Source organism: Budorcas taxicolor, chromosome 19 (assembly GCF_023091745.1).
Source record: "Budorcas taxicolor isolate Tak-1 chromosome 19, Takin1.1, whole genome shotgun sequence".
Taxonomy (NCBI): Eukaryota; Metazoa; Chordata; class Mammalia; order Artiodactyla; family Bovidae; genus Budorcas; species Budorcas taxicolor.
This window is the reverse complement of record NC_068928.1, coordinates 42,654,838-42,795,411: the sequence shown is the minus strand read 5'-3', so window position 1 is coordinate 42,795,411 and position 140,574 is coordinate 42,654,838. Positions and strand designations below refer to the sequence as shown.

Here is a 140,574-nt window from a genome sequence, read left to right as displayed (position 1 = left end):
AACATATGAACAAATAAATAAAAGACTTGCTAGTGATGCTTTTCCAGAACTAAATTTTACAAACACACCTGGTTATTTTACTAACTGTTCTAGTAAACCTGAAGAGTTTGTTCATCCTAGCCTTCAAAGAGAGGAGAATCTAGGAACAATTCAAGTGTCGAATAATACCAAAGACCCCAAAGATCTGATATTAAGAGGAGGAAAAGCTTTGCAAATGGAAAGATCTGTAGAGAATACCAATATTTCCTTGGTTCCTGATACTGACTATAGCACTCAGGGTAGTATCTCATTACTAGAAGCTAAAACCCCAGAGAAGGCAAAGACTGCACCAAATCCATGTGTGAGTCTGTGTGCAGCAATCGAAAACCCCAAGGAACTTATCCGTAGGGATTTTAAAGATAACAAAAACAACACAGAGGGCTTTCAGGGTCTCCTGGGACATGACGTTAACTATGTCATTCAGGAGACAAGAGGAGAAATGGAAGACAGTGAACTTGATACACAGTATTTGCAGAATACGTTCAAGGTTTCAAAGCGTCAGACATTTGCTCTGTTTTCCAATCCAGGAAATCCACAAAAGGAATGTGCCACAGTCTTTGCCCACTCGGGGTCCTTAAAGGATCAAAGTCCAAGAGACCCCCTCAAATGCAGACAAAAAGAAGACAGTCGGGGAAAGAGTGAGTCTAAAAGCCAGCATGTGCAGGCCGTTTGTACAACAGTGCACTTTCCTGTGGCTGGTCAGAAAGATAAGACGCCAGGTGACGATGCCAAATGTAGTGCAAAAGAAGTCACTAGGGTTTGTCAGTCATTACAATTGAGAGGCCACAAAACTGAACTTGTTTTTGCAAATAAGCAAGGGGTTTCAGAAAAACCAAATCTAATACCATCACTTTTTCCCATCAAGTCATCTGTTAAAACCGTATGTAAGAAAAGCCCATCAGAGAAATTTGAGGAACCTGTAATGTCACCTGAAAGAACATTGGGAAGTGAGAGCATCATTCAAAGTGCAGTGAGCACAATCAGCCAAAATGACATTCAAGAAAGCACTTTTAAAGAAGTCAACTCAAGCAGTGTTAATGAAGTAGGTTCCAGTACTAATGAAGTAGGCTCTAGTATTAATGAAGTAGGTTCCAGTGGTGAAAACATCCAAGCAGAACCAGGTAGAAACAGAGAACCTAAATTAAGAGCTTTACTCAGATTAGGTCTTATGCAACCTGAAGTCTATAAGCAAAGTCTTCCTGTAAGTAACTGTCACCATCCTGAAATAAAAAGGCAAGGAGAAAATGAGGACATGCTTCAGGCTGTTAAGGCAGATTTCTCCCCATGTCTAATTTCAGATAACCTCGAACAACCTATGGGAAGCTGTCATGCTTCTCAGGTTTGTTCTGAGACACCTGACAACTTGTTAAATGATGACGAAATAAAAGAAAATAGCCACTTTGCTGAAAGTGACATTAAGGAAAGATCTGCTGTTTTTAGTGAAAGTGTCCAAAAAGAATTCAGAGGGAGCCCTGGCCCTTTCACCCATACACATTTGGCTCAGGGTCACCAAAGAGGGGCTGGGAAACTAGAGTCAGAAGAGACTGTGTCTAGTGAGGATGAAGAGCTTCCCTGCTTCCAACAATTACTGTTTGGTAAAGTAACCAATACACTGTCTCCATCTACCGGATGGAACACTATTGCCACTGAGGGTCTGTCTAAGGAAACAGAGGAGAACCTAGAATCATTGAAGAGTGGCTTAAATGACTGCAGTGGCCAGGGAACATCAGCCAAGGTGTCCCAGGAACATCACCTTAATGAGGAAGCGAGATGTTCTGGTAGCTTATTTTCCTCACAGTACAGTGCAATGGAAGACTTGACCACTAATACAAACACCCAGGATCCTTTCTTAATGTTTGAGCGTCCTTCCAAACAAGTGTATCAGTCTGAAAGCGAGGAAGTTCTGAGTGACAAGGAATTTGTTTCAGATGATGAAGAAAGGGAAACTGGCTTGGAAGAAGATAGTTGCCAAGAAGAGCAGAGTGTGGATTCAGACTTAGGTATTGGAACCAAGTTTTTATGTTTGCCCCCATCTGTTTTATAGAAATGAGCTAAATGTCTATGCCTTTGGGGGAGCACATTTTAGGAGTTTCCAAGCACAGTGAAAGTAACTATTTCTTAAACTTTAAACATGTTCCTCCCAGGGTGCTTTTCTTTTAAAAAGTCCATTACCCAGCTAGAACATCTTTTCTATTTGAATGAGATTTAATGCCCTAATTACTGGCAGACTTACATTTGGTTTTCATTATGATTTCTTAGAGGAAATCCATCTGGGTGTCCCCAAAGAGTATAATCATTTTGTATGATGTGAAAGTGAAGTTTGTCTTGCCATCTTTTTTTACATCTGAATCTATTTTTATTATCATTTAAGGTGAAGCAGCATCCGACCATGTGAGTGAAACAAGCCTCTCTGAAGACTGTGTGGGGCTGTCCTCTCAGAGTGATATCTTAACCACTCAGGTAAAAAGCACAAGGGGGTGTGTGTGCAGTGTTCTTTGCATTCACTGCTATGCCTCCTGCCTTCTATGTTTGCTTACATCCTCCCTTAGAATTAATGGTATAACAGATGTGTGTGGGATCTAGTCTCCTCAAATTGAATTGTAAATACCCAGATGGGACACATGCTACCTTCTGTCTCTCTCTCTCTCTCTCACACACACACACACTTACACACACACACACTTAACCAGTTTATTCATTGCAGAACATTAAAGACTGAACTTAATGAGAAAGTGAAACCTTCAAAACCCATTTGCTCTATAGCAAAAATGTATGTGAAAGCACTAACTGTATCAGACAGAGGGGTGTGTTTCTTCTCAGTACCAAATTGTTACCTACAAAGTTCTCTTCCTATTAGAGACTATCTAACCTTTCACTGTTTGATGAATATTTCTTTCTGTTTTTTCTTTGTTAATCAGCTAGTTATTTGTTCTTCAGTGCTGATAAGTCATCTTTTTTTTAAAAAAACGTACACAATTTTACTTCCTGTACCTAGTGGTCAACATCCAATGTTTTGGTTACATGTGAGGGACATAACAGCTTTGTCATATCTACAACATTTAGTAACATAACTATTTCAGTACTGCTGGCAGAATAGTCTCCTAGAAAAAGGCCTTCTCTACTGAAAATTAACATCATAGTCCTCCCAGAACCTGGCTTTGTCTCCTAATTTTTATGTTGTAGAAGTGGCACCAAACTTTTCAAGTTCTTATATTCAAAAATTCAGGCTCATCTCAGCTTATTTTTTTAGAGGACAAGCACAGTGGTTGCTGGTGTGATACTGAAAAGAGTTCTATACCTGACTGTGTTCCTTATTCCTGAACTATGATATACATATTTTTTTTTCTCTATTTTATTTTATTTTATTTTGGCTGCACTGGGTTTTTGTTGCGGCATGTATGCTTAGTTGCCCTGCAACATGTGGGATCTTAGTTCCCAACCAGGGATCAAATGTACATCCCCTGCACTGGAAGGCAGATTCTTAACCACTGGACTGCCAGGGAAGTCCCAATGCACATTCTTAAGGTGGAGATATCTGGACTACCTGGAATCATCCTGCCCTGACTTCTTTTTCTCACCAAATCTTTTTTTTTTTTTTTTAATTATTTTATTTATTTATTTATTTTTTTCTCACCAAATCTTAAATACACCTTCAGCTACTAGCAAGTGAATGACTTTTTTTTCTGAACTTCCTGAAATGCCAGATTAGATAGAACTGAGAAAAGCCATATAAAGTTATATATGTGCATCATAGAAAACCTAGAAAATGCAAATAAATAAAAATCATTCATGGATGAACCTTGAAAACATCGTTAAGTGAAATAAGCCAGGTACCAAAGGACAAACAGTGTATGACTCTACTTTTATGAGGGACCTAGAATAGTTAAATCCATAGAGACAGAAAGTAGACTAGTAATTACCAGGGACTTGGGGATGCAGGAGTGGAAGTTATCCTTTAATGGGCCCAGGGTTTCAATTTAGGATGGTGAAAAAGATAGGGAGATAGATACAGATGATGGTTGGACAACAATGAAAATACTTTATGCCACTAAACTATATACTTAAGGATGGTATATTTTACCACAGTTTTAAAACTCACCCAAAGAGAATGGTTTGGTAAATTTTAACATTTATCTCTGGAAGCATACACAAAAGATAGGTAATAGAAGTTTCCTTCAGGTGGGGAAATAGATGATTAACAGAAGGAGAAAGCCTTATTTTTCTCTGAATATCCTTTTCTGTGAGTTGGCATATATTCTTCTACTCTTCCTATTGTACACGAGGGTATGTGTTGTGTGTATACCTTATCGTTAAAAATCATTCAGTTATATATTTCAATTTAAAAATTTAAAAAAATCATTCAGTTAATACTCTACATACTTATATTTTTTATTAATTTATGTTAATTGGAGGCTAATTACTTTACAATATTGTGATTTTTTTTTGCCATACATTGACATGAATCAGCCACGGGTGTACATGCGTCCCCCATCCCGAACCCCCTTCCCACCACCCTCCCCAACCCATCCCTCTGGGTTGTCCCATTGCACCGACTTTGAGTGCCCTGTTTCATGCATCAAACTTGGACTGGTCATCTATTTCACAAATGGTAATAGATATGTTTCAATGCTATCCTCTAGAAACATCCCACCCTCGCCTTCTCCCAGAGTCTAAAAGTCTGTTCTTAATATCTGTGTCTCTTTTGCTGTCTCGCATATAGGGTCGTCGTTACCATCTTTCTAAATTCCATATATATGCGTTAATAAAATGTTTTGGTGCTTTTCTTTCTGACTTACTTCACTCTGTATAATAGGCTCCAGTTTCATCCACCTCATTAGAACTGATTCAAATGCATTCTTTTCAATAGCTAAGTAATATTCCATTGTGTATATGTACCACGACTTTCTTATCCATTTGTCTGCCGATGGACATCTAGGTTGCTTCCATGTCCTAGCTATTGTAAACAAGTATTGTAAGTGCTACGGTGAACATTGGGGTACACATGTCTCTTTAAATTCTGGTTTCCTCAGTGTGTATGCCCAGTAGTGGGATTGCTGAGTCATATGGCAGTTCTATTTTCAGTTTTATAAGGAATCTCCACACTGTTCTACAGAGTGGCTGTACTAGTTTGCATTCCCACCAACAGTGTAAGACGGTTCCCGTTTCTCCACACCCTCTCCAGCATTTATTGTTGGTAGACTTTTAGATAGCAGCCATTCTGACTGGTGTACGATGGTACCACATTGTGGTTGTGATTATTTGCATTTCTCTGATAATGAGTGATGTTGAGCATCTTTTCATGTGTTTGTTAGCCAATTATATGTCTTCTTGGGAGAAATGTCTGTTTAGTTCTTTGGCCCATTTTTTGATTGGGTTGACAATCAGTTTGATTGGGTTGACAGTTATTTTTCTGGTATTGAGCTGCATGTATATTTTTGAGATTAATTCGTTATCAGTTGCTTCATTTCCTATTATTTTCTCTCATTCTGAAGCCTGCCTTTTCACCTTGCTTATAATTTCCTTTGTTGTTCAAAAGCTTTTACGTTTAATTAGGTCCCATTTGTTTGTTTTTATTTTCACAACTCTGGGAGTTGGGTCGTAGAGGATCTTGCTGTGGTTTATGTCAGAGTGTTTTGCCTATGTTTTCCTCTAGGAGTTTTATAGTTTCTGGTCTTACATTTAAATCTTTAATCCATTTTGAATTTATTTTTGTGTATGGTGTTAAAAAGTGTTCTAGTTTCATTTTTTACAGGTGGTTGACCAGTTTTCCCAGTACCACTTGTTAAAGAGATTGCTTTTTCTCCATTGTATATTTTCCCTGGTGGCTCAGATGGTAAAGCATCTGAACGCAATGCGGGAGACCCGGAGTTCGATCCCTGGGTTGGGAAGATACCCTGGAGAAGGCAGTGGCAACCCACTCCAGTATTGCCTGGAAAATCCCATGGACAGAGGACCCTGGTAGGCTGCAGTTCATGGGGTCGCAAAGAGTCGTACACGACTGAGCACCTTCACTTTCTTTCTTTCTTTGTCAAAGATAAGGTGTCCATAGGTGCATGGATTTATCTCTGGGCTTTCAATTTTGTTCCACTGATCTATATTTCTGTTTTTGTGCCAGTACCGTACTATCTTGATGACTGTAGCTTTGTAGTATAGTCTGAAGTCAGGAAGGTTGATTCTTCCAGTTCCATTCTTCTTTCTCAAGATTGCTTTGGCTCTTCCATACAGATTTTGAAATTATTTGTTCTAGTTCTGTGAAAAATATTGTTGGTAGCTTGATAGGGATTGCATTGAATCTATAGGTTGCTTTGAGTAGTATACTCGTTTTCACTATATTGATTCTTCCAATCCATGAACATGGTTTATTTCTCCATCTGTTTGTGTCATCTTTGATTTCTTTCATCAGTGTTTTATAGTTTTCTATATCTAGGTCTTTTGTTTCTTTAGGTAGATTTATTCCTAAGTATTTTATTCTTTTTGTTGCAGTGGTGAATGGGATTGTTTCTTTAATTTCTCTTTCTGTTTTTTCATTGTTAGTGTATAGGAATGCAAGGGATTTCTGTGTATTAATTTTATATTCTGCAACTTTACTATATTCATTGATTAGCTTTAGTAATTTTCTGGTGGTGTCCTTAGGGTTTTCTATGTAGAGGATCATGTCATCTCCAAACAGTGAGAGTTTTACTTCTTCTTTTCTAATATGGATTCCTTTTATTTCTTTTTCTTCTCTGATTGCTGTGGCTAAGACTTCCAAAACTATGTTGAATAGTAGTGGTAAGAGTGGGCACCCTTGTCTTGTTCCTTACTTTAGGGGAAATTCTTTCCATTTTTCACCATTGAGGCTAATGTTTGCTGTGGGTTTATCGTATATGGCTTTTATTATGTTGAGGTATGTTCCTTCTGTGCCTGCCTCCTGGAGAGTTTTTATCATAAATGGATGTTGAATTTTGTCAAAGGCTTTCTCTGCATCTACTGAGGTAATTGTGTGGTTTTTATTTTTCAGTTTGTTAATGTGATGTATCACATTGATTGATTTGTGAATATTGAAGAATCCTTGCATTCCTGGGATAAAGCCCACTTGGTCATGATGTATGATCTTTTTAATATGTTGTTGGAATCTGTTTGCTAGAATTTTGCTGAGGATTTTTGCATCTATTTTCATCAGTGGTATTGGCCTGTAGTTTTCTTTTTTTTGTGGCATCTTTGTCTGGTTTTGGTATTAGTTTGATGGTGGCCTCAGAATGAGTTTAGGAGTTTACCTTCCTCTGCAATTTTCTGAAAGAGTTTGAGTAGGATAGGTGTTAACTCTTCTCTAAATTTTCGGTAGAATTCACCTGTGAAATCATCTAGTCCTGGACTTTTGTTTGTTGGAAGATGTTTGATTATAGTTTCAATTTCTGTGCTTGTGATGGGTCTGTTAAGATTTTCTATTTCTTCCTGGTTCAGTTTTGGAAGGTTATATTTTTCTAAGAACTCATCCATTTCTTCCATGCTTTTTATTGGCATATAGTTGCTGATAGTAGTCTCTTATGATCCTTTTTATTTCTGTGTTTGTTGTCATTTCTCCCTTTTCATTTCTAATTTTATTGATTTGATTCTTCTCCCTTTTTTTCTTGATGAGTCTGGCTAATGGTTTGCCTATTTTATTTATCTTCTCAAAGAACCAGTTTTTGGTTTTGTTGATTTTTGTTATAGTCTCCTTTGTTTCTTTTTCATTTATTTCTGCTCTGATTTTTTGATTTCTTTCCTTCTACTAACCCTGGGGCTCTTAATTTCTTCTTTGTCTAGTTGCTATAGGTGTAAAGTTAGGTTATTTATTTGATTTTTTCTCTTGTTTCTTGAGGTAAGCTTGTATTGCTATGAACCTTCCCCTTGGCACTGCTTTTACTGAATCCCATAGGTTTTGGGTTGTCGTGTTTTCATTTTCATTTGTTTTTATGCATATTTTGATTTCCTTTTTTATTTCTTCCATTGTTTGTTGGTTATTCAGAAGCATGTTGTTTAGCCTCCATGTTTGTATTTTTAGCGATTTTTTTTTCCTGTAGTTGACATCTAGTCTTACCACATTATGATCAGAGAAAAGATGCTTGAAATGATTTCAATTTTTTTTAATTTACCAAGGCCTTAGTATTGTTTTTACTATGTCACTAAATTTTCTTCAGTGAAAATTGAATTGAGGGTTGAATATGAGGATTTCAGGGCAAAATACACAGTTTGCTATCATGTACAGCTCTGTAGTCTTATCTTGATAACTAAATAATTTGCTCATATCCCCAGTGACTTCCTTAGTATGGAATTTTGGTGTTTGACAGATTATTAATTGTTCTTTAGAAAGACTGAACCAAGCTATGCTCTTCGAGCCCTGGTAATACTTGGTAGCCCTCATTTTCCTATACTTTGGCCAGCACTGGGTAGTATCCAGTTTTAAACTTCTAAGTCTTGGCATCGCTCTGAGGACTGTAGGTAGAGGGCTTGTCTTATTTTGGCCTGTTTTCTACATGGAGCAAATCCCTCTAGGACTGAAGCCTTCTGGAGTCAGACCACTGCCTGTTCTGTGCCTGAACTGTCGCCAATATTCTCCACTTCTGCAGGATTGCCATGGTGACTAAATTCATGAAAGGATTTAGGAGGTCTTTTCTTTTTTATCTTTTTTGGCCATGCTGTGGGGCTTGCAGGATCTCAGTTCCTCAACCGGGGGTCAAACCTGTGCCCACTGCAATGCAAGGATAGTCTTAACCACTGGACCACCAAGGAATTCCCTAGGAAGACTTTTCTCTGTTTGCAATTCCTATGATCTTTTCTGGGTGTGGGTTTGGGGCTCTGTCAACATGGCTTTCACCTTTTTATACCTTATGTTTTAGAGTTATGTCTGGTTTCTGATTCCACCTGCTTTAGCCATATTGTAGAATATATGACATTCAATAAACTAAACTATCTCCTTGTTTTCTATATTTCTGATCTTACTCCTAGAGATGTATCTGTTTGTTCAAGATTCATTTTGTGAAGTGTTTTTATCAAGCATCTACCCAAAATAGAGCCAAAGTCAGATTTCAGGGCTAACTTAAATCTAGAGTACTGCCAACAAGCAAAATGGTTGAAGTGGGATCTTTTCCCAAAGTCTGTTTATACAGAACTGGGGAGACATATTTAGGGGATAAATGCTAATTCAGTATCATTAGTGTCTGTTCTTTATCAAAGGCTGATTAACTAAATTCATTAATTCATGTCTGCATTAAATACTTATTAAATGCTTTGTCTGCTGGGTGTTTTGAATACAAGAATGCTTAAGGAAAGATTCTTCCCATCTCGGAGAGTCAGGTATTGCACTTTGGAATACTAATATATTAGCAATATAAATGAAGTAGAGTGAGGAATTATGTTCCTGATAGGAGATATATTATTAGTAGGGACTTCCAAAGGAGATATTCAAGCTGGACCTTAAAAAATGAGAAGAATTTTTTTTCAGGTAGGAAGAGAAGGGAGGCAGTAAATCAAGGCAAAGACACAGAAGCATGAAATGCCCAGGAAGCACAAAATTGTGACTGGAAAATAGGGCATATGTGGTGGTTTAGGGAGAAGTAAGAGATAAGATCAGAGTATGAAGGCCTATTTTCAATGCTGTACTTAGGAATTTATCACGAGAGCAGTAACAAATAATAATTATATAGTATTCAGAAAGTGTTAACTTATTATCTGAGCAGTGGTGAACTACTAAGTTCCTAACTGGAAAAGAAGAGACATGATAAACATGGCTTTTAGGGAACCTTAGCTGTAGTGAAAGTAGAGATCAAAGTAGCAGAGTAGAAATAGATAAGAAAAGTAGGACTAATTCAAGAAACATAAGAATTCTGATCAGGAAAACTTGGTAACCAATTTGGGTTTAGTCTGCCAAATGTATCTGTCCAGTTGCCTGTAGGGGAATTTGTCTAAGTTATGAAGTAATTGTTTTGGAAAAACCTAAAGGAAAGTTATCTACCTATTATTCTCCCATTACTGTTAATATTTTCTGATTTTCTAACCTATTTAATGGCCACAGAAGTTAGAGCTGATGATCATGACAGTAGTGACCAATAGAGGTCCTGAACTTCATCTGATACCTGCGATTTCATCCCAGATTTCTGTGGTGAGCCCTTGACTAGGAGGATCCAATCAATGATGGAACTACTCAGAAGCACCACGTGGTGGCAATGGTGCTGCTGTGGACACTCTGGCAGCACTGCAGTCTCAGGGTAGCAGTAGAAGCCTTTGTGGAGCAGGGAATACATTTACCAGTCATAAAAACCTCCTAAAAACTGTGAATTCAGTGTAGCAGGGGAAAGTAGATGACTTGTTTTTAGTAGAGAGCAAAGTCATTTGCAAGGATCTGAAGAAGAAACAGGGTGAAGTAATTTGTATTTCCCCAGGGTTTGCTGGCAGCCATACATGCTACTTCTAAAAGTAATGAAGAAACGTGTATTTTGTGACTTCCCTGGTGGTACAGTAGATGAGAATCCACCTGCCAGTGTAGGGTTTGATCCCTGGCCCTGGAAGATTCCACATGCCACACAGCTGCTGAGCCCATGCTCTAGAGCTCACGAGCCACAACTAACCAAGCCCACACACTGCAACTACCGGAGCCCATGTGCTCTAGAGCCCATGCTCCACAACAAGAGAAGCCACTGCAATGAGAAGCCTGTACACTGAAACTAGAAAAAGCCCTCACGTAGCAAAGAGGACCCCACTCAACTAAAAATAAATTTTAAAAAGTCTTTAACAGAAAATAAATATGTATTTTGGAGAGCGCCTTACTTACCTGATACTTTGCTAATCAAAAACCTTACACTAAGCAGGTTTCTTCTTCATCTGGAGAAATAAACATCAGGAGCCCCGTAAGCAAGAGGAGCCTGTTATCTTGAGTTGAAAACAGTAACGGCTTACAGGCTTTCTGGGGGCTTTTTCTGTGGGCCCCTTTCTTCTAGCAGGTTCTTCTTGGCAGTGGATCTTTAGGTACCCTGTCACTGTCGAGAATGGCAGCACCACGAGGGCTGTATCCCCAGCCTATGACAGTGCCTAGCATATAATAGGTGGTCAGCAAATAGTTAAATGAACAAATAGATAAGTTAATGAGTTAACTCTGTGCCCTTCCTGTTAGAGATAAATGTTCAAAGAATCCCCGAAAAGGAAGAGACCTCACAAGCCAGAAGTCAGACATTTTTATATGGACTAACTCTTATGCTAATTTTTTTAATGTTAAACAGTAGTCTTTATTTTTACACAAAGCAGTATAAAATGAGGTAGTTCTTCAATGTGTGACTTGGAGCTCGAAAATCCACCCTGAGTGTGAAAGAGCAACCCTTTGCGACCCCATGGACTGTAGCCCTCTAATCTCCTCTGTCCATGGGATTTCCCAGGCAAGAATACTGAAATGGGTTGCCATTTCCTTCACCAGTCATGCTAACTGTAAATACCAGAAGTATTTAAGTACCTTAATTTTTTCTTTACTCCCTAGCATTAAAAGAAAATAACTAACTTCAAAAGACCATCACCATTGGGAATTTCCTGAAGATTCAATGGTTAAGACTCTAAGCTTCCATTGCAGGGGGCCATGGGTTCGATTCCTGGTTAAGGAACTAAGATCTTGCATGCCCTGCAGCGTGGCCAAATAATTAAAAAAAATTTTTTTAAGACATCACAGTTGGGACTTCCCTGGCAGTCCAGTGGTTAAGACTCTGCACTTCCACTGCTAGGGGAAACTTCAGAGGGTTTGAGGAATTTTTCTTCCTCCTCTAACATTGTTTTGAAATAATTTCATGGGCATTAATTGTGTGAATATGGTCAAATTAAAAGGTGTTCAGCCAGAACTCATAATTCCATACGAGGTAATTTCAGTTCCCATGCTAAAATTAATTGGTTTGACATATTCTTGCTTTCTGGCAAGTTTCTATTGTAAAAGCATGTGACTTTCTTGGTTTCATTTTCTCTTGTCTGCAGCAGAGGGATACCATGCAAGATAACCTACTAAAGCTCCAGCAAGAAATGGCCGAGCTGGAAGCTGTGTTAGAGCAGCATGGGAGCCAGCCTTCCCACAGCTCTGCTTCCCTCACAGCTGATTCTCATGGCCCAGAGCACCTGCTAAATCTAGAGCAAGACACATCAGAAAGAGGTTTGTAATACTAGCCAATCTCTGTTACCTTAAGCAAAATTCTTCCCTCTCTAAGTCTTTATCTCATTCTGAAAGGTATGAACCCAGCACCAGTATTTTATGATCTTTGCTCAGCATGTATTTGCTGAGTCATGTGGTGAGAAATCTTAGAGCCTTACTTACAGTTCCTGCTTACAACTAATTTGCTATTCAGAGGGACCAAGAGTGTTAGTAAGTGTTGCTTTCTGACTACCCACAGTAAGAAAATGCCATGGGGCTGCCCACAGGGACCTGAATGTCATGGGGCAGGCTGGAAATAGGTGACCCCATAATTTTAGAAAACTTTCTAAAAACCACTCAGACTTACTTCTATAACACTGGTGTCAGATCACAAAACTATTTAATGTACCTTTTGGTTTGTAGAGAGAGATGTCTATACATACTTCATGAGCTTTCCAGTTGGCTCAAGGGTAAAGAATCCACCTGCCAATGCAGGAGACAAAGAGATGCAGGTTTGATCCCTGGGTCAGGAAGATCCTCTGGAGAAGGAGATGGCAATCCACTCCAGTATGCTTGCCTGGGAAGTCCCCTGGGCAGAGGAGCCTTGCAGGCTGCAGTCCATGGGGTCACAAGAGTAGGACACGATTTACGTACTTTAGGAACTGCACCTTGATCCACAGAAAGCCCAATTATGCATGACTGTTATCACCAAGACAAGAGGAGGCATTTGGAGTAACCAGGCAGGTAGAGTTGTTCTGAGCTGGAAGAAGTGAGCACTGACCTGAAGAATAACCTCACATATATGAAAGTGAGATGAAAATTTGAATTTTAATTGGAAAAGGCCTGTGAAAGACAACATATCAGTCATTGTTCTAAATAGAAGCAAATATGTAGACACACAGATAAAATGCCAGACACAAGCCTGGGTCCTAGGGGAGAGCTGGTGCTTAGGAACTGGCAGGTATGGTGGGCCCTCCCACAGTGCTCTTTACAGCTATCTCAGTGATAGCTGTCTAGCTAACTTAGTGTTAAAGTCCCTTCTTCATTGCTCCTTTCATCAGTGCTACAGGGGCCAAAGGGCCTTCATTTGAGTCTTTCTAGGAACTCTACTCTTAATTACTCAGTAGAGTCGCCTTGATTGTAGAGTGTGCCTTGCAGTGTTTTTATGTTCAGAAACAGTAAGTAGCTCATGCATGAGAAGCTAGGAACTCTGTTGCTATGGCAGTGGTTCCAAATGTATTTCCTTAAATACGTTCTTTGTAACTTTATCTTCATTCAGTTCACCTCCCAGATAAGGAAGCCCAAAATCTCAGACCCCTCACAATTCTCTTTGATGCTTTCACCATCTTCAGTCTAAAAACAGATGACTTTCAATTTTAGTGCACCAGAGACAAAATGTTATTGTCTGGTTTTGAATATGTCTGTAAATTTGTTATCTCATCTTTGTGGGAAGGGTGTTTATTTTTTCCTGAAGATCTGTACACAAAATTTTTTTTTTTTCCAAATTTGGTATAGTTTTATATATTCTGTTTTACTATGAATTTGACAAACTGAAAATTTCTTCCGAATCTCTATATAAAACATTTTTCTTTAGAGAAAGCTTTTATTGTATCCTTTGTAATAAACGTATTCATTGGTCTGCTTTCTTATGAAATTATAACATCTTCAGAAGGTAGTGGGTAAATGTTGAGAGGAGGGGAAGAGAGGATTATGAGAAGATCCCCATTAAAAAAAAAAGTTCCAACTCCACAGGGAGTGTCTGCCATGAACACTTTTGTTTGCATAACTTGAATACGTTGTTCAAAATGCTGAAATGCTACTTCTCAGGATCACCCATAAACACAGTATTTTTTAATCGTGGTTTTTAAGTCTCTTGATTTTTCCAGCCCCATTTTACCCTGTTAGACTGTTACTTTTTTTCATAGCCCTTAGTAACTTTTAACGATATCTAATTTGTCTTGCATATTGTTTAGAGTTCCTTATTACCTCGCACTAGAATATAAGATCCATGTGGGCAGAGAACCCTTACACCTGTGCCTGGAACACAGTAGGTACTCAATAAATATATATTTTTTAATATATTTATTTATTTGGCTGTGTTGGGTCTTAGTTTCAGCAACAAAGTTGTGGCACACAGGCTTTCTAGTTATGGCTCATGGGAGCATGTAGGACCTTAGTTACTTCACCCTGACTAGGGATCAAACCTACGTCCCCCCTTGTTGTAAGGTAGATTCTCAGCCACTGGACCACGAGGGAAGTCCCCTCAATGAATATTTTAATTCATTTGATTAAAACTCTGAAGCCCAGAGACTTCTCTGGTAATTCAATGGCTAAGACTCTACACTCCTAACACAGGGGACCTGGATTCAATCCTTGGTCAGGGAACTAGATCCCACATACCACAACTAAAGATCCTGCTTGCCACAACTAAGACCCAGCACAGCCAAGTAATAAATATTAAAACAAATAGAAAACAAAACTCTGAAGCCCACTCTAGAGTTACTGAAAGAAAATGTCTGGATATGGATTTTGGAGTTTTGTGGCTTTAGTTCTGAAACATTTTGAGCATCAACTTAATAGCTTAAGTTTTGTGTCTTTTTCCCTCTTAAATTGGTGTGATTCTAACTGAAATTCAAGGAAACTTTTTTTTTGCCACAGTGCATGGCATGTGGGATCTTACTTCCCCTACCAGGGATCAAACCCACGTCCCCTGCATTGGAACACGCAGCTTCTTAATCCTGGGAAAAGTTCTGTTTACCTTCAGCTGTATTAAAATAACTTGTTTTTTAAATAAATGTTTTATTTTTGAATAACTTTTGATTTCCTGGAAAGGAGCAATGATAGTACGGAGAGTTCCTGCAGGAACTCTTACCCCTTACCTAGTTTCAGGTTCTCCTAATGTTGTCTTACATGACCATGGTACAATTGTCAAGACTAAGAAATCAACATTAGTACATTACTAGCAGTGAATGAAACTCGACTTAATTAGATTTCACAAGTTTTTATTTAAGATTCAGTATTTTTAAGGATGATGAAAGCCACCTTCTAAGGTCTTTATATCAAATGTCCTGTCCTCAGCCTATATCTGCCCTACTGTTTATCTAAGGGTCATCCCCAAGTCTACATAATATTTTTGTGCAAATGTGTATTCTTAACCATTACAAATTATGTGTACTTCCCAGGTAAAGCTATTTCATACCATGCACTTTGCTTTTTTTTTTTTTTTGCTTTTTGTTTTCCTCCTGGATTACCTGTCATTCGTAAAGCAAACATTAGCATTTGAAACATCATAGTCTGTTATAGCTGAGATAATTTTCAGACCATCTGATTGTTGTCCTACAGTACATTGATTCATGGACACTTAGGGCTTATCACAAGTCAGTATCTCTTTCCTCCCTCTTCAATGTCTTTTCCTTTCATTCTTCCCAATACTTTGCAACAGTGCTTATTAGTACCTAATAGGCAGTCAGTAAAATTTATTAAATGTTTGGTCTGACCCATACTCCCTACCCATGAAGAATATAACTAATGTTAAGATACGCAGATGAAGGAATGATTTTGGGGAGATTACAATACTATTCCAATACTTGGGCACTGGATCCCTGCTTTTATGAAAAAAGGATTAAGGAAAAAGAAGAGCAGAAACATTTTTCCCTGTGTTTTTTTTAAGTAATACTGAGTTATTGCATCCTAACTCAGGGTAGCTTATTTTCTTTGTAGTTTGGGCTTTATTGTAGTGAAAAGAGGAACTCATATGTTAACTGTCCAGGTGATAGAATGATTTTTAATATCTGTGTTTGTGTCTGAGGCCTTTCCCTTCCCACTCTCTCACTTTAAAAACAAACAAGAAAAAAACCTTTCCAGTGGTTAATTCTGTTTGTTTCCTTAGAGACTGCACATTACCTTCTATCAGTGATCACCCTATATTTAGGCGGAAAATGATGCCTATATTAAAAACACTTTATTTTCCAGTTGAAAGAAAAACCCGCTGGTTCATGGTTAGACCCTCCTTCGTTTCAGCACCTTACCCCCAGGGTAGGGTTCTTGTGTTCCTAGAAAGGCACAGGTCCAGAAAACATGACTATAAAGGAAGCTATAAATAATGTATTTGAGGATTAACTCAGGAAATCAATGATTATTTCCCCCCAGGCTACCCAGTGTCTTAAAAAATAGTTTAATTAATACAGCTCTTTGTTTACATTTTTCTGTCTAGATGTATGGAGTTTGGCTTTCCTAATAAAAGCTCAAAATAAATTACAGTTGTCAGTGACTTTGTAATGGATAGAAGGCATTTGTAATTTTTAAGTATTTGTTTTTGCTTTTTAAATATTTCTGCCTTTAAGCCACTTTCTAGAAAGAAGTGGTACAATAATACATTTGGAGGAATTAATAAATAAAAAGGATGTACTAACATGCCGGAACTTTGCCTTGGGTCTCTTCTGTGTTTTTTCCTTTCTTGCACCAGTTCATCATTAGTTCCATATATTACTTCTAGGTTCCTTATCAGTGGGCACCTTGAGTTTTTCATTTGTATTGGTTTTTCAGTTTATTATTTTCTTAATAATTGAAAATGTGAAGCAAAATGTCACCTCTTTTTTCTTTCTCATCTAACCCCTCCCTGTTGTTTCCACACACATGTAGAAGCTTAAACCCCATCCTATACAATCTTTGATGTGGAGGCAAATAGGGATGGAAGAGGGATGTGCTTTGTGCTTTCTAGTACTTTCTCTTCCCTGTTATATGAGAAGATTTGAGTGTAGTTTGCAGCAGAGATAAAAATTCATTTCCTATTCTTGTTTCTTTATCATTCAGGGTCAAAAAATATAAATATATGATTTTTTCAACCTTGTCTCAGCTGGGTATCTTTATTTACCCAGTTTTAAAGTGTTCCTTTTTATTGTCATTATTATTTTTTAGTCATTTAGTTCCATTTGGTGCAGTATTGCTTATGTTTATAGAATTCTGTCTGGTATACCTGTTTAAAAACCAATTTGATTGTCACAGATTGCTGCTTTTGAAAAAAATCAATAATCTCGCCTAAATGATCACCATCAAGACAAAGCAGTAAAGTTGATTTCTTTGTTTTCTCATTCCATTTAAAGCAATATTAACTTCAGAGAAAAGTAGAGACTATTCTAGAAGCCAGAATCCTGAAAGCCTCTCTGCTGACAAGTTTCCAGTATCTCTGGATAGTTCTACCAATAAAAATAAAGAACCAGGAATGGAAAGGTAAGAAGTAATAAATGTCAAGTCTGGGACACTGAATAGCACCTGTACTGACATTAAACTCTTAATGTTAATTTTTTTTTGCCATACTTTCTCTAGGTTTTTGTACATAGACATTTCTAACCTCTCATTGCCCTAGGACACATCTTTTGTTTAATTTCATGTTGGCTTTTTGGACCTATACCAGGCATGAGCTACAACATGAGGCATGTACAGTAGATCTACCCTTTCTCAATGTTGGAATAAAATAGAGAACTAGTGAGGGGTGGGAGGGAAGGAGGTTCAAGCGCGGGGATATATGATTCACTTCGTTGTGCACCAGAAACTAGCAACAGTGTAAAGCAATTATACTCCAATTTAAAAATTGTTTAAAAATATATATGTGTGTGTGTGTGTGTGTATATATATATATATGTATGTATGTATATATATATATATGTATGTATATATAAATATATAGAACTAAAGCCTCAGTAAGCCTGGAGGCTGAAGGTAGATTTCTCTAAGGCCATACTTGCCCTCATTGAAGTTTTTGCCTTCCTAGAAAAAGTTTAGCTACTGATTTACCTCAGTAAATATTCAGAATATTTTTCAGAGATTTTATTCACATCACTATTGATATAAGACTATGAAACACTACCTAGTTTTAAAAGTACCTTCATTTGATCTTAATAACAGTGAAAATAAAAGGACAAGTTCTGGACTATTATTCCAAATTGATAGTCCAGGAAAGAGTCTCAGAACTGATAGAATCACACATCTCACCACTCCAGGAAAGAAAGGGAATTCATACGTATGGAGCTTCTACCAAATATACGTCTATTTCCACTTATCTAACTGGGAATAGTGACATATTGTCAATAATGTAATCACATCATCTTTTCCAAACCTCTTGAACTGAACTGAGGATACATTTTTGGGGCTGGGATGCTGGCCTGGTGGCTGTGATAGAGCACTGAACCCGTGTTTAGAGGTAATGACCTCATTGCCATGCTTTATCCAATTGAGCTAATCACCCATTTAATATTTAGATGAAATATTCCACTTCCTCCTTCCCCACCCCAGTATACCCTCCTGAGACTTCTATTAAAGAACCTACACATTGATTGAACTTCCTCCCTCTACTAGACTCTTGAGCAACAGTTCAGGTCTTGCTCATCTTTAATCTGTGGAGCCTAGCTTTAATGCCTGACTCACAGTAAATACCCAATAATTATTTGAATTAATTATCTGATCTCTGAGGTCCTTTAAATCTGTAGGTAAATATCTTATTCAGCAAAGTTCTAAACACCTGGAAGAGCAGAGTAATTACAACGTGCATATGCTCTTCTAACGATGTTTTCTAGCTGATTTTTGTTTTTAGAGTGATTTTGGACCTTGAAAAGGCAGGAAGTAGGGATGGCTCTGAATTTTGCTAAAATAGGGTAGAAAGAATGAGTGTAACAATGTCAAAATTAATCAATTTTCTATTTTCATGAGAGCTGATTCTCATACATTCATTTGAAATAGTGTATAGAATGTGAGTGTCAGTGGATAATTTGCTGAAATTTGCTGACATGCTTTTAAACAGCTAGGAGATAAGCTGCCTCAGACCAGCACCTAAGGGGAGATGTTACATGTCAGCCCTGACGTGTTGGTAGACATCATGAATCCAGTCTCCTAGCCATCTCTTGTGTTCTCTTTCGCTAGTCATTCCCAGTCTCTGTGACAGTGAGCTGTTTCACTTATGCCTTGGCTGTTCAGAAAGTGTGATGAGTCCTTTCACAAGCTGCAGCAGTGGTTTTCTGCTTTCTTCCTTTTTTCCAGATCTTCCCCTTCTAAATCCCAGTTGCCGGGTAATAGGTGGTATATGCACAGCTCAAGGAGTCTTCAGGACAGAAACTGCCCATCTCAAAAGAAGCCCATTAATGTTGCTGACATGCAGGAGCAACAACTGGCTAAGTGTGAGGCCCAAGATTTAATGGGGTCTTATTTGCCGAGACAAGATCAAGGTAATATTTCATCTGCTCTGGTGGAGAAAACACTTTTATTTAACTCTGAGTCTTACCTAAAGACATTCTGAGTAAATCAGCTTTCTAATGTAGTAGCCTATCATGAATGCATCTGTTATATGTAAACCCATTAGAAAAATAGCTTGAATGTTAATCCAAGTAGAAAATTATTGCCACTGTTAATCTGTCTACATTGGTTTAACTCTAGCAGTTTTGAGGATGAGAGAGTTCTTGGTACTGCTAAACATTTTACTTCAACTGTTAAATAAGAGTTCTAGGGCCCTAGGGTAACGTTTTAATCCTGTCCTTTATTGAAAAATGAGTTAGATCTCTAAAGTAAGCTCTTGTTTTATGAATTAATGACTATAAATTGCTATATATCTTATGCCTTATAAATCACTATAACTGAAAGGTGTGTTTTATGGCTTGTAAATCAAGGTTTTAATCAGTAAAGAAAGTTTTAAATTAATCCTCAAAAACACATCATCATAAAAGGTGCTCTTAGGCACCTAAATGTATTTAGCCATATTCACTGGGGTCTTTTTAGTAATCTCATACATTCTACTTAGCTGTGCTTACTTGCTGATATAGTGACATTTTCTGAAATGTTTTGGGGATGGTGTATTTTTTTAATTTGGTAATGATAGCTGATAATTTATTGAGTGAAAAATTTAATGATACCATCGTAAGTAGCTGTCTCATTTTCAACCCTTTTTCCTTCCTTACAAAAGTATTAATATGTTCAGTACCAGATGGTTGAAGAATATAAGTAATAAAAAAGCCATTTCAAACTACCTATATTCTTGTCATCAATAATAAAATATGCTATATATCTTTAGTCAGTTTACGTAAACTTTAATTTTCTAATAAAAAATCATGATCAGTATTTCTTTGCCATCTTTAATATATCAGGAGCATGTCTTTTTTTTCTAATTTAAAAACATTTTGATTGTTTTTAGTCAACTATTTGTATTTGGTCCTTTTTTTTTTAAGTTTCACTGATTTAGGCAGTGCCAAAATCTTCACAAACAGTCCAAAGATTAAAGTATACATTTGATTATAACTGAAACACTTTTCTGTATACCTGAAACTAATACAATGTTGTCAGTCAACTATACCCCAATATAAGATAAAAACTTTTTTGAAGTATACATTTGAATCAAAACCATCCCCTAAGAACTAAAATAGATAAATGACAGAAATTATAGAAAGCAGGCTATATAATATTGCATCTAAGGGATTCTAAGATATAAACATATTTCATGTTAAGACTGAGATAAGGTAGCATCTTAAAAATCAGTGGTATCTTAGACTTCCCTGGTGGGTTTGTTAAATAATTTGTCTGCCAGTGCAGGAGACATGGGTTCAGTCCCTGGTCTGGGAAGATCCTACATGCCTTGGAGGAACTAACCCTTTTTACCAGTTATTGGACCTGTCCTCTAGAGCCCAGGAACCACAACAGTAGCCCCCATTCACAGCAAACAGAGAAAAGCCCAAGCGGCAACGAAGACCCAGCACAACCATAAATAAATAAATAAAACATAATTCCTATAAGAAAAAAAATGGTATCTTTAAAAATTTTTAATTTATCTTTAATTGTGGTAAAAAGACATGAAATTTACCTCTTAACCATTTTTAAGAGCTCAGCAATATTAAGTATACTCCCATTATTACGCAGTAGATCTCTAAAATTTTTCATCTTATAAAACAAATTCTGTACCCATTAAATAGCAACTCCCTTTTCTTCCCGCATTCTCTCGGAGTCAGCATTTTACTTTCTAAGAGTTTAGCTATTCTAGATAGCTCATACAAATGGAATCATGCAGTATTTATCCTTTTGTGACTGACTTCTTTAATTTAGTATACTGTCTTCAACATTCATCCATGTTTGTAGCATGTGACAGGATTTTCTTTAAAAACCATTGTGTGAGGGACTTCTCTGGCAGTCCAGTGGTTAAGACTCCGTGCTTCCAATGCAAGGTGTTCGAGTTCTATCCCTGGTCAGGGAACTGGGATCCCACAGGATCCCAGGAGCTGGGATCGTCGAGCAGCATGGCCAAGACGAACTAAAAAAAAATTAACACAACTAACAAACAAAAAAACTGTGTGTGTGTGTGTGTGTGTGTGTGTGTATCACATTTTCTTTAGTCATTTATCCATTGAGAGACATTTGGGTTGCTTCCATCTCTTGGCTATTGTGAATAATTCTACAATGAATGTGCATGTGTACATTTCTCTATTTTATTGTAATTCAATGGAATACGTGATGAGTAAGTACTCCATTGTGATGGATGTGGCATGATTTTTTTAATCTCATTATTGGACATTTAGTTTGTTTCTAAAGCTTTACTGTTATAAACATTGTTGCAGTGAACCTTCCCATGACTACACTTGTGCAGACCTCTTTAATGTCCTTAGGATACATTTCTATAACTAGAATTGTTGACTGTGAGTATAAACACACAAGGCTTTTGCACGTCGTGCCAGATTTCCTTTAGAAAAGTTGTCACTTTGCACATCTACCCGGTGTTATTAATGTACCCATTTTTCTCTTACCTAACTTAATCTTTTAAATTCTTAGCAGACTAGATGTTATAATTCAAGATACATGGCCATGTAGATTAAACTTCTTTCTTCATTCCTTCCAGAGGGAACCCCTTACCTGAAATCTGGAATCAGCCTCTTCTCTCATGAACCCGAGTCTGATCCCTCTGAAGACAGAGCCCCAGAGCCAGCTCATGTTCACAGCATGCCACCCACAGCCTCTGCACTGAAATTATCCCAATTTCGAGTAGAAGAATCTACCAAGAATCCAGCTGCTGCTCACATTACTAATACTACAGGGTGTAACCTGAGGGAAGAAAGTGTGAGCAAAGAGAAGCCAGAAGTGTTATCTTCAACAGAAAGAAGCAACAAAAGACTTTCTATGGTGGCATCAGGCTTGACCCCAAAAGAACTCGTGAGTGTCTCCATATGTATTTCCCTAACGACCAAGCCTTCATTAACATACTGCAGATGGTTTTAAATGGGTGTTAACTGTAAATAACCTATAGGAAGAAATCTAGCCGACAAGCTCATTTCTATGTAATTTAATTTCCATTACTAATTTCTAAAAATTTATACCTAGATAAAGCTATAGCATGAATTATTTTTGTATATATTTACTAAAGGAAATAGTATTAGCAGAAAGATTAGAGTGTTGAGTATGATACAGAGCTTTTTTAATTTTAATTTTCTTTCTATTGAAAAAAACAAGTATAAGGCATCTTTTTCCTACCTGAGTGAACTTACCTGCATGATTAAATTTCAGTTGGTTCTAAGCACATCATCAGATAGTAGCATTTTTCCATTGCTTATTTTTTTTTATCCTGGCTTATTACATTGTTTTGATGTTGTTATACTGTTATGGTAGAATACACACAACATGAAATTTACCTTCTTAACCATTTTTAAGTGTATGGTTCTGTTAGTGATAAGTTTATCACATTGTTGTGCAACCAGTCTCCAGAAGTTTGTTCATCTTGCAAAACTAAAATTCTATACCTATTAAACAATAACACCTCATTCCCCCTGGCATCACCATTCTACCTTCTGTCTCTATGAATTTGACTATTCTTTGTTGTTGTTGTCGAGTCGCTAAGTTGTGTCTGACTGTTTGCAACTCCGTGGATTGCAGCACGCCAGGCTATGCCAGGACACTTCACTATCACCCGGAGTTTGCTCAAACTCGTGTCCATTGAATCAGTGATACCATCCAACCATTTCATCCTCTGCTGTCCTCTTCTCTTCCTGCCCTCAATCTTTTCCAGCATCAGGGTCTTTTTTAATGAGTCAGTTCTTCACATCAGGTGGCCAAAGTATTGGAGCTTCAGCTATTTTCACTGTTGAAAAGATTCATTGCTGCTGCTGCTAAGTCGCATCAGTCATGTCCGACTCTGTGCAACCCCATAGACGGAAGCTCACCAGGCTCCTCTGTCCCTGAGATTCTCCAGGCAAAAACACTGGAGTGGGCCGCCATTTCCTTCTCCAATGCATGAAAGTGAAAAGTGAAAGTGAATTCGCTCAGTCATGTCCAACTCTTAGCGACCCCGTGGACTGTAGCCTACCAGGCTCCTCCGTCCATGGGATTTTCCAGGCAAGAGTACTGGAGTGGGGTGCCATTGCCTTCTCTGTATACTGAGTGAGTGAAGTGAAGTTGCTCAGCCGTGTCCAACTCTTTGCAACCCCATGGACAGTAGCCTACCAGGCTCTGCGGTCCATGGGATTTTCCAGGCAAGAATACTGGAGTGGGCTGCCATTTCCTTCTCCAAAAAGATTCAATAGTGGATGTCATTTATTGCATGCAGAGAAATGATTCAGTCATTCTTAAATGAGGCCTCCCAGGTGGCATTCATGGTAAAGAACCCACCTGTCAATACAGGAGGCATCAGAGATTCAGGTTCAATCCCTGGATTGGGAAGATCCCTGGAGGAGGGCATGTCAACCCACTCTAGTATTCTTGCCTGGAGAATCACATGGACAGAGGAACCTGGCGAGCTATATAGCCCATAGGATCACAAAGAGTTGAACAGCTGAGGCAACGTAGCTTGCACACACTCATTCTTAAATATATCCTTCCTGGGATAGGAGCCATTTCTCATCCTAGCTTGTTGATAGGTTAGCAGCTGCACCTGATCTCTATGGCCAGACGTGTCTCACTACTAAAATGGCAAAAAGTAAGCTATGACTGCCCTAGTAGAGACAGTGAATCTCATCAATAATGCGAGAAGTCTCACCTCATAACCATGTGCCCAGAATAGCTGTTTGCTCTAAAAATTCATACCTATGTCTGATAGTGTTGCTTTTGGTCTTTTGCCAACACATCTAAAATTCTTTATTCGTTGAAAATTAGCATTTCTCATTCCTTTGTTTTGTGAGATCAGCTTTTCAGAGGAGGCTAAAATGATGTAATCTTTCTTGCCCTGGGCAATCCTGAACTGCATATTAGATTCTAAGTGGCTTGGGTACTGTTGTCTTTAAATAAGCAAAGAGGAAAACTTTTCAGCTCTATTCAGACTTGCTGAAGTGTGGTAAATTTATTATGAAAGCTTCTGACTGTATTACACATGATTAATTCTGAAGCCCATATTAAGATGATCTTTTCAGCAGTTGCTCTTCTAACTGAACACTGTTTCAAGGCTGGGATTTCAGCAATTAATCAGTTCAGAATTGCTAATGATCCTGGCAGAGGGCAGTAGGAAAAGGGGGAGGATATCATTAACTTCTCCAGTTTGTCTTTTTCAGTGCCCTGTGGCAGTACGGAGTGAGGCAGCATGAAAGAAAGTTGCTAGGCCTCCACTGCAGTCGTGGCACCCATAAATACTGGCGTGGGTGGCAATGGCTAGTCAGTGATGACCCTTAGTAAACAAAATTATTTACCAGGCAGTAGCTGCTAATTATGTCAGCTGTGTCCATAATGGATCTGGTTAATTTCTTTTACTGCCTATTGATTTTTTTATTTGGTTGCTAGATAATAGCTCAAAGGCTCTAGATTTCTTTTGAGGCAAGTGTGTGTCTCTTCTAATCCTTCTCCTTAAGAGGAATTGATAGATTTGTACTAACCTTTACAAGCATCTTGACTTGAATGTTTTGAAACTGTCACCAGGGTGAATCTAGTTCTTTATAAGCCACTTATCTAAGCATAACTTTCTGTATAGGCTAGTTACCCCTCAGTTTATAAAGTATAGACTCATAAATCTAAATTACAATATAAAAGGGTGTCACTCCACAAAGAAACTATCTTAGGGAATCAAATGATATCTGCATATCTGTTATTAAAGGGAAAATTAATATTATTTTGAATCTTTGGTTATAATTCTATGTCTGCTAGCACAGACTACTTCAGAATTTCTTCCTCTGATTTGTACATAATTTTTATTAAATTACTACTTATTTTGAGACTTCATATTAGAATAAAAAGGGTGTACTTTTATGAGAAAAAATGGAAATTCAAAACTGGGATAACTAATTCTCAAGCTGTGTACTAGAGGTAATTTGTTATAATGTAATATTTGGTTTGGTTTCAGATGCTTGTGCAGAAATTTGCCAGAAAACATCACGTCACTTTAACTAATCTAATTACTGAAGAGACTACTCATGTCATTATGAAAACAGGTATACCAAGAGCCTTTACAGAATATGCTATATCTGTTGTGTAAAACGACTTCCCTGGTGGCTCAGACGGTAAAGCATCTGTCTACGATGCGGGAAACCCGGGTTCGATCCCTGGGTTGGGAAGATCCCTTGGAGAAGGAAATGGCAATCCACTCCAGTACTCTTGCCTAGAAAATCCCATGGACAGAGGAGCCTGATGGGCTACTGTCCATGAGGTCGCAAAGAGTCGGACACGACTGAGCGACTTCATCATGTAATGTTGTGTAAAACTATATGAAGAAATGGGAGTATTTGTTAAGCATAGCATGAATGATCTTCTTCCAGTAGTCAGTTGTTACCTGATAAAAGAAAAATAATAAGTTTTGCTACTTCCTGAACCTCTTTTATTTTGGGTTAATACTGGAGAATGATAAGCCAGAACGATGAATCACTTCTAGTCCACCCTGCCTGGACTACACTGTGTGAGGGCTTTCTGGGTAGGACAGAGCCCAAGTCCTAGCGAAACACATGGGGCAAAGAGGGGAATGAGTAGAAGTGAAATCTGCTTATTCAAAATCTAGGTAGTTGGAAACCCTGGCTCCATGTCCACTCCATGTCCTCACCCCACTCCAACCCTAGTTTCAGTGTGGTTGAGAGTTTTTCAGGAAACAAGTCCAGTTATTGCTCTGAGATAGCCTAGCATATGAAAAAGGAAAAAGAAAGGAAAATTCATTTGTCCGACACCTTCCCCTTTTAAAATCTTAAGTTCCACTTATGTGATGACAAGGGAGACCTCAGAGGCTTTTAGTTGACTGTAAGGTAAATCTGAGTAGACATTTCAGGGCCACTAACAAAGCTCATTTGAAATTGGGCCTTACTGATACAAAAGCCTAACACCAGAGCAAGTGAGGTGATGATTCTGACACCCCCTACACACACGCAACCCCACCCCCTCTAGAGCGAGCTCCTGAAAGATATGTGCTCTGTTTTGAGCACCGTGCTTTCTTTTCACACTGGTCCCTGACAACAGTTTATCCAGAGGCAGATGAAGGGAATGGGGAAAGGGAATTTAGAGCAATGTCATTTGAAGAAGAAATGAAGAAATAAGAAGACCTAAGGAAACAAGGCAAGCGTCTTCAAATATCTGAAGAGTCGTTGTCTGTAGAAGGAGTTAGGCTCACTCATGAGCTCTAGAAAGCAAAGACGGGTTCCTGTGGCTAACAGAAGATGCAGGTTGAAGCATACCTCTTAAAACCTCCCTAACAAAATGGATTCTGTAGTCCTCTCTGGGGTTTTTCTGTTCTTGAGCGTGGGATCAAGACTCCTTGGCAGGGACACATTGCCTTAAAACTTCTAAGAGCTTAGGTTTCTACTGTATTACGATTGAACCACAGGGACAGAGGATAATGCTCACAGGAACCAGACAACAAAACAAGGTACTGTGAACTAAGTAATGTTTTAGAGATGAATATCTTTAAACTTGAATATATCTTAAGCTATAGGTTTGGATCAAGGCTGCTGATAGGTGAAAAGAAAACTTTAAAATGCAAATTAAATTGAAAGTGGTTCAAGTCTTTAAACTCAAAGGCAATAATACGTTTGTTGCTTTTAAACTAGAAATGACCTAAAATTTCTGTGTTTAAAACATATTATTAAATCAGCCTTCACGGCAGTTAAACAAAAAGCTTTAAAAAATTGTGTGTGGGGGGTGGTGAGTGGCGGAGTTTTTTTTTTAATTTGTGAAGAATTCTGGTTAGGAAGAACAGCAGTTGCTACTCCCAGCAGATGGCCTGCTGTGTTCAGGATTTAGTTAAATACATTTCTCCTGTTTAAAACTAAGTGTTCTTTCCTGAGTTACCTTAGTCCTTCACAGGGGCCTTTAAAACACGAAAAAAAACCAGAAGCAATTCTTCAGCTGCTTTCTAAAATACTTAGGTTGAAAAGAGGAAAACTATGAAAATACTTTTTTTTTGGTCACTTGGAAGGGAATTAGGAATTAGGGTTAGGATTCCCCAAGTAGAAGTTCTAGGGGTGAAAATTCATCGCTTACATTGACATTTCAAATTTAGGATTTCAATAATACTTTTTTCTTCTCCTTTCACATGTACCATCTAATGAAATAGATCTTCCCCATCCACACATATCAATACTACCAACATGGGTAATTCCTTGAGCACAATGACAGACACCTTTAACTGCATTGACATCTAGAAAATAGGGCTGACATTTCCCGTGATCTTGCCTTCCTGTCAGCCTTTTCCAAACTTCCAAAGATCCGCACTGGCTGGTTAGAATTATGACTGCTTTCAGCCTCTGAGTCTATCACCAGAAGTGTTAGAATCATCCATCCAGACTGATCTCAGGTAGCGTAAGGAGCCTGGGGTGCTTCAGCTTCTTAATGGCAGCCTTTCCTAATTTAGTTTTAAACTTCTAATCCTTTGGATGTTTTCCATTTTGCAGATCCTGAGTTTGTGTGTGAACGGACACTGAAATATTTTCTGGGAATTGCAGGAGGAAAATGGGTAGTTAGCTATTTTTGTAAGTACCGTATAATTTTTCCCCTCCTCCCTTTAACACCTCCAAATTGCATTTTGACACCTAACATTTTAACACCTAAGGTTTTTGCTGATGCTGAATCTGAATTTAGGAAAGGTCTTTAACAGTAACACTGAACTAAGTTTTATCTTTAGTGCATATGTCTTTGTTCAGATATGCTGGTGGTGTGGGGGGAAATGTTTTTCTTTTGATAACTAATAGGACCTAATCTGCTCCTGGCAATGTTAAGCATAAAATCTAGGGATTTATTTAATTGTAGGCAGAAATCCACGTGCAGCAAGCACTTTTATAATGTTAAATTAAGCATCAACGGTCTCTCTAGAAGGAAGTCTATTAAGGAGCTGTGGTTTTACAAAGAGAGGATCACTGTTCAGTGTTATTTCTCCCACACTCTTATGTGAATCACTTCACCATCCACCTCCATGAAGGGAGCTCTTCTGCTCTTGTGTAACCTGTCTTTTCTATGATCTTTTCAGGGGTCATCCAGTCTATTAAAGAAAGAAAGATGCTGGATGAGGTAGGTACTCTGTTTTACAAACTAATCAAAGAGACTTTATACCATTGAGTCATACAGTCACCAAAAATTTATCTGCTTCCTGCCTTGCACTACTTTCTAAAGATTTTCTTTGATAATATCCATCATCAAGAGTTATGCAGCGATTTCTGTGGTGATCCAGTGGTTAAGAATTTGCTTTCCAATTCAGGCAATGCGGGTTCAATCCCTGGTTGGGGAACTAAGATCCCATATTCCGCTGGGCAACTAAGCCTGCACACTGCAACTAGAGAAAGCCCACGCACTGCAGTGAAGACCCAGTATAGCCCCCCAAAAAGAAAAAAAGAGTTATGCAGAGCAAAGTAGGAAGTTCTGTGTTCTCACTTGTTTGTTTTAATAGAAACAATCCTTTCCTCAGAGAAAAGAAAAGGAATTTATAAAGTAGCAAACAAAGACTCATAAGCAGGAGAAACAGGCCCACCTAAATCTTACACGCATACATACACCTTTGTAGAAAACTCATTCACAGTTGAAGAAGAATCCTTCATATTAACATGCAAATGTGTCTGTTTAGAAATCTGATTCCTTCAAAGAGATTTCACTCTTTGATACTGAGAACAGGGAAAGGTAAATAAGATAGAGCGTAGGAGGAGGAATAATTTTAGCACAACCATCTTAGAGCTGCTGGTGACAACAGATCAGGCAAAATAAAATTACCAAAAAACAGTTTTAAACTATTATGCACTGTTCAATATATTCATAATTAATTAACTGACATTTCTGTTGGTTTTAACTTTCAATGCCATATTTTTGGGAGCCTGCTATCTGCTGGGCACCAGGAATACAGCAGAAAGCAAGACTGATAGGCCTCTGCTTTGGTGGGATGAATGTTCATTGAAGGGTGGGAGATACATAATAAATAAGATAAATAAAGATAAATAGATAAAGATGTGTTTAAATATCAATAAACACTATGAAGAAATATACAGAACAACAGACTGGCAGTTGACTGGGGACAGAGGTTGACTATTAATATTTAGGTAAAGAGACCCAGGAAGCTGTCTGAAAAGCTTGCGCTGAAACCTAAGAAACAAGAAAGAATTGACCTTGAAAAATGTAGGAAACAAATGTTATAGGCAGAGGACAGCAAACATAAAGGTCTTAAGAAAGGAATGAGCTTGATTTGTTAAAGAAAAATAGGCCAGGGAGGAACGTCTCTGGTGGTCAGTGGCTAAGACTGCACTACCAATGCAAGGGGCCCAGGTTCAGTCCTTGGTCAGGGAACTGGATCTCACATGCTGCAACTAAGAGTTCACATACTGAATATTGTAGGTCCTGTGTGCTGCAACTAGGACCCAGTGAAAAAGAAAGAAAAATGGGCCAGTATAGCTGGGAGTTGGTGAATCTTATGTAGGAAGCTGCGGAGAAGGCGATGGGACCCCACTCCAGTACTCCTGCCTGGAAAATCCCATGGACGGAGGAGCCTGGTGGGCTACAGTCCATGGGGTCGCTGAGGGTCAGACACGACTGAGCGACTTCCCTTTCACTTTTCACTTTCATGCATTGGAGAAGGAAATGGCAACCCACTCCAGTGTTCTTGCCTGGAGGATCTCAGGGACCGGGGAGCCTGGTGGGCTACCGTCTATGGGGTCACACAGAGTCAGACACGACTGAAGTGACTTAGCAGCAGCAGTAGCAGCATGTAGGCAGCTGAGGTTAGACAAGAGGTTGGAGAAGGTCATAGACAAGGGCCAGGTTTGGTGTGAGTCATGGTAAAGAGTTTGAATGTTATCTGTACAGTAATGAGTCCTGGAAATGGTAAGAAGAGTTTAGTTTGCGATGGTTGGAAATAAGACTTACTAATAGGTTAAATCGGAGAAGGCAATGGCAACCCAGTCAGGTACTCTTGCCTGGAAAATCCCATGGATGGAGGAGCCTGGTAGGCTGCAGTCCATGGGGTCGCGAAGAGTCGGACACGACTGAGCGAATTCACTTTCACTTTTCACATTCATGCATTGGAGAAGGAAATGGCAACCCACTCCAGTGTTCTTGCCTGGAGAATACCAGGGACGGGGGAGCCTCGTGGGCTGCTGTCTCTGGGTTCACAGAGTCGGACACAACTGAAGCAGGAGCAGTAGGTTAAATTGGAGGATGGGGTAAAGAAGGGAATTGAGAGTGTAATGGTTAAATTTTTGTCGTGAACAACGGAGTGGATGTTCAGTTCAGTCGCTCAGTCATGTCCAACTTTTTGCCACCCCATGGACTGCGGCAGGCCAGGCTTCCCTGTCCATCACCAACTCCCAGAGCTTACTCAGACTCATGTGCATTGAGTTGGTGATGCCATCCAACCATCTCATCCTCTGTCATCCCCTTCTCCTCCTGCCTTCAAACTTTCCCAGCATCAGGGTCTTTTCCAGTGAGTCAGTTCTTCGCATCAGGTGGCCAAAGTATGGAAGTTTCAGTTTCAGCTTCAGCATCAGTCCATCCAATGAATATTCAGGACTGATTGTGTTTAGGATGGACTGTATGGATCTCCTTGTAGTCCAAGGGACTCTCAAGAGTTTTCTCCAACACTACAGTTCAAAAGCATCAGTTCTTCAGTGCTCAGCTTTCTTTATGGTCCAGCTCTCACATCCATACATGACTACTGGAAAAACCATAGCTTGGACTAGATGAACCTTTGTCGGCAAAGTAATGTCTCTGCCTTTTAATATGCTGTCTAGGTTGGTCATAGCTTCTCTTCCAGGGGCAAGCGTCTTTCAATTTCATGGTTGCAGTCACCATCTGCAGTGGTTTGGGGGCCCAAGAAAATAAAATTTGTCACTGTTTCCACTGTTTCCTTATCTATTTGCCATGAAGTGATGGGACCAGATACCATGATCTTTGTTTTTTGAATGTTGAGTTTTAAGCCAGCTTTTTCACTCTCGTCTTTTATTTTCATCAAGAAGCTTTTTAGTTCCTCTTCACTTTCTGCCATAAGGGTGGTGTCATCTGCATATCTGAGGTTATTGATATTTCTCCCTGCAATCTTGATTCCAGCTTGTGCTTCATCCAGCCTAGCATTTCTCATGACATACTCTGCATATAAGTTAAATAAGCAGGGTGACAGTATACACCCTTGATGTACTTCTTTCCCAATTTGGAACCAGGTCTTTGTTCCGTACTTAGTTCTAACTGTTGCTTCCTGACCTGCATACAGATTTCTCAGGAGGCAGGTTAGGCGGTCTGGTATTCCCATCTCTTTAAGAATTTTCCACAGTTTGTTGTGATCCACACAGTCAAAGGCTTTGGCATAGTCAGTAAAGCAGAAGTAGATGTTTTTCTGGAACTCTCTTGCTTTTTTCTATGATCCAACGAATGTTGGCTTTTATTTATTTTTTTTGAATATTGGTAATTTGAACTCTGTTTCCTCTGCCTTTTCTAAATCCAGTTTGAATGTCTGGAAAGTTCTCAGTTCATATACTGTTGAAGCCTCGCTTGGAGAATTTTGAGCATTTCTTTGCTAGCACGTGAGATGAGTGCAATTGTGTGGTAATTTGAACATTCTTTGGCATTGCCTTTTCTTTGGGATTGACATGAAAACTGACCTTTTCCAGTCCTGTGACCACTGCTGAGTTTTCAAAATTTGCTGGCATATTGAGTGCAGCACTTTCATGGCATCATCTTTTAGGATTTGAAATAGCTCAACTGGAATTCCATCACCTCCACTAGCTTTGTTCGTAGTGATGCTTCCTAAGGCCCACTTGACTTTGCATTACAGGATGTCTGGCTCTAGGTGAGTGATCATACCATCATAGTTATCTGGGTCATGAAGACCTTTTTTGTATAGTTCTTCTGTGTATTCTTGACACCTCTTCTTAATATCTTCTGCTTCTGTTGGGTTCATATTGTTTCTCTCCTTTATTGAGCCCATCTTTGGATGAAATGTTCCCTTGGTATCTCTAATTTTCTTGAAGAGATCTCTAGTCTTTCCTATTCTATTGTTTTCCTCTATTTTGCACTGATCACTGAAGGCTTTCTTATCTCTCCTCGATATTCTTTGGAATTCTGCATTTAGATGGGTATATCTTTCCTTTTCTCTTCTGCCTTTAGCTTCTCTTCTTTTCTCAGCTATTTGTAAGGCCTCCTCAAGCAACGGTTTTGCCTTTTTGCATTCCATTTTCTTGGGAATGGTCTTGATCACTTGTCTTGTACAATTAATTGTCAGGAACCTCTGATTGTCAGGAACAATGAAGTGAATGTTAGTGATGTTAATTAGATAAGGAAGACATGAGGGAGGAGCGTGTTGGGAGGGGGAGGAGTGAGAGGCAGGAGTAGAATCAAGAGCTCTATTTTATTTATTTATTTTTTAAATTATTTATTTATTCATTTTCGGCTGCTCTGGGTCTTCATTGCTGGAGGCAGCCCTTCTCTAGTTGCAGGAGAGCAGGGGCTACTCTGTAGTTTTGGTGCACAGGCTTCTCACTGCATTAAGCGTCTCGTTGCGGCTTGCAGGCTCTAAGGTGCAGGCTCAGTACTTGCGGCTCACAGGCTTAGTTGCCCAGAAGCATGTAGGATCTTCCTGAACTGGTATCCCCAGCATCACAAGGCAGATTCTTAACCACTGGACCACCAGGGAAGCCCCATGAGCTCTGTTTCAGATGCATGGATTTGGGAAATTATGTTGTGTGACACCCAGATAGAGAGGTTAGTAGGCACAGGGGTACGACGAGGACTGTTAATTTTAGGGTCATCTTCAAACAGATGACATTATTTATCACTAGACTCTTCTCACTCACATGACCAGGAAATATTCGGAGTTCTTTGGTTTTTTTTTTTTTACCATACCACGCAGCATTTGAGATTTTAGTTCCCCAACTGGGATGGAACCCATTCCCCCTGCACTGGAAACACAGAGTCTTAACCACTGGACCACAGGAAAGTCCCAGAGTTATTTTACCTAATAACAGCCTGTGATTATACTCATGACTTTATTTTTCTTTATAATACTCTTAGCAACAAATGTGGTCCCTGAGAGTCTAAGTTTCAGTAAGAATTGTTTCTAAGCATTCGTTTCCCCAAATTCTCCCAAAAGCTCTAACCTCTTCAATTTGATTAGTCTTTATTTCCTCATCCTTGACCAGTCAAAATATGATTATGAAAAGCCTCTTTCTTCAGTATATTAAATATATATTTTATCATTTTGGTTTCATTAACTATAAATCTCTCAATGGGAAACCTGAGAAGCCCTTACTTCTTTAGATGATAATACAGATTGATTTAAAAGATCAGGAATTCTCCAGTTATCTTTAAACAGCCCAGTATTAGCAGTTTAAATGCTAAGTGAATGTTTTGAGAGGAGATAGATGTTGAAAATTAAAATACATCAAGTCCCAGTGAGGTGAAAAGCCAGTTGTTAGTTTCTGTCCAGAAAGATTTGCTTCAATGAATTGATTTCAGCAGCTGAGATGCTGGTCATTTCATTCATTCTACCAATAAGGATGATTTTGGGGGAAGGGGGTCAAAACTGCCTGGCAATACATTCCTTAAATATGACGTATCTCCTCTGTTTGCATTGAAGGAAGCTTTTTCTCTGACCCCTGTGGTTTGGGTTTGGTTTCTTTCAGCATGATTTTGAAGTCAGAGGAGATGTTGTCAATGGAAGAAACCATCAAGGCCCAAAACGAGCAAGAGAATCCCGGGACAAGAAGGTAAAGCCCTTCTCCCCAGTGTTGACAAAAAGCCCACCTACTCCTCTGCATTCTGACCACTTCAAGGAGATGGTCTCATTCATCTTATAAGGGGCCTTATAAAATGGTCCCTTACACTGCTAGAACAAGTAGGTGCGTTCATAATAGGGTTGTTTTTTTTTTTTTAGCTTTGCTAACCCAACAAAGTAAATAAGTACAGTCATTCCTCAATACCCTTGGGGAATTGGTACCAGGACACCCTGAAGATAACCAAAATCCAAGGATGTTCAAGTCCCTTTTAAAAATGATGTCGCATTTGCATATAATATCTTCCCTTATATTGTTTTAAAATTTTTGCTTTGTTTGCTGTGCTCAGACTTTTTCTAGTTGCTGCAAGCAGGGTCTGCTTTCTCGTTCAGTGACTTCTCTTGTTGCAGAGCATGGGCTCTAGGGCATGTATGCTTTATAGTTAGGTCTCAGGGGCTCTAGAGTGCAGGCTCAGTAGCTGTGGCACGCTGGCATAGTTTGTCTCAAGGCATGTGGGATCTTCCCAGAGCAGGGACCAAACCCATGTCCAAATTTTTTTTTTCCAAATATTTTCCTTTGACAGTTGATTAAATCTGGACATAGAACTTGTTGGATCCAATAAGGCAGTGGGCCAACTGTATTATCTGTTTTATAAATGAGGGAGCTTAGAGGTTTAGAGAAGTTATATAATTTGGATTTCCTTCTAGGGTGCAAATCTTAGCTGATAAATGGCAGAGCTGGCATTTGAGATAGATGTGAATCTAAAACCTTTGCACTTTCTCCTTTGCAGTGGTGTTTCTCTATAGCAGTGTGATAAGTGCTGTGAGGGGGTGTACCCAGTTCTGTCTGGGGAGCATAGAAGAGGAAGTGATATCATTAACATCTATGCCATGTTCACTATATCCAGGGACTGCTAATTAATTAAGAATTTTACAGCAATTCTAGGAAGCATGTACTATAATTATGCCTATTTTATAGATGAGAAAATTAAGGCTCAAAGAGGTTGAGTAAATTGCCCAAGCTCACACAGCTAGTTGTGAGCCCAACTAGAAGCTGAACCCCTGCAGTCTCCCTCTCAAATCTGACTCTTAATGACAACACCATAGTTTCCTGGCATGTTATAGGAGGTTTCATACAGGAAGAAAATTTAATTATTCTGACAGCTTTACAAATAAAAGACTATAGGCCCAGGAAGATTCAGTGACTTTCCTCCCCAGATCATACCATTGTGGATGATGTAGCCAAAATTATGTCATTCTCTCAAGGAGAAATCCAGGCAAGATTTCACACCTTCAGAAAGACACATGTACCCCAGTATTCATTGCAGCACTATTTACAGTAGCCAGGACAAATCGATAAGTGAATGGATAAAGAGGATTTGGGGTGTATACACAATGGAATATTACTCGGCCATAAAAAGGAATGGAAGTGGGTCATTTGTAGCGAAGTGGATGGACCTAGAGTCTGTCACATAGAGGGAAGTCAGAAAGAGAAAAAGAAATATTGTATATTAATGCAAATGTGTGGAATCTAGAAGAATGATACTGTTGAGCCTGTTTGCAGGGCAGGAGGAGAGATGCAAATGTAGGGAACAAACGTGGACACAGTGTAGGAAGGGAAGGGGAAATGAATTGGAAGAATAGCATTGACATATATACACTACCATGTGTGAAATAGATGGCTAGTGGGAAGCTGCTGTATAGCGCAGGGAGCTCAGCTCAGTCCTCTGTGATGACCTAGAGGGGTGGAATGGGCTGGGGAAATGGGAGGAAGGTTCACGAGGGAGGGGATATATATACATACATACAGTTGATTCACATCATTGTGCAGCGGAAACTAATACCACCTTGTAAAGCAATTATACTCCAACTTAAAAAAAAGAAAAAGATTTCGCACCTGCCTCTCAGGCCTGAGCTGGCTCTCGGGTCACTGAGCGCTGATGTTCCTGGTCTGCATTCCCTCCTTTTCCAAATGTGCACCACTGGGCATCTCAGAACATCCCCATACAGAGCACCTCCTGTTCCTTTATAGGACTTGAGAGAGAGCCAACAGAGATGCTTTTCTGAGGAAAACTGCTTTGGGAGATGAGCACAGATGGAGCCCTGGAGCTCAGAAACCCTTGGGGTTGGCGTACCCTCACCCTTTGAGTCTATCAAGTAACTTCCAGATGCCAAGAAAAAATTGCTGCCCTGTTTCTCCTCCTGCTTGGGCCCCAGGGCAGCTCTGTGTGAGCCAGTCAGTTGTTTTTATTCCACTGGATGCGAGGCAGAGTCAGCACCAGATTCTTCCCTCCTTGAAAGGAAAGTCCAGCATTTGGAGTTAATGGCAGTGACGGAACATGCTGGTCAAAGTAATGTTGTTCATAAGACACCAAGTGTTACCATAGTGGTTTTTTGTGGAAGAGAAATGTATTTGAAGAGGTGAAATTTCAGATTTCCTATCTCACAACTAGACATCCTCATCAGTGAATGTCAGCCTGGATGTTGACATCCAGAATGGAATTAGGAATTAGAATTCCTAATCTTTTGTACTATTTGCAGCAACATTTGGCTCCAGTCGGGCTTCCCTGGTAGCTCAGTTAGTAAAGAATCCATCTGCAATGCAGGAAACCCTGTTGATTCCTGGGTCAGGAAGATCCGCTGGAGAAGGGATAGGCTACCCACTCCAGTTTTCTTGAGCTTCTCTCGTGGTTCAGCTGGTAAAGAATCCACCTGCAATGTGGGAGACCTGGGTTCGATCCCTGGGTTGGGAAGATCCTTTGGAGATGGGAACAGCTACCCACTCCAGTATTCTGGCCTGGAGAATTCCATGGACTGTATAGTCCATGGGGTCCAACGAGTCAGACACGACTGAGTGACTTTCACTTCACTTCACTTGGCTCCAGCTGGCTGTCTGGAGACAACTTTTAGCATCATAAACATGTAGGTCCTGCCAACAGGTTTAGGATGCAGTTTATTTGTAGAGATAGTAAGAATGGCACAGATGGAGGTTGTCATTTACAGCAGAAGCAGACTTGTCCTACTATCTGTCCTTATTCCTCTGGCTGAGGTTAAAGTGGGAGGGGAGGAAGGAGAAAGGTGAACATTTCCTAAAAGGCCATCATGTGTTTTTAGCTTCCTGATTTTTCTCTGCTCCAGTCTCTCTTGAAGCCTTGTGAGTTCTAGGCCTAGACAGTTTTCGATTTCGTGGAATGGGGAGAAAGAAGGAGGGTCAGGAGAGAACATAGGCTACCTAAATCGTATGTATCCAGCCAACTGGTACAATTTCGACTTTTTCTTTAAAATGATACTTAATTCCTTCCCTAAGAACCTGTGCCAAAGCATGGGTAAGAATTTGCTTGTCTGGAAAGAGTCGTCACCAGCCACATGAAGCTGTTTACATTGTGATTAACTAAAATTAAATAAAATAGGAAGTTCAGTTCCTCAATCATCATGATCACATTTCAAGTGCTCGTTAGCTACAGGTAACTCATTAAAGCAATTATAGAACATTTCCACCATCACAGAAAGTTCTTTTGGACAGTCTGTTGAGTACTGTGAGTAGAAGAGGTACCTACAAGTTACAGTGTGATCTGTGTCTCCTGAAATTTATGCAGTCAGCTTAGTGGAGAGAGGCAGAATCAGGCTTCACCGTTAGGTTGAAGACAACTTGGGTTGCCTGAAGGAACAGTGGCCATTCGAAGAGCAGTGTGAAGGCAGGAACAGATGTTGTGGAACTAGAAGAAAAGGAGCATGTACACATAAAATAAATATAAGCCTCTCTGGCAGTTAGGGTCAGGGTTCGTACTGACTTATCAAGTCTGGATAGACATCAAACTTCAGATGATAACTTGAATCTTTTGCCATCCAAGCCTTTTCTTTAAGATAAAGGAGGACCAGTTTTTTTCTTCTGATCTTACAAGAAGTATAATTTACCTGCACAGGTCAGGGGAGAGCCTGGACCTGATTGGTAGCAAGGTGGGATCCTCAGCTGTTGAACGACAATGAATGACTGTAAAGTAGATCAAATACATAGAGCACTTAAATTCTTCTAAAATCCATCAGTGTTGTGGACACTGGGCTGATTATCTCTGGAAAAGAGCAGCAGAAATTATCAGGTGTTAAAGAAAAGGAAATGTTCTTACTTTTGAGAGTCTCTATATTGCTTTGGGGGGAAATTGCCCCCCATGGCATGTGGGATTTTAGTTCCCCAACCAGGGACCGAACCCTTGCCCCCTGTTTTGGAAGTGCCATCATAACCAGTGGACCACCAGGTTAAGTCCTCTATATTGCTTTTTATAAAATCCATATCTTTTACAATGAACGTTTCTTTCTTTCCACCCCTCTCCCTCTTTTCACCCAGATCTTCAAGGGCCTAGAAATCTGTTGCTATGGACCTTTTACCAATATGCCCACAGGTAAGAGAACTGCTCAATCCAGCACCAACCTCTCCCCTACATCATCACCTTATGGGGGTTCCCTCAGTTGGGTGAGATATTCTAGAGGTTATTCTCTTTCTCCACCACCCATCAGACAAAACTGCACCTAAATAGCCTATGGCAGGGAACTAGCCCAGTGCCCCTTCTCAAGAGCTAGAAGGCGGTAAAGAGTTAGCACACAGTGTGCTCTGTGCTCAGTGGGATAGAGCTGCTTTTGAAAGGGGGAAATAATAAGTTAGGGAGAAGATACCTTTTAGGCTTGTAAATGTCAAGAAAGAATTCTGCTCCTCCTAAACCATCTTTATTTGAAACAGAGACCAAAGCACAGCAGCTGCCTAAGCCCTGTGGGCCTGGGGCCCCACACAGGCCCAGAGCAGAGGAAGACTCTTGATGAACATTTTCTAATTAAATTCAATACTGAATGTAATGTTATGTTGAGAAGTGCTGTGGAGCTCAGCTCTGGAGTTGTACAGCGCTGAGGTCCTGAGGTGTGTATAGATTTGGTTCATTCTTTTCCAAACAGAGGCTACCCTCTGGCCTTTTCCAAATAGAGGCTGCCTTCTGGCTACCCAGCTTTGCCTCTGTACCCACTTCTGTCCCAGAGATCAGGTCCTCCTACTCCCCTGAGGACCAGATGAGCAGAACCTGGCAAAGTAATTTTGCTTTTGTCTTTATTGTTTACTGATTGGATTTTTATGAAATTTCCAAGTGCCACTCAGAGCTTTCTCAGTGTTTCTGTACTTTGATATAATGAGAACCAGGGTCTCTAGCAAGCTGTCACTTTGGAGGTGAGTTAATGGACCTTAGTGTACTCAGCCAAACAAGAAGGAGCATCTCAGCAATCCCTAGAAATGGACTGACTGATGGAAAAGAGAACTTGAAGCTGCCTGGAAGCCACCCAGCGGTCAGTTCTGCTGATTTTCCAGGTCCAAGTGGCATATCGCTATGATCTCTTCCAATTTTTCTTCCCCCAAGGGATTTGATCCCAGCTCTGTAGACAGCCTTTCCCCACCAATGTGCTGAGTCTCTGTCCAGAGTGACTTGTATTTTTTTCTTGACTGAATGAATTATCTTCCCGTCTTTTGACATTTACAGTAATTACCACCAAGTGTGGTGCTGTCAGTGGCTGTGATTATCAATTACCAACACAGAATTAGGCAGGGAAGGAGGGATGGCAGGTGGGTATTTTTTCACAGTATCTTAGCCAGCAATTTAGCAAATTAATGGAAATTAGATCTTTTTTTTTTTCTTCCAAAGAGTTTCATTTGAGAGACTTTGACCTTATCTACCAAGTGGCCTTATGGGTACTGATAAGCAAAGTAGGTAGCATATCCGTGGCAAATTGACTTTGTAGAATTAGAATTTGTAGTTTAAGGCCTTTCTGTCCCTTTGGAGTGGCAAAACATGGACTCTCCCACTGAGAAGTTTTGCTGTAAGCCTTCATCCAGAGGAGGATGGGGTAGAGAGCTCAGGTAAATGTGTAGATCACTGTGGTGATTTTGAGTCTAAATGTCCTGTTTAGATCAACTAGAATGGATGGTGCAGCTGTGTGGGGCTTCTGTGGTGAAGGAGCCCTCATCATTCACCCCAGGCCAGGTAAGTGTTTGGTGCCCTATCAGGGAGGACATAGTATCCTGTCCTGAGATTGAGCAAGACAGAACCCATCAGTCCCTAGGAACCCCCAATGTACCCTCAGGTGCCTCACCTCACCCTGACCCTTCTCTGCCCTTGTACCTGTGCCAGAAGACTCTATCTCTAAGGGGTAAGTGAGAACCCAAGAGCTCCAGGTATTTAACACACCTAAGGGGATACTCTTTCCCTCTGTGTGCGTGTGTGCTCAGTCGCTCAGTTGGATGCAACTCTGCGACCTCATGGACTGTAGCCCGCCAGGCTCCTCTGTCCAAGAGATTCTCCAGGCAAGAATGCTGGACTGGGTTGCCATTTCTTCCTCCAGGGGATCTTCCCAACCCAGGGAGCAAACATAGGTCTCCTGCATGTCCTGCGTTGGCAAGCGAATTCATTACCACCGAGCCACTTGGGAAGCCCTCTTTCCCTCTGACCCTTCCTTTTTACCATGTGCCCTTCTCCCTCATTTGTGTGGTCGCCCACAGAGTAGTCTGCTTCAGCAAACCATTGAGAAGTGGTGAAGTGACTGTCGCAAAAGTCCTGTTCTGACACCCTCGATGCTTTTTCCTTCCTGGGGGTGCAGGGTACTCACCCAGTTGTGGTTGTGCAGCCGGATGCCTGGACAGAGGATGCTGGCTTCCATGGTGAGTCTCTCTGTAAGGTTTCATCCAGAGGAGTCTGAGGTAGAAGGTCCAGGTTAAGTGTGCAGATTACTGTGGTGCCTTTAAGTTTAAATGTCCTATTTGTATCATCTGGGTGGAGGGTGCACCTGTGAGAGCCTCCAGAAGGCCATAGGCTTGTACCTGCGTCCTATGGGGCGGGATGCATTTTATTCACTACAGATTACCCAGTGCTTGATTAACACAGTTGTCAGTACACTCTACATGCTCAATAAATATTTGTTGCATGAATGAATGAATGGCCGAAATGTCCTTTCAAAACATGTTTATTGTTTATTTTATATTTTAAAAGTAGTGCCTGAATTGTTTCCCCGGCGGGGGGAGGGTTAAATATGAAAATTCATCACATAAAATATAAATGAGCACAAACGCAATAAAATAATACCAGTAAGCCCAAGATTGTCCACTTGGAGAGGATCACCAGAAAGTTCGTGTGTCTGTGTATACACAGGTATATTTTATACAGATGTGATCATGCTCATCAACTGTTTTGTTTTTTCATTTAAGATATTGCAAACATGTTTCCACATCATTAAATTGCAATGCTGTTTTGCTGTTTCTGTTGATTTTTCCTTTAACAGATTGGAGCTCATGTTAATAAAGTTGCCAGAGGCTGTAGGCTTTTACCAGTAGTCACTCCTGAGCTTCAGAGTAAGGTTCTATTACTACATCCTGAAGCATTGCTGAGGATCCATGATTTAGCTCCTGCCTGAGGAGCTCTACAAACTCATCCAACCAGTTGCCCCGAGTAGATTTAGAGTCTCGTCTGGAAAATGTGAACTGATACTAATCTCTGCTTGTGTTCTCTGTCCCCAGTGATCGGGCAGATGTGTGAAGCACCTGTGGTAACCCGAGAGTGGGTACTGGACAGTGTGGCCCTTTACCAGTGCCAGGAGCTGGACACCTACCTGGTCCCCCAGGTCGCCCAGAGCTGCTGCTGATTCCAGCCAGCCGCATATATTAGAGATAGGGCCTGTCTCTGCAGGATCCCAAGAATAAGCTTAAGAAATGGTCTTTTTCCATGTTTAAGAAGCACCTCTTCAGTACTTCCACAGCCCCGATTACTAAATATTTTATGTACATCAGCCTGAAAAGAACTTCTGGCTCTGCAAGGGTTGCTTAAAGATTTTCTGCTTCAGGTCTCCCTTTGAAATCTGCCATGAGCACAAAATTGTAGTAATTTTTCACCTGAAAAGAATTTAAAATAATTTAAACCCCACCAATTGAACAGGATGCTGATTCATTATTTATCAGCCCTATTCCCCATCCATGCATGAGCTGGAGGCACAGAGTGGCTGGCCTCAGGAGAATAGCTGGTTTCCCCAAATTTGTTTCTCAAAAGGCCAAATTTCGTTTCTCAAAAGGCCAAAAGTCAGATCCTTCAATGGAAGGTGAGTGCTTGGGAATCTTGACGTGACTTAAAATCAGAACAGTCTGAGAGCAGCTCTCAAGTGTTGGAATGGAGCATTGGGTAGTGAATCCAGAGGCAGGTAATGGATGTAATATAAAATTTGAGGGTTATTTGAAGAGAGGGGAGTCATTCTGGCCCTGATCTCCTAAAGTCTGGGCCGTAGTTGTTGGATTTCTAAAGAATTTCTCAGCACTAATGTGCTCTAAAGCAAAATCTTTTCAAGAACTGGTATCCAAAGAAAGTCTTCTAACTCCCCATTAGTAACAAATAAAATGTTTATTGTTGCTCTGATATATGACCCATTCCTCTTGAAATGTAAGATCTCTGATATAAATATTTCAAGTCCGTAAAATGATGGATCCCACCAGGAAAGGAGCTGTTTGCTTTCCTTGAGGTAATTTTTTTCCCTTTGCTCCCTATTGCTGAACTGTACAGATTAATAAATAATTTTGTTTGCTGAAGGAAGAGAAAGTGTTTCATAAACTCATGATCCAGGACTATTTATAATTGTTGGAAGGACTAGGTCTTCCTTAGTCCCCCAGTGTGTGGGGCAGCAAAGACTTGATTATACAAAATATGTTTTGTAAATGTTGTATTTTCACCTGCAAATAAACTTGGTAGCAACACCAAGTCTGACGGCTCACTTGCAGTCTTGCTCAGAGCCTTTTCTCACTATCTCCTCTGTTGTTGTTGCTAAGTCATGGGTCCAACTCTTTGCCACCCCATGGACTGTAGCCCATCAGGCTCCTCTGTCCATGGGATTTCCCAGGCAAGAATACTGGAGTGGGTTGCCATTTCCTTCTCCAGGGGATCTTCCCAACCCAACGATCCAACCCAAGTGTCCTGCATTGGCAGGCGGATTCTTTACCACTGAGCCACCAGCAAAGCCCCTCTCGTCTGTTAAATGGGGGTAATAATAGTACCTACCTCCTAGGATTATCAAGGGGACTTCAAAATCTTATTGTATTTGTTTTGTGTTACTGCCATAACAAATTTGTCACTAATCTAGTGGCTTAAAACTATACCCATTTATTATCTTACAGTTCCGTAGGTCAGAAATCCAAGACAACTCAGCTGGTTTCTTTGTTTCAGGCTTCACAGGACTGTGTTTCTTCCCAGAGGCTCCGGGAATGAATGTTTCCAAGTTCATTTCATGTTGTCGAGATTGTTCCTTGCAGTCTTATGACTGAGATATCTCTTCTTTGCTGGCTGTCAGCCAGAGGTCATCCTTAACTTCTAGAGGTCACCCACATTCCAAACTCATGGCCTCTTACCTACATCTTCAGAAGCCAGCATTGCCTGCTCAAATTGTCTCACGGGATCTCTCTGACTCCTGCTTCTACCTCATAACTCCTGCCAGAGAAATTTCTGTTTCTGGTAGGAGTGTATCCACCAGGTAATCCAGGGTGATCTCCCTATTTTAAGGTCTGTAACCATAATTAGAGTTTCCAAGTCCCTTCACAGCACCTAGCTTAGTGCTTGATTGAATAACCCCTGGGGCCAGAAATCCAGGGAGGACATCTTTAGAATTCAGACAACCCTTCCTAATTAACATGCTTAATCCACTGATAACTGTATCATCTTTTCTTGGTCTTTGCTCTGTTCAGAAATTAGCATCCTTTTTGACACAGAGAGGGAAATCCTTGCATAATTCAGTACTGCCTTATTTGTAAGGAAGGCGGATAGGTGAAGGAGAACTAGAGAAAATGGAACTACCTGCCATTATTATATTTTTATCTCATTTAGTCCTTTCATTTATTTTTGGTTTCGCTGAGTCTTCAGTGCTGTGCGTGCGCTTTCTCTAGTTGCAGTGAGCAGGGCTCCTCTTGGTTGTGGTGCATGGGCCCTAGAGCAAATCCTCAGTCGTTGTGGCATATGGGCTTTGTTGGCCCTGTAGCATATGGAATCTTCCCACACCAGGGATCCAACCATGTACCCTGCTTCACCAGGTGGATTCTTAACCACTGGACCACCAGGGAAATCCCTCATTTAGTCTTCATCACAGCTCTGTGAGGTGGGTATTTATCACCTCATTTGAAGACCAGGAGCTAGAAATTCAACATTTTACTCAGTGTGCACAGCTAATAAATGACAACACAAAGATCTGAACCCATGCCCTTTCCATCCCACCATTCAGCTTTTCACTTGCATCTGTCACTGACCCTGGGTCAGAAAGCGAGCGGTTCAGGTCAAGGGAATTTGGGGAGAGGTGTGAATTGTGAGAGGAATTAGTGCACTTTGGCTTTTTTTTTAGGCCACACCATATGGCATGTGGGATCTTGTCACCCACCAGGGAATCAAACCTGTGCCCCTGTATTGGACTGCCAGGGTGCCAGGGGAGTCCCTCTCTGGTCTCTGTTATGGGCTACAGTGGGAGGCAGTAGAAAATTCCTACCTCCTGATGGCAGCTCTACTTGGAAAGCAGCCCTAGGCAAGGGGATTTACAGGACTGGATCCTAGCTACTTGTTTTTCCACTCCCATCTAGCTTCCTCACTTAGGGTTGTTTACTTTCTAGTTGTCCAGATCAGTCCAGTTCAGCCTCACCCACTGGTGCAGCCTCTCTTGGGTCCAGGGCAGCTTCCTGTCTACCTGAGAGAAGAGTCCATAGAGGCAGGCAGGAAGCAAGTGCTTCACAGTCTTCAGTCCAAAATGTCTCATTCCTGTGACAAGCCATGGCTTACTGGACCCTGAGAGTAAGCTAGGCCTCATCCTGCTTCCCCTATCACTAATGGGTTAATAGAAAAAGTGACATCTATGTAGTATATCATGCCTTCCGAGGTATCCTGGGTGAAAGCAGAGACTAAGAAGTTTTCCGTAATTGTCTCTTAAGATCTCCCAACAAACATTCACCCAATCTGTTTTCCCTGCTCTGCCTAACCTCTCCCAGAAGTCAGCTTCTGGGTCTGGCCTCATGATGCTTGGCAGAGCTTAAGAATTTTATCCGATGATGGAGTAAAGCTACTTGCTTTTTTGACCTCTGGCTTTAAGGTATCCTCCCACTTTTCCATCCCGAAATCTTCAGCCCTTTAGCAGCCTTTGGGGAATGATTTCCTGTGCTGCCTTTATCTCATTTCATGAAATGAAAAGAAGCTGGAAGGGAAGGAGAAGAGGAAGGATTATCATGCAGGCGCAGGGAGGGGGGCCTAGAGAAGAGCTCATAGATTATCTCCCTCCTGAAAAATGCAACCAGAATCATCCACAAAGTATCGGCTCAAAAACATGCAGGGGAACAAGAAAGGAATCGGTGTTGGGGTGGTTGGAGCGGAAGGAGCCAAGGTGCCCAGAATGTATCCTGTGAAGGCTGCAAGGAGCAGATAAAGGCAGCCCCAGAGGCAGGGGGCACACGGAGGAGGGCAGGGTGAGGCGGGAACTGCAGATCCACCTATAGAACCCAGGAGAGAGTGGGGCCTTCTGGTCAGGAATGGGGGAGCTAGCTGGGAAATGGCTAAGCCCGGGAACCCTGTACCAAACTCCAAGAATGCCTGGCTCCCTTCAACAGCCTGTAAATCTGCCCCTAACAAGGAGAAAATTAAAGAAAAGAATCTGGGCAAATAGAAAATTAAAGAGAACTAGAGACAGCCAGCTGCCATGGAGAGCAGGGATCAGGGAGGTGCAGGAGGAAGATTCCGAAATGAGTCTCAGAGATCAGGAAAATCTTAAGTAATGGTTTGAGGGGCTGGAAGAAATGGAGAACAGGAGACTCCCTGCATGTTGTGGGAGCCAGCCAACCAGAGCTCAAGGACCCAGAATGAAAGGGCAAGTTAGCACAGTGATTCTCAAACCACAGTCCCCTGATGAGGAGTGAGGGGGGAGGCTGAGACAAAACCTGTTAACTATGCAGATTCCTCATGCAGATTCTATGCAGGGCCTCACTCTAGACCTGGTGAATCAGAAACTGGGGGAAGAGCCCAGCAGTCTGAGATTCTGAAGCAAGTTCAGGTTTGAGAACCACTGGCTTAGTGGAAGGGGCTGCTAATTGGTATAAAATGTCACCCTTGGTCTGTTCTGTCTCCAGGAGAAGTAGGTCTTAGGCCCCTTAAGGAAAACTAAGATTCCCGGGGTCCGTGAGTGGATCTTATCTACAGAGCTGGCTCCAGTTGACTCCAGAATGGCTCTTTAAACAAATACGAAGCAAAGGACAAAGATTAAATTATATTAGCAACCTAGGAGCCAAAGAGCCAGGCTGCTTAAAACAACAGCTTGAGGTTTAGGAGGTTTTATTAGTATTTAAATTGCAGTGAAACCACGGCTGCAGCCTTTAACTCCAGCATAGAGATATGCAAATGTGGCATTGCAACAAAAGGCAATTTCAGACAACCCTCCAGGTAATGAGAACAAATACAACAAATGATTTTATAATTTACCTTTATTGACTGATGGAAATCAAGCCCTTACACAGTGAGAGGTGGCCACCACCAGCGGGCTCTGAGGGGAGGAGAAAGCTGGCCTGGAGGGAGAAAGGCAGGGAAGCCCCTAGTGACAAGAAAGGTCCAAGGAGGGCAAAACCAGAGGCCGATGGGAAGAAGACAAAATTAAAAAGAGAAATGGAACCCCAATCCTGGGTTCTGGGGACCATCTGATCTTGCCAGCTCTCAGGAGCAACAATAATAATCACAAGGGACTTCCCTGGTGGTTCAGTGGTTACGAACCTGCCTTGCAATGCAGGGGACACATGTTCAATCCCTGGTCTGGGAACTGAGATTCCCAACATACCATGGAACAACTAAACCTGTGTGCCACAACTGAACCGGAGCCACAGCTAGAGAATGTGCAATCAAGGTCCTGCATGCTGCAACTAAGGCCCTACGTGGCCAAATAAATAACCATAAGTGACTGATCATTTGCAGCACTCCTACAAAGTGCCAGGCTCTATTCCCAACTTAAAAATGACATTTTGAGAGGTCAAGCAGCCTGCCCAAGGTCACAGTACAGAAGGAGGTGGCAGAGGTTTGATTCAAAGATTTGTGTAAAGCTAAACTGCTGGGAACCAGTCCTAGGAGATGATAACAAGGTTAATGATTGAGGGATGACTACGTCCCGGTTCTATGGTGGACTCATGTTCTAGGCTTGTGGAAGAGTGGAGGAAAGATCCATTCCTGGCATTCTAATTGCTTACTATTCAATGGGTGGAGCAAGGAAGCCACTGATTACCTTTGCAGAATTGTATCTTCTGGGGGACTTGCCTGGTGTTCGAGTGGTTAAGAATCTGCCTTCTAATGCAGAGAACGCATGTTCGATCTCTAGGTGAGGAACTAAAGTCCCACGTGCTGTGGGGCAACTAAGCCCGCGCGCCACAACCAAAGAAGCCAATATGCTCTAGAGCCAGTGCTCCACAAGGAAGACCCAGCACAGCCAGGGGGAAAAAAAGAATAGCATTTTCTGGTTCAGAAGTCCTCTGGGGACTGTGTGGTGAGCTCTGCCTGCTGCGGGGCACCTCACATGTCCACATTATGAAGGCTGGCAAACAGGAGCTTTGAGACCTAGTTTCAGAGACCCAGAATGATAAGGCTGTTTGGCATGCAATCTTGGTGCAATGATTCTCAAACCAAGCCATGAGCCCCTGATGGGGGATGGGGGAGGGCGGAAACTGCATCCTCTAGGAACTTGTTAGATAGCAAATTCCAGGGACTCACTTCAGACCCACTGAATCAGAAACACCATGAGGAAAGCAATAATTCCAAAACAAGCTCAAGGATTCTATCCCTGGTCAGGGAGCTAGATCCTACATGCTGCAATTAAAGATGGAAGATCCTGTGTGCCAAAACTAAGACCCAGTGAAGCCAAACAAATAACTATTAAAACAAAGCTGCTCAAGTTTGAGAACCACTGGCTTAGTATTAGGGGCAAAACATCTCAAACTGACCCCTGGAGCTTGGATAGGATTTGGCCAAGTGGAAAGTCAGAAGATTCCAGAAGTCCCAGTTCACCTTCAACTAGCAGAATTGGGGGAAGGGTCCAGAAGAAGAGTTGGAAAGTCTTCTAAGGATGTATTTCTCTGACCTACCACGCCTCAGACTGTCCCTTCCAAGCTGAAGCCCATCCTCATCAGTGCCTCACCTGCTGTGTCTTTCAGGTACCCTAGCCACCATATATGAGGATTCACAGATTTCTGGTCACATTCTGTCTTGTCTTCAGTGTGTCCTGTTCTGTCATCTCTGCAGGCCCCAATATTGCCCACCCCACCTCCACAGAGCCTTTCCCACCTCTTCCAGGCGAGAATCTCTCCCCCACCACCACCATCCCCAAACATCCCAGAAGTTTTGCTTTATTGATACTTTCTAAGTTATTCTGTACATATTCTATGTTCTCTATTTGACAAGAAGGTCCTTATGGGCAGGATTAGTATCATTTTATCTTTGTTATAACCTAGCTCTGTTCTTAGGGATACCTTGTTGGGTACTCAATGAGTATTTGCTGAATGAATGGGTAAAGGATAAATGAATAGACTCATTGAGTAAAGGCCTTATCCAACTGCTGACCCCCCCTGCAAGAAAACCAGCCACATTCTGCCACTGAGAGTGCTAATTTCTTTCAGTCCCTCCCACCCATTTTTCTAGCACCCAAATTCATTCCAGAAACAGTATGAGAGATCCAAATGTCCAAGAATCCCTCTTCCTCTTCTAAGCCCACACCTACAGATTTCCTCCTTGATCTCATGAAGCCCACTGCTTTGTGATGAGTCAAACCACTACCTTCCCAGACAAAGAAGGTATTTCCCCACCCATGTGTCCTCCAGCAGGGCCTCCACAGACTGAATACTTGCAACAGATAAGCTGCTGTGCCACCATCACTGGAGAAATAACTAGGATGCTCACTATAATCTTGCAAGTTCAAAGCACTGCCACAACCATTATTTCTCTCTCCTTGCTGGCTCCCTAGGAGATCACTAGGATAGAGATTGTTATCCTCACTTTATAAGTGATAAAACAGGTCCATGGGAATTCCCTGGTGATGTAGTGACTGGGACTTGGTGCTTGCACTGCTGAGGGCCCGGGATTTAGTCCCTGGTTGGGGAAACTAAGATCCTGCAAGCTGCACCACGCAGCAGAACAAAAACTGAAGTATCCAGGGTCTGGTCAAAGGTCACCCAGTGAATTGATGGCACACCTAGAACTGACTAACCCAGGACTCCCTATTCATTAGAGCACAGATGAAAATGCTCTCATTGTGGTGTCTGAGCTGTTTCGTCTGAGAGAGAGTGAGTGGATTCTGGGGGAGTAAGGATATGGAAAGATAAAGTTTGTGACCCTGTAAAGCTTTTCCTCTGCAATCCTGTAGCAGTTGCCACTGGTTAGTTCCAGAAGAGATTTTGTGTTTTTTTGTTTGTTTGTTTAAAACATCACCACATGTCCCAGATTGGAGCAGGGGCGGGAGGCAGGAATGAGGTGAATCCAAAGATAACAGACACAGGTAAGCAGATGTTTACCATCTTCTCTTGAAAACAATCTCAAGCCAAATGGCAGGAGAAACTCAAATGACTACTTATGTGGGTCTTCCCAGCTGTTAGGCTGTGGGACTCTGCAATATAACTAGGCCCAAGTGGAGAGAAAAATCTTCCCTTGGTGAAGCCTGGGGTCTGGTGAGGGGAGGTCTCTTGGAGGCAAAGGGCTTTGGAGGCTGTCTCAGGGCGCTCTGCAGCTGCCAGGGTGAGAAGCCTTCTGGTGGGATCATCGTCTAGCGAGCACACAGAGGCTGTGAAAGCCATGGAAACCAAGATTTGTGCTGGAGCCTCTGGTTTCTAACCCAAGGTCAGAAAAATAGTCTCTACAGGAATTCAAGAGGCCATTTCCTGGGACTTCCTTGATGGTCCAGGGGTTAAGAGTCGGCCTTCCGATGCCAGGGAAGTAGGTTCAACTCCCAATTCGGGAACTCAGATCCCGCATGCCCTAGGGCAAGTAAGCCCGTGGGCCTGACACAGCCTAATTAATTAATTTAAAAAAGAAGAGCCCTTTCCCTAAAGATGTGGTCCCACGGCTGTGCTGGAGAAGACAGTGATAATCTCTTGCTTCCCACCAAAGCCTGATCTCTCTCCCCAGGATCCATCCTAAAGCACAGGCTTTGTCTTCTCCGCACCCCCAGGCCAGCTCTGGGCTTTTCTCAGCCTTTAGCCCAACACCAACCTCCGTTACTCCTCAACTCTTTGCTGAGGCCTCGGCAGCTTCCCTGTGCCTCTGGAGCCCGGGGGGTGTGGAGAGGGACAGAGGAGCATGACACCCTTGCCCAGAGAGGCGGTGGTTGCACTACACCGTGAATGCACTGCATGCCACAGAGCTGTACACCTTAAAATGGTTAATGTCACCTCATGTGGGTTTCACTTTAGTTAAAAACAAGAATGGAGCTGCCCTGGGAGCTCTTGGGCGAGGAGAGAGAAGCTGGGCCTCTGGGAGGCTGTGAGGGTGGAGCCCCCTTGCTGGGAGTGGCAAAGAACGACAATGGGAAGGCCAGTCTGGGCCCGCCCCCTCCTCCAGCAGGACCAGATGGGAACTGAGGCTGGGGAGAAAGGCCCAACCGGGGCACTGCTGCCGCTGCAGAATACAGCACTCAGTGAAAGCGAGGAGGCCGCAGCCGCCGCTCATTTGCATCATAAGTGATTGGTTTTCCCTGCTCGTCCCTCATTAGGACACAATGGACAGTTGTTTGCTGGCGCAGCAGATCCATTTACCAAGGGAAAGAGGACACAGAGCAAGAGTGACTGATGGGCCATAGTAAGTTGGGGGGGAGGGGGGAGCCCACCTCCCCTCCCCTGTCCCCTCTCCCCGCCACTGCAACTCCTGTTCTCACACAATGAGAAGGGACCCCAAGAGCAAAGCAACCCCCTCATTTTACAGATGAGGAGACTAGGATGCTAAGAGGGGATGAGACTTGCTAAAGTCAAACAGCGAGTTCATGGCAGAGCTGGGGCTTCTAGAATCTGTAGTCTCAATTCTAGACTCTCATTTCAGGCTTCACTCCACTGGCCTGCCACACCTTTCCCATTCCCAGCTTGCCGCTCTACCTCTCTGTGGTCTCCTTCCTTCTGTTCTAGGCCTTGGATTTCATCAGTTCTCTCTCTCCTGTGTCTATCTAATCTCTCTATGTTCCTGCTCCTCTCTGTACTTTTTCCTCCTGGTTTCTAGGCAGCTAGGATAATTACTAAACTTCTAATTAACCCCTGCCCTAATGAGGGTGGGTCTGGCAGGAGAGGGAGCAATTTTGAAACTGTCTTGGTGTGTTTAGGGGATTGGTGGGTGGGGGGGGGGCAGTTTATAAACCAGGCACTAGAACAGACACATGATACATGTTGCCTCATTCCATCCTTTCAATTGTTGGAGGCAGTGATCTTAGAGACAGGCTCAGAGAGGCTGGGGAAATTGCACAAGAGCGCCCAGCTGCCAAATGGCAGCTGTCTGACTCAAAAATCTCCACCTCGCTCGCTCATCGCTCTCTGGCACAGAGGCTAAAGCAGGGTATGGAGGCCCCTGATTCCAGGTTCATTTAGGTACAACCTTGCTGAAGGAGGCCACTGCTTTGTTGCTTCCCTGTGGCAGAACCTGCCTCCCCCCTCCCTACCTTCAGGTCCCACCTTCCTCTGGGCCCCTTTGGCATGATGGTGAAATATCACAGATGCAAGCTTTTGCCCCTGGTGGGGATGGGGGGGTGGTGAGATAGCAGTCAAGAGGGAGAAAACTGACAGACCCAAACTGTGGCAGTCCCCTTCCTGCAGACACCCCCTCCCACTTCCTTGTCTGCCCCTCCCCTTTGTGGGTCAAGCTTGCCAGCATCTGCGACTGTCTCATTGTGCTCTGGGGGAAGGGGATATTCGGGGTGAGTGGGTGTCTGTGTGCATGAACATAAGGCCTCCGGGTTCATTCTGACACTGAATGAAAAACTCACCAATTATTCGTCCAATCCCATTAATATGCAGACAGACATCTGTTATTTAGGAGTCAACAGCAGAGGCATTTTCTTGGTGGGGAGGAACACTCATGTATGTGTCCCTCTTGTCTCTTTGGCTGCTGGGGAGCGGGGGGGGGGGGGGTTGGGGGGGTGGGTAACTGTTCGGCAATCACCCCACATGCGGCAATCACCCCACATGCCTAGACTGGGAGCCTCCCCTCTCTCTGACCCTCATTTCCAGCCTTGAGGAGGAGTAGAGGGTTGGCTAGAAATGGAGAGAGACCTGGGAACCCAGCTGGAAGGGGGAAGTTGGGGAGGGGGCTGCACTGTGTAGAAGAAACTCCTTTGTTGGCAGAGAGGGAAGTGGGGGGTGCTCTGAAGAGCTGAACCCCTTTCCTGGGGAAGAGAGTGGAGCAAAGGAGACAGCTGTACTAGGATCGCCTGCCAGGGTTTTGGCATCCACCAGGAACCTCAGGGACGTGACCTTAGCCCCCACCTCCGACCACTCTGCGTGTATCTGGAGTGGGGTTACTATGGCAACATGGGGCCCTCACCCAGACTTCAGAAAAGGTAGTAATGAGGGGAGTTCAGAAAAATGGGGACCAAAGGACATCAGCCTTTGGAGGAGGCCCTAGAGCACTCTCTCTGGCCCTCAGGGTAGGTGTGGAGACATCTGAGCTCCCCTTCCTGTCTTCTGGTCTTCCTCCAGCCTGAAGCCCAGCACAAGAGGGCTGCTCCAAGAAACTTTTCCTGCTTCCATCAGGCCTGCTTTAGAGACACTCAATCCTGGAGTTGTAAATAATAAAGCTTGACAGCAGCTCAGACCCAAAGGGGTCTGATCCAAAGGGTCAAACAACTTTTGTACATTCTTTCTTCTCTCTGAATCCTCAACAGCGCAGTGAGGCAGATGTGACCATCAGCTCCCTTTTCCATGTGTGAAAACCGAGGTTCAGATGTGTGCAGGGCTCCCCAAAGGCTCCCCAGGGAAGCAGCAGCAGAGTGGGGACCCAGACCCTTGGACCTCTGCCTCTAGATCTCAAGCACTTTCCATGACCGTCCCTTCTGGAAAGGCTGGGGTCCTGAGGGGAATGACCCTCTGTCAGCCGTAGGCTCTTCCCCTCTGCCATCCCTTCCTTCCCCTCCTCCCTCCAGGGCAGGCTGATTGAGGGCGGGGGAGTGTGTTAAGAAACACTGGCGGCATCACAGTGTGATTAGTTGTTTATTTCATTAAATGATTAACGAGGCTACATTGTTTCCCAAACGGGTGTCTAATTTGTGGGGGAAACAGCTGCAGGGGAGGAAGCTGGGTCTGACTTCTGCATCTGGGGTGGGGGTAGGTCCCCCCTATTCTGGCCTGCACGGGCCTTTGAGGATCTAGGAACAGAAACAGTCCCATTCTCTCCTCCTATCCTTTGGGCTCCTCAGCCCAGAGGCACAGCCTCCTCCTTGGAAATAAAACATCTGACAGCCCAGACCTGCAGAGGGGACAAAAATCTGTTCCCAGTGGTACTGGAAATGTATTAAACTTTGGGGGTTCCTCCAGCTGATTTATCTTCCTAATTATGTTTGCTTTAGGCAGATATTGAAATGCATTTGCGTTCCCTGAGCCCGGCAGGAGAGGGAGGTTGGGATGTACTTTGGTGGCTACAGGCTTGAGCCTGCTTTGTACCAAAGTGATGAGAAGTCACAGCCCCCAAATCCCAAGACAATGGTAGTCAGGCCCCCGTGGGGGAAGGGTCAGGCCTCTAGGGCCAGACTGAGATCCACAGAGCTGGGCCCCAGCTCTCTCCAGCACCCTCAATCCAGGACTTGCAGAGGATCTTGGAGTTAGCCCCTAAGCAGGTCTCAGTTTCAGAGGGTGGGGTACCCAGTGCCCTTGAAGCTGTCCCAGAATCCTTGAGGAGACTGGCTGAGATGGACAGGGTCTCAGAGGAAGAGGGAGAATATGGAGTGTCTGACAAGCCAGGAGAGGGTGGGGATTTCCTTTCCTCTCAAGACTGGACCCTGGCAAAGGGAAGGGAGAAGCTATTTATTTGGCCACACAATGCAACATGCAGGATCTTAGTTCCCTGACCAGGAACAGAACTCATGCACCCTGCAGTGGAAGCAGTCTTCACCACTGGGCCACCAGGGAAGTCCCAAGGGAGAAGCTATTTTAACAGCTTTAATAGCATCACAGAGCCAAACCCCCCAGCCGGCCCCCCACCCCCACCCTGGGTCACCTCATCCAAACAACCATCTATCTAAAAAACCAAATCTGGTCACTTCATTTTCTGCTTGAAACCTCTTTGGCCACCTCACATCCCCAGAATGAACTCCTGGTGCCTTTGTGGGGCCTGCATTGATGTACCTTCCCAGCCTTATCTTCCTCTCTCCCCGCCATGGCAGCTGCAAACGTGCCATGCTCTTCCTCATCTCCACGTGCTCACACATGCTGCATCCTCCACTCAGAGTGCCTTTCCTACCCCTTCCCTGCCTGGCAAACTCCTCTTCAACCCTCAAGGACCTGGCTCAGAGGATGGGCTTCTGAGGCAGTAAGGAGTTCCCACACCTGAGGCACCATCACACCGGGGGTACCTCTCTTCCCCACTGGGCTGGCCTCAAGAGTATAGAGACTAGTCCTTTCAGAATCCCAAGCCAGTGTCAGGCACACAGTTGGTGCTCAGTACACACTTGCTGAATGAATGAGGGAGGGAGGGGCTGTGAATTAGAAGGGGGGGATCCCAGCAGATGGGAGGGTAAGGTCTGTGTTCTCTCCCAGAAGTGTGTCTCAAGAATGGGCTGGGGCTGGGGGAGGGGAGAGCCATGGATGGTTCCTGGGGGAGAATGTCACCGAAAAGAGGCCAGTGGGATCAGAGCCAGGGAGGGAATACAGGACAATGTGAAACCAGACTCCGGAGAAAACAGACCAGCACTGTCTTTCTTGACTACAAGTACTCTGGCCAGTCCCTCCACTGGCTTTCCTTCTCTAGCCGAGGTTGAGGAGGTGTGACCCTCAACTCTCATCTTGTGCTCCCTCCAAAATCAAGTTGCTCAGGATGGAAAGATGGATTCAGCCCCTGCCCCAGCCACCAAGGAGATCCCAGAATCAAATGACTCTCCCCTTGGGAAACTTCACTCTGCATGGGGTCAGCTGGATGCAGAGGCTTTTAATGTCCTCCTACCCCAGAGCTCCCAGGGTACCAGCTGATTCCAAGTTGGGGCTGGAGATAGTGATCAAGGGTCCTGGACCACTTCAGCAGGTCCCCTCCCACATTAGCAGGGGGCCCCAGTTGGGCTGAGTAATGAATTGCACATTCCACTTTAAAACCCCCTAATGGCGTTAGGATTGTCTGGCTCATTAACTGAAATGAATAGTCCCAAGACACCTCTCTCTCCCACCTCTGGCTCCTAGAAGAACATTGCTGATCCAGCCCACAGCTTTTTCCTCTGCTCCATCTGCGGACATCAACAGGGAAGTTCTTCCTGAAGCCTAACTTTCCCTCCAGCTACTAGACACTGGTAGATGGTTGTTGTTTTTTAAGAAAGCAACAAAACTAAACCCACAGTCATTTTCCATGGACATGGGCTTTATTTGGACTCTACTGGGGGAAGGGAAGGAGGGAGCTAGGACTGGTGGGTAGAAGGGGGCAGGGGGAGAGAGAGAGGCTTCTCAATTTGCTTTTTAATTTAGTGCATGTTGCCTGGAGGTTAGGATGAGTGAGAACAGCTGTGGAAGTGAGAGGTGAGGAAGAAGGAAGGTCAGCGAGTGGACACTTTCCTTGGGGAAGAGTGCCAGGACCAGGATATGGGGACTGGAGGTGGGGAGGAAGGCACCCCTCATACACTGAGACTCAACCAAGGTCACTGCTTGCTGCTGGCTTCCCCAGACCCCTGGCCCCATCCCAGCCCGCAGCCCAGATGCCTGCTCTGCTAGTTCCCTCAACTTGCCTTGGACAAGAGCGGAATGAGGATGTGGGGAACAGTGGCACCCTTCTGCCTCCAGCTCCCTTGTCAGGAAGAACTGTTCATTTGCCCGCCCTAAAGTCCCAAACAGAGTCAGGAGATCAGGAAGCCAGGACCAGCAATGGGACAACTGTGCCCCAGGCCCCCCGCCTCCTCCCACAGGACCCCTCACATGAGGTTGCAGCTCTTGGCTCTATCCTTGTGTATCTCGCCCTCATTTCCGTTCCCATTCCCATTCCCCCGGTCTGGCCGTCCTGCCAGCTGAGCAGATCGCTGTAGTCCCCGGCGTGAGTCAGTACGGCGCAGCTGCCTGTGGCCACGGCCGAGGGAGGCCACGGTGGCCACGTGGAAGACATCTCTGACGCTGCGCTCAGAGGACCGGGAAGAGCACTCTACATAGGACACAGCCCCCACCTGCTTGGCCAGCACGGTGCCCTGGAAGGATGGAGTGAGTGGAGAGAGTCATGAGATTTAGCCTGCGGTTCAGCAAGGGGCAAGGAAGCTAGGGCAGGGGGTTAAGGGATCAGGTCAGAGGCCAGGGCAAGGGATTAGCCAAATAGGGTGTTTTCAGAAAAGAGGCTGGGAGGGGCAGAGGTGAGAGGTCTTAGGTCACAGATCAAGAGGCCCACCTGCTCATGTGTAACAGGGATAAGCCTCTGCTTGGACAGCTCCCTCAGTGTGGCCAGGTCAGTCCGCATGTCCAGTTTACAGCCAACCAGCACAACCTTGGCATTGGGGCAAAACTCTTGAGTCTCCCCTTGCCACTATTTGGAGCAAAAAAACAAAGTCATGCAGGGGTAGAAGGAGGCACAACATGTAGGAACCACCCCCCTGGCTCACAGCATGCCAGAATCATGCACCCCTCTAGTCTCTCCCATGTAATTAAGCAAGCAGGTGACACTGGTGGGCTTGGGCTGAAAAGCACGCAGAGCTGTGGGAGAAGGGAAAGAAGGAGAAGGCAAGGGTGGGGGCCATGCAGGGTCAGCTAGCTTGGAATCTTCCCATTCCCACTCGCTTTCCCAAATTTGTTCCTGGGAACAGACCAATCCCACCCTCTCTTCCCACAACTGCAACTGAGAACTGGGGCTGCCTTAGCTGACTTCTGTCCATTCACCAAGGGCTTTTCTCATGGAAATAGGGGCCTGCAGAGGACACCACAGGGGCTTTCCTGAGCTCCAGCAGCAGCATTCCCATCTCCTCCATCCAGGGGCTCCCACATCCAAGGACAAGTAATCCCTTGAGTGCTTCTCCCTGTTGTCCCCCATGTACCCCAGATGCCATATCCAGCTCTAGGACTGACTTCCAGGAAGTCAGGGAGGATGAGAAAAGTTGAGGGTGTCACACACTTTCTCCCTAATGGCCATGCTCAGCTTTAACTCCCTCCTCCTGGCCCATGTGTTTCCCTGTCCCCCTCAGTCTAGCTGTCCTGCTTCCCCAGACTCCCACCTTCTTGAGGACACTGTCCAGTGTTTCCGGTCGGCTAATGTCGAAGCAGATGAGCACAGCGTCTGAGTCAGGATAGGCCAGAGGCCGGACGTTATCATAATAAGAGGAACCTGAGAGAAGACAGTGAGGGAGGGGACAGATGAGGGTCCTGAGAGTGAGGAAAGCCTGGAAGTGAATGGGAGACCTTAGCAATCCTGGCAGTTAAGGCATGCTGAGCAGAGAATGGGAAAGAGCAGGTATTAGTCCCCATCAAGGAGTCTGTTTCTCCAAGGAGAGCAGACAAGGGAGGTTAGGGGGCAGAAATAAGCTTTTCACTTCCCTAGGGGGTTCTCTAAAAGTAATCATTCTTAATCTCTTCTGGGTCTTTGAGAAGCTCATGAAATCATTTAACATTCTCACAAAATTTTGCATGTGCTTTCTGGGCTTTGACAGACATCTTCTATAGCTCTCCAGGGGAGCCAAGCAAAAATTTAAAACAAAACAAAACACCCTCCCTTTTTGGAGATGAATGGGCAGGGGCAGAGCTCTTTCACTCTCCTCCTGGGAACTGATCTTGGATTTCTACAGTTCAGTCTAGAGAAGCAGTTTCCTGCTGTACCCCCTCACCCCAAGAAATTCTAAATGTCTTTTCTAAACCCAGCCTTATCTCCTAAGAAATATGTTCCAAAATAAAAGTCATTCCTTCCCAACTTTCCCAGGTATGCAGAATCCAGCTGAGGGGACAGGCTTTCTCCTTCAGGTCAAGGTGTCTGAAAGCTCTGCCTCAGTTTCCCTGGCTTTAAGCAGAATATTGATTTTCCTTCCTCCTAGAATTGGATGGACGGGCTGGGTTGAACGAGAGCCTAAGGATCTAGTCCAGGGAGGGATTACTGGGAGGCCTGGAAGTCAGGGTGACCCCGAGGGACTTGGCTACCTGAAGTGTCCCACATGTTGAGCTCAATGCGGCGCTTGTCGATCTCAAAGCTCGCGGTGTAGTTCTCAAACACGGTGGGGACATAACTCTGCAGACACGAATGGGTCATGATGAGATCCTCCAGTCCTCAACCCAGACAAATGCACTCCTAATTCCCACATCCCATGTAGCCCAGCCCCAGGACCCAAGTTGGTCCGGTGTTGGGCAAAGGGGAGATCCCGGGAGCGGCTGCCTCAGCGGAATTTCTGCCAGGCTCCCGGACCCCACTCTCGGTCCTTTCAGGCCCTAATTCTTCCTCTTTCCAATGCCTAAGACCACCCCCCTCGACATTTCCCTGGCGCCCCCTCCGGGATCCTCTGGTTCTTCCAAGCCCCATTCATCTCACCCTGCTCCCCAATTCCTCCCACCCCAAACCTCTGCAGTCTTTCCAGAAACCCTAACGCCTTCCCCAGTCCTCCAAACCCCTCTCTTGGATCCCTGGTTACCCCAGCACCCATTTCCGTCCGTCCCCCAGGCCCCAGTCACCCAACGCCCCGGCCCCAGCGCCCCCCTCCCAAGACGCCGGTTCCTCACCCCGGGGTAGGCGTCCTTGGCGAACACCTGCAGCAGAGCCGTCTTGCCGCACTCCGCGTCCCCCACCACCACGATCTTGCAGCGGCCGCTCTGCCCCTCCATAGTCCCGGCTACGCGCCGGCCCCCCGCGCAGCCCCCCTCCCGCGCTCCGCTGCCGCCTCCCCCGCCGCTGCAGCTGCAGCCGCTCGGGCCGCCGACACCGGCATCTCTCGGGCCCGCGCCGAGCCCCCGCCCGGGGCCGCGGCCCCCCCTCCGCCCCGCCCCCAACCCGGCGGCCGCGCCCCCGGCCCCGCCTCCCAACCTCGTTGCCGGGGGGCGGGGCCCAGAGGAGAGGGGCGGGGCCCGGGGCCCAGGAACAGGGTTCTGGCGCGCGGAGTGATAGGTCCCCTGCAGATTTGGGGCCGCTGAGCGGGGTTGTTTGACTGACTTCACTTCCTCCCGCCTGGGATTGGGGCGGAGTTCGTGGAAAGTTCTGAGAGGTAGGGTGGGAGCTGCACACGCATGAGGCTTGGGCCTTCTGCGTGCCCACGCGTGAACGTCGGTGTGTTACTGAGGACACGCGCAGGGGCACCCATCCACTTTCTGAACTGAAGGGGGCGCGAGAAGGTAGGGGGGGAAAGGAGTCTTTTTGGTTTAGTGTCTCTCCTGCACTCTCAAGTCCCGTCAGGGAGTCTTGAGGATATGTAGGAAAGAACTCCAACACACCTACCAGGACAATGGTGACGTCATGGCTTTCCGTTTCCATGGCAACGGCCTGTCGGGTCTGGGGCTGCAGTGACCTAACCGCGGGCCCGGACTAGCAGGAAAGCATGGACTGAGTTTCTCCAGCCAAGCGCAGGGGGGAAGGTTTTGGGGAAGCTGCGTCCTCTGGTGGATGCTTCGCGGAGAAGAGAGAAAGAAGAGGAAGACAGAACTGCCCAGGGTGACAGCCCTCCTGGAACCAGAGACAAACTCTAAAATCATTTCAGGCTTGATTCGGAGCCTAACATTAATCAAACCTGTTTTGCATGTGTCTGGCATCTTTTACCTTTCAAAAGCGTTTCTTTAAATAGAGGATACTCAATTTAATTGTATCTTTACCTTGTAAGGAAAACTGGAACAAGCAACATCATTTCCATTTTACGGAAGGAACAATTGAGGCACAGAGCTTTAACAAAGATAGATGGCTCGGTCACCCTGCTCCAGCTTTGCCACTGCAGGAACACAAAGAGTGGATCACATATGGGTAGTGTCAGAGCCTGAGGACGAGCTGGGTCCAGTTCCGCTCCACAGGTGGCTGGCTCCCGACATCTGACGTAAGCTCAGTGTTAGGTAAAAAGACCAGGTTTTGGGATCGTCCTTCAGACTGTCCCTCAGTATATTTTAAAACTTATTTGTCATGAATACATAAATTAATTCGCAGTCTTCCTGATCCCAAGAGTGATCTCGCATGAGTCCGTACTCATAAGCTCCTCTCCCCTTCTCGCGCTCCCGCCGCACCTGCCGGGTGGCCCTGGCCCTTTAAGTCGGCGCACGAGGCCCCGCCCCCGTCTCGGCGCCCCACCCCGCCCGCTCAGAGTCCGCAGCCTGCGCTAGTCCTGACGCGCCCCGCCTTCCCCAGCGGTGCACTCTCCGTCCAGCTGTGCGCCCACGTCGGGAATCTCAGCCATGTCCGCCGAGAGAGAGGTAGCCGAGGCGGCCACCGCGGTGGCGGCGGCCGAGGCAGGGGCTGGAGAAAATGCCTCTTCGCAGCCCCCGAAGGCGGAGGCAGCCGGCGACGCTCAGCCGTCTGCGGCCTCCGAGGGGCCCGCCGCCCCTTCGCCGCCGCCGCCGCTGCTGCGCTGTTTGGTGCTCACGGGCTTCGGCGGCTACGACAAGGTGAAGCTGCAGACCCGGCCGGCCGCGCCCCCAGCCCCGGGGACCGGCCAGCTGACTCTGCGCGTCAAGGCCTGCGGGCTCAACTTCGCTGACCTTATGGCCCGGCAGGGGCTGTACGATCGGCTCCCGCCGCTGCCTGTCACTCCCGGCATGGAGGGCGCGGGCGTGGTGATCGCTGTGGGCGAGGGCGTAAACGACCGCAAGGTGAGCGGGGCAGGGCGGGGAGAGGCTGCGCAGGCTACCGGGCAGTGGGGCACGAGTGGGCGGGCGCCGGGGGTGTGGCAGAGCTGGGGGAAACTGGCAGGAACCCGGGTAGACGGGCTCGGAAAAGCACAGGACAGGAGACTGTGCTCTGAGGTTCCTGGAGAACTGGACTTATACTGGGGAGTGGGGGTTGAGATGGAACCCTTGCCGGCTCCCTAAATGTTTTAATCGTGGCCGCCGCCCAGAAGCCGCGGTGGTGCTGGGTGGGTGGGAAAACAATAAGGAGCCTATGCGCATGCGCTCAGTGAGCTTCCCGGCCGCCCCCCCCCCCCCCCGCCCCGCGCCCCCAACTCCCACCACCCACGAAACCTATTCGGTACCCTTGCCCCCTGAACTCTCCGCGGGTAATTGTCGTCTGTGACTCTGAGTGACGGTGGAGGGAGGGGGCTTTCCCCCCACCCCTGCCGAGGAAGCTTGAAGAGCTCTGTAGTCGGAGTTGGGCGGGGGCTCGGGGCCGTGCCAGAGCGCTAGTCACATGCTGCCCCGTGGTCTGTGGGGGTGTGAGGCTGCCCCTCCCAGAGCCCGGCCGGGGAGACAGGCACGCCCATCATGGAGGAGAGGGAGTCCGCCACCCGCTTCCCCGCATACCGGCCTTCCACTGATCGTGGGGGTAGGGGTAGGAGTGGGGACTGCTTTGGGGGGGCAGGAGGCGAGATTGGGTGTCTGGATCTTTGTCTTGGGCTCTCTGTCTCCCGTGACTGCAATATCTCCTCCGCCCGTGACTCAGCCAAGCGGACCACGACCCCAGGGGCGCCGCCCTTGGGAACTTGGGGCAGAACCCACCTCTACCTTCCTCGGAGGGGACCTTCGCCTCAGAAACCGGGCCGGTGCCCATTTGGACCGGGGAAAGGGGTGGGGGTGTGGCACCGTGAGCAGGTTGGCCCAGCTCTGCCGGTCTGTGTCTCCTTGTTGTTTATCATTAATCTTGGCCAAAACCCCAGACACCGAATAGATCCAAATGATCAAGTCTTTGAGAGACCTGGGGTAATAAGGCCTTTGCATGTCGTTTGTTGAGGGGTTTTCTTTTCAAATCAGGCCCCTGCTTGAGAGACTCACGAAAGGCAGACTTCATCTTGCCAGACCTATGGGCCCCAGATCCCAGAGCTGAAAATTTTGGATTTATTGTACAAGCATACATCGCCTTCCTCCTTAAAGGGCTTCTCCCTGGATTCAGCTTCCACTCCACCCTTTCCCCTGACTTCTAACTAATCCTACTCTGAGAAGGTGCTAAGAGGAATTTTTTTTTTTTTTGATGGGGGTAGTTTTAGTTCATGTTACTGCTCAAGGCCAACTACCTAACCCCTTCTCCCCACACTTTCCACTTTGAAAATGCAGGATATCCTGTCCAGAGTAAGAATCTGATGTAAGAGGCTGAATTCTGAGGGGAGAGCCCTTCCTCGCTTCTGATATCTGAGCTGGGGAGGGGTCCTGGGCTGAGGGATGAACATTAGCCTTGGTGAGTGGATCTTGTTCTGGACCAAATCTGGGACTGGCCACCACCTAGACTGACCAGTACACTTTTCCCAGCTCTCGATGGTTATTTCTGAGTCCGCTAGTCCTGAGTCCTGGGGAGGCCATTTCCCAGACCTCATCAGGCCAGTGCTTGTGAAGAAAGATGCTAGTCTGCCCTCTGTACTCCTCCTCAGTGGAGTCTGGGGGTTTGAGGACATGAAAAAAGGGTATGTGTGGGTGTCCCATCCCCCTACCCCATGGATCTCAAGTCTGGTTACTATGCCGAATTCCCATCATTCCTGGCAGGATTCAAGACAGACTCAGATTGTCCTGGAACAGATCCCACACCTCCCTCTCCACGCTCTTCAGAGAACCATGAGAGGCTTTCCTCCACAGACTGCCCCCTTTCCCCTGTCCTCCCCTTGACCCTGGTTGTTAAACTGGAGGGGAAGCTCCTGTTTTCTTTGCTCCCTTTCCCTCCTGCTAGGAGGCTCTTGTGCATTGGCTGAGGGCCTGGGGAAGGAGAAGAGCGATGTCTTTTCCTGATAGATGGGATGGTGTGGGTGGCTCTCCTTGTCCACTGCTCCTTTCCCCAGTCACTGGGTGAAGGTTCCTTCTGAGCCCTGGGTGCTACTCAGAGACCTTAACTTGCACTTCCATATGGCCCTTAGCACATACTGACCTATTCCTTCAGTTTTAAGATTGGTGACTGCCTCTCCTTGCTTCTGGTATTGTCATCATCGTCGTCATGATTATTGGCTAGCACTACCAAGTTCTTACTGTGTGCCAGATATTAGGCTAAAAAATCACTGAATGATATATATATATATTTTTTGCCACTTAATCCTCATTAACTGCCCTGTTTTACAGATAGGAAACCTGGGGCACAAAAAGGTTAGACAGTGTTTATTTGCCCCAGATCATACTGTCAGCAAACAATGGAGCCATTTTTTTTTTATAGCCAGAGCAGTTTGATATCTTCACCAGTATTTTATGCTGCCCCAACTATATGCTTCTTACACAATAGTAAAGTGTAAGATTTATAGGTGGAGATAAGGCTAGTATCTTCCTCAGGGAGCTGACATGAGTTTTAAGTGTTTATATATAGTGATTACAATAGGCCCTGACCCTTGGTAAACAGTCAATAAAGATACATTGTTATTGTTTTTGATGGTATTATTACTGTTATTGTTACAACCATTACTCTGAGCCCTGCTGCTACTTGTACTATTAGTTCATTGCCAAGAAGAGGGCCTGTGCACAGTGGAATGTCGTAAATTACTAACAGGTGAATGAATGAGTGAATGAATGATGCTCTTTATTTATTTAAATTATAGTTGACGTACAATGTTGTGTTAGTTTCTGGTATACAGGAAAGTGATTCAGTCTCTTTTTCCATTCTTCAAGATAGGGGACCGAGTGATGGTGTTGATCCGGTCAGGCATGTGGCAGGAGGAGGTGACTGTGCCTTCGGCCCAGACATTCCTGATGCCTGAGGCCATGACTTTTGAAGAAGCTGCTGCCTTGCTGGTCAATTATATCACAGCCTACATGGTCCTCTTCGACTTTGGCAACCTACGGCCTGGCCACAGCGTCTTGGTACACATGGCTGCAGGTGACAGGCACCCTCCATTTATCCGCTTCCCTTATCCCACTCAGATTTCCTTCCAGGCCCCTTCCCTGCTGCATGTCTGGACTGTTGTCATGGCAACACTGGCTGCCTCGGCCTATGGTGCCCAGAGGCCTCTGCAGTGTTGTTGCCATGGTAACTTTCAGGCACCAGGTCCAACCTGGTGTGCTATCCATAGCAACGTGCCCCCGCCCAGCACCCCCTCCTTGCCAGTCACCCTCCCCTCAGTTGTCAGTCTTGGAAATTAGACATGGGATGATGGAAGAAAGCCTCAGGATGAACCTAGGCAAAATGATGAGCTGGATCCTTGAGAGGTGGGAATGGGGAGTGGTGGCTAGGCGACCCATATCCCCTCCTTATGAAAGTGTCTTGCTTTAGGGGGTGTGGGTATGGCTGCCTTGCAACTGTGCCGAACAGTGGAGAATGTGACTGTGTTCGGAACAGCCTCAGCCAGCAAGCACGAGGTGCTGAAGGAGAACGGAGTCACACACCCCATCGATTACCACACGACTGACTACGTGGATGAGATCAAGAAGATCTCCCCCAAAGGTCTCAGGGAATGGGAAGGGCTTGGGTGGCATAGGACTAGGGAGAGGGGGCGTCTCTGGGTCTGTGGCTCCTAATGCTGTTCTTGGGCCTCCTACTCTCTGACAGGTGTGGACATTGTCATGGACCCTCTGGGTGGGTCAGATACTGCCAAGGGCTACAACCTCCTCAAACCCATGGGCAAAGTAGTCACTTATGGTAAGTGAATGGGCCAGAGATGAAGGGGGAGTTTGTGGAAGCATTGTGGGTCTGAGGGGTGGGATATTTGGGGCCCGGGGCTTTTGAAGGCAGAAGGTGTGGAGACTCCGGTGCTCTGAGTAAGCATCGCTGTTAGGATGGTCCTGGTTATTGCATTCAGGTTGCTGCCTCCTGGGTGTACCTACTGTCCTTCTCTTTCATGAGTCATAGCAAAATCGGTGTTCTGTGGTTTTGTTTGGGGATTATTCCTGATACAATATCAGCCTGTCTGCTTTCCCCTGTTCTACTTCCTGGGCTTCTTGGGCCAGCTGCATTTTCATTTAAAAAACTACTTCACACCCAAAATAAGTAAGTAAAGCTCAGAGCAGTCTTTGAGTCGGTTGGGCCAGGTAGCCAGCAGGTGGTAGAAGGTTCTCCTGGCACTCCTGGTGCAGGCATGGATAATTGTAAGGGGCCCGCAGTGGGCAGATGAGCATGAATCCAGACACGCTGGGATGTGCCTGGCCCCTGGATGCACAGCTGTGTGTCTTTATGCCTCAGGAATGGCCAACTTGCTGACGGGCCCCAAGCGGAACCTGATGGCCCTGGCGCGCACGTGGTGGAATCAGTTCAGTGTGACGGCTCTGCAGCTGCTGCCGGCCAACCGAGCCGTGTGTGGCTTCCACCTGGGCTACCTGGAGGGCGAGGTGGAGCTGGTCAGCGGTGTGGTGACCCGCCTCCTTGCTCTATATAACCAGGGCCACATCAAGCCCCGTATTGACTCCGTGTGGCCCTTTGAGAAGGTGAGTGTGGTGGCTCTGCACGGAGGGCCTGGGTAGGACACCCAGGAAGGCTTGGGGGTCCCCAGAGGAGGAGTCCAGGGAGGAGGGGGAGGGCTGACCCCTTTAGGCTGGCTTTTAGAAGAGCCGGATGGTGCTGAAAGCAGAGTCTTGTCTTCCTCTCCAGGTGGCGGATGCCATGAAGCAGATGCAGGAGAAGAAGAATGTGGGCAAAGTCCTCCTAGTGCCTGGGCCGGAGAAGGAGAACTAGGCTGGGGGCTAGGCAGCCCTCGGGGCCCGGGAAAGAGGGAAGTTAGGAAGCCGTGTGCTGTTTGCCACCAGACCCTCACTGTTCGGTCCATCCTCCGTTGCCGCACGTTGCCCTCTGTCCCCGCAAGGCCCCCGTGGCGATGGCCTCTTTCGTGCCCTGTTCTTTCTCTTTAGTCAGGGCTTCCCCCTCCCGCCTTCCTGCCCTCTGAAGAGGTTAGGAAGTGACCACTTGGATGTCTGGGCCCCGCCAAGGGGACAGGGAGGGTCAGAGGGAGGCCAGCTGCTTCCTGCCCCCACCCTTTCCCCAGGCCCACTGTGCTGCTTTTGTGCCAAGATTAAGGTTAGCCAGTCCCTTCCTGTCTTGTTCTGTGTGCTTCCGCCTACCCGTCATCACCCGCCATGCCCCTGCCCCACACCTCCCCAAAGAATTGAAATGTCAGCTCAGGATATGGGGCCAATCTATGTAAATCCAGCATGTCCCTGTGTTGCCCTAGTGTCCCTTCAACCCGGGCCAGCCAGCGCCCCCCTTGTCGCAAGGCCTCGTCCTGTCGCCAGCTTCTCGAGCACAATCGGGCTTTTCCCACCTCCAGGTGTTCTGACGCTCTCAACCAGAGGTGCCTCTTCCAACTGGGGCGGGAGTCAGATCTGCCCCTCTCCGTGGGAGGGACGTGGAGCCCCCTCAGCCCTTCACTGAGTTCTCTGGATTTGCTCTCAGTGCCTTAGCAAAGGAAACCTTGCTTGTGTATGTGGGGGTCCCTGCCTCATACCTCCTCCCCCCACCGTCCTCCCCAGTGCCTTCCTTGTTCTGCTGGAGCTGGGGTTTCGCTGCTCCCCAGTCCCACAACACTGCCAAAAATCTGTGTGTGTGCCAGTGGGTGGGGGGCCAGCCCCTAGTCTCCTGGGGCCTGGGGCCTGTCCTGTCCCTGGGGCCGTCGTTTCTCTGTGGTGGTGGAGGAGAAAGAGGCGGGGGAGCTTTCCCAACCTTGCAGCTAAGTGTGGCATTTAGCAGCCAGAGCTCTGAGAGACGATGCCATCTGTGTCTTGTTCTGGGACCAATGTAAAAATCAAAGCACATTCCCCCTGTCGTCAAGGGAGGCCCACTGCCTCCTCAGAGCAGGGAGGCAGCTTTTTAGTCAGCCCCAGACTTTGTTTACGTGGGTAAGGAGATAGAATAAGGGTTCAAAGTGGGGTGCTTTAGGACCTGGGCCACTGGAACCAAAGTGGGGACTTCCTGGGGCAGGGGGTACAGTAGCTCCCTCTGCCCTGGGATCTGGGATAAGGGAGGGTTATTGCCCGAGCCATTGCCAATGGGAGGTGAGGGGGAGGGGCTCAGCCTCTTCATCATCTGAATGAGGCCGAATAACATGTGAAGTGCGATTGTTTTCGCTTGTGTGTACCCACCCCATTACCGAAGCTGCCTTTGTGTTTGTGTCAATAAAACGCCAAACCCTGCGTCCTGGATCCTGCCTCTGATAGTGAAGGGGAAGGTGAGCTTGTGGAAGGCCAGCACAGCTAGCGGAAGGCTGGGGTTTCCCCCTCCCCCAGCCTCCTTCTATGTCCTGATCAAGTTTCCTTTCATCAAGTGAAATGAGGAAGAGGATCACGCCATGCGGGCACTTTTACTGTTCTCAGGCAGCATTTCACCGCTCCTAATCCCTCCCTCCGTTGACCAGCGTCATCACTTTCTCCTGTAGATACCTCCAGCCCCAACCTGGTTTAAGAGCCTTGGCAGAGGGGTGGGCTTAATGAGTAAGGCGGGCTCCTAGCCTGACTTCGAAGTGAAGACTGCGAGGCCTCTCTGTCCCGGGGGCACGACTGTCACAGCTTCCACCTCCCCCCCTCCACGAGTGGGTTTCTGGAAGTGGATCTCCAGGATGTCTTGTAGCTCCGGGCCATCCAGGACATCAGGAATGTTGAGCACCAGCACCGACTGGGGCACAGGCTGGGGCCTGACCTGGAAAGGGAGCCAGGAGACGGGCAAAGGCTCATGCGGGTTGGGCTTGGGAGGGGGCAGAGGTTGGCGCAGGTGGTGACCCTGGGAGTATGGGAGGGGGCAGGAGGCCTGGAGAAGTAGGAAGCGAATAGGTCAGTGGGGTGTTAGGGCAGTGATTCCTTCCTTGGGCAAGTTTCTGGCATGCAGACAGGTGGCCTGGCCCAGTCGCCATCCTCATCTTCCCACTTACCTCAGCCTTCTGGATCTTCCCACTCATATAGGGAGAGACTCTCAGACAGGACTGCTGTTTACCCAGTGACACCATGAACTGGCCCATCTGGCACAGGTGCTGGGCCACTGCAGGGACGGAGCAGGAGACCTTCAGCATCCAGGGCTCTCCCTTCCCGTGGCCTGATGCCCCGGATCTCATCCCACCAGCAAGGCCCTTACCTCCAACCTCAGTAAAGCCCAGCATGACACCTCCTTGCAGCAGTTCCCTCATCTCCACATCACCACCTCCATTCTTGGTCTTGCCAAAGAAGATCTCCAGCTTGTCCAGCAGCTCTTCCTCACTTAGCTTGAGCCCGGCAGGAAACCCACTGACCAGCACTCTCTGGTCATTCATCTGGCTGGACACCTGGGGAAAGACAGGAGGAAGTGGTCCCAGGCACAGCCCAACGCCCTTGTGCCCAGTGCATGGGGCCCCCTGCAGGGCCCAGGGCCCTGCCACTCTGTCACCTGGATGGTGGTCAGCATGGGTAGCTCCAGGGGCTGGACTTGAACCCTCAGCCGAAACCCTTCCACATTGATCTGATGCTCCTTTTGCTGCAGCACCTGCTTGGCCACTGGGGAAGGGGAGCAGGATTGGTCCTAGGAAGCCTCCCAGCCTCCCTCCCCGGGCTTCCTGGAGCTCACCATTGGGGTCATCAAAGGTCACCAGAGCAGAGCCTCCAGGCAGAGGGTAACAAATCCGCACATGGGAAACCACAGACTTGGCCATTGCCTTGCCCTTCTGAAAGTGTCCTCGGAACACCAGGGGGGACTCGGGCACAGGGAATGGGACCTACAGGTAGGGGAGGAGAGAGTGATGCAGACTTCAAGGTTGGGGAGAGCCCCCAACTCCCTCCCAGGAGGTAAGCACCCCCGATTATATGTGACTGATGCTGAGTGCCAGGGATTAATCCTGAAATGAGAGCTGGATGAAGAAGTGGAGTAAGTGAATAAGTGGATAAGGTCACACAGAAAGGAAATGGCAGAGCAGGAGTGAAATTACAGAGTCGGACACTACTGAAGTGACTTAGCAGCAGCAGCAGCAGCAGCAACTTTCTCTACAAGGCCACACCCCCTCGAAGCTCACCTTGCCTTGGGGGCAGTCCCTGAGATTCCTCTGCAGCTCCTGCAGCCTCATCTTTAGTCTGGCCTGCTCCTCCTGAAGGGCCTGGAGAGCCTGTTGGAGCAGAGGCGAACCACCAGAGAATGAATGAGCCAGGGGAAGGGTGCTGTGCTCTTCAGGACTCTCCAAGAGCAGGGCTGATGCTCAGCCTGAGAACAACCCAACCCATTTACCCTGGCCTGGGCTTGTCCTGGCCCAGCCTGAACGCCCTCATCTCAGCTGCTCTGAAGGGCAGGAGCCTTTGCAGCAGCCATGGCTGGGTCATTCCTGGAGCCCTAGAGTTTAACAAATGCTGATCAAGGGACTTTCCTGGTGAGTCCGGTGGTTGAGAATCCACTTTCCAATGCAGGGGACGCGGGCTTGACCTCTGGTCTGGGAACTGAGATCCACAGGTAGCAAGGAAACTAAGCCCACGTGCCACAGCTATTGAACCTGCGTGCACCACAACTGAAGACCCAGCACAGTCCAAAACAAAACAGAAAACATCGATTGAGCTCCTGCTATGAGGGACTGGGCATGACACAGGGCAGTGAAGACAAAGGTCCAGCCCTCAGGCCTGTATAAAATGGTACTCAAAACGGTTCACAATCACACAATTGATGGTGGAGAACAGCAGGAATTTGGAGGAGGGACCATCCTATAGGGGTTAACACAAGGGAGACCTAGAGGAGGAATAGGGGCTTAGAGTTGTAAGATAAGACTATCAGCTAACATTTATTAGGCACTTACTGTATATCAGGTACTGTGCTAAGACCTTTATATGAATTATATCACTCACATCTTGCAACAACCTTATGAAATAAATACACTCTTACCCTTATTTTGCAGAGGAGGAAACTGTAGTTCAGAGAGATCAGATGACTTGCCCACAGTCATCTGGCCCTAGGCAGTCTGACTCCAGACTCTTAATCTGTGCTTTACAGTGAAGAAATCAAAGTCAAAATAGGGGAGTAATTTACCCAAGATCTCCCAGCCTGTCCCATGACTGCCACCCTTTCCACTGTGCCAAGCAGCCTTTCAGACTGGGCGTGATTTGGGGCAGGTCCAGAGAGAGAGTGAGAGCTGACAAATGGCCAGGGGAATGACACCAGGGATAGGAATAAATGCACCTTTGTTTGTGGGGTGGATCGCTCACCCTGCAGTTGGAAGCCTGATAAATAAGGTCAGCTCAGGGAAGTGTGAGCTCACTAGGAAGGACAGGACTCTGTCCTGGCTATCTCTGTGTCCCCAGCACAAAACAGGCATTCAGTAAATTGTGTGTTGAGTAAATGAATGAAGTGAACGAACGACATAACAGAAGCATATTACAGAGGGTGCTGAATCATTCAGGGTGAGCTCACTCTGTTTTAAGCAGACGAAACCTAGGGCTTGATCAAGTAATGCTGGGTAATGAGTAGTGAGAAATAATCAGTGATTCTCAGGGGCAGCGAGATGACATCCATGAGTCAGGGGAGTCCATGTAGTGTCATGTGGGGAGGTGGGGACTCTGACATCCTGGAGACAGCATGTCCCCACTAGAGTGGCAACCCCGTCTTGGCTCTAGCTAAGTTTTCTTCCCATGGAATGTGGTTTCAGTATCCTATATCGTCCCATTTCTAAGGGAAATCAGAAACCTGGATTTTTTTATTGGAAAAAAGATGGCTTGACTTTAAAAATAAAATGCATTCTTGAATTGGATTCAGTCCTTAACCTATCCTCTTTTTACTTCTGCTTTAAATCTTGATCTAATTATACATATAGTTTGAAAACCTAGTAATTGGCAAGGCTATTCAATATGTAGCTTTAAATAAGTAAATGTATTTATTTTTAAAAACTTCATAAATACAATTTTAAAAAATATTCAAGAAGGGAAGTTTTTCAGCAGCGAAATGGAAAACTAGTGAAGATTTCTGAAAAGGGGAGTGAGGTAAAGGATTTAGTGTTTAAAAGAGCTCAATTTGCCCATCAAAAAATGGGCAGAAAACCTATATAGACATTTCTCTGAAGAAGACATACAGATGGCCAGGAGGCACATGAAAAAAATGCTCAGCATCACTAATTATTAGAAAAATGCAAATCAAAATTACAATGACTTCAGACAAGGTCAGAATGGCCATCATAGAAAAGTCTATGAATAATAAATGCTGGAGAGGGTATGGAGAAAAGAGAACCCTCCTGCACTGTTGCAGGAAATGTAAATTGGTGCAACCAATATGGAAAACAGTATGGAGGTTCTTTGAAAAACTAAAAATAGGGGTTTCCCTGGTGGTCCAGTGGCAGGGGATGTGGGTTGATCTCTGGTTGAGGAACTAAGCCCGTGTGCTGCAACTACTGAGCCCTTTCGCCACAACTGGAGTCCATGTGCCTCAATGAATGAGCCTCATGATGCAAGGAAGACCCCACAGGCTGCAACTAAGAACTGACCCTGAGGCCGCCAAAAAATAAACAACTAAAAATAGAATTACCCATATCATCCGGCAATGTTGTTTCTGGACATATATCCGGAAAAGATGAAAACTCTAATTTGTAGAGTTTTCACTGACACATGCAGCCTAACGTTCATAGGAGCACTATTTACAATAACCACGACATGGAAGCAAGTTAAGTGTCCACCAAGAGATGAATTTGGATAAAGATATTTTATACACACAATGGAGTATTAGTCATAAAAAGAATGAAGTAACGCCATCTTGCAGCAACATGGATGGACCTAGAGATTATCACACTAAATGACGTAAATCAGATGAGAAAGACAAATATCATATAATATCATTTATATATGGAATCTGAAAAAAAAAGATACAAATGAATTTTTGACAAAGTGAAGACAGACATAAAGAACAAACTTACAGTTACCAAAGGAGAAAAGGGGTGAGGGAGAGATAAATTAGGAGTTTGGGATTAGCAGATGCACATTACTATGAAGAAAATAGATAAACAACAAGGACCTCTTATATCATGCAGGGAACTCTATTCAATATCTTATAATAACCTGTAATAGAGAAGACTCTGAAAAAGAATATGTATATATGTATAAGTGAATTACTTTGTTATATACCTGAAGCTAATACAACACTGTAAATCAACTATACTAAAAAAGAAAGAGATTTCTATCTGACAGTGATGGCAGGATGAACTGGAACAGCAGGAACTGTGGAACGAGGAAACAAGCCCAGATTCTGCAGCTCTAATTCTCACAGATGTGACAGGAGCTGACCTGAGCCTCTGGCAGTGGGCACAAGGAACACGTGTGGGTGAGTATGTCCCTTGAGGAAAAGCCCCCAGACTCTGGATGTTGTATTAAGGAGACAAAGGGGACAGATTGGAGAGACAGTGCTGAGGTTGCAGACCTGGGTGTTCAAGGGTTTGGTATAATATCATTGACCCGACAGGCAAGGGAAGAGAGCCAGTAGTTATTGGGGACCTGCTAAATGCCAGGCACAGTTGGCCTCCATCCCATTTAAGTATCACGAAACTGCTTCCTATCTCCAATTCCCAGCCAAAACTTCAGACTTTTCAAGGACAACAAAGGCTGATTATAGTGATTTACTTGAATTCAGGACTTCCCTGATCGCTCACTTGATAAAGAATCCGCCTGCAATGCAGGAGACCCCAGTTCAATTCCTGGGTTGGGAAGATCTCCTGGAGAAGGGAAAGACTACCCACTCCAGTATTCTGGCCTGGAGAATTCCATGGACTGTATAGTCCATGGGGTTGCAAAGAGTTGGACACGACTGAGCAACCTGCACTTGAATTCAGTTATACATGCTATTTATTTCTTTAACATTATAACATATAATTTAACATTATAACATTGGCACCAAGTTATAATATTGGCACCTGCCAATATCTGTCCGGTGCTCAACTGAAAAAAAAAAAAAATTCTATCCATTTAACATTGAGCTCATTGAGACTGTAAATTCTGGATACATAGGAGTGAATTAATGATTTGAGGTTCATTTGACTACATGCAAGCATTCTTCAGAATGCTGAAGCTGAAGCTCCAGTATTTTGGCTCCCTGATGTGAACAGCCAATTCACTGGAAAAGACCCTGATGCTGGGAAGGATTGAAGGAGAAAAGGAGAAGAGGGAGGCAGAGGATGAGATGGTTGGACAGTATCACCGATTCAGTGGATGTAAACTTGGGCAAAACTGGGAGACAGTGGTGGACTTGGAGGCCTGGCATGCTGTAGTCCATAGGGTCGCAGAATCAGACATGACTTAGGTACTGAACAATAACAACAACAAATGCATTCTCCTCCTTATTTGTGAAGTTTAGAACCTGACCACCCCTATAATAAAATCTCATGCTGTCTGTATTCATCATAGCAGTATTGGCAGGTAGTGTAACGTGACAATTAAGAACATAAATTCTGGGGCCAAACCTGCAGGACTTACATCCAGCTGTTCTTACTACTGCAAGACAATGGGCAAGTTGTTTAACTCTCTGTACCTTGGTTTCATCTATAAAATGGGGATACCAATTTCTACCTATGTATAATTTTATTTGTCAAAGTAGTTTATGGCATCTGATGAGTGTTATGTTAACTGTTTTGTATTTAATAATCCCCATTTGATAGTTGAGGAACCTGAGATCCGTTAAGGTTAAATAATAGGGAAGTTTCCTGGTGGTCTAGTGGTTAAGATTCTGGGCTTTCAATGCCATGGCCCGGGTTCAATCCCTGGTCAGGGGACTAAGATCCTCTAAGCCAGTGGTCCCCAACCTTTTCGGCACCAGGAACCAGTTTCACAGAAGACAATTTTTCCGTGGACTGGGGAGGAGGATGGTTTGGGGACAATTCAAGCACATTATATTTATTATGCACTTTATTTCTATTGGGGCTTCGCTAGTGGCTCAGACAGTAAAGAATCTGCCTGCAATGCAGGAGACCCGGATTTGATCCCTGGGTTGGGAAGATCCTCCTGAAGGTGGGCATGGCAACCCACTCCAGTATTCTTGCCTGGAGAATCCTGACTGGCTATAGTCCATTGGTTGCAAAGAGTCAGACATGACTGAGTGACTAACACTATTTCTATTATTATTACATCGGCTCCACCTCATATCATCAAGCATTAGATCCTGGAGGTTGAGGACCCCTGATATAGATTTTATGCTCTGTGCCATGCAGTCCTATATTACAGACTCTGGAGACATAGCAATGAAAAAAAAAAAAAGGAAAATATGTTCCCCCTTCATCTGGTTATGTCCTAGTGCAAGTCATGCAGTGGGACCAAAAATAACAAAAAATACCCTTAGTGGGCAAAAGTGAGTCAAACCCAAGGGTACTGAAGACACATGGTGTCAGGAACAGGACTTGGTGGATAGGACTCTGGGTTAGAACAGTATGTGCTAATGATAGAAGCCAAAAACGTGGAAGAACTCATCCAGAGAGAGAATGAGTGATCTTTGGGACTTCCCTGACAGTCCAGTGGTTAAGAATCCATGCTTCCACTGGAGAGAGCGGGGGTTTGATCCCCAGTCAGGGAACTAAGATTCTGTATACTGTGCAGCACAGCAGAAAAAAAAAAAAATCTTCCAAGATACCTAGTCAGTTTTCAGGAAAGATAAATGAATGTAGAGGATTCTCAGGTGGCCCTAGGGGTAAAGAAACCACCTGCCAATGCATGAGACACAGGTTCGATCCCTGGGTTGGGAAGATCCCCTGGAGGAGGAAATGGCAACCCACTCCAGTATTCTTGTCTGGAGAATCCCATGGACAGAGGATCTTGGTGGGCTACAGTTGCAAGCTCTTTGCATAGGGTTGCAAAGAGTCAGACACGACTGAAGCAGCTTAGCATGCACGCAGGTAGAGGAATGCTGAGAGGAAAAAGAGGCCATAGTCAGGACAGGGCCAGGGCCAGAATTAGGTAGTGTCAGAGACACAAAGGAAGAAGAAAAATAAAACAGCGAAAGAAAAAGAGGGCTACAGGGAAGTCCCCTCCCTCATTTGCTTCCATATTCACTCATACAACTATCAACTACGAGGCATCTACTGTGTGCCGGACCCTACTCTAGGCTCTGGGGATACAGTAGTGAACCAAACAGAGAAAACTTCACTGTGGAGTTTTTACATTCTAGGGGATGAGCCATATGTGTATGTGTGTATTTGCGCTCACTCCTGTCTGACTCTTTGTGACCCCATGCACTGTAGCCCACCAGGCTCCTCTGTCCATGGGATTCTCCAGGCAAGAATACTGGAGTAGGTTGCTAGTTCCTTCTCCAAGGGATCTTCCTAACCCAGGTCTCCAGCATTGCAGACAGATTCTTTACCATCTGAGCCACCAGTCATTTCCTTCTCCAGGGGATCTTCCCAACCCAGGGATCAAACCTGCATCTCCTGCATTGGCAGGCAGATTCTTTACCATTGATATAGGCCATGAGTATAAACATGAGAGTTATCCATGCAGAGATATTTAAAGTCACAAACTAAATGAGATTAACAAGAAGGGGTTCAAGTGCTGATTTCTGGGGCATCCAACACTAAGAGATCAGGGAACAAGGTAGAACCAGCTGAGGAGAATGCAGAAGCGAGGCTAGTGAAACCGGAGGGAGAGCAGGCATGAAGAACAACACGCTGAAGGAGGAAGAGCCTGGGCTGGGCACAGTGCTGCTAACAGGCCTTCTGCCAGGAGGCATGATAGTGACCTCTGAGATTGAGCAAAAAATCCTCAAAAAAATAGTCTTGCTTATCATAAGGAAAGGTCGGCACACATACAAGAATGATTACTGTAGCCTTGTTTACAACAGAAAAAAAAAAAAAGAAATCTACATGGCCAACAGGAGAGAAACAATTCAATATAAAATATTAGGTGCTATGTGCTTAGTCTGTCTGACTGTTTGTGATCCCATGGCCTGTAGCCCACCAGGCTCTTCTGTCCATGGGATTTTTCAGGCAAGAACACTGGAGTGGGTTGCCATTTCCTCCTCCAGGGGATCTTTCTGACCCAGGGATTGAATTGGCATCTCCTACATCTTCTGCATTGGCAAGTGGATTCTTTACCACTGAGCCACCTGGTAAAGCCCATATAAAATATTACATAGCAATTAAAACACATAGTAAAGAGGAACATTTAACATGAAATGCTCACAATAAACCAAAAAATCAAAATATAAAATTGCCTATATTCTTCCTAGTCTGTTGATTTTAAACATTTTAACTCATGAAGATATTTATTAAAGTATAGAAATGCAAAAAAAATCTTGGAAGATAGACATCACAATGCCATTAATAGAGGTTGTCTCTCAGCAACGAATTTAGGGTGTTTTGTTTTTTTTGAACTCTAATTCTAGATTTATTCAACATAATTATTTTACTCCACTCGACAAACACAACATTATCTAAAATGCAACAAAGTTATAAAACTCAAAACAGAAAATTTATAGTACTGACTGTACAATAAAAGCCAGAAAAGCCATGTACACGTTGCCAAGGTAACCTGCAGGACCACCACAAATACCAACAGTGTGGGGGTTCTGTGGTGACCTGGCACACCTGGCTCTCAACTTACCAATTTCAGAAAGAGAGGGAGACGTGGGGCAGGGGGTGGTGGTGTATGCACGCACACGTCTAAAAAGAACCATTTGGGTAGATAACTGGAGATATCTTACCCTAGAGGTCAGAAGAGGACTCAGGCAGGGGAGTAGAGCCAGGCTAACAGGAATGGCCATTGTGTAAAAGCATGTCCTTTCCTGTGGGACTCCACAGGCTTCCAAGTCATCTGTAGAATGGGAAGACGTGCTCCCAGGCTGACGTTGACCCATCACTAGGAGCCCCCTGCTCATCTCTGTTGGCTTTGCCACCAAACCGACTCTCAGGAACTAGAAATGTGAAAGCTTTCTAGCTAGAAAACAGGAGGGGATCATTACAAGCAAGTCGCCAACCAAACCAAACCCACAACACTCTGCAGCTGGAGCTCTGCTGCCCCGGGAACATCTCAACTGCTCCCTTCACCTTCCAAGTCTGCCCCTGAGGAGGGATTTCTTTCCTACCAATCCTTCTTCGGCTAGAAAAGTGACAGAAATGAGTTGGATGGGGTAGAGCTTCAGTCGCCCTGATTATCGGGAGGAGCTGGAACTAGAGTGTCTCTTGTCGTGGTGGCAGCCCCGGGAGAACGGGATCGTGGGAGCACCAGGGACTTGAGTCTGTCGAGGGGAATATGACCTTCTCCTCATCCTTGGACCTGCGCCATGTGGGAAGCAGTGGCAGCATTCTTCAGGGGCAGATGGGGGGGATTGCCTGGGGGGTGGCCAAGGCCAAGGGGCCGTAGAAGCAATAGCCGTGATGTCCTGGTCGTTGATTTATTCTCTGTCCATGAGCTTCAGCGCCTTCTCAGTCTCATGTGGATTTTCAAACTCATGCATAGGCACAGCCTTTAAACAGATGGGGGTGGATGCTTTCTACAGGCATATGTCATTTTAATTTTCCCAGAGGTGGAGAATATCTTCATGATGTGATCCTTGATCACATTCCTGGTGAGCCTCCCCAGGTGTTCTTTGGTGGGTTTAGGGGAAGGGTTCTTTTCCTTTCCTTTTCATCTCTTTCAGCTGGTTTACATTTGGAGCGTGAACGCCACCTGTTGTCATGTCTGTGCCAAGAAGGACTTGGAGAGCCAGAGGAGCTGCTGGAGCTGGAGCTGGGGAACATGCTGGAACTTCCTGAGCAGTTTGATGCTGAAGGTGAGCTGGAGCCACTGATGGAAACTGTGCTGGTGCTCGAGCCCAGACTGGAGGCAGAACTGGACCGAGACCTGAAGCTGCTGCTACCACTGGAAGTGCTGTGCCTCTTTTGACTTTTATCTCTGCAGGGACATTACTTTGCCAACAAAGGTCCATCTAGTCAAAACTATGGTTTTTCCAGTAGTCATGTACGGATGTGAGAGTTAGACCATAAAGCAATCTGAGCACCAAAGAATTGATGGTTTCAAATTGTGTTGAAGAAGACTCTTGTGAGTCCCTTGGACAGCAAGGAGATCAAACCAATGAATTCTAAAAGAAATCAACCCTGAATATTCACTGGAAGGAATGAGGCTAAAGCTGAAGCTCCAACTGGCCACCTGATGTGAAGAGCTGACACATCAGAAAAGCCCCGGATGCTGGGAAAGATTAAAGGCAGGAGGAGAAGCGGGTGACACAGGATGAGACGGTTGGATGGCATCACCAACTCAATAGACATGAGTTTGAGCAAACTCCAGGAGTTGGTGATGGAAAGGGAAGCCTGGCATGCTGAAGTCCATGGGGTTGCAAAGAGTTGGATGCGACTGAGCGACTGAACTGACTGACTGAAGCTCCTTTTTTCCAGTTCCAATGAAACCACTCCCCCTTTCTGGGGTGTTCAAAGCAGCAATGGTGGTCTCACTTATCTGAACTCTCACTTCTAACTTGAATCTGAAAAAGGATCCCTAATTGACTGCAATTTGTGCCAGAGTGCATCATCTTCCCACCACTGTGGCTTCCTCCTGCTCTCGGGGTGATTTTTCAGAATTACAGTTTTCTGAAACCACCTTCCTTATTTCCTGTTTAAGAGGAAAGTCCCTCTAAGAGAGCAGTTTTAGGACTTCCTTGGTGGTCCAGTAGTTAAGAATTTGTCTGCCTGGGATGAATTGAGAGAGTAGCATTGAAATGTATACATTACCATATGTAAAATTTGATAGCCAGTGGAAATTTGCTGTATGACGTGGGGAGCTCAAATCCAGTGCTCTATGACAACCTAGAGGGGTGGCATGGGGTGGCAGATGGGAGAGCGAAGTTCAAGAGGAAGGGGACATACATATACTTACGGCTGATTCATATTGATATATGATAAAAACCAATACAATGTTGTAAAGCAATTATACTCCAGTTAAAAATAAATACATTTAAAAATAATCCACTTGCCAATGTAGAGGACTCAGGTTCGATCCTTGATCTGGAAAGATCCCACATACCTCGGAGCAACTAAGCCACAACTACTTGGCCTGTGCTCTAGAGCCCAGAGCCACAACTTCTGAGCCCATACACCTAGAGCCGACGTTCTGCCACAGGGGAAGCCACTGCAATGAGAAGCCGGCATCCCGCAACTAGAGAGTAGCCCCCCACTCACCGCAACTAGAGTCTGCTTGGAACAATGAAGACCCAGCACAGTCAAAAATAAATAAAATAATTTTAAAAAGAGAGAAAGCAGTTTTAGCAGAGTGGTAGGAGTGAGGTGGGGGTGAATCAAGATCGTCCTGGGGAACTGGGGTTCTGAAAATGTTGGTACTTTTAACAATAATGAACAGGTACTGAGCACTTAGTACATGCCAAGCAGAGTGCTCAGTGTTCACTGTGTATTTTAGGGATTATTTAGTTTAATTCTTGCAGATAGGTATTCGTCTGTGGAAGTGTTACTGCTATTCCCACCATGCGGATAAGGGTATAGGACTTATATAATTGTACCCCGCTCTAGTCCTCTTGCCTGGAAAATTCCATGGACAGAGGAGCCTGGTAGGCTGCAGTCCATGGGGTCGCTAAGAGTTGGACATGACTGAACAGCCTCACTTTCACTTTTCACTTTCCTGCATTGGAGAAGGAAATGGCAACCCACTCCAGTGTTCTTGCCTGGAGAATCCCAGGGACGGGGGAGCCTGGTGGGCTGCCGTCTATGGGGTCGGACAGGGTCGGACACAACTGAAGTGACTTAGCAGCAGCAGCAGCAGAGAGGCTAGTAACTTGCCCAGGGCCCCACAATTGGAGGAACCAGGTTCTGAAACCAGTCAGGCTGGCTCTAAAGTCTGGGGTCTTTCTTCCTACATTTGAGAGGCAGATGAAACATTTCCAAGAAAGAGATCTATGTATTTGTAACAGATGGGATAGTATGAGGGTGAGAAAGGCTGAAGAATTTAGATGAGATTCATTCATTCAACAGATGTTTACTGAGTGCCTACTGCATGCCAGGCACTGGTGATCAAAGTTGGACAGGCTGAAACAGAGGACCAGCCAGCAGACGGCTTAGTCTATCGTGAGCCGGGGCATTCATGGGTTGGGAAAGGGGGGACCAGAGCAGACGGGGGTAGGGGGGTGGGGGTTAGGTCTCAGAAGAGGAACACTTCTTCCCTTCATCCTGAAGAGAGTCCTAGGTTAAGCTGAAATGGAAATGTAAGGAGGGGAGGAATTTGTTAAGGAAGATCTCAGGAGATAAAGGTGTGAGCAATTCCTGAATTTTTAGGGGTCACATTACCCTTTTGAGTATATAATGAAAATGATGGATTCTTTCTCCAGAAAAATGCACATCCACACAAGGAATTCATGATCTCCTGTGGTGCAGTTTTTAGAACTGTCTCTGAGGCCGTTAGAGGACCAACACCCTAGAGATGTCATCCCAGCTGGTCTCTCCCTGGACCTTCTGCAGGTCTAAGAGATGGGCAGGAAGAGGCTTGCTTGCTAGACTGCAAAAAACCAGGAAGAGGCTTGCTTGCTTGCTAGACTCTGAGAAACCGGTAGATTTCTGGCCAAAAGCGGCGCTCCTCTGATTCTTCCCACCCCCAAAACCCTCCTCCTCACCGACACAGTCTGGGATCCGGTTGGCAAGAGCTGGGCACACATTGGCAGAGTCCCCAGTAACGAAAACTTGCTTGAACTTTGAGGAGCTTTGTTCTCGCCCACCGGAGCCTGGAAGACACTTCTTCCTTATGCAGGCTGTTTGCTTTCACTTTCCTTTCATTGAAGTCCCTACCCCTCCCACGCTCCACCCCTGGGTGGCTTCCTGGCCTTCAAAGTTGACTTCCCCCAGCTATGAAGGCTCGGGTAAGTTACCCTACAAGCAAATACAAACTGAATGCTGGCCCAAATCAGCCGTTTCTTCCAGCATAGCAATCCCAGTACAGGCCTATTCGTAGAATTTTGTCTGCTTTGTTAATGGCTTAGAATGTTACCCAGAACATGCAGATGTTGATAATTGCAACCATGATAGATAAAAGCCCCAAGTTCGCCAAACTGTGGTAATAGCCAGCATTTAAGAGCTGTTACATGTCCAATTCTGCTTTTCATGAATTAACCTTCAAAACGACCCCTAAAGTTGGTTTTATTTTTTCCATTCTACAGATGAGATTCTAAATTTGTAAGACACAGTATAGAAACTTGCCCTAAGTCCCACTGCTAGAAGTGATACAAATATTCAAGTACTTGAATTTTTGCCACGGAGGGTTTATATTTTGGTTCCATTTGTGACTCTTGAGTAGGCAAGCTGTTAACACTTACTGGAGACATCCAGGGCTTCCCTGGTAAAGAATCTGCCTGTAATGCTGGAGACCTGGGTTTGATCCTTTGGTTGAGAAGATCCCCTGGAGAAGGGAATGGGTCCCCACCTGTATTCTTTTTTTCCTCCCTGTATTCTTGCCTGGAGAATTTCATAGAGCCATTCAGCACTCAAAGGTGAGTCAAATCCAAGTATAATTAAATACTGCAGGATGTTTTGTATTTTCACCCAATCCAGGGTTTCCCACTATTTTGGGCCCCTTTCTCAATCCCTGTACTCCTCATGTAAGTATGCCAAGTTTGAGGCTTGGCAAGTAGGCCCATTTGAATCCTAGTCCATTTAGTAGCTTAGAACCAGCTTGGCTAGAGAGCCTATTTCATCAGGAAAACCTGGTCACAGTTAAGTACCCAATGAGAGGTGAAACGTCAGCTAAAAGGGCCAAATGCCTTTTCTGCAGTCCAGTGGTGCCAAGTCAGAGCCTAAACCCCTTTCTTGCCAGACCATTTGGGATCGCTCCCTTATGCAACCAGGAATGGTGGCACTGTGGCTCAAGCCTTCATTGCTGGTGTCCATCCCATCTACAGCAGTTCTCCAGTGTGGTTCTCTTCCAAATAGCACTTGAATAATCTGGCACAGGGGTTCAACAAACCACAATTCAGCAATTCTCAATCCAAAGGAGATGGTGTGCTCTTAGAGGGGTCTTCAGATGTTACAATGTACGTGTGTGTGTGTGGAGGGTTCTCTAAACATGTAATGGGGTGGAAGCCAGGGAAGCTTAAACAAGTTCACACGTAAAACTGTCCAGATAGCTCTTCTGGGGAAACAGGACAGTATCACATTCTACCCGTTCAGTCAGACCATTAAAGGATTATGAGGCTGAGGACAGAAGTAGCCCATGTCTCATAAAAGCAGACATAGCTTTTATTTTACATTTTCCCACAGTCCCTCATGCACCAATGTCATTTTCCAGTTTAATAACACAGGAAATAGGCAGACAGATGCACACTTTTAAAATATTTTTATTAACTGAGACAGACCTAAAACCGCAGCTTCTGGAAGAACCATTTGTTCTTGCCAGTCTTGTATCTGGAGGGGGGAAGAAAAAAGGCACAAATGAGAGCAGGAATCACAGAAGGCAAAACTGTCTTCATGGAGGACAGTGAAACCACACTCCAACATTCACTACCAAAGCCTTCTTACCTCTCCTCAAACTTGACCTTTGCCTCTCGTCGGGCCTTGCGTTTGAGAGCAGGGTCTCTGAAGACATCCTTGTTGACAACAGTTTTGTCCAAGGGGATATCCACAGAGTATCTGGGGACAATGGCAGGAAGGTAGGAGCAGCCCACAGGCCGCCAGGGCCCTCTCCCCTCCATCCCACTCCTGGGACACTGGCATGTTACGGCCTGACTCTACAGGAGTTATCAACACAGGCTGAAGTCCCGATGACATTTTCTAGAAACATCCAATTTTAACAAAATCATCTACACAGATTCAAACCACTGAAAAACTTCATGCTTCCTTCTCTCAATTTCCCACAACAACCCTATCCTATGATACTATTATCCTTGAGAGAGAAAGAGGGCAGGCCAGATCCTGTGTTTTACTGTGGCTGCAAACAAATGGAACAATCTCTCCTTAACACCTAAGCTTGGCCAAGTCAGGGAAGACACTTTAGAAGTGTTTTCACGGGAAAGTGAACAGTGAAGTCGCTCAGTCCTGTCCGACTCTTTGCGACTCCGTGGACTGTAGCCCACCAGGCTCCTCCGTCCATGGGATTCTCCAGGCAAGAGTACTGGAATGGGTTGCCATTTCCTTCTCCAGGGGATCTTCCCGACCCAGGGATCGAACCCAGGTCTCCCACATTGCAGGCAAATGCTTTAACCTCTGAGCCTCCAGGGAAGCCCAAAGTGAACAGTAAAAGAGACAATACTGGAAACCACTGCCAATGACAAATTCAAAATGATGTCTCTCCCCACACTACAGTGGCCACCAGGTTGTCGTCTTATTCAGTAGGGCAGAGAAGGGGAAAAGAGAAGTCATTTTCATTTCCATTCTTGAGATGCTCACCTTGTGGGCATGAGGTGATTATAATTATAAACTTTCACAAAAGACTTGATCTTTGACCTCTTGGCGATTTTCTTCTTGCCCATGGCAGCTGTCACTTTGCGGGGATAGCGATCAATTCCAGCCACCAGAGCATGGCTGTAGGGTCGGTCTGAGGTGCCGTCATCAATGTTCTGAAGGAGCAAGAATTACATGTTACCAGCCATTTAGGCCCTGTGCTAGAATAACCCTGTCCCTAGGCCTCTCAGACCCATTACTGTAAAAACCACACCGCAAACATTCTAAGTGCTATGCTAGATGCCCAAAGAGTAACAGTGAAAAGGGAGGTATCTTTCCCACTGGGAAGGCAGGGTGCCTGGGAAGTAAAAGACTTAAATTGTAACGACAATGAACAATTATAATTAGTGACTGCTATATGTCAAGCACCAGTTCTCAGGACTTTACTCTTATCTCCTCCAGGGGTAGAGACAGGATGTGGGAGATGGGAGGAAGAGGAACCAAGGGGAATCAAGGGCGCCCCAGTTAAAAACAGTGATATAGGTGACCAGAGCTTAGGGAAATGTCATAAAAGGCTGGAGACGTAGGCAGAAAGCAAATACCGAAGAGCTAGGTTATGCTAAGTGACTATGTGGACTAGAAAAAATTTCTCCTCTTTTCACGGAGTCCCTTGCAGCGGCACAGGTTAAACTCTACACCTCTAAACCTCTGCAATAGAAAGCAACCCTGCAGTAACTGTTAGGACTGGACATGACGATACCCGTAAGACAGTGCCACGGACCAAGCAAGAGTTCATAAACCTTGGCCATTACTATTATTAAAAGCCTCTCTGACAGAGGACAGCGTTAGGTGTTAACTACCCCACTGAACTCCCGTTTATTTTGCGTCTTTCTCAAAAGGTCTCATGCATTCACAACCCCCCCGCCCCGCAATGCTCAGGGAGTAATGCCCCCAAACTGGGTCTTGAATTTCAAGCTGCCCGCCAGCCCAGCCCAGCCCATTCACGGGATAAAGGCGCACAGGCCCGGGGGGCTGGTACCTTCACGATGACCGCTTTGCGTCCGGAGTAGCGACCGGCCAGGACCAGTACCACCTTCCCGGGTTTCATGAACTTGCCCATTTCTACAGAGGAAGGAGAAGGGGTCGCTCAGAAATCCGCCAGCTCAGGCTGTGGGCCCCGGAACTTCAGCTGCGCTCACTGCCGTCTCGGTTCAGGTTGCCTGCGGGCCCTGCTCGCAGAACAGGACCTGGTAGGAAGCCGCCAGAGACCGGAGAAGGGAAAGCACCACGCACCACCCCGCAACTCGACCCCTAGGCCGCGGATGGCGGCGGATTGGAAAACCCAACCACAGCCACCACTCACCGGTAGCTACCACTCGGGACTACAGCAAAAAGGAAGAAAGGGCACTTCCGCTAACCTTTCACCCCGAGGAGCGTGATCTCACTTCCTGTCCCGCCTCCTTGGGCTTCTCCCCGCCTCTTCCGAGGCGCTTAGAATCTGTGTTGAAGGAGGAAGAAGCTCTTGAGGGGAAAGTAAAGTCTGGCGGCTCGTTTATTCAAATCAAACTTTATTAGCAGCTCCAGCAGTAGACGGGGCAAAGGAATTTTGTCTCTCGCGGAAGGCTTTTAAGATGGACACAGCTGCTCCGCTGCTCCACTTGTTGTAGGTCCTTTCTCTGGCGCTAGAGGGTGGGGAGACACAGTTTGAAATTTCCTTTTTTGCCTTGGAAGAATCAGAAACAAAATAGGACATTTATTAGTGCCAACTGTGTGCACTCTTAGGCATAATGACGAGACGAAGATCAATCAAACGAGGGTGCTTGCCCTCAACCTTTAGAGTTTAGCTATGTCAGAAACCGACTAAAATAAAAGGTGAGGTGAGGTGAGGTGAAGTCGCTCAGTCGTGTCCGACTCTGCGACCCCATAGATTGTAGCCTACCAGGCTCCTCCATCCATGGGATTTTCCAGACAAGAGTACTGGAGTGGCTTGCCATTTCCTTCTCCAAAATAAGAGAGAGAGGTGAAAGATGATTATAGTGATGCTAGGAGCTGCATGCCTTGTGTCAGGACAAGGTAATGTATTTACGTACATTATCTTTTGATCCTCATAACAATACTAGGAGATACTGTTATCTCTATTCTACAGTTGAAGATACTGTAGTTTGGAGAGGTTGAGTAATTTGCCCCAAGTCCACAACTAGTAAGTAATCGAGCAAAAAGCAAAGCAAAAGCAAAGTGTTAGTTGCTCCGTCATGTCTGACGCTTTGCGACCCCTGGACTGTAGCCTGCCAGGCTCCTCTGTCCATGGGATTTTCCAGACAAGAATACTAGAGTGGGTTGTCATTACCTTCTCCAGGGGATCTTCCTTCCTCCAGTTTGATCTTCCAGGGATCGAACTCAGGTTTCCCGCTTTCATCACAGATGGATTCTTTACCCTCTAAGCCACCAGCGAAGCTCTTAGACCGAGAGACTGTTTGCCAAAGAAAACTCTTCAGGGACTCCCTGGTGGTCCAGTGGCTAAGACTCCACACTCCCAATGCAGTTGTCTTCCAAGTTCAAGAGAAACCATCTTACAGTTTTTGCTTATCTGAACACTTACAAATCTGTAGGTCTTGGGCAAGCCATGGGAACAATCAGGGTTTCATCATTTCTTCTTTCGAGACTCTTTGGGGACCAATTTTCCCTGCAGCCCTCAGGACTTCATTTCAGTGGTTTATCACCCTAATTATGTATCAATACTTACATTTTTTTCCACAGTTTATTGTGATCCACACAGTCAAAGGCTTTGGCATAGTCAATAAAGCAGAAATAGATGTTTTTCTGGAACTCTCTTGCTTTTTCCATGATCCAGCGGATGTTGGCAATTTAATCTCTGGTTCCTCTGCCTTTTCTAAAACCAGCTTGAACATCAGGGAGTTCACAGTTCACGTTTTGCTGAAGCCTAGCTTGGAGAATTTTGAGCATTACTTTACTAGTGTGTGAGATGAGTGCAGTTGTGCAGTAGTTTGAGCATTCTTTTGCATTGCCTTTCTTTGGGATTGGAATGAAAATGGACCTTTTCCAGTCCTGTGGCCACTGCTGAGTTTTCCAAATTTGCTGACATATTGAGTGCAGCACTTTCACAGCATCATCTTTCAGGATTTGAAACAGCTCAACTGGAATTCCATCACCTCCACTAGCTTTGTTCGAAGTGATGCTTTCTAAGGCCCACTTGACTTCACTTTCCAAGATGTCTGGCTCTAGATTAGTGATCACATCATCATGATTATCTGGGTCATGAAGATCTTTTTTGTACAGTTCTTCTGTGTATTCTTGCCACCTCTTCTTAATATCTTCTGCTTCTGTTAGGTCCATACCATTTCTGTCCTTTATCGAGCCCATCTTTGCATGAAATGTTCCCTTGGTATCTCTAATTTTCAGGAAGCAACAGTTAGAACTGGACATGGAACAACAGACTGGTTCCAAATAGGAAAAGGAGTACGTCAAGGCTGTATATTGTCACCCTGCTTATTTAACTTATATGCAGAGTACATCATGAGAAACGCTGGGCTGGAAGAAACACAAGCTGGAATCAAGATTGCCGGGAGAAATATCAATAACCTCAGATATGCAGATGACACCACCCTTATGGCAGAAAGTGAAGAGGAGCTAAAAAGCCTCTTGATGAAAGTGAAAGAGGAGAGCGAAAAAGTTGGCTTAAAGCTCAACATTCAGAAAACGAAGATCATGGCATCTGGTCCCATCACTTCATGGGAAATAGATGGGGAAACAGTGGAAACAGTGTCAGACTTCATTTTTGGGGGCTCCCAAATCACTGCAGATGGTGACTGCAGCCATGAAATTAAAAGACGCTTACTCCTTGGAAGAAAAGTTATGACCAACCTAGATAGTATATTCAAAAGCAGAGACATTACTTTGCTGACTAAGGTCCATCTAGTCAAGGCTATGGTTTTTCCTGTGGTCATGTATGGATGTGAGAGTTGGACTATAAAGAAGGCTGAGCGCCGAAGAATTGATGCTTTTTAACTGTGGTGTTGGAGGAGACTCTTGAGAGTCCCTTGGACTGCAAGGAGATCAACCCTGGGATTTCTTTGGAAGGAATGATGCTAAAGCTGAAACTCCAGTACTTTGGCCACCTCATGGGAAGAGTTGACTCATTGGAAAAGACCCTGATGCTGGGAGGGATTTGGGCAGGAGGAGAAGGGGACGACCGAGGATGAGATGGCTGGATGGCATCACTGACTCGATGGACGTGAGTCTGAGTGAACTCCGGGAGATGGTGATGGACAGGGAGGCCTGGCGTGCTGCGATTCATGGGGTTGCGAAGAGTCGGACACGACTGAGCGACTGAACTAAACTGAACTTACATTTTTATCTTAAATTAAAATGTTTTAACTCAGAATATGATGTTTTAGAGTTGGAAAGGACCTCAGAGGTTATCTAGTTGGGCCTCTCAAAGATTAGAGGACAGTTTTAGAGCAGCAAAGTCACAAAATTGGTGCCACAGAGCATGGCACCCCCATTTCCAAGCCTGTGCTTTTGGCGCTGCACCACACAACCTGTCCATTTCCACCTCCATGGTCTTCTTTCAGCTCCCTTATTTGCTTCTGTGTCTTTTGCTGTTTCTCTCTTGGAAAATAGAAACAAAACCCTGAAATCTTATCATTGCCTTGAACTCTTCTCACATGCTAAACTCTCCAAATCAAATTAGTAACTAAATCCTGTGAATTTCACCTTTTAAATCAGTTTTTTTCCACCAGCGCCCTAACTGATCCAGCTTCAGTTGTCTTCTCCAGTCCCTCCTCAAATCTTAGGGTGGATCAAAATTGCTTGGGATATTTATTAAATATGCATCGCCAACTGAAGAGACTCCAATTCGGGTCTGGAGTGGAGTCATGAGCTACAGGTCTTATTTTGAGAAACTTCTCTAAACACAACTCTTTAAAAAAATAATTGTTTATTTTTGGCTGCACTGGGTCTTCATTGCTGTGTGGGCTTTCTCTAGTTGTGGAGAGTGGGGACTACTCTTTAGTTGTGATGCATGGGCTTCACATGATGGCGGCTTCTCTTGTGGAGCACACGTTCTGGGTGTGTGGGCTTCAGTAGTTGTGGCTTGTGGGCCCTAGAGCTCAGGCTCAGTAGTTGTGGCACACAGGCTTCGTTAGTTGTTCTGTGGCATGTGGAATCTTCCTGGACCAGGGATTGGATCTGTGTCCCCTGAATTGGCAGGCAGTGTGTTATTCATCGTACCACCAGGAAAGTCCTAAACACACTACTTCAGTACTGCCTCTTCATCTGCCTGAAATCCTTTGTTGGCTCAAACCAAAGTTTGAACTCTCCCTTCCTGTCTTCCTTGCAGTATAAGTTCCTGTCTCCTCCACACCACCCTTCACATCCCCCCAGGTTCCAGTGAGCTCAACTACTCAAAGATCCAACCTCTTCTGAGCCCAGGGTCTTCACTCAGGCTGTTTCATGTTTCTTTATTCTTCGCCTCCTCTGTAGCCAGGCAAAATCCTACCCAATCCATCCTTCAAAGCCACTGTAGAATTCTCCCAGGCAGAATTCATCTCTTCCTTCTCTATGCTCCCTCAGCAATCCAGTCCACACTTAATTTATTGTAGAACATATTTCAGTTGGTTTGGGACAGTGGTTGTCAGAGTGTGGTCCCTAGCAGGATCAGTGTAACTGTAGCAAGTGTGGGAACTTGTTAGAAATGCAACTTCTGAGGCCCCACCCCAGAGCTACTAAATAAAAAACGGGATAGATCCCAGCAATTTAACAAGGTACTAAAATCTCCAATCGGTTTGGTGTCTCCTTTGCTAAATCTTGTTCCTTGAAGGCAGAGAGAGGTAAGTCTGGAGCACCTAGCCTGGCCCAAGCAGTTGATGTGTGGTCAGTAGTCAATGAACGAAGGCAGAGCACTTTGGGAATCTTTAACACCTTGCAGATCATACCATGGACGCTGCACTTTCACTGGATACATATCCATGGCTCCCTTTCATTTTGATCTTGCCTAGCCTTAGACCTGAGCTGACAGTTCTCTCTCTCCTCCTTCATCCTGTCTGCCCCACTCCAAGCCAAGCAGAGACCTCTGTCCTCAGTTATACTGCAGATGTTACCAGTGACTAGTAGATGTGTGATGGCTGGCATGTTTGTCTCTGTCTCTACACGTCTTTAAGTTTCATGAAGCACTTGGCACAACAATGGCTGTCCATCTCCCTACAGTCCAGTCATTTGGCAGCTGAAATTTCTGGCAGGTATGTGGAAAATACCTTGACGTCCCCAGAGTGACGGTGAAGTGATGGGGTGGATAAAGGAGAGAGAGGAACAAAAGATTTCGAAGCAGCCTGATGTAATGAGGTAACATAACAGTATAAAGATAATAGGATTTGGATTGGGGCAACTTGAGTTCAAATCCCAGCTCTTCCAACAAGTAAATGGGAACAAAACATTTAACCCTATCTGCAGTAAGGTTTCCTCAACTACAAAAATGGGGATAATATTGTCCTGCCTTACAAGTAGCGAGAATTAAATTTGGAAGACACACACACAAAATGCTTCTCATGATGCTAGCATAAAAGCCTTCATACCAGTTAAGTTTTTGTGAGGATTATACTGGCTATAGCACTTATCACCCACCCTAAACAACGTTATGTTTTTTCCAGTAGTCATGTATGGATGTGAGTGGACCATAAAGAAAACTAAGCACCAAAGAATTGATGCTTTTGAACTGTGGTGCTGGAGAAGACTCTTGAGAGTGCCTTGGACTGCAAGGAGATCAAGCCAGTCAATCCTAAAGAAAATCAGTCCTGAATATTCATTGGAAGGACTGATGCTGAAGCTCCAATACTTTGGCCACCTGATGCAAAGAACTGACTCCTTGGAAAAGACCCTGATGCTGGGAAAGATTGAAGGCAGGAGGAGAAGGGGACAACAGAGGATGAGATGATTGGATGGCATCACTGAGTTGATGGACATGAGTCTGAACAAGCTCTGAGAGTTGGTGATGGACAGGGAGGCCTGGTGTGCCACAGTCCAGACATGACTGAGCAACTGAACTGACTGACTGAAATGGTACCAGATGAGTGAGTTTTAAAATATGATTTTATTTTTTTTTAGTTTTGGTTGTGATGCGTCTTCCTTGCTGCATGGGTGTTTTCTCTAGTTGTGGAGCGCATTTCTCAGTGTGGTGGTTTCTCTTGTTGTAGAACATGGGCTCTAGGGCACACAGGCTTCAATAGTTGCAGTACGTGGGCTGAGTAGTTCCAGCTCCTCTGCTTTAGACCACAGCCTCAATAGTTGTGTGCACAGGCTTAGCTGCTCTGAGTATGCGAGGTCTTCCTGGATAGGGATTGAACTAGTGTCTCCTGCGTTAGTAGGTGGATTGTTTACCACTGAGTCACCAGAGAAGCCCCAGACAAATCAATTTAGAAGTGCCAAATCTGGGACTTCCTGGTGGTCCAGTGAAGACTCTGAGCTCCTAATGTAGGGGGCCTGGTCTCAGTCCCAGGAACTAGATCCCACATGCTCCGATTAAGACCCAGCAAAACCAAAAAAAAAAAAGTGCCAAATCCAAAAGTGGTATGTGTCATTAGATTTGCTGTGGGGACAGGACTGCAGGCCTGAACAGAATGACATGAAAATGCCAAGGGCACTGTTTCGTGAATTTTTCAAGGGGTGGGGGCAATACCACCAAAGCTGAGTTGATCTGGGGCAGAGGGCAGAGAAGAGGCAGAAAGGCTAGGAGCCAGACATTACTCAAGGAAATACTGATCTGGATCAGATGGGCTAACAGCACTCAGACAGACTTATAAACCAAAGCCAATGGTCTCTAAGGTCTTTGCAGAGAAGCTACACAAAATACTATGATTTTATTAGCAATCACAGGTTATCATTTTCCACAATATTTTACACTTATCCTGTTTCACATGAAGGAAGACTCATTCTAATGAATTACCAAGAATATACCTTAAATAATATTTTACCCCCCAAAATTAAGTTAAAATGCACTACATAACAGTGCAGACACAAAGTGCAGCTGGCAGTTTAATACATGAAATGATGCTGAATCAGTAGTGCTGGGGAACCTATTTGGCTTTCCAGAAGGTGATACACTTTGCTCATCTTTGGTCAGTCCCAGAGCAGTATGCAAGCTGAATAGCAGATATGAACAAAAAACGCTAAAACAGACCAAATATGACCAATCTAGAGTCAGTTTTACAAGGAAATGCTCAGCCCCTTCTCCATCACCAGTGATCGGCCACAGTTCCTACCCCTGCTGTAGTACTATCATGAGGTCAGACCTCCTCCACCAAGCAGCCTCCAGGACTCCACATTTCCTTCTTGGGAGCTGGCAGGTGCACAGAGAAAAGGTTACTTGCCAGGGCAGATGGTACCAGGTGGTGGCTGTCCTTGTAAAAGAGCTCTGAAACTAAAGGACCATCACCTAGGCCATGACTACCTTGTCAGGGACAGAATTTAGTTCTTACCTCTATGTGAAAAAGGGCTCATATTAGAATCAACCATGGGAAATTGCCTGGCAGTCCAGTGGTTAAGATGTGGCACTTTCGCCACTATAGGCCTGGGTTCAATCCCTGGTCAGGGAACTAAGATCTCACAAGCTTTATGGCACCACAAAAAAAAACAATTGTGGTTAATACCCTTAGAAATACTGTTCTCGGATACTTTCACTCCCGGCTTTAGAGGAAGCTATGGAACAGACATGGCCTCCCCCAATCCTGGGCTCAGGAAGACAGAGCCATTGGTATTCACAAAAGGAATTTAAATTCTGACCCAGGACTCTCACAAACCTGCTTCAAGTGAAGGAAGATGACTCCCAACGTGACTGACAGGAGCCTCAAGTTAAATCTCTTCCAGGACCAACAACTCACTCACCACTGTGAAGAGAATGCTTACAGCAACCTGGATTTTCTAAAAATCAGGTGTGGCATGACGAAGGTGTACCCATGACTGACTTCTTTTCCACAGGCTCAAGTACATGTGCTCATATGTGCACACACACCAGGGCTGAAGCTTTTAACAAGAGGGTCTCCAGCATATCTTTCTGAGATGCTTAGTTGATGGGGAAAACAGACTTTCTATTATCTGGCTGGTGAAAATGTCTTTAGCCCCTCCTCCTAATCCTTGCTTTTACCCTAGAAGACGAGCCATCTATCCCCACTGAGCAAGGTGCTGGTCTGGTGCCAGGGCACTCTCATCAAAAGGCGTCTTTGATGTTCTTGAGCTGGCGCACAGCCAGGTCTACAGGGAGGCTGAACTTGAGGCTGCTGAGGCGGCTGAGCAGGTTGAGGGCGCTCTCAAAGCCTGTGTGTGCCATGTAGCTCCAGGGCTGGTAGTGGGGCTCGATGAGCGACCCTGACTTGCAGATGAGGTTCATCCAGGACACGAGACGCTGCTCATTCAGCGCCAGGCACACCAAGGCCTTCAGCTCCGAGTCTGCACTGCGCTTGAAAGGGTCGTGCTCCGTCAGCACCATGTGGATGGCTGTCAGGAGGCTCTGCTTGGGTGTCACCACAGTGCCTCCTGAGACAGGCAGGGCGAAAGACTGTGAGAGCTTTCGGGCTGGGGATTCCACGTACGCGCGGCCGTTCTTAGCGTGGTAGTACTTTACAAAGAGCTCCCAGGGGTGCATGGCCTCGGGCGCCGAGGAGAAGGCAGGCAGAAGACAGGCGATGGGGGCCATGACGAGGCTCATCCCTGGTGAGGGGGCGTACAGCCCGTGGGCCAGCAGGTCCCTCACAGCCACTGTCAGCTCCTTCCGCACAGCCATGGTCAGCTCGTCCTTGCCTCCCAGAGACAGGTCCTGGAGGCTGACGGAGCTGATGATATGGTCGTGCGCCTGGTGTCTCAGGGCAAGCAGCTTCACCCTGTCTACTGATGCCTCCAGCCTCTTCAGCAAGGGAGAGTAGTCCCTGTCGCCCTGGCCCCTCGGCCACATGGGCTGCGGGATCTGGCCCGTGGCACACCCGAACTGGCTGACGGCAAAGATCTGCAGCACTGCCAGCGCTCGCCGCATCAGGTGCAGCCCTGTCTCCCGAACTCTCTTCACATCTTCTGCCTTCGCTGCGTAGGAAACACAGTAACTCATCAGTGAGGGGCTGTAGTGGTCAGACGTGCCACCTATAGCTTAGAAGCTGAGATTCAGTCTGGCTTCTGACCTACAGTACAGGTCCTGCATGAAGCCAAGAGCCACCCAGGATGGCACTGGACTTACCTATTTTGGTTAATAACAACTATTTTGGGATAAAACTCACATAACATTCAACTGACCCATTAAAAGTGTATGATTCAGTTTTGTTTTTTAATAATCAGAGTTGTGCAACCATCCTCTCCCAAAGAAACCATGTAGCATTGGCATTTTCCATTCCCCATTTCTCCCCAATCCCCAGGCCTAGGCAACTGCTAGTCCACTTTCTCTCTCTCTAGATTTGTCCATTCTGGAAGCTGTACTTACTTTTGCTGTTTCCTGGAGGCAGTCTGCTGCTGCCAGTTCTGCTGGAGTCACTTCCTGTCTTCCCACTAGCCTTGCACTCACAGTGTCCACTCCCTGTCTGTAATGGGCTTCCTACTTCATCTGCAATCAGAGGTTATGAAGAGAAGACCCTTGTTTAGCCTCATTTTGGCAGGTTTTTAAAGGAGAAATACTATTTACTAGTGCCTACCGTGTGACAAGACTTTTACAAATAGTATTTCATTCTGTGGAACAGTGACTAGCAATATACTAGCTGACTCAGTAACTATTTGCTCAGGGCAGGAAACATGAATCATCATTTTATGGAGGAGGAGAGCCAGACTAAAGAGGTTAGGAAACTGCCTACCCTCTTTAGTCCATGAAGGACATGAAGTTGGTGAACAACAGGGCTGAGATTTTAACTCTATGGTTCTAAAATCCATGTCCTTTCCACGCCACTGTGTTGGCTCCCTTACCAAGTGATCAAACCTCTTTAACAGTTCATCAAGGACCGACCCTATTAGGTGTTAGTACTCAAAAATACATATAATTATGATGACGTCCAGCCATCTGCTCTGACCTTGGATGAAGTTGATGAACATCTCAAGGTCTCGGATCTGAGTTTTCAGCTGCTCAACCAGCTGTTCTTTCACTCGGGCTGGGTTGACGATTTGAGCCACAGCAGCATCCACACGCTGTCGAAGCTCCTCAGTGGACAGTGAGCTGAGGTCCTCATTCAGATTCATGTCCAGTTTCTTTATTAACTCATCAATGATCACCTACCAAGACCAAAGCCATGAGCACACCCTTTGGAATTTTCAGTGAGAGGGTTAGGGAGAAGGAGAATCTTGACTAGTCGCCTCCCTTCTACCCTTAAATGGAAATCAAATTTGTGGACAAAATGGTGCAACTGCTGATCAAGGTGAGGGTACAGGCCCTTTACTTCTCTTATAGACATAAGGACACTTAATTCCAACAAAATGGCTCTTCTTGCTGCAAATTTTCTACCTGGCCAGGTAACCTTCACTTAGGAGAACAACAGTGTGAATGATCCAAAGTGGCTGATGATCCCAAAAGCCCCATAAGTAGATTCCCTCATGGCCTTCAAGAGAATAAATACTGATTTCCCCTAGTCTCTAGACCTTCTCAGCCCCCTTTATGCTATTCTAGGCAACTAAAGGAAAAGCTCTGCAAAATACTCAGGCATGTTACAGCCAAAATATTCCAGTGACAATATGAGGAACAATATGAAAACCATATAATGTATAACTCCAGCTGTGCCAGAAAAACAGCCACATCACGGCTCCAGGAAGACAAACACACAGGAGAGGCTGTATTCCGACCAGCAGATTTACCTGTCTGCCCAGGTGTTGCTTTAATACATACAGCTTTAAAGTCAGGAGTCCTGGAATATTTCTCAAGGGTGCTGGGGGAAAAAACTAGTTTATAAAACTACTATGAAGTGCCCAAGTAGAATGGTTTTAATGATCAAATGAAAGAAATTATTGTTGTTATTATTATATAACTATTAATAATAACCACCACCACTTAAAAAAAAAGGCTCCATCATCATATTAGAAAGCTTTGGCACTTGTGTTTCCATGAGTGAATAAAGACTGGTCCCAGGTAGTAGTAACATTTCCCTTTGATTTGGGCCAGTGGTGAGGCCGAGGGTGAGCAAGATGGGAAGGGCTATCCTCTGAATGCTGGAAGGGACAAAGGAACCCGAGGCAGTAAAGGAGGAGCCTCAAGGTCTGCTCACCCGCTGTCTTTCCAAGACCACGGACTGTGGAAGGGAGTCATAATTGCCCTCTTGATAGGCAAATGTTTCCAGGTCATCGAGCTGGGTTTTGAGCTGCAGGATCAGTTCCTTTTGCTTCTCCCTTTGGGTTTCCAGACGTTCCCGTTTCTCCTGCTCACTCTAAGAATGGAAAAGATTTAGGTTGATTTCACAGGAAAAGGAAAAGTCAGAACATATTAAGAATCCTCTTAAGCCAACAACAACTAGTAAAATGTAAAATGCTCCCAAGTAACCCAAATGAAATACAGAATTCATGCTGATGCTGCTAAGTCGCTTCAGTCGTGTCCAACTCTGTGCAACCCCATAGACAGCAGCCCACCAGGCTCCCCCGTCCCTGGGATTCTCCAGGCAAGAACACTGGAGTGGGTTGCCATTTCCTTCTCCAATGCATGAGAGTGAAAAGTGAAAGTGAAGTCACTCAGTCATGTCCGACTCTTAGCGACCCCATGGACTGTAGCCCACCAGGCTCCTCCATCCATGGGATTTTCCAGGCAAGGGTACTGGAGTGGGATGCCATTGCCTTCTCCAACAGAATTCATGAGACTGACTACTCAAAAAGAATTATTTCATCCGGGAGACTATATTAAATGTGTGTTTTAAGAATTTCTCCTTCACTGGAAATAGGATATGAATACAATGGAGCCTTTTGTTAACATTGTTTCCCCCTCCCACCCCACAAAGTTCTAGTTAAGATTTACACAATTTATTTCATCCAGGAAGCCTTCCAGGAATTAAACATGCCATCCTCTATAGCCAGTTCTCCTGAACAGTTGTGGCAGCCAAACTGTGCAAGAGAATCTGGAGGTAAGGGTGTGGAGAACGGCTTGGTAACTCATAACTAGTTTTTTAAGGTCGAAGCTCCTTCAATATATTGCAAAATCAAATGAATAAATGCAAGTGCCTAAGGCAGTGAAAAAAAAATCTAAAGCCAAGTAATAGGGATGGGAAGGTAATAAGTTTTCTTAAAAAAAAAAAAAAAAAAAAAAAGGCTGGTAAGGTTCCCTAAACAGTGATTCCTTTTTTCGCTGTTGGCCACTGGGTCAGTTCTTCATTTAAATGCTTAAAAATCCTTTGGAGAGGTTCTTCCCTGGTGGTCCAGTGGTTAGGAATCTGTGCTTCCACTGCAGGGGGTGTGGGTTCAATCACTGGGGAACTATGATCCCAAATGCAGTACTGTATGGCAAGAAAACAAAACAAAAACTCTTTGGAGAGGTAAAGTCTTGCCAGTATGTTCTCAAAAACTGGTTCTTCCTTGCCTTTTTTTTTTTTTTGCTGCACTGTGCAGCATGAGGGATCCCTACACACCCTGCAATGGGACTGCAGTGTCTCAGTCACTGGACTGCCCAGGAAGCCCCTCCCTTGTCTTTCCTGAGTATAAAAAGCAAAAGCAGCAAATTATTTGCAGGTGTAACTCTGCATTTTAAACTAGATATCTATGCTACTGCTAAGTTGCTTCAGTCGTGTCCCACTCTGTGTGACCCCATAGACGGCAGCCCACCCGGCTCTCCCGTCCCTGGGACTCTCCAGGCAAGAATACTAGAATGGGTTGCTATTTCCTTCTCCAATGCATGAAAGTGAAAAGTGAAAGTGAAGTCATGTCCGACTCCTAGCAATCCTGTGGACTGCAAACCTACCAGGCTCCTCCATCCATGGGACCTTCCCGGCAAGAGTACTGGAGTGGGTTGCCATTGCCTTCTCCTAGATATCTATAGGATATTAAATTTAATCTTAAAATGGTACTTACCAAGGCCTCCAGAAGTAAGGTATGAGAGAGAACACATGAAAAATAACAAATTAACTTTTGTTTAGCTACTTAAAAAAGCAAGCCTCTTGCTTTAGTTTTGTCCAATAGAAAAGCAAGCCTTTTCTCGGGGGATACTGCTCTCCAATCCTTTCCCAAAGTTGCAGTTTTTTTCTCAGAATCCTGTTCTCCCCCACTGAATGAAGGCCTAGATATCCTTTAAGAGGTTTCCTCGATTTCCTCAGGCATAACCGACCACATCCTCTGTATTTTATACACACTTTTACGGTAGCTCATGTTACATTTTAAAGATCTGTGTAGGAGTCTGTCTCCCCAGTTCTATGAACTCCTTAAGGGCAAAGGCCTTGATTGTACCCCCAGGGCCAAGCTCAGTGTCTGGCACAGGGTAAGCTCTCAGTATACATTTGCTGTATGTTACCGAACTCAATCATGTTCAGAAGGACACATAACTAAATACTGAACTCTTATGGTGACAGTTGTTTAACTGGCCCAAAGGGAAAGAAGTAGCAAACTTTTGTTTTCATTGTAAGCCTTCCCAAGCTATGAAATCCAGGAAGAAAGAAACCAGTCATAGATACTGATTCCATTTTCATGAGTGTACCAGCTGAACGCTTCACCTGCGACAGTAATTACTGAGTACCTATCTACGGGAGTATGGGCAAACAAGTTTACTAGGTGAGAACAATGAGCTCTGGTGAAAGACAGGAAATAACAAATAATTTCCAGTATGAATTGAGATAAAATACTGGTTAAAAAACCTGAAAAACTGAAACCGATACATACTAAATCATTTGGTTCAAACACATCCACTTTGGTGCTACTTGTTCACGTGTCAATATACGCACACAAGACTGCAGCTGCACATCAGGTGTTTGATCTCAAAACTTTTTTGTTTTTTCAGCTGTATTGTGTCTCCAAAAGTAAAAATGAACAGCCAAACCTCCACAGAGAACCTTTGGTGCTCCTCACTCCTGAACAGAGCCCAACCACAGTAATTCTATCCTATTTGTTCCTTAAAAGCCTGGCAATTTGGGGACTTGTGCAAGGAGCTGTGGGTATGTGGAGAGAAGGGTGGTACAGCAAACACAGGATTGTACTGGAAACATTCAGATTAAAATAAGCAAGTCAATATCTGCTACTGATAAGTCTTCTTGGCTAAAACCAATTTTAGTGGGAAGAAAGCCACATGTGGATTGTAACCTAAACAATAAAAAGGTGGGAAAAAGAAAGCCCAACAAGCTACAAGCTATCTACAATTATGCACTTACAGAGGTTCAAAAACTGTAAGAAAATGTTGCCTGTGGATGTCATACAAATTCTCAGTACTTAGTGTCAGCTAACTGAATGAATCTTGTCACAGCTGCCAAAGGTGCTTCCTTCAGAATATCTAGTTATTAAGTAGGATGGGAAGGAGTTTAAAAATACCAGCATTAGTAAATTTATATAATCAGGAGTTGTATTTCTTTCAATTACTGAGACCTTACTGTTTACCAAAGCTCTCACACAGGAGAATCTGAAGATAAAAGACATTCTCTAGATTCTAGGAAAGCACAGATAAGGAGTAGATCTAAATTTCCATGGATTTCAGTTCGCTTGCTCTTCGCTAACCAATTTTCTCAATCCCTGGGGTCGGGGTATTCTATCAGCAAACGTGCTCAAGACTTAGGTACTGGAAGCAATGACAAGGTGAGTGGGAGCAGTATTGTTTCAGCTGGTTGCTCTGCTGTCTGAATACTCTTCTCGCTCATCCCTCTTTTGCCTTTTATGTCATCACACCTGCATCTCTTTCCGCACCTTTGGTGGACACCTCTTATCATCAGCTTCCCAGGCCTCTCTGTCTGGTCTCTGTCGGGTCTCTTCTGGGACACGCATACCCACCTAGACCAGCCGGTTCCTCACCAGTGCTACCTGCTTTCGAGTTAACATCGCCACTCCCCCAGCCTTCTATTCCCATATCCCTCGGGGCCGGGCCCCAGCTGTTCACCTGGTCTTCGCCCCGTAACCGTGGTCGGTCCCCCGGCAGCCCGTCGCCATCATCGCTGGCGGGGTCCTCCGAGCCCCCGTAACCCAGGACGTGAGGGCAGCCGCGGAAGGCGAAGTCCTCGAGCTCGCGCAGGAGGCGCTGCTGCTCCGCCGGCGCCCCGCGCACCACCTGCCGCAAGCGGAACTGCACCTGCGCGAAATGCGAGGACAGCGCGAGCAGCGCAGAGTCCAACCGCCGCCTCTCGGCCCGCAGCCGCCTCAGCGTCCGGCCGGGGGAGTCCGGCGGGGAGCCGGGGACCACTCCGGGCTCCTCGGCCGCCGCCTCTTCGGAGAACGCCGCCGCCCCGGGCCCGGCCTCCGCCACCGCCCCCACTGGCGCCCAGCGCACTGCCTCGCACGGCGGCAGCGACTCCTCTTCCTCCTCCTCTTCGTCCTTCGCCTTTGGTCCAGCGCCCACCAGCCCCGTTACCGGGTCCGCAACCGCTTCGACAGCCGCCATGTTTCAGGAAACGCCGCCGCACGTCAGCCGCGCCCCCCCTGCTGCCATGGCAACGGCGCGCCAGCTGGGAAACCCTGGTAGCGGGTGGGCGGGGCTCATACGTCACCGAGTTGAGACGTCACCTGGGGCCCGACTTCCTTCGGTGTTTAATTCTGGCCAATGGTTTTTTAAATTGAGAGCCTGGTTTGCGACGGGCACTGAGTATACTGAGCATTGGAGAAACAGGTGAATGAAGCCAGGACAAGTCCATCCGTGTGTATCGACCTCTAGCCCTTCCTCTGGTTCCGGCTGGCAGGTCGTCTGTTCTAACGTGTATATTTCTGGAGACCCCGAGATGTGAAGGTCTGCAGGGACTGTGCTCTCCCAGAGACCCTTTAGAATGCGAATCCCTTGGCTTAGGCAACGTTTCCCGTTCCTCTAAACCCTTTCCCCGACCATATAAGGAGAGGCAGCTGCTGGGGGCGTCTCTAGGATCTAAAGATAGCAGCCCCTGCCTCGGACTCCAAACGCCGCAGGGCAGCGGGAGCAGCCATGGCACGGTAAGTGCTTCTGGCCGCCTCTTTCACTAGAGAGTCGCTTCTCTATGTTTTCTGGGCGCTCCAGGTTCTGTGAGGTCCCAAGGGAGCCCTGGACTCCGGGTCTGTACCCTTGGGGTGGTGAAGAGAAATGTGACCTGAATATTCTCCATGTCTCCCTTACCTCTCTACTCTCTCACTTTTCCGCTTCTTCTCAGGTTCCCTCTCACCGCACACCCCAATCCTGTCAGCCCCGCTTCCACTCCCTTCAGTCTTATTTGACCCGCTTTGACCGTGCTGTAGCATAAAACGTCACTGTGTTTTCCCTCCACCTTCCCCAAATGCCCTGCCTTCCCTCTCACACGGCTATGAAGCCCCACCTCAACTCCTCTTCAGGCAGCATGCCCGGACCCTGTGGTACGACAGGCCCAAGTATGTGTTCATGGAGTTTTGTGTTGAGGACAGCACGGATGTCCACGTGCTCATCGAAGACCACCGCATTGTGTTCAGGTAACCCCCGACCCCCTCCCCCTCCCACTTCCTGGGACTCTTTCCTTTCTCTGCTGCCCCCCACTCTCAGCCTTCCTCATCTCTTTAGCAGTATTGTCTCCTCAGCTGCAAGAATCTTGATGGAGTGGAGTTTTACAATGAGATTGAGTTCTATGCCAAGGTGAACTGCAAGGTAAGGGTGGGGTGGAACAGTAAGGACTGGATGGGAAAGCTGTTTGGGAAACTGGAGATTCATTCTAAACCACGGACCCTAAAAGTGAAGCTCTATCTGGCAGGACTCCCGGGATAAGCGCTCTGGCCGCTCCATTACTTGCTTTGTGAGGAAATGGAAGGAGAAGGTGGCCTGGCCCAGGCTCACCAAGGAGGATATCAAGGTGGGTGTGTGGGAAGTGGCTGCTTTTTCTCCTATGTGCTCTGTGTACCCAGGTACCCAAGTTAGGTCTGGGAATCAGCCTTGGCTCCTTTCCCACAAACATTCTGTTACTCACCAGGTCTTGCCTATTTGACCTCCTAAATAATGCATTAAAAAAATTATTTGTCTGCCTCAGGTCTTACTTGCTGCAGGCAGGATCTTTCATTGGGGTGCATGAACTCTAGTTGTGCAAGGGCATAGTTGCTCTGAAGCATGTGTGATCTTAGTTCCACAACCAAGGATGGAACCCATTAACCACTAGATCCCCAGGGAAGTCCTCTCCTAAATAGTCTTGAATCCATGATTTCATGTCTTCCTAATTCAGGCCCTATCCATTTCTGGGTGAGGTTTATTGCATATTTTCAGCCCTTCTGCATTCAACATGGTCTGTCCAAAACACACATTTGACCCTGTCACTCTTCCTCTTAAAACCCTCCAGTGGCTTCTTTTCCCCTAAAAGTTGAAAATTGGCTGCCTGCTAGCTGGATCTGGCTCTCAGATTTCACTTTTAGCAGTCTTCTCAGTGTTGAAAATTATTTTGAAGGGTTACTTACATTTAAAACTGTGAAGATTTCACCTCTTGGCCAGAACCACCATCTTCCAGTAATTCACCAAAATGACCAACAGGGAAAGAGGAGGGGCACCCGCTACATGTTCTCTAGGCCTTTTAGAAACATGGAGTTGTTCCTTTGGCCACATACATGTGAATCTACAAGGAAGGTGATGTTGTAGATCTAAAGGGAAGGGGCACTGTTCAAAAATGAATACCCCACAAATGTTACAATTGGAACATAGCAACACTGGAAGAGTCTACAGTGTTACCCAGCATACTGTTGGCATCTTTGTCAACAAACAAGTTAAGGGCAGGATTCTTGCCAAAAGCATATTAAGCATTCTAAGAGCTGAGGTAGCTTCCTGAAACGTGTGAAGAAATATGGAAGGAAGCCAAAGAGAAACGTCCTTGAATTCAGCTGAAGCACCCGCCTGCCCTGCCTAGAGAAGGACACTTCATTAGAACCAGTGAAAGGGAGCCTGAACTGTTGCAATCCATCAAGTAAGGTGTAAAGAAAATAAAAGACCTGGATTTTTTTTTTAAGGAGAGATTAAGAAAAAAAGAGAGATTTCACCTAAAAATCCAGATTCTCAACTTCTCTTAGAAACTGAAGACTCTGACCACATTGGTCTAAATTCTCAAATGCCTGGAGTTTGAGCTTTAAATAGGGCATGTGCTCCACTTCACTTCACTTCTTTTCATTGTCTCTCTGACATGCTCAGGCATTTGAATGTGTAGCTTCTGCCGTTTGGGTTGAAGTCTCAGCACCACGGTGCAGTGTGGTATATAAGCTTGTGATTTTGCTATTCCTGCCTTCTGCAGCCTCACACCACTTTACTCTCTGCCTTGGACTTCACATTTCAGCCACAGCAAACTGTTTGCAACTCTTTTTCATGCACCAGGCTATTGTTTACCTCTTACTGTGCCTTGTTCCTAGAAACTCTCCATTATCACTACCTTTGCCCACCTAACCTCTGCTCATCCTTCAAGGCAGAGCCCTGAAACCCCAAGAAGCCTGGTTTCCCATACTACCCCCTAAGCCACTGTCACACTTTCCACACTGTATTATAATTTATTTACATTTCCCTTCCCTACTTCTTTTTATAAATTTATTTTTATTATTTATTTGGCTGTGCTGGATCTAGTTGTGGCATGTGGGATCTTCATTGTGGCATCATTCAGGATCTTCTGTTGTGGTGCCTGGACACTCTAGTTGAGGTGTGTGGGCTGCAGAGCATGCAGGCTTCGGTAGTTGTAGCTGGTGGGCTTAGTTTCTCCATGGCATGTGGGATCTCACTTCCTCAATCAGAGATCAAATCTGCATCCCTTGCATCGCAAGGTAGATTCTTAACCACTGGACTACCAGAGAAGTCCCCTTACTTGGCTTCTTGATGGCTGGGACTCAGTATTAAATGTTTTAATAATCCTAGTGCCAACCTCAGAATCACATAGTATGTGTTCAGTAAACACCTGTTCAGTGAATGAGTGAACAACTTCTTTCCCTGTCTAAGCATGGGAACCTAGAGTATCAGCCTCCAAGAGTTGTCTCTGATTCCAGGGAATGCAGCTTTGTTGACCCCTAGGATGCTTTATGATACAGTTATCTTTCTAGATGTGTTATCTCTCTAGTCAGTCTGCTCCTGGAGGGCAGAGTTTATGCTTTTCCATCCTCTACAGTGCCTGGCATCGTGCTTGGCACTTAGTAACTTCTTGGTCAACCTTTGCTGTTGCTGCTGCTGCTGACATGGCAGCCCAGAGGAGGGGTTAGTCAAAGGGGAAAGATGATACCCCCAATGACTCTCTTTCCCCCAAACATGCTCCCACACATGTCCACACTCACCTATGCACCTCTGCTGCTGCCTTCCTGACCTGGGACTCTGTGTGCTTTTCTCCTGCAGCCCGTGTGGTTGTCTGTGGACTTTGATAACTGGAGAGACTGGGAAGGGGATGAAGAAGTGGAGCTGGCTCAGGTGGAGCATTATGCAGAGGTAATTCCATTTTCTGCCCATCTCAATCATTTTTGGTGCCCCTCCGCACACACTCAAGGATTGTCATTAACTGTGCTGTGCTCTGCTTAGTTACTCAGTCGTGTCTGACTCTGCAACCCCATAGACTGTAACCTGCCAGGCTCCTCTCTCCATGGGGATTTTCCAAGAATACTGGAGTGGGTTGCCATGCCCTCCTCCAGGGTCATCAGGCTAGGCAGAAGTATGTGAGCTTCCCGGCAGGCTGCTTATTGGTGTGGTAGTCTTTATATGTTTTGCGCATTGTTTAGTAGGGATGCAAGAAATGAATATTCTGTCCGTGAAACTATAAACAGATTTATTCACTGTTTAGAGTAGAGCCTGTATTCTGAAGAAGTTTGGCAAAACCTTTTCCTACTTTTCTGTAATTCTTGTTCTCTCTTCTGTTTTCTTTACATATGTGTGTGTATTTTTCATGACCCACACAGCTTCAGGGGAAACTCAAACTATGCAGTCTACAAATTCACATCACAATATAAATCACTGTTTCCCAATAAATTGCACATTACATAAGATATTTGGTTTCAGAATTTCAGCTACTATTTATTCAAGTTGCAAAAGCACTAATAGACACTAACCCAGATTTGTTAGGGTGTGTATGTGTGTGTGTTTAAATTTCCTTTTAAAAAGGGGATCAATGTACTTTTCTCCAGTTATTCCAGTGTTATAGGGGCTTTAAAACTGGGGCAACTGTTTGCCTGGGGCCATTTTCTGGTGGTTCATTGATATGCAGGTTGCTCTTCCTTCACTCCTTTTATCTCCTGTGACTCCTCTTCTCTTCCTACCAGCTTTTGAAAAAGGTCAGCACCAAGGGACCACCCCCTGCAATGGATGATCTGGATGTAAGTAAAGCCTGTTCCTTAACCCTTCACTTTCCTTTCTGTCCTTAAAAATAAAGATACTAGAAAGGTCCCAGTCTCTAGCATATCATAATTCTCAGTGCACGTTAGCCAAATCTGAATTTGACACAGGAGGTCAAATGTCCTTCTTTAATGCTTTAGAAAACCCCAGAAAGCCCTTCCTCCTTTCCATCTCTTCCCTTCTGCTTCTCCATTTTAGAGCAGGCCTGGCCCTGTTTATTATCTTTACAGCTGTAAGGACCAGCTGTTGAAATTCTCATATTAAATGATTCATGGCACAATGCTGCTTAGAGTACCAGTGGCTTATTTTATCATCCAAAATTTAAATCCTTCTGTGTTAGGCTCCCTAGAAGTTGTGTGATTTAGAAAATCACCAAAGAAAACTTTGGAGGGAGTTACAGGGAGTGACGGAGAAGGCAATGGCACCCCACTCCAGTACTCTTGCCTGAAAAATATCATGGACGGAGGAGCCTGGTAGGCTGCATGCAGTCCATGGGGTCTCTAAGAGTCGGGCACAACTGAGCGACTTCACTTTCACTTTTCACTTTCATGCATTGGAGAAGGAAATGGCAACCCACTCCTGTGTTCTTGCCTGGAGAATCCCAGGGACAGAGGAGCCTAGTGGGCTTAGTACCAGCAGCAGCAGGAGGAGCAGCAGCAGCAGAGGGAGTGAGCAGCTTTCGTGAACACAGATGTCCACTGCAGACTCTACAGGTGTTTCTGTCTTCTTTTTTCTCTAGGATGATTCTGACAGTGCCGATGCAACAAGTAATTAACTTTCTGTGACAGCAGAGCTGAAGAGGAAGCTGTGGCTATCGTCTAGTCACTCTAACAAGCCAGGACTTGCATCTCTGTCAGCTGCTTGATGGTGTACCAGCGTCCTCTGAGATCTCTGAACTTTCCTAGAAGCTTTTTATTAAGGGTCTTCCGTCATTTTTTTTTTTAAATTTCTTCCATTGCTTTCATTTTATTTATTATTATTATTTGCCGTGCTATGCAGCATGTAGGGTCCTAGTTCCTTGACCAGAAATTGAACCTGCACCCCCTGCATTGGAAGTGCAGAGTCTTAATCACTGGACTGCCAGGGAATTCCCTCCTTCATGTTTTAATTTTTTTTCTTAGGCACTTGCTATGGCTGCTGTATCAGATGGCAGGATAGGAGAGGAGCAGACAGATGGGGCCTTTGACTTCCTACGGATTGGCCATAATCTTTGTATTTGTACTCATCAAGGCTTTCTTGAGTATTTGAGCCTGTGTGTGTGTATGTCTTAAAGTAAAACCCACAGAAACAACATATAGATTATAATAAATCTCTAGGAACTGTTCTCTGTCTCTTTCCTTCTGGTACTTCTTCCTCCTGGAGGCAAGCCTCTTCCCCCTCTATAGCTCCTTTCCAGTGGAGAGGTGGGTGTCAGATGTCCTGGCCCTTACTGTCGAGATTGGAAGAACAAAGATGTTGGGAGCAGACTTGTAACCAAGCTGAGGAACTTTTCCATGCCCAGACCTATGCTCTGATCTTCAGAGCAGGATCCAGTCTTTCATGGTATGGCTAACACTGCCATCTCTAGCATCAGCCAGAAACCCACTTCAGCTTCCTGCATACTCCAGAAATATCTTTATACTTTTAAAGCTAATTGTTACATTAGTTAATGCCTATGTCTCTTTACTCCTCCATTCATCAGCTACCCCATTCATCCATAAACATTTTTTGATTACCTAATGTGTACTTAAACTATGACTTAAACAAAATTCAATACCCAGACCTTGCCCTTGAACTCAGGGTAAAGTACTGAGATTTGTTTAAAGAAACCAAAATTTATATCAGTAATTCATGGACTCAGTTTAAAAAATTAAATGTATAGAAAGGTGTACAATGTAAAGTAGGATTTGTATTCTCTTAATAGCTGTAACCATTGTTAATAGTTTCTTCAATAAACATATATCTATATATAATATAAATTATATAATACCTATAATTTATATAATTATATATAAAACAATATATAACATGTCTGGAACATAAACAGTATCCTGTATTGTGTATATACAGTACAATATATATTAAAATCTAACACATGCATGGGCAGATGCAGTGTGTCCATGTGTAGTGGGGCTCACACTATTATATATATCTTGCACCCTGCTTTTTTTCACTTAATATATATTGGAGTTCTTCCCAAGTCAGTGTACATAGATCTGACTCTTCTTTATGGCTCTATGTTATTCAGTTGAACATATTTTCCATAATTTAACTGGTTCCTTATCAATTTGGTCTTCTTCAGTTTGCACGAAGGTGAAAATTGAAATTTCCTTGCATTAAAAAGTACATCTTTACATGTTTAGCAAGAACATGTAGGGTAAATCCACACCACCCCTCACCTCTACCCCCTGCCAGAACCAGGTGGGACCCTGGTTCTCCCACCAGGGATTGAACCTGGGCCCTGGCAGTGGAACCACTGAGTTCTAACCACAGGACTGCCAAGGAGTACATATAGTGTAAAGTCTAGAAGTGAAATTGTTAGGTCAAAGAGCAGATACATGTAAACATTTTGAAAGCTGTTGCTAAGTTGTTCTTAGATGAAATACTGATTTTCACTTCCACCACCAAGAGTGCTCCATTCTCCAAACCCTTTTAGGTATTTGCCAAGATAAAATTATACTTGGCTTGATTTGCTTGATTTATTTATTTCCAGTGGTCCTGCAAGGCTTGCAGGATCTTAGTACCCGAACCAGGGATTGAACCCAGGCCTTCAGCAATGAAAGTGCAGGATCCTAACCACCGGACCACCAGGGAACTCATTGGTTTCATTTGCTTTAAATTATGAGATCGCTTATTGTTCATTAGTGACTAATGTTTCTTTTTAGAACCTCCCTCAGTAAAGAATTTGCCTGCAATTCACGAGACCTGGCTTCGATTCCTGGGTTGGGAAGATCCACTAGAGAAGGAGATGGCAACCCACTCCAGTATTCTTGCCTCGGAAATCCCATGGACAGAGGAGCCTAGCAGGCTACAGTCCATGGGGTTGCAAGAGTTAGACACAACTGAGTGACTAAGCACAGTATTTATATATTATCTAAGTAAACTTTATATCTTATTTGAACTTCATATCAACCGTATAAAATAATTGTCTTTTCTTAATAGTGCTCAAACAGGTTACAGTAAGTGGCAAAGCTGGGACCTGAACTTGTATAGCATATCTCTCTTCGCCTACAATTCTGAAAACTGAAAAGTTCTAAAATATGAGTTTAAAAAATTAACAACAAAACTCATCTGGCATCAAAACATGACCTAAAATGATGTTAGGCTATTTATAGTCTTTGTTTATTCGGTTTAGTGCATTTATTTCTCAGTATAAATATTCATACATTTGATCACAAGGGGTTGCTCCAGAATTCCAAATGGAATACATTAGGTAACATATAGGTATGGTCTGCATTACTGCCTAAAATCAGGAAAATCCTAAATTCTGAAGCATCTGGAGACTTCAAGCTTTTTATTAGTTAATTTAAAAGAACAGAACCTGGAGGAGGAAATGGCAATCCATTCCAGTATTCCTGCCTGGAAAAATCCCATGGACAGAGGAGCCTGGTGGGCCACAATCCATGGGGTCCTAGAGTCCGACACGACTGAGCACTTAGCAGCAAAACAGCAGAAAGAAAGTTAATCTAAACTTTTAACTCGTTTAACGTTTTAAGACACTGATTGCAGTTTAACTTCTTTTAATCTCTTTATCTGCACTGTCCAATTAGGTAGCAATGGTCACACATGGTTACTGAGTACTTGAAATATTGATAGCCCCAACTGAGAAGTGCTGTAAGTGTAAAATACACATCAGGTTTCGAAAATTTTGTACGGGGTGGGGGAGAAACTCTTATTTTAAAATACTCATTACATGATGAAAAAATTTAGATATGATCATTTAAATAAAAATATTATGAATATATGTGGCTTGTATTATAATTCCATTGGGCGGCGCTGCTGTGTGTATTCTCAAACCAGTACCATCCACGTTTCTAACGACCGGCCTTCTGCGGGTCCGAATTATGTCCCTCCAAAGGGGCCAAACGAAGTGCTTCGACAAGTTCAGACCGCAGTTTTGTCTTGTTTTTTTTTTTTCTGGTCCTTTTCACAAACAGTCGTTAAACAATTCCGAGCGCCTGCAAGTCGCGTTTTATATAAATTTGTCCAAACCGCATCCCGTTCTTTGCCCTGCTGCGCCTGCGCAGAGACGCGTCCGGCGTGAAGATTGTCCCACTTTGCTCTCCGTCCGCCGCCGGGCGTTTCGGTGAGCGCGCATCCCCACGTCCCGGGAGACAGCAGCGATGGCGTTTCGGTGTCAGCGGGACAGCTACGCCAGAGAGGTGCGGCCAGCGGGGCGGGAAACCTGTTGCTCCGAGAGGGTGCGGCGGTGCGGGGCGAGGGGGCGCCGAGCTGGATTCAGTCCGGTGCGCTGAGGGTTGGGGTCGCGGCTTACTTTCGCATCCCTCTCCACCCAGTTCACCACCACCGTGGTCTCCTGCCGTCCCGCGGAGCTGCACACCGAAGGAAGCAACGGCAAGAAGGAAGTGCTGAGCGGTTTCCAAGTGGTACTGGAAGACACGCTGCTTTTCCCCGAGGGCGGGGGACAGGTACCAGGCCCATCTCGCTCCCCTCCCCTCCCTTCCCTTCCCAGGAAGCCCTCAATTCCTTTCTCACCAAGTGAGAAGTGTCTTTTGTCTCTCAGTCTCAGCTGTAATGAATACAGTTGGAAATTAGCTCAATTCAGCTCATTTGTTCACTCAACAGATACTTATCAACGGATACTTATCCAGCCTTAAAATATCCTCTTTGGTATTGTTCCAGACTCTGAGGATAAAGGTTGAACGAGAAAGTGTTTCTGCCTACATAGTGTATTTGTTGGAGGAAACAGACAAAATGGTTACTAGATAAATAGTATACCAGCTCGGATAAGTTCTATGAAGAAAACTAAAGTTTGAGGGAAAGAGAGTGATGGGATGATCTCCTGGGTAGAGGACAAGTTAGTTTAGTCAAGAACTAAGGGAAGTGGGGGGTAAGCCGTTCCTGTCATCTGGTGGTGCAGGTGGGGGAGGGGAAGTATTTCCAGGGAGGGAGAATAAGTGCAAAGGACCTGAGGTCAGAATTCCATTAGCATGTTTAGCACAGAGGAAAAAGTTTCCTCTGAAGCAGCACAAGAGAGGGCAGACTTACCAGTACTGTGATGGGGTAGGGACAAGATCCAGTGAGAACTTGAGAAAGGAGGATACTCACTCAAAGGTGGGCATTGTGAGAGAGGCTTTCCCAGCAGAGAGAGTAGCACAGTCGAAGGCAGGGAAGCCTGAAAGAATCTGACAAGTCTGGTTAATTTCAAATAGTCCCATATAGTTGGAGCTTATGGTACGTGTTGATGACAGGCTAGAGATAGCTTTGGAAAGCTAAGTGGGGGCCATTTCAGAGGGCCTTGAAGAATGTGTTAAGGTGTGTGGACTTCATTCAGGAAGCTGTGGTGAGCTATAAAAGTTATTAGGCAAAGAAATTATGTGAGAGAACGTACTCAGTAAACTGCCCAGCACAGAGGTTTTCTGATCTGCTGAAGGAAAACCTGTGATATCCGGTATCCATAGTGAGTCTCATTTTATATACCACCTCTTCCAGGAAGTCTTCCCTGATTTCCCAAGATTGTTAGGTCCCTTTCCTTTGAACTTCTCTAGAGCAGTGTACTTTTTTGAACTATAGCAGGCTGTAGGTCATTTTGCAATTGTCTGTTAGCATGTCTGTATCTTTTCCAGACTCTTCATTTGCATGAGGGACCATGCCTTATTTACATTGTATTCTTGGGCAGGCACAGTGTCTTGTAAGCAGTTGTATTTTGTAATACTTCATATTTTTATAATTTAATCCTAGTAGCAGTGAAGAAGATAGAATGGAAGGAGATAGAAAAATTCTGATCATTTTAGAAACTGTTGAAAGAGAAGAATCTAAACCAAGTAATGAGAGTGAGGATTAAGTTCTTTGGGTTTTACTAAAAGTTTCCTTGGTATAGTTACAATGTTTAACTCTGTTATTCTGTTCTGAAGACCAAAATATACAGGTGTTCAGAGTGAAGAGGACAGAGACAGTCCCCTCCTGGAACAAAATGGACCACCTCACTTGGCGTTGCCTTTCTCCCTTAGGGAATCTCAAATTTTGGGTGTGTTTCTCACATACTTGCCCTGGAGAGTCTTTGATTCCAGGAGTTAGGTAAGCCCTACCTGCCACCACTGATTATCTTTACTTCTTTACGCAGCCTGATGACCGTGGTACAATCAATGACATCTCTGTGCTGAGAGTGACTCGCCGGGGCACCCAGGCTGATCATTTCACCCAGACGCCCCTGACCCCTGGGACTGAGGTTCAAGTCCGGGTGGACTGGGAACGGAGGTTTGACCACATGCAGCAGCATTCAGGTAGATGGGTGGGATGGGACACCTCTAGCAGGGGCAGTTGCTGTTTGGGAATGTCAAGATGATTGAGATATGGTGTGGGTTCTCCAGGAGTTAACCTTTTAGAAGAGAGAGACATATTCAGAATCAGGATTCTGGCAAGATGTGATAAACGTTATAAACACAAAATGAGCAGGACTTCTCTCGTGGTTTAGTAGTTAAGAGTGCCTGCCAATGCGGGGGAAATAGGTTCAATCCCTGGTCCAGGAAGATTCCACATGCGCCACAGCTACTGAGCCCATGTGCTGCAACTGCTGAAGCTCACATACTTTAGATCCTATGCTTTGCGACAGGAGAAGCTGACGCAGTGAATAAACCTGGGCACCACAACAGGGAAGTAGCCCCTGCTCATGACAACTAGAGAAAGCACACGCAGAGCGACAAAAACCAAGCACAGCCAAAAAAAAGAAACCTCCAAAATGACCAGTTAAAGTATTAGAATAACTGCTGGATTTAAGTTACTTACTCCCACTGGATATCTTCATCTGGATATGTCTCATAGCCTTCTTATACTCAAAATGTCCAAAATGGAATTAAAAAGCCACCCCTTCCCCCAGATCTAGTTTTTCGTTTGCCTTCTCTATGTTTAGTGCATGGCATCAGCATCTACCCAGTTGCTTGAATCCTCAGAGTCTGTTCAGACCCCTCTTTAGGGATAGCCAGTCAGTCTGCGTCCTGTCAGTTTACTTTCTCAATACTCCTCTGCCCACTTCCACCGTTAACGCCGTTGTCCTTGTCCCACCTCTCGCCATCTCTCCCCTGCCCTCTGTAATAGCCTTTTGGCTACTCTCCCTACATTCAGTCTTGCTACTTTGCAGCCCATTCTCCATAGAGCAGCCAGAATAATTTAAAACTGAAAATCCGATCAAGCCGCTTTCAGCTTTCAAGCTTTTCAAAGGCTGCCTGTATCTCATGCTAAAGCCAAACATCTCGTCATGGGCTGTAAGAGCAGCCTGGGCTGGTGCTTACCTACTCCAGCCTCATCCAGTATCCCTGCTTCCTGCTCTCTGCATTCTGGCCTTCTCTTGGTTTCTTCAGTATACCCTGCTTGTTTCCTCCTTCAAGGCCTTTGGCTGTCTTGTTCCTTTTGCTTTCACAGTTGGCCCTTCTTTTCCTCTTGTGTTTTTTCCTCCTCCTCACTGTCATCGATCAGGGATAACACCGTATCTCTAGTATCAAGCCCTGTTCCTTTATGTGTAGGCACTTGATAAATTTCTGTCAAATGGGGAGTTGCCTGGTGGCCTACTGGCAAGGGTTCCAGGTTTACGGCTGTGACCCAGGTTCAGTTCCTGGTTGGAGAACTGAGAGGTCTTGTAAGTTGTGCGGTGAAGCCAGGAAAAAACAAAAATTCAAAACAAAACCAAAAAAATGCCTAAAAAATTTTCTTTTTGTCAAATGAATGGATGTGGCTCAATGAGAACCTGAGTTCAAATCCTGCCTCTGATGAAGTACCTTGCTTTGGCAAGTCATTTATTTGATCTATCTAGGCCTCGATTTCCTCATTCACGAAATGGCGTCATAAAGCTTGCAGAATTCTGAGGATTTTCAATAAAGTATCTCTCAAGAGTATTACCCAATGTCCAGCAGGTCTTCAGCAGAATTTCTGGGATGACATTGACATGGGGATTGTGTGACTGCCTGGGCTCTTTACTCTTCTCCTGTCTCCTCTCTCTCTTCAGGGCAGCATCTCATCACCGCAGTTGCTGATGATCTTTTTGGGCTGAAGACAACATCATGGTGAGCAGGGGACTGCCCAGCCTGGGTCCCTGACTGCCAGCTCCTCATGGGTTAGGGGCAGGAAGATAAAATCTGCCCTGCTCACCTGGTCCCCGTGAAGATGGGGTGGTGGATGACTTTGTGTTCCCCCCTGAGAAACATCTGCCTTTGCTTAGGAGTGAACATAGAATTTGGAGCCCAGTGACCTAGAGGGTGAATCCCAGCTGTATGACCTTGATCATGTTCCTTAGTATTAACCCCCTCACCTGTAAAATGGAAGAGAGAGTCCCTGCCTTGTGACATTTTTGTGAGGATTCAATAACAGCATTTATATGAACATGCTCTGTAAATGATAATCTTCCTTATACTGTTCATCGTCCCCATCAGCATCCTGTGACCACTCTACTTCTGGCAGGGAGTTGGGGCGACTCCGGAGTGTCATTGAGCTGGACAGCCCCTCTGTGACTGCAGAGCAAGTAGCTGCCATCGAGCGGAGTGTCAATGAAAAAATCCGAGATCGGCTGCCAGTGAATGTGCGAGAACTGAGCCTGGATGATCCAGAGGTGGAGCAGGTGAGGGGGGAGCCAGCGGGGTGGCTTCTGGAGAGTGCCCACCCGAGGGCTCCTCATCAAAATTCAGACAGCCCTCCTCCTCTCCTCACGTTCCAGGTGAGGGGCCGGGGTTTGCCGGATGATCACGCTGGGCCTATTCGAGTTGTTACCATCCAGAACATTGATTCCAATATGTGTTGCGGGACCCATGTGAGCAATCTCAGTGACCTTCAGGTAGGTGAGAAAGGGCTCTTGAATGGATGGGAGAGAGGGTGTCAGGGGTAGGGGATCACAGCAGGGCTGGGAGTGATGGAGGGGACACCCGAGGGGTCCTGAGTGAAGTCACTCCATTATTGCTCCTGAGCTGTTTGGAGAGATCTTGGTCTCTTTTACCCTCCAGCACCGCTATGGCTTATCCATGTATATCTGTGTATGTTACGTTCTTGTCTCATGTAGGTCATTAAAATTCTGGGCACTGAGAAGGGGAAAAAGAACAAAACCAATCTGATCTTCCTGGCTGGGAACCGGGTGCTGAAGTGGATGGAGAGGAGTCATGGCATTGAGAAGGCGCTCACAGCTCTGCTGAAGTACGTACGCCCCTTTCCCAGGCTCGACTCTTAGCTCCTGGGCAGCCAGAGTGTAGCCTGCCCACCTGCACGGGAGACAGAATACTCTTATATCTGGGAGGTGAGATGCAGTCATAAATGCTGCAGTGCTTTGGGTAGTTAGCCAGATGCACACAGAGTGGTTTCTTCCTTTATATCCTCTCCCCGCAACCTCCTGAGGCCCCCTCGAAATGTCCCCGGGTCCCATCTGGAGGGAGACACACCATCAAGAGGGGCATTGTTGATTTATGCCCAACACCAGAAGCAGTTGGGAAACTGAGGAGGCCTCCACGAACCTTTCTCTTGCAGGTGTGGAGCAGAGGACCACGTGGAAGCAGTGAAGAAGCTGCAGAACTCCAGCAAACTCCTACAGAAGGTGATTTATCCATGGAGGGTGGAAAGGGCGTGGGCTCTGCCTGAACAGGCTCCCAGACTCAGCCCCTCACCTGACCAGATGAGCAGTGTGTCAGCAGTGAGGGGCCAGGGGAGAAGACAGTGCTCCCTCTGGTTACCCTTTCCCTGCCGGATGACTGACTGACAGCATCCATTTCAGAACAACCTGAATCTGCTCAGAGACCTGGCTGTGCACATTGCCCACAGCCTTAGGAGCAGCCCAGACTGGGGAGGTGTGATCACATTACACAGGTGAGACAGGCAGGGGGTGCTGGGCTTTGGGCTCAGCCTCTTCCCTGCACAGAGTGCAGGAGTGGGAGGCCGGTCACCCCTCTGGTATTCTCAAGACTGAGAAGACCCTGAGTAATGTTTTACCTTCCAGGTTTCCTGGGTTTGATACAAACATCTTCACTGTAACTTTCTTAGTACTTTGCCTCAGATCCTTTACCATCTAACAATTCTCTGCTTACCCGGGAGAATCCTGTTTAAGGGAAGTAGAAACAACATAAAGCAAAGCTTATTGTAACGTGCTCAGGCTGAGAAGGACGTCGGGCTGGCCCTCCATTTGCCCTCTTTCTTTGGCACTTTGCAGGAAAGGCAGCGGGGAGGCCAGTAGGAGGAGCTGGGCTTCCTGCCGTTTCCCAGCCCCATTTGCAGCCTGGGTCTCACATCTTTGTCCTTTGTTTTAGGAAGGACGGCGATTCTGAGTTCATGAATATCATCGCCAATGAGATTGGGTCAGAGGTAAGAGGAGCGTGAGGTTCTCTGTCCACCCTAGTTGGAGACCTTACAAGGTGTCTTCCTCATGAACATGTGAAAAATAGGAAACAGAAATTCATTCAGTGACATTTTCTCAACACTAACCATGAGCCGGGCTCTGTTTTACGTGTCAGACTTGGTCAGTGGTATTGACCTTTCTGGGACTGTGACATTTACCAGCTTTGGAGCTCCTTTTATCAGAACTGTAATTCCTCCCTACCACCCATATTTATGTGTGCCAAGGGCCTTATTTCAGAAATATGGGGCTTGGCTTGGTCCCTAGAAGGCCATCCCTTCTGTTTACCTTTGCCTCAGGCAGGCGTTCCTCCTGGTCCTGACTGTCCAGGTCTGTCTTTTGCCTTTACTCCAAAAATACTCTTTGAAATATTCACTCTTGGCCAAGCAGTGTGTACATCTCTCTTCGTAATTCTGTGTAGAGAGTACATATTCTCAAGGAGCTCACTTTTATTTGGGAAGATAGCTATGTATGCTGATGTTTGTAATTTAGGGTGGTTGATGCTAGAGTGAGAGGAGTGCATTCTCTGTCAGGCTCAGGAGGCTTCAGGGCAGGGGCCTAGAAGACTGCTTAGGAGTTGGCAGACCCAGGAGCCAGGGCGGCCAGGCTGAGGGAAACACGGAGGTTTAGGCAGTGGCAGGCACAGTGCAGGAGGGCAGTGGGGTGGCCAGGCTCCAGAGGTTGGCAGGAGTCAGATTATGAAAGGCATTTTATTCTTAATCATGGTCAGCAGCCTTCTGCCCCCTACTTAATGTTCAACCTGAGTTCCTAAAGCCACTGTCAAAGTTTCTTGTCCCTTATGGCCCCCAGAATGAAGGGGCTGTCTTATCATTCATCAGGAACATCACTTGTGGTTTAGGGGGAAAAGCTGTTTTTCTTTAAAGTACAATCGACATATCACATTGTCTAAGATGTACAGTGTGTTGATATATAGCAATATAGCAATATATATAGCAATATATAGCAGTATGATAAAAATGTGTTCTTAAGGCTGAAAAGAGTTTAGAGGGGTTTGGCTGCATATCGTTAAGTATCAGGGCTGATCTTCTTGTCTTCCGTCCTAGGAGACCCTCCTCTTCTTAACTGTAGGCGATGAGAAAGGTGCTGGACTCTTCTTACTGGCAGGACCAGCTGAGGCCGTGGAGACCCTGGGGCCCAGGTAATTTTCTGTGGACAGCTGTGTGCGGGTGGGAGAGCCTGTAAGCCTAACCTGCTAACATAGCCCTTGGTGAATGCAAGGGGCCACTGCATCTGCATCACGTTGATCCCATCACAGCTGTGTGAGGTTGGCTGAGCAGAAACAATGATCACCACCATCATTCCCATCACCACTTTTCCATCATTTCATCACCACTTTTCTATATGAGGGACAGCACGTCCTGTGCCTCAGATCTCACTGTTAAAGTGAGAGAACTGAGACTCAAGCCCAGGACTTTTTGTCTCCAAATCTAATGTACGTGGTGTTTTTTCTTTTAGAAGTTGAGATTCGTAAGTGATGCGTGAATATAGGTTTTGGATTCTCCCTAGGCAGATGAAATAGGTGCTTAAGGCATCCACAAAATAGAGGCACAGACAAACTTGGGGGAAAAAATTAGGATTTTGACCCTGAATCAAAAAAGGCATTGATGTAGTTATTATAGAAAAATTAGAATTGTGTTGGACTTTTATTTTTTGTATTTTCTTATTTTAAATTAGCTATGGAGGTGGAGTATGTCATATTCTTTGTGGCATTTAGGGTTTTTGAAGTCCTTGATTGGCTCTGATAAATACATGTTCATTGTAAAACATTAAAGGAAAACAGAAGTGTTTAGAGCAGAGGTTCCTGACAGATGGCCAGATGAGGCCTGTCTGTCTCCTGACGGTTAGCCAAATGAGGCCTACCAGATAGACTGGTTTGGCCTGTGTACTGTTTTAAATTTTCAAAATTAATTGCTACCTTTTAAAATCAGATTTTTACTTAAAAATGTATAGAGTTCTGGCTTTTTTCAAAAATGGTGGGGGTGGGAAAGGGCATGCTCTTGCATTTCTGTGTCCACATGCCTGCAGGGTAGCGTCTGTGAGGATGTAAGCGCCGGCCACCTCTTCAGACGCCATAGGCTCAGCCAGTGCTGCAAGCCCTCCTTTCTTACTCAGCCCCAGTTGCTTCACTCACTGCTGTTCCCACAGGCCTTCGTGTCTACAGCTCTTTACCCCTGATTATGCTTGCCCTGCTCCCTGGAGGTTGCCATAATTTAGCCCATTTCTAGGCACTTCTGTTGTTTGTAGTTATTCACTCTTGAAATCAACACAGTACATGTATCTTTGTGCCCCTGTACAACTATTTCTAGAAGCCTTCTACTTTTTCTCTCCCTCCCCCCTCAGCCCATGAGGAAAGCTTCAGGGCTGGCCTTGTTTTTCCCGTGACTTTTCCCTCAGAGACGCCCTTGACTGTCTGTCTGCTCCCCAGGGTGGCTGAGGTGCTGGAAGGCAAGGGAGCTGGGAAGAAAGGCCGCTTTCAGGGCAAGGCCACCAAGATGAGCCGGCGGGCAGAGGTGCAGGCGCTTCTCCAGGACTACGTCAGCACGCAGAGCGCAGAGGAGTGAGGACTCGGGCGCCTCGCTGGTCCCCCGTTGATAGCGGGCCTCCTGAGACCGCAGAAGGAGTCTCTTGGACAATAAAATAGTTTGACTTGAAATGATTGTGGTACCATGTATATTTATATGACAAGTGACGAATTTATGCAGTGTATTCCAGTGTGCTTATGCAGTCAGTGTCTTTGTGAATAAACAGCTTTCTTCCTTTTTTTTAAAAAAAATTTTATTCAAGTATAGTTGATTTTCAGTGTTGTGTTAATTTCTGCTATATAGCAGAGTGATTCAGTTATACAAACTATACATTCTTTTTCATAGTCTTTTCCATTATGGTTTGTCACAGGACAGTGAATATAGCTCTCTATGCTACACAGTAGGACCTTGCTCTTTATCCGTTCTATATATAATAATTTGCATCTGCTAATCCCAAACTCCCAATCCTCCACCTCCCTCCACCCCCGTGGCAACAAGTCTGTTAAGTCTGTGAGTCTTAAACAGCTTTCTTATTCGGCTCCTGTTAGTCATACCCTACCCGTGAATGTTATGTTGATGAACTGTATGAATTTATCTAAATCCAGCTGCAGTCTTTCCTTGTATAGAAATGCAGCTGCCCACAGAGAGATGAGTCAGGCTGGAGGCTTGGCTTAGGACTTAGACTCCCATCTCCTTGTTTTCTCTTACTTTTTTCCTAGTCGTTTGTTTCAGAATTAAAAACTATCAATGACTGTAAATAGGTTAAGAGTCCACAAAAATATTTGTAGAAAGATGTTCTAAGTCTGCTACTGAGGCAGGAAAAGGATAGAAAGAGATACCAGGCAAAATTAACCAAGAGAAAGCTGGGGTCATTATTAATATGAGATAAATGAGACTTTAAGGCTCTAAGACTTGAAGAATCATTATTGAAGTATTATCTTGAGGTTAAGAGCATAGACTTTGGATTTTCACAGACCTGAGTAGAAATGCTGGCTTTGTGCACCTACAGGTGGTTAAACTATAGCGAAAAGCAAGAAATTGATTAAAGTCAGGACAGCATTTTTTACCTCTGGGGAGGGAGTGAAGCAGGACAGAGCAGAGACCCAAGGCGGGGGTGGGTGGAAGAGTGGTTTCTCGAATGCTGACAACATTCTGTTCTTTGACTTGGGTGGCATTTACATAGGCTTTTGCTTATTAATGGTGGCTCAGCTGGTAAAGACTCCGCCTGCAATGCAGGAGACCTGGCTTCAGTCCCTGGGTTGGGAATATCCCCTGGAGACGGGAAAGGCTACCCGTCCAGTATTGTGGCCTGGAGAATTCCATGGACAATATAGTCGCAGAGTCAGACTTGACTGATTTACACTTCACTTTGCTAAATAATTTTGCATTGTGGCCTGCATTTATGTTTTATTCCATGGGGTTAGTTCACAATTTAAGAATACAACTAAAAAAAAATCTGATTCTGTCATTTACTCACTTAGGAAAGTTACCTTGCCTTTTCAACCTTCCCTTTTCTCACTGGTAACATGGCAGTACATGCTCAAGAAAGCACTTTGTGAGACTACCCTGGTGGTCCTGTGGTTAAGAACACCTGCCAACGCAGGGCACATGGGTTTGATCCCTGGTTCGGGAAGATTCTACATGCCAAGGAGCAACTAAGCCTGTGAGCACAACTTCTCAGCCATGCACTGGAGCCCATGCTCTGCAATAAGAGAAGCCAATACAATGAGAAGCCCACTGACTGCGGCCAGGGAAAGCCTGAGTGTAGCAGTGAAGATCCAGCATAGCCAGAAATGTTTTAAAAAGCACTGTATGGATTCCTAGAGATGATCTAGCAACAGGTCATTTTTGATCACCTAATGTTCTGTTCCGGAGAAGGCAATGGCAACCCACTGCAGTACTCTTGCCTGAAAATCCCATGGACGAAGGAGCCTGGTAGGCTGCAGTCCATGGGGTCGCTAAGAGTCGGGCACAACTGAGTGACTTCACTTTCACTTTTCACTTTCATGCATTGGAGAAGGAAATGGCAACCCACTCCAGTGTTCTTGCCTGGAGAATCCCAGGGACAGTGGAGCCTGGTGGGCTGCCGTCTATGGGGTCGCACAGATTCGGACGACTGAAGCGACTTAGCAGCAGCAGCAGCAGCAGCAATGTTCTGTTCCTCTTTACCTGCAAATCGAGAATTGATTGTCACAGTAGGAGCAGTTGGCCTTCTGCCACCCCCCCCCCCCCTCCGTGAGCCGCATTCCTGGATGAGGCTGCTGTGGATGGATTTGGATGCAGGCACCTCATGTGCTTTCCTAGTTATATGAGAGCTATGATTGAGCCCAAGGGAAGCTTCCTCTGAACCCAGCGTGCGTATATGCATGCTAAGTCGCTTTAGTCATTCCAACTCTGCCACCCATGGACTGTAGCCCGCCAGGCTCCTCTGTCCTTGGGATTCTCTAGGCAAGAATACTGGAGTGGATTGCCATGCCCTCCTCCAGGGGATCTTCCCTTGAACCCAGGAACTATCAGCAAATAGCTTGAGATTAGATGTCCATCTTCTGGTTCACACCACAAGTTTATTCAGGTGAAATTCCCACATGAAGAAGTTCTGCTACTGTTTTGCTAGAGATACGGAGGCAGGGAGCACAGCGTCATCGAATTTGGCTGGAAGGAACTGAGTGGTTGCCTAGTGCAGTGGCTTCTAGACTTTTGTCTTTAGTTTAAACGAAGCTTTTCTTCATGAGCCTTACATATAGCCCAATTCAGAAATGGACGAAAGAAAGCTGTATTGATCTGGTTGGGAAAGGAAGTGGAGGCATGGAGTTTTGAAGGCACTCAGGACGTCCCTGAGGGGTTCCTATGGAGCCATGGCACCATTTGGAAACTATTAATTGAGTGTGCATGCTAAGTCGCTTCAGTCCTGTCCAACTCTTTGGGACCCTATGGACTGTAGCCTGCCAAGTTCCTCTGTCCATGGGAATTCTCCAGGCAAGAATACTTCCTCCAGGGGATCTTCCTGACTCAGGGATCAAACTTGCATCTCCTGTGGCTCTTGATTGCAGGTGAATTCTTTACCACCGAGCTTAGTTCCCTAACCAGGGATGAAACCTGTGCTTCCTGCCTTGGAAGCACAAGAGTTTTATCCACTGGACTGCTAAGGAAGTCCAACAAGAAATTTTTTGATGTGCCATTCCATTTCAAAGCATAAACAAATCCCTCCCCCAACCACTTGTGTTTTTCCATCACAGGGCACTCAGTTATGGTGTCTGTGCTGGTCCTTCAAATCAAACTTATGGTTCAATCCTGAGTCTCCTGATGAGGTTCTGTGCTTACATGTGTGTGTGATACACCTCCAAAAAGTTCAGGGTAGATTCAGCTCTGGTGGGGAATAACATTTTTCCATGTTTTAAGAGCCCCTAAGTAGAGAACGATGGTATCCAGTTAGTTTTCTCCCCAAATGAAAGAAGATAAAACTGTTTATCTGGTAAGACCGAAAGCCACAGGCAGCCTACTTGTCGGGGATCAGAGTCTGGAGCCTGAGACTTCAGCTGGAGCCAGGAGGCAGAGGAGTGGGAGAGGTAGGCCGCAGGGAAGTGGCCAGAAGGAAGAGGAGTTTGATTCCTGAGGCAAAATTTGGGGATTGATGTTGCGTCAGTAGGCTGCTGAGGGGCATGAAAGGCATTAAAAAAAATTTTTTTTTGGCCTCACTGTGTATCCTGTGGGGTCTTAGTTCCCTAACCTGGGGTTGAACCCATGTACCCTGCATGGGAAGTGCAGTGTCTTAACCACTGGATCACGAGGAAAGCCCTCAAAACGTGTTTTTAAAAAGTCTTTTTCCAACCCTGCCCCTGCCCAATTTTCCCTGCCAGAGACAACCACGAATTTCTTATCTATCATCGGGTAGTATTTTGTTTACAGATGGATATAAATCTTCCTTCTTTTGAAACGCACCGTACACCCCTCTGCATCTTGCTTTACTCAACTAAATGAGTGTCACGTTAAAAAAAAAACATAGTGTAAAAGTTATGCAGTACAAAATGCAATCTTTGATGAGAGTTGGGGGAATATTATTTGCTTCACAGAAGGCTCCTTACTTTTAGAAGGACTCAGGCAGGATTCCCTTGAGCAGAGACCCAAGTGGAATCATTTTGTCTTGTTTTGCTTGGCTGTGTGGCTTGTTGGAATCCTAGTTCCCTGACCAGGGATCAAACCCAGGGCCCCTGCAATGGAAGTGCAGAGTCCTAACCATTGGTCCACAGGGAATTCCCAAGTGAGTTCATTTTCTTGTGTGTGTCATCTCCCCCTATCCCTTTATATTTCTATTTCCTCAGGGCATACTAAAAAGAGCAGTGGACTAGGGCTGCCTCTGCTTGCCACCACTCAGGTGAGTTCTGATCATGTAGACTAGACCATATCATTTACTATCCATATCGTTAAAAAACAACAGTTGGGCACTGTTTTTTTAAGGAATTTTACAAAATTATTTATTTATTTGACTGTGCTGGGCCTTGGTTGCATCATGGGGCATCTTTAGTTTTGGCATTCGAAAACTTAGTTGCCACATGTGGGATCCAGTTCCCTGACCAGGGATTGAACCTGGGCCCCCTTCACTGGGAGCCCAGAGCCTTAGCCACTGGACCACCAGGGAAGTCCCCAAACTTGTGTATTTCTAAGAGTGAAAGGGTTGCTCTACACATCTCTCCGGAGCCACAGTCACAAAGTAGGATGTGTGCCTGCGTGCTAAGTCACTAAGTTATTTGCAACCCTATGAACCGTAATCTGCCAATCTCCTCTGCTCATGGGATTCTGCAGGCATGAATACTGGAGTGGGTTGCCATTTCCTACTCCAGGGGATCTTCCCAACCCAGGGATCAAACCCGCATCTCTGGCGTCTCCGGCATTGGCAGGCGGGTTCTTCACCACTAGTGCCACCTGGGAAGCCCCCCATAAACCAGGATGGTCTCCGGGAAAACCCAGGGTGTCTGGTTTCCCTGCTGAGACTCTCTTTGACTTTCAATTTCTTGACCTGCAAGTGGGGATATAAACACTATGTCCTCAGAAAGAAATAATTCAATTAGGAAAGTGCATCAACATTTGAGCAAATTCCATGAAAACACTAACTAGTTGTATGAAGGAAGGAAAATAAAGCAGGAGTTTTGGAACCAGTGATGTCATTCATGCCTGTCAGAGGGGCCCTAGTCCAACGCCCCAGAGAGAGGAACAGTTTATATTCAAGGGAAGGGATGGGTTATCTTTTGTGGGGTTCACCAGGAAATCAAGCAGAGTGAGTTTAAACATTTATTAAGTAACATTAAAAGAGGACCAAGAGAATAATAGGTATTAATTAGCATAAAATGTGGTAGAGTTTTAGGTACCCATACATACACATAGATTGTATATTCTGGAACATTGTTAGAATCCACTTTTTTTTTTCCCATCTGTACCATTTTTAAAGTCTTATTAAACTTGTTACAATATTGTTTCTGTTTAATGTTTTGGGTTTTTTGGCCATGAGGCCTGTGAAATTAGCTCCCTGATCAGGGATCGAACCCACCCTGCACCCCCTGCATTGGAAGGTGAAGTCTTAACCACTGGACCATCAGGGAAGTCCCTAGAATCCACTTTTACAGCATAGAAATAGTGAGAAGGGGCTCTGGGCTCAGAAGGTTTTATGACTCAAGTACCCATAAATTGCTGAAGACACAGATGTTGCAGCTCACACCCAGGTGAGGGTCGCTTTTGTAATTATGCATGCACGTTTAGGTGCCGGATCAGATTTTAGTACGAGAGACAAAAGACATCAGATGAAAGCCAGACACAGGGCAGGAGACAGCCTAAATGTTCTATAGCTGCACCCCACCCTTTAGTCTTGAGTGGAAACCAGAGAGTCGGCCAAGCTATGCTAGAATGCCAGGTCTTTCCCTTCATAAGAACTTAAATAAACTTCAAGGCCCTGCTGGGAAACAGGCAGCTCAACATACCCTAATGAAACACTCATGCAGAAAGCTTCTATGTCGCCCATTCCTTTCCTGAATTGGATCCAAGCTATGACTAAAGAGCCCTTGACAGAGGGCAACTAGGGTTATTTGGGAACGAGTGATAGAGACATTTTCTCCCCTTTTTTTTTTTTTTTCCAGAAAGGTCTGTACCTTCTGTGCAGACTACTGCTGGCAGAGTGCCTGGCTCTCAAGGTCAAGGAACAAGAGCGGGTCTTGGTAAACTGACCTGAGCCTGGGTCCAGGGCAGAAGAGGCACTAACAGTGAGAGCATTCTCTGTCTTCTGCTGAGCCCTTCCGTGAACTCCCTGCAGAAGCTACCTGCAGCCAAGACCTCCTGTAAACATCCCTGCTCATCCTCAAACACCAACCTGAAAGCCAAGTGTTTCAGAATCAAACCTTCCCTCTGTGAAAATAAAATTCCCTCTTTCTTCCATGTCACTTGACTTGTTTTTGTTGTTGTTTGAAAGTGAAAGTCGCTCAGTCATGTCCGACTCTTTGCAACCCCATGGATTACACAGTCCATGAAATTCTCCAGGCCAAAATACTGGAGTGGGTAACAGTTCCCTTCTTCAGGGGATCTTCCCAACCCAGTAATCAAAACTGGGGTTCCCCATTGCAGGATTCTTTACCAGCTGAGTCACCAGGGAAGCCCAAGTATACTGGAGTGGGTAGCCTATCCCTTCTCCAGGGAATCTTCCCAACCCAGGAATCAAACCGGGTTCTCCTGCATTGCAGGCGGATTCTTTACCAGCTGAGCTACCAGGGAAGCCCAACTCATTTTTTGTTGTTGTTGTTTAATATTTATTTATTTGGTCATGCTGGGTCCTAGTTGTGGCACTCAGGATCTTTGACCTTCATTGCAGCATCTAGGATCTTTCACTTGTGACATGAGAGCTCTTGGTTGCAGCATGCGGACCTAGTTCCCTGACCAAGGGTCGAACCCGAGCCCCCTGTATTGGGAGCATGGAATCCTAGCTACTTGACCCCCACAAAAGTTCCTTGTTGTTATGGTTGGTTTGGACATATAATAAACAATCCCAGAATTCATTTGTTCAGGTATTCAAGAGATACTTACTGAGAGTGTAGCGAGTGCCAGACACTGCTGAGAACTGGGTCACACTAGTGGATAATACAGCTGTGATCACTGTTCTCAATGGCATTTTAAAGGAGAGAAGCAAATAAATGTAAAATTATACATTCTGTTAAGACAAAGAGGAAAAGAGTAGGGTGAAGAAGAGAGAAAAATGGTGGGGAGAGAAGCAAGGAGGGTTGTAGCAGTGGCAACAGAGGCTTGGGAAGAATGGAGTCTCTCCTGGGCACCAGCATCCAGGTCATTTCAACACAGCAGAGCGCTTCATAGCCAAAGAAAACTAGTTTCTTTTGGTTTTTCTGGGGAGCTGTGCTGTGTGTCTTGTGGGACCTTAGTTCCCTGACCAAGGATTGAACCCAGGCCCTTGGCTGTGAAAGCACCTGAGCCCTAACCACTAGACCACCAGGGAATTTCCCAAGCTGGTTTGTTCTAAGACAACTCAGCTGGTTTCCCTTGCAAGCAGATGGTCACTGCTAAGCTCCTTCTTTATATGAAATTCTGGACTTCAAACTGTCCTCAGCCCCAGAAGAAGACCGGGGTCTTAAAGAGGCTGATGGATTTGTCAGAGTCACGCATACTTTGGTACCTTTTATGTGGCTGTTATAAGAAGGAGGCAAAAAATAAGACATGAAGCTTGTGTTGCTCTTCATCCAAATGAGTCTCTCCCACCACTTCTAGGCCTCTTCTGGCCCCCATAGGCTCCCCTCCCTCCTCACTAACAGAAGGTAAATGCTTTGTTACACCCCAGCAAAAAGAGGGTGATAAAAACATAGTCTGAAAAAGATCTCATGAATACAAGGAAGTTACACTTGATTAAAAAAACCCCTGCTAATTGCAATTCCAAATAGTGAAAGGCTGGGGAATTCCTGGTGGTCCAGTAACTAAGACTCTGTGCTCTCAAGGGAGTGGTCTGGGGTTCAATTCCTGGTCAGGGAACTAGATCCCATATGCTGCAACTAAAGATCCTGCCTACCTCAATGAAGATCGAAGATCCCATGCAACAAAATTAAAAAAATACATAAATATTTAAAAAATAGTGAAAGGCAAACCTCAGTGCCACCACCTAATTTTTATTTTATTATTGTTTAGTATTGCTTAATTACCAGTTGGTATTAAATGTATATGGTTCTGCCAGACATGGTTCTAAACACTTTATAAATATTACTTGTTCAATTCTCAAAACAACTCCATGAGATGATCACATTGTCATCCTCTTTAGAGATAAGGATAAAAAGACTATACTTTCAGGGATCATTTCTACAGTTTGTTACTAGAGATGAGGATACAGAGGCACAGAGAGATAAGGAGCTTGCCTGAGGTCACACAGCTAGTAACTGGCATGGCACAACGTTGAACCAGCAATCTGGCTCTTGAATTCATCTACCTACCCACCATGTGGTACGGCCTCTCAGCAGCATATCTATAGATGGGGAAACAGTGGAAACAGTGTCAGACTTCATTTTTGGGGGCTCCCAAATCACTGCAGATGGTGACTGCAGCCATGAAATTAAAAGACGCTTACTCCTTGGAAGAAAAGTTATGACCAACCTAGATAGCATATTCAAAAGCAGAGACATTACTTTGCCAACTAAGGTCCATCTAGTCAAGGCTATGGTTTTTCCTGCGGTCATGTATGGATGTGAGAGTTGGGCTGTGAAGAAGGCTGAGCGCCGAAGAATTGATGCTTTTGAACTGTGGTGTTGGAGAAGACTCTTGAGAGTCCCTTGGACTGCAAGGAGATCCAACCCGTCCCTTCTGAAGGAGATCAACCCTGGGATTTCTTTGGAAGGAATGATGCTAAAGCTGAAGCTCCAGTACTTTGGCCACCTGATGCGAAGAGTTGACTCATTGGAAAAGACTCTGATGCTGGGAGGGATTGGGGGCAGGAGGAGAAAGGGACGACCGAGGATGAGATAGCTGGATGGCATCACGGACTCGATGGACGTGAGTCTGAGTGAACTTTGGGAGATGATGATGGACAGGGAGGCCTGGCGTGCTGCGATTCATGGGGTCTCAAAGACTCGGACACGACTGAGGGACTGAACTGAACTGAATATATTAGTAGGTAGTTGTATAAGTACTAGTGGTAAAGAACCCACCTGCCAATGCAGGAGATATAAGAGACTCAGGTTCAATCCCTGGGTTGGGAAGATCCCCTGGAGGAAACATGGCAACCCACTCCAGTATTCTTTTTTTTAAAATTTTTTTATTTTTACTTTATTTTACTTTACAATACTGTATTGGTTTTGCCATACATTGACATGAATCCACCACGGGTGTACATGCGTTCCCAAATATGAACCCCCCTCCCACCTCCCTCCCCATAACATCTCTCTGGGTCATCACCGTGCACCAGCCCCAAACATGCTGTATCCTGCGTCGGACATAGACTGGTGATTCGATTCTTACATGATAGTATACATGTCACAATGCCATTCTCCCAAATCATCCCACCCTCTCCCTCTCCCTCTGAGTCCAAAAGTCCGTTATACACATCTGTGTCTTTTTTGCTGTCTTGCATACAGGGTCGTCATTGCCATCTTTCTAAATTCCATATATATGTGTTAGTATACTGTATTGGTGTTTTTCTTTCTGGATTACTTCACTCTGTATAATCGGCTCCAGTTTCATCCATCTCATCAGAAATTATTCAAATGTATTCTTTTTAACGGCTGAGTAATACTCCATTGTGTATATGTACCACAGCTTTCTTATCCATTCATCTGCTGATGGACATCTAGGTTGTTTCCATGTCCTGGCTATTATAAACAGTGCTGCGATGAACATTGGGGTACATGTGTCTCTTTCAATTCTGGTTTCCTCGGTGTGTATGCCCAGCAGTGGGATTGCTGGGTCATAAGGTAGTTCTATTTGCAGTTTTTTAAGGAATCTCCACACTGTTCTCCATAGTGGCTGTACTAGTTTGCATTCCCACCAACAGTGTAGGAGGGTTCCCTTTTCTCCACACCCTCTCCAGCATTTATTGCTTGCAGATTTTTGGATCGCAGCCATTCTGACTGGTATGAAGTGGTACCTCATTGTGGTTTTGATTTGCATTTCTCTAATAATGCCACTCCAGTATTCTTGCTTGAAGAATCCTATGGACAGAGGAGCCTGTAGCTGACTAGGCTCCTCTGTCCATGGAGCCGCACAGAGTCAGACATGAATAAAGGGACTTAGCATGCATGCCTATAAGTACTAGTAATATACTTTAAAAGAGCATGCAAATTATGTATATATTTATATATATATAGGGCTTACCAGGTGGCTCGTGGTAAAGAAACTGCCTGCCAGTGTAGGGGATGTAAGAGACACAGGTTCAATCCCTGGGTTGGGAAGATCCCCTGGAGGAGGGGACAGAAACCCAGTCCAGCATTTCTTACTTGGGAAATCCCAGGGACAGAGGAGCCTGGAGGGCTACAGTCCATAGGGTTGCAAAGAGTCTGACACAACTGAAGGGACTTAGCACGTATACATATATATCCAATATCTTTTATAAACTAGCATCTCTCTTATGGTTAAATAAGTGATTTCAGGACAGGGGCATTTAAGGATCTTAAGGCTGTCTGGTACTTTTGGCAAGCAAAAAGGATCAAATAAACAAGCTATAAATAGAAGTGAAAACCTTCCATTACAATGTTGCCACGTAGCCTTTAATTTCACCTCTGTTAGGGCAGGTACATACATTATCATGCTGAAAGCCAGGAGTTTATTCTTACAGGGTCAAGAGAGAAGCCCCGAATTCCCTACATTTAATGCTAAGCTTGTCTGTCTTCTCCTTTCTGTTACTCTGGGTTCGATTTCTACGAAGACAACATTCTATGTGTTTTACAAATGGTGCTCGAAAAAGTGTACTTGGCCTCTTTTGGCTCCTGGTGTGGGTGAGTCCGGGATTTCCATTCAGCTTTGGAAAAGACTGAAAAGCCGTCTTGCTGGAAAAGTTCCGCTGTCCCATTTTCTTTGGCTGTGTCTTTGCTGCTTGTTACCACCAAGATTAACTCATCCTGAAGTTTTGCATGAAAACTAATTTTGAATTTCTGCTCTTGTCATTTGCTTCTTCGCCCCAGACCAGAGCCCTCTAGCAGTCTCGGTCTCAACACCAAGGCACCGTTTCTGGAATTTGACAGCAGAGGGTGCTGTGAGCCTAGGGTTGCCCAGGCCTCTGCCAGGAAAAAGATAAAAGAGGCCCTGGCTGATTCAGCCAGACTGCTCCACATCGTGGTCCCTTGTGGCTTCTGAAGATCTTGTGTGTGGGACATGGAGCAGTCAGTTCTCAAGAAGCCAACAGGGAATCAAGAGACAAGTTCAGGCTTCTGGAAAGGATTTGTCATTTGTGTTTTGGGGCGTTTTAACCCTTCTGTGGGCTTCCCTGGTGGCTCAGATGGGAAAGAATCTGCTTGCAATGCGAGAGAACTGGGTTCGATCCCTGGGTTGGGAAGATCCCTTGGAGGAGGGCATGGAAACCCACTCCAGTATTCTTGCCTGGAGAACCCCCATAGACAGAGGAGCCTGGTGGGCTGCAGTCCATGGGGTTGCAAAAAGTCAGACACGACTGAATGACTAAGCACAGCACTGCCCTGGTCAAGTTGATGCTTGATATTTTATGCCCTTGATTCCACCAAGACTAGAGATTCTGAATAGTGCTGAATCCTAACTTAATCCAGAAAATGGCATCCGGCTCTCTGGGCTCAGGCTTAGTTGGCAATGATGAGGCTAAACACCCTAAGAAGTTCAGAGTCATCGGTAAATATGGGACTTGTTTTGATGCCTCCCTGGGAAGAATGGTGAAGAAAATCACCATCAGCCAGCACACCAAGCACACTTGCTCCTTCTGGAGAGGAAACTGAAATGAAGAGCTGAGTTGTGGCGATGTGGCACTGTGGTTCCTGTATGAAAATGGTAGCTGTTGGTGCGTCTAAGCCCACATCTGCAGTCACAGTCACGTCTGCCACGAGACGACGGGAGGCATACACCAAGGCCAGTAGAAGTTTCACCATCTGAAACATGGCTAGCCAATAATAAATGACTTAATTTATGTAACAAAAACACACAAAAAAGAAAATAGCATTTGTTATTCCCATTTCCCAGGTTCCCCTCGCCACACCTCTGAATTCCTCTATATTGATGTTATCAAGGGCTACTGCAAGACAACAAGGGATATTTTTTCGTTTTTTCATCTTTTTAAAAGCTGAGGCTTGAATGTTACCTCCAGGTTATCTCTCAAATTTTCTCAGTCTTCCTGAAATTCTGCATCTTTAACTCATTTTTTTTTTCAGCTTCTTGACTCCCTACAGCCCTTTTCATGTCTTTTTTTTTTTAAATTTATTTGTATTTATTTAGTTGCACTGGGTCTTAGTTGTGGCATGTGGGATCTAGTTCCCCAACCAGGGATCAGACAAGGGTCCAACCCGGGCCCCCTGCGTTGGGAGTGCAGAGTCTTAGCCACTGGACTACCAAGGAAGTCCCCTTCACATCTTGATTATTGACAAAAAACAACAGCAACATTTTGTATTTCTGGCTATTTCAGTTACCTTTGCTCTAAGCTAATTTGCTTTGTAAGACCAATTTTTATAAAATCCTTTACAGCAGGCTTTTATGGGAAGATAGGCTAATGAACTCATAACGTAATGGACACACATTCAACTTGCTCACTACTTCTGACAAGTGTAGAATATATCCATCTTGGAGAGCTGGCTTCAACAGTTTCGATGTGATTTCACAGCCACTGTGAGAAAGCAGTCTCCGAGAATACAGAGGGAGCTTGGGTAACGTGTGCAGAAAGTTGTGGCTGCAGACTGGCCTCTGATGGTGTCAGTAATCACCTGGAATATAAACTTGTCAAAATTCTAGACCTGAACAAAACGGGGATACTGTTCGACAGACAAGAACTCAGCAAGGTTACTGCTTGTGTTCCCTTTCTGGAACAAACAAACTATTTGCTTTGGTGTGTTGGGTCAACTCCAGCCAAACAAGAGAAGAATTCAAGAAAGAGAAAAAAATAGGATGTAAGAAATTGAAACTGAGAACTGCAAGGAAAGAAAAGCTGCTTTACGTGACAACGAACTATGAAATCTTCCAAGAGCTGATTCGAAACATCTAAAATAAAAAATGTCACAGAGACACACTGTTCAAGAAAGTCGTGGACTGAAAATAAAGCAGGATATAGTTTATAAATGATTCTGAGAACCGAAGTAGCAGAAGGAGCAGTATTTTCTGTACCACGAAGGCCATGCCTCCTTCAGCCAGGTAATTTGGGATGGGAGTGGGGATAGGGGGACTGATGGAGGCTCTAATTTTGTGAACCGTCATTTTGGCTTTATAATAGTTGCTAACCACAAGTGTTTCCCCTGATGCACTTTGTTATTTCTTTTTCCTTTGACTGCTTTTTATAGACTAGTTTCACAGGATCTTTTTAGGTGATATATTCAGATTATTTACCAATTGCTATGGCGTGAGCCCTAAGCATTTTCAACAAGTATTTATTGAGTGCCTTTGTGTGCCAGGCATTATTTTAGGTGCTTGGGATACACCAGTGAAAAAAACAGTTCCTGCCCTAGTAGAGATTATCTTTTAGTAATGCGGACACATCAGAAACAATGAATCTAATCAGTAAGAGAAAATGAAAGAAAGGGAGCAGGAAAGAAGAGGATTGGGAATGCAGAGGGTGAGAAGGGGGAGAGAAAAATATGGAATGGAAATTTTCAATCGGATGTTCATGGAAGGCTTTGTTGAGAAGATGAGATTCAAGCAAAGATTCGACAGAGATGAGAGCATCAGGCGGGTGGGTATCTGAGGGTAGGGCATGGGGGCAGGGGAGGAGCTGTTGCCAAGCCCTCAGGCTGAAGTGCACCTGATCTGCTCCAGGGACCTCAAGGAGCCACGGTGGCAGGAGTGGGGGCTGTAGGGGAAGCAGAGGAACAAGATGAGGTCCTTTGTCCCTCCCCACACCCCCCTACCCCCCCCTCGACTGCCACCAAACCAGGAGGAGTGCAGTTCTTACTCTGAATGACATCCCACCCACTGAAGCATCTTAAGCACAAAGGCCTAGAGTCTGGCTTTCAATTTAAAATAATCACTATCGGGACTTCCCTGGTGGTCCAGTGGTTAAGAATCCACCTTCCAATGCAGGGGACTCGGGTTCCATCCCTGGTCAGGGAACTGTTAGTAAGATCCTACATGCTCCAGGGCAACTAAGCCTGTGCACCTCAACTAGACAAGAAGTCAGAGCACCGAAACTACAGAGAAGCCCCTGGAGGCCACAGTGAAGACCCCGTGCATCTCCCGCTCCCCCCAAAATCGCTATGGCTGTTCTGATGGAAAAAGACTGCAGGAGGAATGGCAAGAAGCAAGGGGGTCTGTCAGGGGGCTGATGCTATCTTCTCTGACCTGGATGACAACATCAGCCCCCTGACAGACCCCTTTGCTTTTTCCCGTTCCTCCTGCAGATGGGAAGAGGTGGTTTCTGGAAACACTTCTAAAGTTAGAGAGCCCTTGGGATTTCCCGACTCACTGGATGTGGGAGTGAGGGAGAGAGAGGGATAAAGGGCCACTCCTGGCCTTGAAGGATGGTGTCGATCCAAGGCGGGCAGGAGCAGAATCCTGGGGGGCCTTGCTGTGCTCTTCAGTGCTGTGGCTGAGTTAGGCGGGTCCCCAAGGAGGTGTCAGGACAGCAGGGGCACTTGGGGAGCTCTGGCGCTAGTGTAAAGAACCCACCTGCTATTTAGAGCCTACCGTTGCAGGAAACCTAAGAAACACAGGTTCGATCCCTGGGTCGGGGAGATCCCCTGGAGGAGGGCATGGCAACCCACTCCACTGCTCTTGCTTAGAGAATCCCATGGACAGAGAAAGCTGGTGGGCGTCCATAGGGTCACAGAGAGTCGGACAGGACTGAAGTACATAGCGCACACGGATGCAAGCACAGTGTGTCTGTTCCCACGCTTCCCTGCTGACAGCAGTCCTGGATATCGTGCCTAGAGTTCAGCTTTCCCCATTCTTTTCTCTTGGAAAATGAACCTAAGTAAGCTTAGATCTTAAAGTTTTATTCATGTATTTGTTTGGCCGCACCTCAAGGCATGTGGACTCTAGTTTCCCTGACCAGGGGTTGAACCTGTGTCCCCTGCAGTGAAAGCTCACAATCTTAATCATTGGAATGCCAGCGAAGTCCCTTAAACTTTTAATTTTTTTAATTAAAAAGTAGGTTTGTAATTATCCAGCTAGACATCAGAGAGGTCTTCTGATTTTTATGGGACAGTTGACTAAGTTTAACTACCTGAAAACAAAGTATATTAAACAAAAAAGAAAAAAAATTAGGGAAATTCTGAGACCTTTGGACCCCACAGTTTTCATTCTGCTGTTTCTATTGGAAGGGCATTTTAACTCAGGAGATGTTTTCTCATGAAAGGACAAACTTTTTCAATTTTGAATTTTCCTTTAAGGTCTGTTAATCCATTTTGTTGTTGTTTAGTTGCTAAGTCGTGTCCCAACTCTTTTGTGATCCTATGGACTGTAGCCCACCAGGCTCCTCTGTCCGTGGGATTTCCTAGGCAAGAATACTGGAGTACAAACTTTTAAATCAGAATGATGACTTTTCATTACAACTCTGTAAGTTGAAGATAATAGTAATAGAAAAAGCATAACAACCCAACCTGCTCTTAATATTTCTCATATTAAAAAAAGTTTTAGAGAAATCTCTAATGAATCTGATGAACTGTTTGTCCAAAGTTCAGCAGCTCTTTCAATTTCATTCCATACTTCTTATTTCAAAATGTTAGCAGGAGTTGCTTCTGGGTAATGAGGTTGGAGTGACTCTTATTGTCGTCTTTATAATTTCCATAGTTGCCAACACTTCTTACGGACACAGTCTTCTTTGTAATTCCTATGTGTGATACTTTTATAATCAGGAAGAGCCGAAACTATGATCTTTTAAGGTTGAGTTAAAATACCCTTTGAGAACAAATGGCAGCTTCTCAAATGTCAACTCAGTGAAAAAGAATATTAACTAAACATTCTCTGAAACTCTCTTATGATTTTACTCCAGAAGGAGTCATTGTCTTAAATGGATTGCTGGCTTCAGGAGGCTGCTTCCAAGAAGAATGCTGCCCTGGCCAGTGAGTCTGGGTACATGTGTGTGGGTGTGTATTTCCTGCTGTTCGTGGTAAAAGGACAGGTTGGTCAACAAGAACAAAGAGACCAAGCCAATGGACATGACTGTCAACAAAGAGATGGCATGATTGGTAGTTGCCAAGGAATATGAGAAACAAAAAACAGAAGGAAGTACGATTATGTTGTGGGTGAAGGAATCAAACTTTAAGCAGAAATACTGTAGGTAAAATAAAAAATTTTGCATTAGAAAAAAATGTAATTTTAATTGGAAAAATCATTGTGAAGTCATGACCTTTAACAGAAATATGTTTTTCTGACTGCATTCCATTAAGAGGTGCACTTCTGCCAACCCCTGACTCTCACTGAAATGACCTGAGACTTCTTGAAGGATGACTCTGCATCTTGGAGTAAGGAAAACTTATGATAGGGCTAGAAAACAAAGGTTTCAGACAGGTAATGGTAGAAGGATAAGGAATCCATTGACTAAAATGCAACAGTTTTGACATTAAAAAAGAAAAAAACAATTATGATTGACTGAAATGAGTTGACAGAGGATGAGATGGCTGGATGGCATCACCGACTCGATGGACGTATGAGTGAACTCTGGGAGATGGTGATGGACAGGGAGGCCTGGCATGCTGCGATTCATGGGGTTGCAAAGAGTTGGACACGACTGAGCGACTGAACTGAACTGAACTGAACTGAACTAAACTGAAATGAATTGAATGTGTGAAAGTCTCAAGACAAAGAAGTTGACATATAATTTCTTAAAAGGATAAATATACCAGAATATGTTAGCTTTAATTAATAGAGGAGTGTCAACAAATATGGATTTTTAAAATTAAATTAGTAGGCTTATACATTTTTTACTGTGTAGTTAGCAAAGTGTGACCACAAGAAATTAATGGGAGATGGATAGTTCTGGAAAAAGGTAGAAATTGTACCAAGAACAGGAAAAATGGATCAAGATCAGTGGTCACACACAATAAATAGAAATTATATGTGTGGAGATCTCAGAGTGGATCAACCCCAAAGTTTTCTAAGATGAAGAATTACCCAAATATTCTGCAGGGGAAACCTCCAAAGCTCATTGTTAGTCATAATGAGATGTGATAAAGCACACATACATTTTTAATATTTGAAACAGACCTGGTCAATACTACTCATACATTCATATGATGAGACAGTAGGATTTGGCTCAGTAAAATTGTAGAATGCACTATTATGGTGAGAGACACTGGACTCCAAGGGATGAATTTGTACAATCTATTGATGTAGCAAGTCAAATTTAAATAGAAAAGAGGAGCTTGGGTTGGATAGAACAACCATGGATATATATATGGATAATATCCTGGTCCAGAATCAAATGATTTACAATGCAGTAACCTAATCTTGGCTGGTCAGAGAGAGAAGTATTTTTTCTCGTGGTTCTGAAAATTACTGTAACCTTGCAAAGATATAGGGGCAAAAAAACTGCTGTGAACCTAGGAGAGTGTCAGATAATCCTAGAAAGGGAACACAAGGAAGTAATAAAAATACATACAGCGATGAGGAAGGTGAGCATGGACATCCATAGTATTAAGACATGTAAACACTGAAGTGCAACTATCTAATGAGTTCTGTTATCACTGGGTGTTTGTGGATGTTTTTTCTGCTTTTATGATGTCCAAAGCATCCTAAAGGGGACAGGGAACTGGAATGTCACAGAGGCTGAGGCAAGAGGTCACCACCAAGAAGTCTGTGACCTTCAACAAAAAGATCACGTCCTACCTGAAAGCCTCAGGGTTAAACAGGATTCAGTTCACACTCTGTCTTGCCCTGGGATCTTTGGGAATCAGTCTATCTTGAAAAATAGCAGCAAGTCTCTTAATCATGACTTCCTTGTCATCAGCTGCTTCGAGAGTTTCTTCTCCGCTTACTGGGAAGTAAACCTCTCCTGGGAACCCAGAGGCCAAAGTTTCTCCATCGTCTAACTGGTCCTTTGGGTTTTCAGCCTCTTTCTAATTTTCAGTTGGGAGCCTAAGAATGTCTTCTTGGTTGAGTCATTTGTGGCACTTGAAGTTACTTAAATCTATAATTTGTTAGCTGTTTTTTTTTTTCAACTATTTTCCCAGCAAATAGCTGTCTATTTTTCATCTATCAGTCAACAGACTTTCAGAGGCCTTCTCCTGGAGTCACTTTCTGTGGTGTTCCGAGCAGGTGCAAACTGCCCTCACAGGGTTAGTCTAGTGGAGAAGACAGATGTGGCTCTATAAGCCACACACTGACACTAGCTAGAGAGGAAGGGGAAAGGGGGACTAGGCAAGGGATTAACAGGGGCTCTTGATCTAGGCTTGGGGTAAGGGGTGCTTTCCTTGAGAAAGTGATATTGAAGGGGAGGAATTTTCTGTGTGAAGTGGAGGAAGAGTGTTTTGAGAAGAATGCTATGCAAAAGCCAGGAAGAACCGGGCTGTAGTGCACAGACTCGGAGGACAGTCTGGACCCAGTTTCAATGTGTGTATGTGGGTGTTTCCCCAAACATCCAACAAGCAATTATTGGGACACAGCCTGGGTGTCCTACAACTCAATTCGATTCTGATGTCGTCTACCTGGAGTTTGAGGTTTAAGGGCTCAGTTCTACAAGATTGTCCTCCTCTTAACCCTCCATTCAGAGGCCAGTTTTCTCTTGGGGCGTGGGGAGGGAGGCTGAGCTTCGTGGCTTCCCCAGAGGCCAGTATATATATATATTTAATATTTATTTATTTATTTTGGCTGCTCCAGGTCTTATTTGCAGCACCAGGGATCAAACCCATGTGCCTTGCATTGGAAGGTGGATTTTTAACCATTGAATGACCAGGGAAGTCCGCAGAGGGCAGTCTTAAGCCCAAGTTTGCACCTGTGCTTCTGACCCACTGGGTAGAGATCAGAGGTTCCATCAAGCCCTTCCTTAGGTTCTATTAATTTGCTGAAGTGGCTCAGAGAACTCAGAGAAACACTTTACTTACTAAATTACCGATTTATTATAATAGGATATTTACTCAGAAACAGTCAGACAGAATAGATGCCAAGGGCAAGGCATGGGGAAAAGTCATGGAACTTCCGTGCTCTTGCCACACACCCCCCTCTCCCCAGATCTCTTTGCGTTCACCAACCCAAAAGTTCTCCAAAGACCATCCTTTTGGGTTTTTAGGGAGGCTTCATTACATAGGCTGGAGAAGGCAATGACACCCCACTCCAGTACTCTTGCCTGGAAAATCCCATGGACAGAGGAGCCTGGTGGGCTGCAGTCCTTGGGGTCGTTAAGAGTCGGACACGACTGAGCAACTTCACTTTCACTTTTCACTTTCATGCATTGGAAAAGGAAATGGCAACCCACTCCAGTGTTCTTGCCTGGAGAATGCCAGGGATGGGGGAGCCTGGTGGGCTGCCATCTATGGGGTCGCATAGAGTCGGACACGACTGAAGCGACTTAGCAGCAGCAGTAGCATTACGTAGGCATGAATGATTACATCGTTGCCTGTTGGCAGTTGATCTAACCTCCAGTCCCTTTTACTTCCTGGGAGGTCAGGAGGGCGGGACTGAAAGTTCCAACCTTCTAATCAAATGGTTGGTTCCCCTAGCAAGCAGACCCCATCCTTACCAACAGTCACCTCATTAACATAAACTAGGGTGTGGTTGAAAGGGATTTGTTATGAATATCAAGACAATTTTATTGCTCTTATCACTTGGAAATTCCAAGGGTTTTAGGAACTCTGCCAAAAACCAGGGACAAAGACCACGTATATTTTTTATCACACCATACCAGGCTTGGGTGTTTTGAGTGTGAGGCACTGTGAGAAATTTAAGTGAGTAGAATAGAAAGCAGTGGAGATTATTCTGGAAGGAGATAATTAATTTGACAGTCACTGGGAGATAAGCAGAGGTCCGGCAGGAAGCAGATGTATGCTCCAATTGTTTACTTTGAGGAGAGTTTAATAAAGGCGCTGTTTATAAAATTGTGAGTCGGGTTGAAGGAAATCTGTTACAAAAGAGAGTAGTGTTCTGGGGCTTGCAAATGGGGAGCCACGAACCCTTTCAGGCCTGAAACGTTACTGAAAGTCAGAGAGAACTGTGTGCAGAGGGGAGGAGCCTAACAGTAGCTGCGGACTTTGGTATAGGGACACTGCCTTCAGAAATAGATCCCCTGGCCCACCTCCTCCCCTCTGGTCTCTTGTTTACACCTCCCACCTGAAACATCCAAATGGGGACTTCCCTGATGGTCCAGTGGAGAGGAATCGGCCAATGCAGGGGATATGGGTTCGATCCCTGGTCCAGGAGGATTCCACACGCTGCGGAGCACCTGAGCCCAGGCACCACAACTACTGAAGCCAGAGAAGCCACCACAGTGAGAAGCCCCTTCACCATGACAAAGAGTAGCCCCCTGCTCTCTGCAACTAGAGACAGCCCGCAAGCAGCAAGGAAGACCCAGTGCAGCCAAAAAGAAAGAAAATTAAAAATCAAAACAAAACAACCCAAACAGAAGCACAGGGAAAGGGAGCCTGAGGTAGTCCATCCAGGGTCGCCTCCAGAGCCCAGAGCGGGAGGAGAAAGGGCAGAGATGGCGTCTGGAGGGGTAAACAGAAGACGGCACAGGTGGTAATTTAAACCTCGGACCAGACAGGAGGCCAAAAGAGGCCTGAGACAGTTTTGAGTCCTTGGAGCGTTGGACACGGGGCTGAAGGAGGATGAGCAATCCACCCCAGGAGACAGAGGAGGAGCGGCCAGAAGGAGCAGAATCACCAAGACTATCCTAGAAGATAATTTATGGCCAAGACAATTGGCAGTTTTTACAGAAATAATTACCCACTCCCAGAGGCATACTTTTCTTGCTTTTATCTATTTTCTCTGCTAGAGCCCAGAAGCTGGGAAAATGGAATTGCCTTTGGGTCCCTCTCTTGACCCCAACCAACCCTATCTAAGGCAAGGATCCCTTTAAGGCACCCCCAGCAGTATTGCCTGGTGCCTCTTCTAGACAGAAGGTGGATGTTTAGGTCTGAATTCTAGTGAGCTACAGGACCTTGAGCAAATTACTTAACTTCCCAGTTTACCTGTCTGGAAAATGGGAATGTAATAGTTGTGAGAATTAATTCAGGTATTAATTAAAGTTTCAGGGCCATAATAAATGCCCCAAAGTGCTAGGTATTAATAGTTTAGTTCCAATAATGCCTGGGATGTGGTGGATGTTCAATAAATACTTGTTAAATGAATAAATTGTTCTAGTTGAAAAAATATTATCACTCTGCCAATGCAAGGGATCCCTGGCGTGGGAATTAAGATCCCACATGCCATCCAATGTGGCCAATAGATAAATAAATACTAAAAATAATACCAATTAAAAAAAATATGGATGCTTCTTACCTGACTGGCAACCATAAGACATTTTATGGAAAAAATAATTGAAAATATTTAGAGTTTTAACGTTTCTATTATAGTAACAAAATAAAAATATTAACTTTCATAGTAATCTAAGTGTTATATTAATTGAATAATCAAACTTTTGACTTTCAGAGAAGGAAGTGCGTAGATTGATACCAAGATTGATACCACTGATACTCAGAACATTGACAGGAAACTTGGGCTCCCAGATGTTTGGAAGTCGAAAGTGTTCTGGAAGTTTCCCAAGCAGGGATGGGGCATGGTTGGGTATGAGGATAAGGATAAGGCAGGGCAGGTGAGCTTCCGAGAGTAAGGAAAGTTCTTATAACAGGGAGTGCAAGGTATTGAAACAGAAAATGTTTAGTTTGCCTTCGTTTATTTATAATTATTTGTTTTTGTTAAACTGAAGTTCTTCGGATGCAAAAGGAATGCATATGACTGTGGTTGTGTAAGAGACTGTCCTTGTTCTTAGGAGCTAAGTGAAGTACTTAAAAACAAAGGAGTTCTGAGGTCTGCAAATTACCCTTAAATAAATGATTAAAAAAATAAGAAATGTGTCTATCTATACCTATAAGTGTCTAGTGAGAGAGAGTGATAGGCAAATAAGACAAAATGTGAAAAGTTGATGATTTAGATGAAGCATATATTGAAATTCATTGCACTTTATTTATTTAAAATTTTTTTCAAAATAAAGAGTGGGGGAAAATGGTAACACCTGCTTAGTATAGAACAATTGAGAAAAAATAGAAACATGGAAACAAGAAAAAAATACCCAACATTTTGGTGTATTTTCTAACATTTTTCTTAGGCAGTTAAAATGATATTGCTATATATACACACAGACCCACTGATAGT

The 140,574-nt window shown here is 45.1% G+C and overlaps 7 protein-coding genes across 8 annotated transcripts in view; 3 read left to right on the top strand and 4 right to left on the bottom strand.

The window, feature by feature from the left end:
- BRCA1 (BRCA1 DNA repair associated) overlaps nt 1–41,926 on the top strand; it is a 65,215-nt gene extending 23,289 nt beyond the window's left edge. Inside the window, exons 10-22 of the mRNA XM_052658434.1 lie at nt 2,411–2,499; nt 12,007–12,178; nt 17,260–17,386; nt 19,190–19,374; nt 22,023–22,333; nt 25,440–25,527; nt 27,967–28,044; nt 28,539–28,579; nt 34,162–34,245; nt 38,593–38,647; nt 40,191–40,264; nt 40,878–40,938; nt 41,791–41,926. Of these exons, the coding sequence (XP_052514394.1) occupies nt 2,411–2,499; nt 12,007–12,178; nt 17,260–17,386; nt 19,190–19,374; nt 22,023–22,333; nt 25,440–25,527; nt 27,967–28,044; nt 28,539–28,579; nt 34,162–34,245; nt 38,593–38,647; nt 40,191–40,264; nt 40,878–40,938; nt 41,791–41,915 (1,490 nt within the window). The 3' untranslated portion in view covers nt 41,916–41,926. The remainder of the gene's footprint in view (nt 1–2,410; nt 2,500–12,006; nt 12,179–17,259; nt 17,387–19,189; nt 19,375–22,022; nt 22,334–25,439; nt 25,528–27,966; nt 28,045–28,538; nt 28,580–34,161; nt 34,246–38,592; nt 38,648–40,190; nt 40,265–40,877; nt 40,939–41,790) is intronic.
- Nucleotides 41,927–56,375: 14,449 nt separating this feature from the next.
- On the bottom strand, nt 56,376–59,241 carry RND2 (Rho family GTPase 2). The gene is made up of 5 exons (XM_052658482.1): nt 59,140–59,241; nt 58,567–58,654; nt 57,654–57,763; nt 56,837–56,971; nt 56,376–56,642 (listed from the first exon to the last, which is right to left on the bottom strand). The coding sequence occupies exons 1-5, from the start codon at nt 59,239–59,241 to the stop codon at nt 56,376–56,378; spliced, it is 702 nt and encodes a 233-aa protein (XP_052514442.1).
- Nucleotides 59,242–60,734: 1,493 nt separating this feature from the next.
- On the top strand, nt 60,735–67,566 carry VAT1 (vesicle amine transport 1). The gene is made up of 6 exons (XM_052658452.1): nt 60,735–61,200; nt 64,120–64,327; nt 64,721–64,891; nt 64,997–65,086; nt 65,627–65,868; nt 66,032–67,566. The coding sequence occupies exons 1-6, from the start codon at nt 60,787–60,789 to the stop codon at nt 66,113–66,115; spliced, it is 1,209 nt and encodes a 402-aa protein (XP_052514412.1). The 5' UTR covers nt 60,735–60,786; the 3' UTR covers nt 66,116–67,566.
- On the bottom strand, nt 67,442–81,051 carry IFI35 (interferon induced protein 35). Its single transcript, XM_052658476.1, has 7 exons — nt 80,939–81,051; nt 69,405–69,494; nt 68,963–69,110; nt 68,786–68,892; nt 68,498–68,684; nt 68,298–68,404; nt 67,442–68,068 (listed from the first exon to the last, which is right to left on the bottom strand). The coding sequence occupies exons 1-7, from the start codon at nt 80,978–80,980 to the stop codon at nt 67,877–67,879; spliced, it is 873 nt and encodes a 290-aa protein (XP_052514436.1). The 5' UTR covers nt 80,981–81,051; the 3' UTR covers nt 67,442–67,876.
- Nucleotides 81,052–82,633: 1,582 nt separating this feature from the next.
- Nucleotides 82,634–85,120, bottom strand: RPL27 (ribosomal protein L27). Its single transcript, XM_052658490.1, has 5 exons — nt 85,057–85,120; nt 84,733–84,815; nt 83,700–83,869; nt 82,833–82,943; nt 82,634–82,718 (listed from the first exon to the last, which is right to left on the bottom strand). Exons 2-5 carry the CDS (start codon nt 84,811–84,813, stop codon nt 82,670–82,672), a joined length of 411 nt encoding a protein of 136 aa, XP_052514450.1. The 5' UTR covers nt 84,814–84,815; nt 85,057–85,120; the 3' UTR covers nt 82,634–82,669.
- A 217-nt stretch (nt 85,121–85,337) lies between these two features.
- On the bottom strand, nt 85,338–100,209 carry RUNDC1 (RUN domain containing 1). Of its 2 annotated transcripts, XR_008201045.1 has the most exons (6): nt 99,712–100,209; nt 95,927–96,085; nt 94,745–94,943; nt 94,168–94,287; nt 92,504–93,776; nt 85,338–85,416 (listed from the first exon to the last, which is right to left on the bottom strand). XR_008201045.1 is itself a non-coding variant. In XM_052658435.1 (5 exons), the coding sequence occupies exons 1-5, from the start codon at nt 100,207–100,209 to the stop codon at nt 92,911–92,913; spliced, it is 1,842 nt and encodes a 613-aa protein (XP_052514395.1). In that variant the 3' UTR covers nt 91,587–92,910. The 2 variants fall into 2 exon arrangements, 1 of the variants encoding a protein (XP_052514395.1); XM_052658435.1 differs by lacking the exon at nt 85,338–85,416 and having other exon boundaries at nt 91,587–93,776.
- A 173-nt stretch (nt 100,210–100,382) lies between these two features.
- LOC128065282 (alanyl-tRNA editing protein Aarsd1) lies at nt 100,383–118,277 on the top strand. Its single transcript, XM_052658438.1, has 17 exons — nt 100,383–100,748; nt 101,121–101,234; nt 101,340–101,406; nt 101,510–101,608; nt 104,098–104,187; nt 105,012–105,065; nt 109,581–109,712; nt 111,368–111,527; nt 113,243–113,300; nt 113,695–113,851; nt 113,948–114,064; nt 114,287–114,417; nt 114,745–114,811; nt 114,989–115,080; nt 115,518–115,572; nt 116,668–116,762; nt 118,050–118,277. Exons 1-17 carry the CDS (start codon nt 100,741–100,743, stop codon nt 118,183–118,185), a joined length of 1,632 nt encoding a protein of 543 aa, XP_052514398.1. The 5' UTR covers nt 100,383–100,740; the 3' UTR covers nt 118,186–118,277.
- Nucleotides 118,278–140,574: the final 22,297 nt, after the last annotated feature.

Coding starts and splice junctions, on each gene's coding strand:
- VAT1 (XM_052658452.1), top strand. CDS start 60,787: ATGTCCGCCGAGAGAGAGGTAGCCGAGGCGGCCACCGCGGTGGCGGCG. Junction 64,892..64,996: donor CAAGAAGATCTCCCCCAAAG/GTCTCAGGGAAT, acceptor ACTCTCTGACAG/GTGTGGACATTGTCATGGAC. Junction 65,869..66,031: donor CCGTGTGGCCCTTTGAGAAG/GTGAGTGTGGTG, acceptor CTTCCTCTCCAG/GTGGCGGATGCCATGAAGCA.
- LOC128065282 (XM_052658438.1), top strand. Junction 109,713..111,367: donor TCCCCGAGGGCGGGGGACAG/GTACCAGGCCCA, acceptor TTCTTTACGCAG/CCTGATGACCGTGGTACAAT. Junction 114,065..114,286: donor GCAATCTCAGTGACCTTCAG/GTAGGTGAGAAA, acceptor TGTCTCATGTAG/GTCATTAAAATTCTGGGCAC.
- RUNDC1 (XM_052658435.1), bottom strand. CDS start 100,209: ATGGCGGCTGTCGAAGCGGTTGCGGACCCGGTAACGGGGCTGGTGGGC. Junction 94,944..95,926: donor TGGTCTTGGAAAGACAGCGG/GTGAGCAGACCT, acceptor TGGTCTTGGTAG/GTGATCATTGATGAGTTAAT. Junction 93,777..94,167: donor GCCTCCAGGAAACAGCAAAA/GTAAGTACAGCT, acceptor TTTCCTACGCAG/CGAAGGCAGAAGATGTGAAG.
- RND2 (XM_052658482.1), bottom strand. CDS start 59,241: ATGGAGGGGCAGAGCGGCCGCTGCAAGATCGTGGTGGTGGGGGACGCG. Junction 57,764..58,566: donor CAACATGTGGGACACTTCAG/GTAGCCAAGTCC, acceptor GTCTTCTCTCAG/GTTCCTCTTATTATGATAAC. Junction 56,643..56,836: donor TCCCTGTTACACATGAGCAG/GTGGGCCTCTTG, acceptor CCATCCTTCCAG/GGCACCGTGCTGGCCAAGCA.
- IFI35 (XM_052658476.1), bottom strand. CDS start 80,980: ATGTGTGCCCAGCTCTTGCCAACCGGATCCCAGACTGTGTCG. Junction 69,495..80,938: donor CCGGATCCCAGACTGTGTCG/GTGAGGAGGAGG, acceptor CTGCTCCAACAG/GCTCTCCAGGCCCTTCAGGA. Junction 69,111..69,404: donor GGGACTGCCCCCAAGGCAAG/GTGAGCTTCGAG, acceptor CCCTACCTGTAG/GTCCCATTCCCTGTGCCCGA.
- RPL27 (XM_052658490.1), bottom strand. CDS start 84,813: ATGGGCAAGTTCATGAAACCCGGGAAGGTGGTACTGGTCCTGGCCGGT. Junction 83,870..84,732: donor GCAAAGCGGTCATCGTGAAG/GTACCAGCCCCC, acceptor TTGCTCCTTCAG/AACATTGATGACGGCACCTC. Junction 82,719..82,832: donor AAGGTCAAGTTTGAGGAGAG/GTAAGAAGGCTT, acceptor TCCCCCCTCCAG/ATACAAGACTGGCAAGAACA.